This window comes from Strigops habroptila, chromosome 12 (genome assembly GCF_004027225.2).
Source record: "Strigops habroptila isolate Jane chromosome 12, bStrHab1.2.pri, whole genome shotgun sequence".
NCBI lineage: Eukaryota > Metazoa > Chordata > Aves > Psittaciformes > Psittacidae > Strigops > Strigops habroptila.
In genome coordinates this window covers 17591682-17733383 of record NC_044288.2, presented here as the reverse complement: position 1 = coordinate 17733383, position 141702 = coordinate 17591682, and the positions used below count along the sequence as shown (strand labels likewise).

The 141702-nt window shown below is 43.6% G+C and overlaps 5 protein-coding genes and 1 long non-coding RNA gene across 12 annotated transcripts; 4 read left to right on the top strand and 2 right to left on the bottom strand.

Annotated features, from left to right (window-relative positions):
* Positions 1-2261: 2261 nt before the first annotated feature.
* DUSP1 (dual specificity phosphatase 1) lies at positions 2262-5945 on the bottom strand. Of its 2 annotated transcripts, XM_030504579.1 has the most exons (4): positions 4449-5945; positions 4165-4313; positions 3821-4040; positions 2262-3318 (listed from the first exon to the last, which is right to left on the bottom strand). In XM_030504579.1, exons 1-4 carry the CDS (start codon positions 4816-4818, stop codon positions 2948-2950), a joined length of 1110 nt encoding a protein of 369 aa, XP_030360439.1. In that variant the 5' UTR covers positions 4819-5945; the 3' UTR covers positions 2262-2947. The 2 variants fall into 2 exon arrangements, with proteins under 2 accessions (XP_030360439.1, XP_030360438.1); XM_030504578.1 differs by having other exon boundaries at positions 4165-5945.
* A 28292-nt stretch (positions 5946-34237) lies between these two features.
* Positions 34238-93462, top strand: ERGIC1 (endoplasmic reticulum-golgi intermediate compartment 1). The gene is made up of 10 exons (XM_030505199.1): positions 34238-34374; positions 56766-56827; positions 63620-63692; positions 73778-73872; positions 74514-74638; positions 77133-77237; positions 81569-81629; positions 82843-82943; positions 85631-85753; positions 91445-93462. Exons 1-10 carry the CDS (start codon positions 34355-34357, stop codon positions 91550-91552), a joined length of 873 nt encoding a protein of 290 aa, XP_030361059.1. The 5' UTR covers positions 34238-34354; the 3' UTR covers positions 91553-93462.
* LOC115616196 lies at positions 92098-96148 on the bottom strand. The gene is made up of 2 exons (XR_003994226.1): positions 96000-96148; positions 92098-95031 (listed from the first exon to the last, which is right to left on the bottom strand). It is a non-coding gene; the product is annotated as an uncharacterized LOC115616196 (long non-coding RNA).
* A 79-nt stretch (positions 96149-96227) lies between these two features.
* RPL26L1 (ribosomal protein L26 like 1) lies at positions 96228-100062 on the top strand. Of its 2 annotated transcripts, none has more exons than XM_030505200.1 (4): positions 96228-96332; positions 97416-97588; positions 97962-98102; positions 99891-100062. In XM_030505200.1, exons 2-4 carry the CDS (start codon positions 97421-97423, stop codon positions 100017-100019), a joined length of 438 nt encoding a protein of 145 aa, XP_030361060.1. In that variant the 5' UTR covers positions 96228-96332; positions 97416-97420; the 3' UTR covers positions 100020-100062. The 2 variants fall into 2 exon arrangements, with proteins under 2 accessions (XP_030361060.1, XP_030361061.1); XM_030505201.2 differs by having other exon boundaries at positions 96273-96570.
* A 1483-nt stretch (positions 100063-101545) lies between these two features.
* On the top strand, positions 101546-124583 carry ATP6V0E1 (ATPase H+ transporting V0 subunit e1). 2 transcript variants are annotated; one of them, XM_030505197.1, is made up of 4 exons: positions 101546-102065; positions 104229-104276; positions 109189-109316; positions 111960-112470. In XM_030505197.1, exons 1-3 carry the CDS (start codon positions 101626-101628, stop codon positions 109280-109282), a joined length of 582 nt encoding a protein of 193 aa, XP_030361057.1. In that variant the 5' UTR covers positions 101546-101625; the 3' UTR covers positions 109283-109316; positions 111960-112470. The 2 variants fall into 2 exon arrangements, with proteins under 2 accessions (XP_030361057.1, XP_030361058.1); XM_030505198.2 differs by lacking the exon at positions 111960-112470 and adding an exon at positions 124513-124583 and having other exon boundaries at positions 101876-102065.
* CREBRF (CREB3 regulatory factor) lies at positions 114936-139304 on the top strand. Of its 4 annotated transcripts, none has more exons than XM_030505194.1 (10): positions 114936-115043; positions 124513-124690; positions 125672-125797; positions 126680-127763; positions 128264-128362; positions 131806-132000; positions 133740-133929; positions 134374-134447; positions 134862-134984; positions 135280-139304. In XM_030505194.1, exons 2-10 carry the CDS (start codon positions 124682-124684, stop codon positions 135393-135395), a joined length of 2016 nt encoding a protein of 671 aa, XP_030361054.1. In that variant the 5' UTR covers positions 114936-115043; positions 124513-124681; the 3' UTR covers positions 135396-139304. The 4 variants fall into 4 exon arrangements, 3 of the variants coding, with proteins under 3 accessions (XP_030361054.1, XP_030361053.1, XP_030361055.1); XM_030505193.1 differs by having other exon boundaries at positions 128261-128362; XR_003994225.1 differs by lacking the exon at positions 134374-134447 and having other exon boundaries at positions 128261-128362.
* Positions 139305-141702: the final 2398 nt, after the last annotated feature.

Genomic DNA, 141702 nt, shown 5'->3' with positions numbered 1-141702 from the left:
GTTTGCAGATCTCAATCTAATCTCTCTTTACTTTTCACTGTTGTTCCTGCTCCCTTATCCTCCCCTTGTTTGGACCAGAAGCAGTTCAGGATCTGGGTGCAATCCTGACCACAGACACTTTGCAGGATTCTATGGGCTCTGGGCACCATGAGAGTGATTTCAGGTGACAGCAGAAGGATCAGGATAAAGACTTGGAAAGGACATCACACATCCACAGAGCTGGCTGCGCGTGTCGGTGCCTCGCTGGGACCGAAGCCCTGCTGTCGCTGGCTGGCTTTTCCGCTACGGGCTTTGTGCTGAAGCAGCTCTCTCGTGTGCCCCTCTGTCAGGTGCCTGCTTAGGTTATGAAAGCTGATCGGCTGCCAGGTAATGAGTTTTATTGTTCCAAGAGACACATAAACAAGCTCCCCTGGCTGACGGGGAGCGGATTTCTGTTTGAATTGTGATTAACAGGCAGGATTTTTTTTCACCAGTTGCATGGCCAGGGCTGCCAAGGTTGTATTTTTCCACTGAACAAGCTCTGCTTCGCTTTGAAGGTGAAAGTTTGCCCCATTGTTACTGCAGGTGTAAATGCAGTATTCACACGTATTCACAAACATATTCACAAACAGCCTTGCATGCTTTACAGGGAGAGCAGTGGTAAGTGTAGTCCTACTCAGCAGCACAACGTGCCCAGGCACTTTCCATGGACAGAGGGGTTTTGCAGGATCTGCAGCATAGGACAGACTTTGGGGAGGATGTTCACTTTGAAGTTTTAGGAAAATAAGGTTTCTAACTTTGTCTCTTAGTGCCCAGGGATCTCTCCCCCTTTTAGCTGCTCCATTTTTTATCCCTTGGTGTCAGGTTGAAGCTTGGCAATAGCTGACGTGCAGCGCTGACGACAGAGCTGCATCGGAGGGGCAGCTCACGTGGAAGAGTTTCAGACGCAGCAGCGCATCATCCCCTCCTTCAAGGGCACCTTCTCCCAGGAGAAGAGTCCTGGATTTTAGCACTGTTAATACTCCAGGTAACTTGGAGGATTTCAGCAGGAGCTTGTGGTGCTTTGCTTGTCTCCAGTTACTTGACAAGAGCACAGCTGCTTTATGCTTAAAATACCCCCTCATCATTAAGCTTAGGATCATAACTGTTAAAATGCCATGATTTTACACAGAAAGTCATAACCTACTGTATCTGCCCAAGCAAAACCATTTTTGATGGGACAAAAGTAAGATGTGACTCCTGGAATATCAGAGAGGCAAGGACTGGTGGCTCCCTTCTGGAGGTAGGACGCACAATGTCCTAGTGCTCCCCCAGCACCCATCTCCCTCTTACCGCTATTACCACCCTGCCTAGCAAAGCAAGCTTCCGGCTGTGTCTCTTCCCCATCAGCTGCCCCTGGTAAGGGTATGTCACAGCAGTGCTGCTCCCCACATACACATCTCACCCCACAGAGATGGGCAGTTCTGTCACACCATGCAGGAGTTAACCCTGCCCTGCATCCTGCCTGTCACCCTCACCCTGTGGCTCTTGCCCATGAGCTGCCAGGAGGGCTGGTCTGTTAAAGCTCCCCTGCCTGGCTTTTGATATGCTATGTAAAACTTTCCATTGCCTCAACTAAATGCCAGATAAAAGTCACTCTAGTGAGAATCTACACAAGGAGAGCATTTATTTGGGTCTGGGTAAGAAAATAAGTGTCTTGTCAGTTACCTGATCTCTTGTTATGCCCCGATTTATTTACAGACATAGCCCAGCACTCCATTCCAGGCATGAGGCAGTCTGAGTTGTGAAAAAGAATCAAGGAGGTGGGATGGAAAAAGAAGACACCTTGGCACAAATTCACAAGCAGGGGAGATCTGTTACCAACAGGTTAATTTTTAGCCTTAACCTTTGAAGCATTAGAAGTAAACAAGTAATAAGGAAGCTGCTTCTTCCTTTCTAAGAGAAGGGCTATTTGGAATTCACTGTAGCCCTGTGCTCAAGTCTCAGCTGGTTCAAACTGTTAGAGCTCTTCGGCCATCACTGCAGCCAAATCCACCTTACAGCTGAGAAGCCAGCTTTGGCATTCTGCCACTGCATGTAATTATACAGGGACAAAGAAAAGCTCAGGTTAAGGAGCAGCAGCAGTTTCCAGTCAATTATGTTGTTTAAACCCATTCTTCTATCTAATTCAGCCAAGAGCTGAGGTCAGGAGAGCTGCAAATTCAGATTTCTATGGTTCTTCCCCTGGGAGCTTCCACTTGGGTTTTGGGACTGAAAAATACAAGATTTTAAAGAATGTATCATCCAGCTCAATAGAAATACCATAATTTATTCTGTTTGTATAAAAAAAGTTATAATCATGTAACAAAACTATGTCTTCATAAGAAGAAATATATTATTTCACATCATAAATAAATCAAACATACAACCCTTGGCAACTCAAAAAAGCACTCGCCTGGTGCTTTCATGTCAGTGCTTGGGACACAAGAAGAGCTGACAGATATATACACACACAGGATTATAGTACCAAAAAAAATACTGAGGTATTTTGTTTCTCTAGAAATGAAACTTTAGGCTTGTGAAGGCAAAAAACCCCAATGCACTAATGTAAAAATAAATAAATAGGACTGTCATATAAAAGGGGACAGCATCAGTGTTGCTCAAAGTGTCCAGGAATGGGAATACTGGTGAGCATGCTACTAAACATGGAGCAGGCTTAGGACAGACAGAAGACAAGGAGGAACAGCTCAAGAAGAGACAGTGTCCTTTGATATCTGTGTAGACATCCAGATACTGGCTTCAGAAGTCAGCAGAACAGTCAGTAACACCTAGTTCTCTGGCATCAGGTGAGCTCCTCTCCATTAATGACACTGTTCTGGGATGCATGGATGGTTCCCCACAAAACACAAGTAACTGATGACACTGTCCCTGTAGTTATTGCACTTCTGAGACAGTAAGTCTGAGTTCTGGCCATATTTTCACCCGCTTTTCAGCAGCTTGGGGAAGTGGTGATGGGGCTCTGGAGATAGCTTAAAGCACTGGATGAGGTGTGAACAGGGATGGAGACTGGAAAGTTAAAGACCGTGGTGGTCGATGCTCCTCTGTCCAATACTGACATAGCAGGGCTACCAGCTTCTGCTGAGCAGTTGGGGGCAAGGACCTGCGACTCAAACTGCAGCAGCTGCCCCATGAAGCTGAAGTTTGGGGAGATGATGCTTCTCCTCTGCTTCACAAACTCAAAGGCTTCATCCAGTTTGACTCTGTTGGTCCTCATGAGGTAAGCAAGGCAGATGGTTGCTGACCGGGAAATGCCAGCCTGGCAGTGCACAAATACCCTTCCTCCATCATTTTTAACAGAGTCTGAAAGAATTAAAACGCACAGTTAGCAAACAAGTCCCACTGCTTCCAGAGGTGGGAAAGCACAGGCTCCTGTTTTACACTTCTTTAATCCATCCCTTCCTTAGCCTAATAGGTTCACCCGTGCTTTTGAGACAAAGAGAGCCTTTGTCCTGAGGGAACCAGCTATTTTCATTCTGGGCTCCAATTCCAATTATACTAATAGCTCCTCCAGGTCACTTTAGCAGTTCTTGCAAGATTACTTTAATTCTGATCCGCTTAAATTCACTAGCTCTCTGCAAGACCAATGCCTCTTGATTCAAGATTTCAAACAGCTTTGTGAAGCTATGATTTCTCCTCTGAGTAGGATAAAATAAATGAAAATATTCCCCAAGCATATCTCCCTAATAGAATTAAATTCCCCAGTCTCAAATGCAGGTTTTACTGGGGAAAACAATACCCAAAAATCACTTCCCAGGGTATATTACCCCAGAAAAAGAACAGACTGTAAAGAGAGCTCATTTACCTATGAAATCAATCGCCTCGTTAAACCAGGAGCTGATATCTGCCTTGTGGTTGTCCTCCACAGGGATGCTTTTATACTGGTAGTGCCCTTCGAAGTGGTTGGGGCAGTTCGCTGATACATTGATTAACGCCGTGATTCCCAAAGCATCCAGCATGTCTTTCCGGGAGGCATGGTAAGCGCTGCCCAAGTAGAGGAACGGCAGGATTTCCACCGGTCCACCCTAGAACAGAACAGACAACCGGTTAACTCCGCTCGGGAGGCTGCCGACCGTCTCCCCCCTCCTCCCATCGCCCGCCCCGCGTCCCGCCCGCCCCTCCCGCAGCTACCGGTCCGGCCCCGCTCACCTGGTCGTAGAGAGGGGTTCCGCAGGAGCTGCACCCCGAGTCGGCGCTGCCGGGCGCGCTGCTGGCGCTGAGGGGCAGGCTGAGGCCCGTGGGGGCGGCCGGCTTGGTGCAGAGCTCGGAGCAGGCGGACGAGAACGCTTCATAACCTCCTGCAGGGGCAGAGGGAACAGAGAGGCGCCGGGTGAGCGCGGCACGGCCGGGGGGCGAGCGGAGCCCCAGGGACGGCACTGCCGCGGTCCCCCCTCCCCTCCGACGGGTGCCGGGGCGGTCCCGGCGCCACTCACCCTTGAGGAAGCAGATGCGGGCGCCGCGAGCCTCCCTGCAGAGGGTGCCGAGGGCCAGCAGCAGCGTGCTGTCGCGCTTGGGCAGCTCCAGGTCGGCGCTGCGCTCGTCCAGCAGCACCACGGTGTGAACCAGCCCCTGGCGCAGGCGGGAGCGGAGTTCCTCGTTGGGGACAACGTGCTCCAAGGCCAGGGCGCCCTTTGCGCGGCGGCGGACGATGGTACTGAGGCGGACGTTGCAGGAGCCGCGGATGTGCGCGGCGTTGAAGGAGAAGAAGGAGCGGCAGTCGAGGACGAGGCACTGCGCGGCGCGCTCCTGCAGCAGCCCCCGCAGCGCCTCGCACTCCAGCGCGCACACCCGCAGGTTCACCATGGCGGCTCCGGCCGGGGGAAGGAGGGAAGAGGAAGAGGAAGATGAGGAAGTCGCGGCCAGTGTCGGAGCGGCCGGTGTCCCGCGGTCGCTCAGCGCAGCACGACCCGTCCGGCCCCGCACACCCGCACCCGCCTTTATATAGGGCCGCGCCGCCGGGCCGGCGTTTTCTCAATGGAGCCGCGTCACGTGGGCGCTCCCGAAGACGTCACCTTGGCCGCGCGCCAGCGCGGGCGCGCCCGGCCTCGCTGGCATGACGTCATGTGCCGCGGGGCCGCGCGCCCGAGCGGGCAGAGGGACACTGGGCTGCGGTGGGGGCACATATGTGTACACACATATGTACACACGTATGTACACACGTGTACATGGACATACACGGGTACTATACACACAAACACATAGAAACATATATACACATATATAGATGCACATATATGCACACACAAGCTCCTATGCACACATATATACATATATATACACACAGATAAACGCATACAGGTGCTGACACGCACTTGCCTACAGACACGGATGTGCATATACATACACATATAAACATACCTATATTACGCATACATATGCATACATGTGCACCCACATACATATAGAAACACATGTGTGCACATACAAACACAGATGTGTACACCCGTACATGCACAGACACACCTACAAACACACATGCACACACCCTTCATACACACACACCCCACTCCCACGCAGGCATGTGTCCTGCACAGGTGCCATGGGGCTGGGCCACTTCTCTGCTGTCCCCTGCCCCACAGCTCTGGCCCTCACTGGGGCTGGGGCAGCCTTTGTCCGTGTCCCCCAGCGCTGGCTGCTCCCCCCTTTCCCACAGAAATCAGAGCATTGCCGAGGGAAGGAAGCTGCTGGAGCAGCAGTGCGGGGGGATGTGGAGCCTTGGGTGTGGGCATGCTTATTCTTCTAAAATATAAAGAAAGAGGCATACGCATATGTATATTTGACTCATGCATAGACATATATACATGTACAGGCATAGCTACACTTAAATATATATGTGTATACATATATTTGTATATATATTTATAATGTAAACACGTATTTGAGGGCTGTTCCCATCATGTTTTATGTGTAAGGAAAAAAACGCAGCAGACCTGCAGCTCAGGCAAAGTTCTTTTCCCCCACGGAGAACACCCCCAGAAGCTGGGGCTGCCAGTAACCAGCAGTGGGGTACTGGGACATCTTTTTTTTTCTCCCCTTGATAGTGCATCAGCACTTCCCAAAAGTTTCCTTTCCTCTATGTGTGACTGGCTTCCACCAACACACTCGGGTGTTTCTCACTCAGGGCTTCCAGTCAGCGCCGCTTCCTTTTCCCCTGCTCCCCGTGATGCCTCCCCAGCCATCACTGCCCCCAGCACCTCCTCCTGCTTTGGCCCTTTTCCCCCAGCCCTTTCCCAGCAATTCCTGTTCTCCTGCTGGCCCCAGCTCCTTTCAGCAGTTTTCTGTTTTCACTTCCCTTCTTCAGCTGCTCCTTTCAGAGGAGATCTCTCGCTGCCACATCACAAGAAGACTCTTCTCCCATCATCCATCCCCACCAGCCTCGCAGGCTGCCAACCATCACTCCTCAAATTTTCCATCTTCTCTCCCACCAATGTCTCCCAGTTCTTAAAAACCTCAGATCTTCTTCTCTTACCAGCCAGGCTCTGTAAGTGGCCAACATCTCCTGGGCTTTCCAGGCCTCCATGGGGAACCAGGAGGAGAGGGCATGGGAAAGGCATGGGCAGGTGAGTGCCAGTGCGGGCTCACCCGCTTATCGCAGGATTGTCTCTGCTCTGCCGAGCAGGGGGGGTTGCCAGAACTGCAGCCTCAAAGAGAATCTGTTTTTTCAACATGTTTCTTAAAAATAAACACGGGATTGCACTTTTCATTCCATTTATTTATTGTTGTTCTTTCAACAGTTGGTTGGAAACAGATTGTGAGAAATACTCATGCTCTTCAGTGCTGGGAAGTGACTCTGCTCGACCACACCGTCACTCGCTCTGTTCCTGGGATCCCACTGCCGTCCACAGTGGATCACTGGATGTGAATCATGTAGTGGACACACATCCATCTGCACTGTGCGCACATGGGAAGCGCTCAGGGAGTGTGGGCCGTGCCTCAGGCAGCAGTGGACTTGCCTGTCCTCCTCTGGTGTGCTCCAGGCCAACTCCTCACGAGATGTGATATAACTGTGACACCACGCTATGGACAAGCTCTGGTGACCTTGCACATCATCTGTCAAACACCAACCCACTCAGATTTTTCTAAGGAGCTGAACAGCAGGAATCATCAATGATTGATTCCTTGCCAAATTTTGCAGCAGATTTAAGGCATCACTTGTAGGAGCACAGGAGGGGCAAGGACCCTGCTCAGCCGCAGTGGGGTTAGGAGCTTGGACGTCCCTCTCCAACCAGCCCAAAGCCTTGTGCATTCCCGGAGCAGCAGCATGGGTTGGGAGATTTCACTTGAATGCTTTAATGGAAAGCAATATTTTTAATGGTGCTGTTCCACTGGTGCCTTGTTAGTGGGAACAGCCAGCCCTGGCTCACAGACACAGGTATCCTTATGCCACTGACAGTCTTGCCCTAAACTCTTCCCAGTGTCCCACACACAAAACAAAGCTAAAAGACTGATTTTTTTTTGCCCTCAACTTGGCAACTTCAGTTTTCGCCCAAGTTTAAAGAAATCACCGTGTCTGATACCTGCACAGCCAAGTGAGAATGTGCTCTCAATGAGAACTAGTCATGATGTTAACCAACATCATATCATATAAGTATTATGTAGACGCTGTGGGCCAGATACCTTGGCTGCTCTGAGACAGGCAGGGAAGACATCCAGCTGATGCCTTTGCGCAAAGGGAATTTGCCTCCACAGCAATGATAATTGCTCTTCGATGGACTTATGTAATTATGAGACTTTTGAATCTGGTCTTGTTTACACCCAGTGCAAATCAGGAAGAAAAAAATTCATCACATGTGGCAGTGTGTATTGAACCACTTATAATCCTGGACGAGCTATTTCCTTGCTTTATTTTTGTTTTGTTTTCTTAAATAAACCTGCCATAAGAATGAAAGAAAGGAAAACACAAAACAGGGCTGAAGTGGCTTTTAGGGGCTCACTCTGGCCTGAATGACTTTCTTAAGGGTTAGATTTCCTGCCTTAACAAAAGCCAGGAAATACAAAATTAACCCCTTCCTCCGAAACAATCCATGTTTGCACTCAGGCCACAATGTCTTTGTAAGGGTAATAATAGAAACAAGAGCATGAAGTGTGGGGGTGGGAGGTGATGCTTTGATTTGAGCAGATGGGACCCAGTGCCAGCATTCAGCCCCCTTTATCCCCTGGGTTTACGGTGCCCATGTTGCTCTGCCAAAATACATCCCAGTCCATAACAACAGGAGAACCCAATGAGTGTTCTCAGTTATGGCATCAGGGACTTCTTGGGAAAATGACTTCATGGCAGTTTCATCATGCCACAGCTGAATGTGTTGTCTTTGTCTCAGCAGGACCAGACACCTGGATGGCTTTCTCCAGAGGCCATGGGTCTCCCAGTGCAACCTGGTTGATGTTTATCTTGGTGCAGACAGCTTCTGCATTGACTGACACCGATACCAATTTGTTAGCAACTTGGTGACAAGTGTAGATAACCCCTGGACTGGAGCTGGCCCATTGCACAAACCAGTTACTCAGTAATACTGGTTATTCAGGTTTTTTAAGTAAGCATTCATGGCCAAAATCAGTCCTGAACCGTTCCAGCAAAGCCAGAATTGCAGCACCATTGGACCTGACCTGGGTGTCACTGCCCTCAGTGCAAGTTTTGTCTGAATCAAGATATGAAGGATCAAGCCTCAACAGTTGAGACACAGAAAAAAAATGCATGTGGGAACATTTGGAAACCATGCGGGATGCATTTCTTCAGCATGTGTAACATTTTCTCCGAATTCAGTTTCACAACCCAGCATTTCCTTTTGTAAATATTTGGACAGATTTTACAGAGACGCAGATTCACAAGAAACAGAAGGGAAAAGAAAGAAAGATAGATGGAGAGAGAAAGAAAGAAAAAGGAAAGAGGGAAAGAGGGAAAGAGGGAGGGAAGGAAGGAAGGAAGGAAGGAAGGAAGGAAGGAAGGAAGGAGGGAAGGAAGGAGGGAAGGAAGGAGGGAAGGAAGGAAGGAAGGAAGGAAGGAAGGAAGGAAGGAAGGAAGGAAGGAAGGAAGGAAGGAAGGAAGGAAGGAAGGAAGGAAGGAAGGAAGGAAGGAAGGAAGGGGAAAAGAAAAAGGAGCAAAGGAGACGAAGAAAAGGATTCAGCAATGGAAGGTTACAATAAGCAGAATGCAAACAATATAAATTGCTGATGACTCATACTACAATAAAAACATAATTTTTTATGCATTTAAATCCTGAGATTTAACCCTTTTGCCAGGGTTTGGCTAAGCTCAGACTGCCTCAGATTCTCTGTGCTGGAGCTGATGAGGCGGGGGAAAAGGAGGCAGAAGGGTCAGTCCCGACAGCATGAACACCAGCTCTGAACTGAAGGGCTGGAGAAAGAGGCTGGAAAACCTGGTATGGCCTTATTTCTGTGTGCCATGTGTAACTATTTCTTGCTGAGTGGAAAATAGTTGGTGTAGCTGCTTGGGTATTTCAAGTGAGAACACATCCTGGATACAGACGTACATTAAGGAGTAAGGAAAGCCCCTTTTCCTAGCCCTGCCTAAGGAAATCTCAGCTCACTGCTTCCCTGTCCATCCCGGGCCACTGGCTGCCTCCTGCTCCCGGGGCTCTGGGCAGAGGTGTTGGGGACAGCAGGCTCTGACAGCAGCACAAGCATAAACCATAATGGTCACTCCCTGGACTCCAGACCACGATCCCATCTCTGCTATACTTTTAATGCAGAGCCATGAGCTCCTCATCACTTCATGATGCCGCGGGCAGCACACCACGCGCTGCCAGCTCCACAATGTGACAGCCCCCAGAACCAGCCCCATTCTGCCGCTGGGGACCTGCCGTCAGCTCTGCATCTGCCACCGGGTTACACGACCCGAGGCGCCCAGACAGCGCGCCTGGCACCATATGACCCCGTACATGTGTGTGTGCCTGTCACATGGCCTGACATATGGCATCTCAAGGCCTGAAACCCAAGACACTTGAGATGTCTGCAGCACGGACGGTCCCCCATCGTAATTTTGCCAAGTGGCTCCATGTCTGCTTGAGCAGCTAATGCAAGTCAGTCCTGCTTTCTCTTCCAGTGACTCACCGAGCTGCCTGGGGCAAGTTGCTTACTGCTGCGTTTTAACATGATTACAGGCATTAGACAGCCAGTCTGGGACATTGTGGATTTGATATTCAAAATCATTAAATACCTGCCTCCAAAGGAAAATCTCTGGGAATTAGTGGCACTGATACAGTTCACAGCGCTGGGATCAGCTTAGTAGGGCAAATGGTTTAGGCAATTTAATCTTACATTTAATTGCTTCTATTAATCTGCTATGAATCATGCCATGCACTAGGCATGAGGGTATTTATTCAGTAAAATCACTGTATTTGTAGAGTTCTCATATTTCAAGATGAAAGGTATTAGATATATAATAAAATATACTTATGGGAAATTATTCTTCCTACAGCTTATATATTTTCCCTGTAACATCCTCTAATGGCTAGTATGGCAAGGCAAGGCTTCCGTGGGAGGAGGGAGAATTTGAATAGAAAACAAATGACGTACCTCGCACCAAGAAGCAGGGAGAGGCGTGCTCTCGTCTCCAGAAACATGAGAGCTGGGGTTATTGCTAGTCATGTGATGTCAGCGTTTTGTGGGCACAGTGACTGTGTATGAGCTTCGCATTCTCAGAACCATCCGCTCTCATAAAGATTGAGATAAGAGCTGCGGAGGCACTGCCATTTGTAGGTTGTTCTGTTCTTTTTGTCTTTACAGAGATGAAGGCTTCATAAATGTACATGGCACATGGTAATCAAAAGAAGGGCAGAGGGGCTGATTGTGAGCCTGGGGTTACTCTGGCTTGTGCCCATTAGGATGGAGCAGAGCTGGAAGGGATACAGCTGGAGTCTGGCATCTTGTTACCTGTCCTGCAGGGAGAGCAAAACCTGTTCTCCGTTAGCTACAGCTACATCTCTTCCCACCAGCGCGTGGGTGCAAGGGTCTGTAAAGCCAGCACAACCAGGTTATGTGGGAAAGAGTTTCATGCACTGAGTCCTCACACATACTAACTGCTCCCAACTCCAGAACAGCTTTGGGTGCATGTAGGCAGCTTGGAATAACCTAGGACTGTCAGGGCTGAAAGGTGCAGAGGGGATGGAAAGGTACTTCTGCCTCCTCCTGAAGTCCTATGTGAAGCACAGGAATCAAGGATCCAGAAGGGAGGCGCTCCCAGCGTGCTCACACTGCTCTCTGCACCATTTCTACCACCCTCCAGGTCTAAATTTGTCTCGCTGTCTAATGGTGTTGAAAGGGGTCATTTGCTGAGGGGACAGAATGGGAGGCTGTAACAGCAAAAGCAACTGTAAACTGTCTGAAATAACATGAGGTTTATCAAAAGCCACTATTCTTGCATTCTTGGACTATGGAGTAACTCAGTGTGGAGACCCAAGAGCGACACTTCATTAGAGGATGTGAAAAAAAATAAGGCTTTTAAGGGAAACAAAGCAGAAAGAAATTCCAGTGGATATTACATTGCACACACTACCGCTGAGTCCCCTTGTTTTCTGCACCTTTTTCTGTGCTTTCTTAGTATGAGCTTCCAAGACGTTTATAGCTAATCTTTGTATTTCATTTGTAACTGTTAAAAAATACCCCTATATCAGTAAATACAGAACTGCTTGTTCATTTTGTGCTATGCAGTTTGTTAAAATGTTTGCAATATGACACGATTCTCTCATGTGATAGAGTGAGGTGATGTTTGTGTGTAATAGCGGTTAGTGAAAACACAGTATTAGTCATAGGAGAGAATAACACTTGAGTGTTCTGAATATGAAAACCTTTAGGCTGTGGAAAAAGCCAAACTTTGGCCCACTGTTGTTTTCAGAAGTACACGAGAACACACGGGGCAGAGTGACTCACAGTATAGTTGTCCTCTGAGTGTCACCTCGAATGGGACAGGACATAATATTCAGGAAAGGGATCTAACAACCCATTTCTTTGTAAATAAAATGCCTTGTCATGGCCACCCGTGTGCCTTGCCCACGTTCCTCATGCCCCATTACACTTGACAAAAACTCAGCGTTGAGGTGACCTCATTGCCTTGCTGTGAAACCTTCAGGTGAGTCTAGCAAGGGTTCGTGCTGTCCTTCTCCGAAGAGTTGGACAAACTGTTTCTTGATGGGGATGAGTGAGGAGTGAAGTCATGCAGCAGCATTGGCTCAAACGAATTTGCCCAAACATGGGACGTTTCTCCTGGGGGGTGGCCACACGTGTGGCCAGACTCCCTGCAGCTCTTGGAGCCCGTCGCAAGCTGTGATTTCACCTCGGCCGCCGCACAAAATGCTGAGCTCTGTTTAGATAGAGGCCCAGCCAAAGGGACGCTTGCATGAACACACTTCTTAGAGAGTATTTTTTTACAGCTGCTGTGGTGTAAAAGACTCCCTTGTCAATAACAGGAGAAAGCATCCCATAAAAGCAGCAGGCTGAGGGGAGCCTTAAAACGGAAGGGGTTGGAAGTTGGGGGGAGACTTCCCTTGGAGCATGGCAGCTCCTGGACAGCATGAGCAGCCAGACAGCCCCATGATGGTCACAGCTTCTCATGGATGGGGACCCTGCTGAGCCCTGACCTGGGGCAGCAGCCAGGGGACCCTGGGTCTGGTGGGGGGCTGCACTGGAAGCAATAGAGAGAAGGCAGAGATGCTCTCTGGTTTTAAAACTGATCTAATTACTCCAAAGTTATGCTGAAAAGCACAGTGTCTCAGACAGAAAGTGGGGACGAGAGTCTAGGTGTTTTCCCAAGGCCTGCTATAAAGATTTCCTTATGTTCTTATACATCTTATGGCCATCTGCGAACAGACAGCTCTCGTGTAATCAGGTAAATCAATAATTAACCTCACTCCCCAGTTAACTGGTTGAGCCAGTCACAACTATAGTGAACTATAGCTGAGCCAGTCACAACTATAGTGAAGCTTCAGAGAAAACAAGTTAGAATTGAATAACTAAACAAAAGGGACTTCTTTTAAACAAGCAGAAAAACCCCATTATACCGGAGTTATATTTGAACCCAGAATTTCAAAAACACATGAAATGTGAGTCAGGGGCTGAGTTTCACAGTTCGGGCTCTGATCAGTTTAATAATTCAAGGTATTTTTTCTTCTCTTTTTCCCCTCTGTCGGGTTCAGGTTTAGTTCACATGCCAGGTCCACCAGTGGGACACGTCACATCACCAGCAAACACTTTGCTTTCCTCAGAGCTCTTTTTTTCTTTTTTTTCTTGAAAAAGAGGAACAAGAAGTGAAATTAGCTGAAGGAATAGGGCACATTCTCAAATGGTAAATACAAGAGGAGCATGAATCATCCTCTTATAGAAATGACGAGAAAGGGATGGAAAAGGTAACGGTTTGGGAGAAGCAAGTTATGTTCTACATGGCTGATTCAGCCCTCTGGACTCAAAATGAATCATCAGAATATTTAACTCATATTACCAGTATTAACACACACAAAACCCCCAAGCTCAGGGAGACTTTGTTATGAAACAAATTTGATAACGGGTAACAAAAGAACAAAGGGACAGTGTCCTAAAACTCTGTACTTGCTCAGCTCTCCTCAGAGAACTGGGGTTTGCTGTAATTGCAATCACAATGCCCTAACCACAGCAGAGCACTGCGGAGCCTTACAACCCCAAATCTTTCAGAAACCAAACGACAGACTCTCCTTTACCTTCTAGAGCTCTTACGCTTCAGCGTGACATGAAGTTTTTAAAACAATTACCAAGCGGAGAGTACACGTCAAAGGGTTCATTACTCCTGAGTAGCATACCGTTATCTGGTGATACAGACATCATGTTGGACATCTGAGTAGGAGGTTTGACACTGGAAGCACGGCTTTTCTGATCTAATTGTACCTGAGCCCAAGTCACAGCACTGATGTAGCTGTAGCACATCCGATTTCAGGCAGACTCCAGGTGGAGATTAACAGAAAGGTTAAAGGATGGTTTTAAATACCCTTATTTTCTGGCTCAGCTTAACTCAGGTGGAACAAAAAAGTGTCCCATGTGCCCAGGGATGTTTTACTTCACATAGGAAAAGGCAGTTACTGCCAGGATATAGCACAGCAGAGGCAGCAAAGCAAACCACGAGACTCTTTCATATAATGAGTTGCGAAGTTCCTATAAAGTACATCTGTATATTCCACGCAAGTTTGTCACACTAAAAGCTCTCAATACCAAAAGAAATATTTCAATAGCTGGAAACTTCAGAGGGATCAAAATGACTTAAAAATCCATCTCAAACTAAGTTTTTGGTGCTTTTTTTTTAGTCTAAATCTTTCAGCTTCCTTCTCAAATCTCCAATTTAGTCTTTCAGCACTAAGGAATGAAAGCTTTCATTCTCCGCTAGCAAGCAAGAATCATAGTGGAGATTAGCCAAAATCCTGACAAGCTATTTTTAACAAAAGCTTTTTAATAAAAGAATGTATATTCCTGAAGTAAACATGGACAGGAAAGGCAGAAAGGGAGAGTGACAGGCAGGGAGACAAACGCTTCTTCGCAAAGAAGCCTTTGAAACATCTGGAATGTTGCAGCAAAAGGTTATTTATCAGGAACATCAGCCAGTCCCAGCGCAGATGGTTCCCATTAGCGTAAGATCAAGAGACCAGCAAGGCTAAAAATATGTGTTTGCTTTTTTAGAAACTGGACTTCGTTTTCTGTACTTTAAAAGTAATAATCACTCTTACGCAATTTCTGTAACTTAGAAATATTTTCTTGGAATATTGCTTGGCATGCTGGTTGGGCTGTGGGCGCTGGGCCATCACTATTACTCACAACCTTTCCCTCTGAGGACTTTGCGATGTATCTTTTACTTAGAAATAGGAGGATGGCTCATTACACTGAAACCGATGACTTTTGTTTTTAAAGTGTCAGTGACAAAATATCTGAATTACTGCTCTGAGCCAGTCTCTTGCCTGGTGGAAATGTGTGCAGCTCCCCTAGGGTCCATCAGAGCACTGTACAGAGCCACTGTACTGTTGGGACCACAGAGCCACTTCCCCAGCACCACACCAGCAGCACATGCCTTGCCAAGCAGTGCACCTGGGGAAGGTTGGGAGTGGAACTTTTATAGTCTTCCTGGTAAATCTACTTGGGAATAGTGTATTCGAGTCAATGGAAAAACGCTGGTTTACACCAGGCAGGAGTCTGGATCAGCGAGAAAGAGAGCAGGCAACTACGTGAACAGATCCTCACCTCTGTAACTGTAAGTGGACATGAGAGGTTCTGATTTCTACTGGCATTGCTTACGAGGCACACGGTCATCTACCCAGAAATACAACAGCCTTGGTGGCATTTGGGACTTAAATAAGAAAAGCAGATGTAGCATTACCCATCCTAACACATTTTATGACGAAAGCCCTGATGGTCAACCCAGCGGTTTCCAGCTCTGTCCAGAGCACAGAGAGAGGAAAATGTCATTCCATAGGGAAAGGTTCAAAAGTTCTGATTGGCACCAGGGGCTTTGCAGCTTCAGTTCAGACTTTGAAACCGAGTCTGTCTTCTCCTTGTTAGGGGGAAGGTGGTACCTGTCATCTCAGAACCTCATGCATGGTATGGTGGGAAGCATGGCTCAGGGGTAGATGGTAGAGGCACTGTGAGCCACAATAACGATGCAAGAAGTACAGGCAGAGAAATGTTGTTTTGACTGCACCCATTTGAAGGTCCTGTGCATGTTCCTCAGTGCTGGCTCAGCTCTGTTGTTGAGGCCACACAGATTACTGAAGAAACCCGTCCACCTGCAAGTGGAAGTGGACTCCAGGTGGACTCTAGGTCCACTCCTCACCCTCCTCTCTCCCCTTCACACCTCTTTGCTGAACGACCCACTAGTACATGGAATTGAGGAGCCTGAATCTATTGGCAACGGAGCTGGAAAAGCCCAATCAACACTGCAGCCCCCTGAGCTGTGAACAGCAGCAGTACATGATTTGGGTTTTGATCACAATCCCTTCTCACTGTAGAAGTTCAATGTGAGCACATCCAGGACAAGAGTAGCTGCTTTGAGTTTCCTAACTGCTGACTTCCCCTTGGGGTGGAAATGAAAGGGAAATCATTCCGGTCGACCATGTTACTTCTTTAAGAAAACTGCTGTATTTACTGTCACAGGAGGAAATCTCACTGAGTAGATGGGTTTGATTTGCTTTTACACGCATTCCTTTTCTTGCGAATGTACTGCCTTTTCGATGGTAAAATATGCTTCTGGTTTGCTTTTTCAGCATGGGTTTAGCTCAACACCAGGAAGAGGGTAAGGGAGGGAAGGTAAGGAAAGGGAAGGGCAAATGTGAATGTGGTCTAAAGAACAATTCTTAACTGAAAGATATGATCTCTCAGTGGAAATACTGAAGAAAATTGTTCACATCTTTCCTGTGGACCTCAACTGAAAAACAAGTTTTGGAAGAATGCATTTGATAAAATGTTTCCCACTGTCATTGGTCTTCCAGTGGTAAACAATCCTAAGCAGAAGAAAGCAACAGGAATGAGTTCAGCTTACTGGAACTTGCTACTAATGCCAACTTTCTTGGTTGGGAAAGAAAATTCAGGAGGGTGCCTGGGCACCAGCAGAGCCTGATCACCAGCCCTAGCTTTGCTGGCTGTATTGTGTCTGGTCCATGACAGGCAGCAAATCCGTAAGAGCACAGACACCTCAACTGTGACCTGATGGCTCAGGAACCCCTTCCGATAAGCCAGGAACTTTCAGAGTCTGCACACTGTGGGCAGCTCAAAAAGCATCACCCACCGATGGCATTTCTGTCTGAGTTAGGGTATCATCATGGACCCATGCAAACACATGAGCCAGTAAACACAGTCATTGCCCCAAAGACCCTGACTTTTAAGCCAGGCTACAGCAATGTAGCATGACAATCAGCGAGATAGCTGATCAGATGATTAGATGAGTGCACTTTGTCAGTTTGTTTTGAATCATTTCCTTTTTTTATTTGTTTTTTTACAGTCAGCGCTGACAGAAAAAACCAGCTTTCAATGTTTCAAAGGGGAAATATGTGATCAGGATTTCTCTCATTGAAACTTTATTACGTGGAAAATGATTCCTTGGAGAGGCTAGCTGTGATGGGGAAATGCTGTTCCGATCTTCCCTACTGGACAGGTGATCTACAAAAATTAGTTTGTTGGTATTTATCAGTCCATCAGTCCTTTTTATGAGCAGGATAGTAGAAAAAGTACCCACTGGTGTCCTTCTGTTAGTGAAGAAACCTAGTCCTAATAGGCTGCAATGAGAGCAGGGAACTCTCTTGTCTCCCTAAGAAAAAACAAAGACAACACAGGGGAAATCTGCCACTGTCCTCACTGAAGCTCTAGTACAGAGAAAGCATTTGAGCATGTAGGGATGATTTATGACACCTATCAACAGCATCAGATTCACCACAGGAACAGAACAGAAGCAGATGCAAAAAACCCAAAAGTCAGAGGTAGAGTGAGAGTGGTGCAGAATGAGTGAATACACACACATACCCCTCCACACCCTCCCCCCAAGTATTCAGTGACAAATTCCAAGTCCTATCATACATGGAGCTATTTCTTTTTGAATCCAACACTAACCACTTCTTGAAATAACATCATCCCTCCTCTCCCAGCTCCATCCAGGGCTATGCACCATTCAGCAGGGCTGTAAGCTTGGCAAGTGGGCAGCCTTCTGTGTAATGTATAATTCAAGTATCCAGTACACAAATGATTGCAGCAGAGTCAGAGAACATGCAAATTATGTCCCACATCCTGCTGTTAGTCATCCTTTTGGGGGAACTCACCCCTACAAAGCCAGTGTCCCAGTACACACTGTATGTTTGCTAATCCTCACTTTCTAAATGTTTCAACAGCAGCAGAAATCTCACAGTTCTTCTATTGAAAATGACTGTAACCTAAACCTGCTGGAGTAAAATGCTCAGTTCTTTCCCTAAAAATAGCAAAAGAATTATCCATATTTCATTTTACTGCTGCATAACAATTAGAGGTATTACTTTAAAATCGGATAGCAAATTACATAGAATCTTTCATCAAAGGGGATCAAAGCACTTTGCATATTAATTGCATTTCAAAATAAGACTCTGAGCTAAGCTTTATTATAGGAGATAGTGAGTTCTAGGGATTCATATGAGTGAGAGGAAATCAGGACACCTGGTGATTTACTGCTGGTGACTTGCTACATAACCTTGTACAAGCCCTTTGGATCCTCTGTGCCTCGGTTTCTCTGCCTGTAGGAGAAGGATAGTTATATTTAACTTTGTTTCCAAAGCCTGGAAAAAATCCTCTGGAAAAAGTGATGCTTGATGGTTTATTGTGGCAATTACAGTGCCAGGTCATTATATGTAGGTAGATAGAGACGAGCTGACAGAGGTATGCAGTGGAGGTCTGCCAGGCAATTCCCCACTGCAGGACAGGGCTGCCTCAGAGGTGCTCCGGAGCTCTCCTTCCCCCTTCCTCTTTCAAATGCTCCTGAAGGCAGAACAGAGAATTCTGCCTCAGGCTACCTAAGCAGCATTCACTATCACAACCCCAAGCATCTCACAGGCTTGGGAAGCTGCCACTTTCACTGTGACTTTCTAAGATATCATCTACTGTTTCTATTTGACAGTTCAATGCAGCCTAAGGATGAGATCGTCAAGGTCTTCTAGGGCTATCAACAGGAACTAGGTAACAAAGCTCCTTTAAAATTTCACTTCAGAGTGATCTACTGATCCAGGCTTCATGCATGCTGCCCTGCTAGTGCTCTATGTGCTTAAAAAACCTTCTTCCCTTCTAGGAGAGACTAAAGTGGCAAGTCCTGCTCATTTCTTAGTGTAGCTGGGACAAAACAATTCATGGGGAATGGTCTAGAATCAATCTCTAGCATTTATGTCATAAAAAGTCATCCCATTTTACAACACTGATTAACAGCGGCTTATAAAAAAAAAGAATCAATACCAAATATCTTGAACAAAGGTTATTTTCATTTGTACATTATTTAAACAAGTCATGTAGAATGATAAATGCACCTACAACTAAACCTGAGCAGCTTGATGCCAGGAAACCAGTGATAAAATTATGAAAATCAGCAACAGAAAACAGCCCGAGAGTCAGAGAGGATGGGCCAAGCAGCTTTTGCTTCTTCATTGTCAAATATGTGAAGAATAAACCAAGACAAAGATTCAGTCCAACCTCAGGTGAGTACGTGATTAGAGAGGAGTCCGCAGAGGTATATTCTGATCCCAAACTAGGGCAAACACCAACTTCCATTTGCTTTTTAGCAGATAAAGAACTATTTTTGAGTGATACCTGAGTGCACTGAGATGTGTTGAATTTTGTTTGCTCTTACACACTAGGGTTATAGGTCATTGTGTTAGGGGAAGGTCTGTCCTGCTATTGCCAAAGCCTTATTTAATGACTTACTAGACTTAAACTTGGTGTCCCTTCCAACAGCAAAGGAGATACTCCTGTAGACATGCCAGTGCATTGAGATGCTTTTTATTCTTCTCTTATAAACCAGAATGGCCCATATAGCATCTGGGAGGAAAGGGAGTGCAGCTGGTCCCGTTTTACTGGAGAGAAATAGAGTCAGCAGAAGCTGAGGACTAGGGAGAGCAGTGGTCTGGGGTGAGACCAGCCTTTTTACAACCAAACCAGTGCACCCCCGCAGGGCTGTCTTTCCTCTTTTCTACCTGAAGCAGTGTGCCATTGCCAACAACAAGGCCATCAGAAAAGCCACAAACATCGCTGTGGCCTTGCTTCAGTTAGGTTTGGCAATTGTCAGAAAGCCACTTCCCCAGACAGTGATTGTGCAGTTTGGGGCAGGTGCTTTCTGCAGAAGAGTCCCTTGGTAATGTGCTCCTGCAGAGTCTTGGTCCCTACTAGAAGCAAAGGATATAGTCAGTGTCCCCATCTATTACTGGCATGATATGACAGGGACTTCTCCCCGTCTTGTCTCATCCTCATGCAAACGAGGTACAGCACGATGGGCAAAACTGAAAGCCTCCAGGCTTCTGGGTTGCCACTGCCACCACTGCACTTGACAGAGCTGTTCTGAGATTTGGCTTGCTAATGTCTGAGAAGTTGAGATGAGAACGATTATGGAAATCAGAGACAGAAGTCTGGGACCAGTGCTCCTGTATTGCTTCTTATGGTGCATGTTCTCATCGGCAGCCCTCTGTAATTGCAAAAAATGGTGCCTTGCAGATACCTTGAAGAGACTGGAGACAGACATATGCATCTCATCATCAGGAAGTCTGTCTTGATAGTCAGCCAAGATCCAAGGGGAGTGTGCATTATTTATTATTATCATCATCGCTGCAACTAACCTCATTTCCCTAGAGATTTGACTCCAGTATAAATGCACAAAGCCGTACCCTGGGGTTGTTACACCATTTTTGTTAACCATACTGTCATACAAGCCCCCTCAGTCTTCTCTGGGAACTTTCTGCATAAGGAATGGGTTGCACGCTGACTAAAGCCCTCCGAACACTGTTCTATCTTTATTGCAAGCTGCACTTGAAAGCCATATGATAGGAAGGCAAAAAACTGGATGTAGTGTGAGATGTCTGCAGAGTCTGACTGACTACCTGGCTCCCCACAGACATCAACTTTATTGGAGAAAAGCAGAACAGCAGAACATTAATAGCAACAAGCAAAAATTGTTTATTTGGCAACACTGAATTACAAACCCTGAGCTTTTTGCATATTGCATGTGCAGGAACATGATGTCAGCACCTCTGTGCTGGAACAGGAAGCAAAAGATAAGACTTGGTGAAACATCAGCTCTTCCTGAGCACTGGCCCGTCACTATGTTTTTGTTTATGTTATGCTTTACCAGGTAGAGGTTACCAATACAAATACTCTTTTTTGGCAACTTTAGCCTTTCTTTTACTTCACAAATTATTTTAAGCTATTGCCAATATACCTTTTATTTCTAAATACTTGCCTAATTTCTAGCAAGAGGCATGTGTACAAATGCTACACCATCTGCAGTTTGTGGTGTACCGTCACAACATGGAACTCTTGTCACTTGACTGGATGACAAAGAGAAATAAATCAGAAGATGAAAAATGATGTGCTAGTCATAAGGGGTAGGCATTCCAGAATATATTTCTTTACAACTGTCAGATGACTATGCAAATATTAGCAGTGACATGACAACAAATGATATTAGCCCACATACGGAAAGAAAGCTAAATTTAAATTTACCAACTCTTCATTTTCATTATTCATCTAAGCCTAACCACAAACACCGGGAAATATCACTGTAAAATCCAGTGAGTGCTTGGTTTTTTTCTTCTAAACCAAAAATCAGGGGGCTGTTTCCTTATTCTGACAGCACACTGAATGTAGCACACACCGCCCATGGTATTTGCTCATCCATGGCTGCTGAATGAAACGTCTGAGTTTCTAGGGCACTGATGCTTGACAGCAGAGACAGTGATGCCCCATTAGGAGCACGGTGAGATCCTGCTCGCTGAAAGGAACAGAAGCCGGCACAATGGAGCCACTGATTAAGGAGAACAATCATGGAGGATTTCCTATTATGCCAAACTTCAGAAGGAAACGGTAAGCAATGTAAAGGAAATGAGTGCATTTGCTCAAAATGAAAAGGTCAGCCAGCCACAAATTTTCAGCTTTGATATACATGTAACATTTTAACTCCCATTTTTATCACAAATTATAGCTTCCCAAGGTCTTCAGGAAGTTGACAGAGAGATTGTGAGGTTATTGGGTGGTGTGAGAACGGAACTAGCTATGATTTACAAACTTGTCATTGCAGCATATCCACTTTTGTGTAATGAAGAACAAAGTAACCACCCTAACAGCATCCCTTTTACATCTTCAACATACAGTTTTAAATAGCAGCTCCTGTCAGTACCAGAAATTCATACCTCCCCCCTCAAAATACCCTGCGAAGCTAGTTTAACAGAATACAGTATGGACAGGCAAAAGCTGGTACCCCCCTGTGAATTACAGACCGTGTTGCAACTCTCACAGATTCTGCCAGATGCTCATTCACACTGACATCACTCAAAGTTAAATAGCAGTGACTGTAAATATAGCAAAATATTTCTACAAAATATTGTTGCATTGGAAAAATAAGATGTACAGGACCCCTGGGTTCCATCCACAATATTTCCATTGCCTCCCTATCACAACTTAATCTCACCCAACCTTGATTTCTGTTTATAAAACAGAAATAAGAGCATTTTGGTGTCTGTCATGGGCCATCATGAGAACTGGTGAAGCTTCACTGACTGAAAGATGACCAAATCAGTGTTGAAAAAACAAAAGGGCTATTTCTATTAATGCAATAGTACCAATGGGATTCATAATATTTTAGTTATGTCCCAGCCTTCTCAGTTTTCATACAGCTCTGAAAAACAACTGTGAACTCTTTGTGTTGGGTGAAAACAGAAGCTGAGCATATCATAATGCAGGTGTAAAGGGAGTTTTGTGGGGTTTTTAGCTAGGGAAGCACACAGCACATAAAGAGTGAAACCATGGCACTGCTCAAGTTAATAGGAATACTCATAGCATATAATACAAAACAGCTCCTTGTAGAGTGTCTATTGTATCTTACGGAGCTTCACTGAGACATAACTAAAATACGAAATCAAAAAGACTCCCAAACACTACCTCAGGACTAGGCTGGGAGGACAAAATTTCGGTCTATGGTACTTAAATGTATAATGAAAAATCCATTAATGACTCACTTTTTCTAAGGATAGAAAGCAGCATACCTTATGAGTCAGCTTTCTACTGAGAAAAAAGTCCTACCTTCAATGGACCAGGAGATACACCATTGAAAAGAGCATAATTATCAGCCATTATATTGTGCGATAGAGTGGAACTGGCGATGAAAAGAGCAAAAATATATGAAGGACTTAGCTCATGGAGGAACTCCTAGCATCATAAGGCTGACCTTTAAACTCAATGAGAAATGAGAGTTGTATAAATGTACCCTGTCTGGAAAGTTTACCGCAGAGTTCTTAGGAAGTCAAAGCACACATTAATTCTGTAGCTGCAATACTAACAAGAGTAGGGTTAAAATAGGTAGGACAGGTTGCCACAGATGGATGTCTGAATCAATTAGAAAAGGAAAAAATGAGACAAAGGTAAATAAACTAAATGTACTGAGCATTATCAAATTAGAATGACTGTAATGGATGAGAACAGAATTTGTATAGTGTTTCAGTCAGATAATATTTACAGATAAAGGAACAGAATCATATATAAAAAGAAAGGTGCTGAATACTGAGAAGAAAAGTTATATGGGCTCTGAAATGATTTGAGGGAAGTTACTTGCATCTGTTTGAACAGAATTACACAGAATAAATATAGGGAGTCACTCTTCTGTGAGCTCTGGGCTAGCAAGGTAGATTTTTTTTTCATCTCTCATTTCAGCTCTTAAGTCCTTGCTCAAGTGAAACTCCCACTGATGTCAATTACCTCTTCTGATTTTAAAAAACATATCTAATGCAAGACAAATCTTTTCTAGTTTGTCAACTTTTTCATACCTGTTGGCTCTCTGGAGTCATCTGCAGTAGTCAGACTATGCTACATCTGCTAGCAATATACATACACATGAGTCATGGCACCCTAGAAACAAGACAGCTGAGGAGGTCAACATTTTGGAGGTTAGCGTTCTTCTCTCTCCTATTAGTCTTACACTAGATTAATTCCATTGTCTTCAGTAAACTTCAGTGTGATTTTTGTGTGGGTGAGTCAGAGAATTTGGCCCTCTACCTGGAATAATATCTGTGGCTTTGGATAGACACAATTCAGCTGTACTGCTTTTTCACGCTTTCACTCCTCCTCATTGCTCTTGCCTAGGATACGCTGCCTACACAAGGCCATCAGGAGAGGGCATGCAGTATTATGCCATTTAGCAGCAGGACTTTTTCTCATGCTTTGGATAAGCTAAATGAGTTTAGTAGCTCTGTCACAGATGACCCACAGCTCTTACTAAAACTGCTAGATTCCCAGGGAGAACACGCTTCGCTTAAATTCAGTACTTCCCCCTTATCTGGCTCCCCCTCAGAATTTACAGTCAGCGACAAGAGGCTCAATCACTTTTGCAATTGACAGCAAAAGGCAACAGCAAATTTTCTGCAGGCATTGCTGCTGGGAAGGAATCTTCAGTTCCAGGGGTTCACATTCAGATTGACTACCAGTTTCAACGTATTGCCCATTCTGGGGGAACCACACCTATGTTACCCCATTTCCCTGCCACAAAGACAGAGGGGACATGGGAACGCAACGTCACTGACGTGAACTTTACGTGGCCTCATTGGTACAATGGGACGCAACAGAAGAGGTTCCTCATTTACATAAAGCTCCAGTATTGAGTCATCTCTATCTTCTATGGCTCTAACTTGTCACTGACGAGTCTCTGGACGGCAAGTGAACGTAACTGTACTGTTCATCAGTCATACGCTCAGAAACATTGGCCTGGATGTTCCAGCACCTGCCATGGGGAAATAGAGCAATGTAAAATGTGCACATAAAATTTCCCTGCAGTGCGGGAAAGCTGCGTGTCTAGCTTCTTGCACAGCGGAAGGGATCTATTCATTAATCATTAACCCCCATTATTACAAACCAACACCTCAACTTTAAACCTTTGCTGGAGGTGAACGTCCATCAGCTGCCCATCAAATCTCTGTCCTCCTGGAGAAAAGTCTTATATTAATTAACATAATGACTTACATAATTTCTCATGCAGAAAGCTGCTCCCTGATCAGAACTGCTTAGAAAATTGGCTGTAGAGCTGGAAGAGAACTGAGGGATGTTGTCCTGTACAATAAACCAGTTACCCAATCGAGAACATCTTTCTCTATGTCAGCACACAAGGCCAACACATCTACAACAGCAGGACTAGGTGTATGTCTGCTGTAACTCCCCTGAAGATGAGAATGGATTTCAATCTTTTTAATCTTTCAAGTTTTAGGCTTAAGGAGTTAATCTCTCTGGATATCCTCTCTATGGAATGAGGTTACTGCTCTAAATTGCCTCTGGAGGAAACCTTTCCCTGCACAGAGGTTTGAGAGGGAATCTAGGAAAATTAGTTTCATTACGCTAATGTTAGCCTTTGCAAATGCCCTTGTAATGTTTTCATGTAAAGGTTTCATCTTCCTGACGCTGTTCACACTATTGTTGCTAGCAAAAAACATCCACTGATATGGAAAAAAGGCAGCAGGGAAATTCCATTGAAATAAGTTGAATTGGAAACTTCTTTTTTTTTTCGCATAGGGTTGTTCCCATGACGATTTCAGGGAAGAAAGTATGTGAGTAAGAAGATGAGGAAGGGGCAGGGAAACACCAAATAGTGTGAGTGTACACCCTCAAAGACTGGATAAAATCTGAAAACAGTTACCGCAGAATGAAAACATTTGGGAAAGAGAATGGAATAGAGTGAAACACAAATGATGAGAGACTCATGTTTCAGTGCTGGAAAAATCATGATGAACAGGACAGTCATCTTTGTTTATGTGTTTGTTATACCCGTACTACGAAGCCAACCAAAAGGGAAGGGGCTAAATATTGTACCACTGCACCCAACCTAATACGCTAAGTTTTATTACCTTGGGCTCAATACTGTGATAAACAAAACCTGGAGGTAGACTTCAGTCAGCACAGGCCAAAGAATTGTCCTGGGCATTATCATTTTGGCAAACAACACTGCAGAATGATAAAATATGAATTTCGAGAGAACAGAATATGAATGTTTTCTGGGCCTTCTTACTCATAGAGTCTCATCAAACGCCTGTAGATTGCACATCAGGCAATCACAATCTGCCCATGTCTCTGACACCAGAGATGAAAGGGTACAGACATCTGACTTTAGACCATAGGATGCAGCAGAGCCAAACTACATTAACATATGGCAGCTAAGATTAATGTTTGGAAGTAGCCCAGTCTCTGAGTCACACTGATCCTTTCCGTTCATAAACTTTAAAGTGCCAGGAAAAAAGTTTAAAAGTCCAATTAAAATAAACCCTGCCTTACGCCACTGTAGGCTTATCATCACAGCATGAGGAGGGCAGGCAGCATTTTGCTCTTTCTTCTGAGACAAGCTTGAGCAAGAAACCATGAAGTGGCCTCATAGGAGACAGGGTGAAAGGGGGCTTCTCTGGTGAGGATGAAGTCTGGAGACTGGCCTGGCTTCCTCTAAGGGCAGGGGGAGTTTTCTCAAGTGTTTATCTGTTGCTTTGTTCAAGTGATTTTGGTTAGTGATTTCTGGTGATGCACATTGTCATCTGAAAGGGACCTTTCACTTGAGCTTTGTTTGGATGAATCAGTTCCCCAGATACATCTCCTCTTAGCCTCTGCCATAGGCTGAAACCTCTTCTCCTCATCTCTAAGTTCCTGCACAAGCCTGCCTGCATACCTGCTTTCATTTCTTCCCAACTCCCTTCTGCTGGGCATCAAGTAGCTACTCTCTTCATTCTTTTGTATCTTTCCAGGCTTCTTTGTGTGTTCTGTGTATTTACAGCACTCCCTCTCCATCTCCATCTCATATATGCTAGAGCCAACACTTTGAGATAATCACCAGTTTGGAGTCTGTTTGGCCAAATGTCAGACTGATGAAGTCAGCAACAAGGATAGATTCTAGAGTGGATCACAAGTCAACTGAAGTTGACCACCCAAAACTAACCCCACTCCAAATCAGAGGCCGGATACTGAAAAATTATACCTTAACAATGACACTTCAGAAAGGCTGAGTCCATGGGCTCCAGATGAAACCAACACAAGGCCAGAGACAACAACCTCTGGCTTCATTCATTAGAGGGCTAATAAAACCTCTTCATAACAGATTTTCCCTAGTCATGCCCTGACTTCTGCTACAGATTCCTTAGCACTCAGAAAGCCTCCCCAATCCACTGCCCATGACAGGACTGTCAAGCGACCAAGTGAGAATGATGGAAACACAAGTGTCATTTGCAGAAGAGGCAGCCTGCTAGCAAATTGCAGAAGCAGCAATCAAAAATCCATATCCTTACTATGAAAAAGATTAAAAAATACTATGCATATCTTGTCTGAAATATCCCACTGGGTTTACTCAGCTCCCTGAACACCACACAATATCTAGAGGAAACCACTGAGAAAGCTGATACGGCAGCACAGACGAGCATGCCAAAAGTAAATAGGTGAAGTGCTATTCAACATCTCACGCACATGGCCTGTTCCAATGGGTCAAATGATGGGTGAGAACCTGCAGTAGCATGAGTCGCTGCCCACACATTGCTGCAGCAAGATTTGGCAAGTCTTCCAACAAAAGATTCCAGCAACTTCTTTGAGCAATTCCTCCTTGTCAAGATTTTGGTTTGGTTGACTTGTTTATTGCCTGAGGGCCTTCGTGATGATCCAATGCTGTTGAATCCTCCCATATTTATTCTGTTCAAAAATGCTGGTTGCTGTGTATTGCTGGTCACAAGATAGCATTCTCTCCTGCTAGAGAGAAAGCTGGGCACAGCCTGGCTTGGCATTTGGATGCTGGAGCTGGCTTCCACAGCTCATACCTAGGAAGAAGCCTAGGTCATTCTTGATGCAGCAAGCCAGCCACTTACCATCCCTAGCCCCTGCTGAGCTTTCACACTGACTGGCCACTGAGAGCATGCCGATGCAAGGTCTCTGGGAGAGATCCAAAACAGCACTCAGGCACCAAAGTGCAACTCATGCAGACTGCTGGCGCCTGTGCTCATGAGAGCAACCCAGGAAAGCTCTGCCTCCCCTCCTCAGCTACATCAGATGCTGTAAGCTGTAAGCGCCTACAGTTTCTGGCAAAAGCTTCTTTAGGTGCCAAAAGCTCTGGTGCCTTTTTGTGCCCAGCAGCCCCACTACTCTGGGTGGGCTGAATTCTGTCATCTAGTTCTTGCCTAAGTCTATCGATCAGGTGGAGGGGTTGTTGGTAATGCCCTAAGTACCTAATTTCCTAGGCATGCTGTGTGTGACTAAGTAGGAGTCAAAGTGCGCAGCAGAATAGAACTCTCAGGGGTGCTTATGTGCTTATGGGCATTATTAAATCATACACCTCTTCACCAGTATCCCAGTCCCAATATTGCCACTGTTTCCCAGCTAGGAGCCCTAACCGGCCACCCTATTCTGGCACAAGAAATCTTGCGCTCCTGGTCACACTATGGCTCAGCTTTTGGAAGTTGGGCAAAGCACATTTTCCTCCCTTCCCCTAAACACCATAAAGTTTCTCACAGCAAAAGACCTTTCTGTTCGAATGTCTAGAACTGGCTTTCAGGGCAGTGCTCTTCAGCGCTTGGTGAGTATTTAGAGAGGTGGCTCATCTCTCAGGCATATTTTCACTGAGAAGACTAATTCAGGTGTCCATGACAAATGTGTTACTTAAACCCATAAGCAAACACTTTTTGGCCCTGTATGAGTTTCACAGTGAGACATTCAGAAGTCCCCTTCTCCTAAGTACTTCCTACTGGCTGACGCAGGCATGTTGCCACTTGATGTACTAGCTAAGGGCACTTCAAGTCCTTAAGTCCCTAACTATTCCTCTCCAGTGTACAGGGAACTTACTTAGGCATTTAACTCACTGGAGAGCACTACCCCCTAGAGAATCAACTCTTCTTTGCTGCTAATCCCAAATCTCTTTGAGATTCTATGATGGGGCTATGGAACTGATGGACAGGGGCAGAGCAGTTGATGTTATCCAGCTGGACTCATGCAAAGCGTTCGACACTGTCCCGCATGACATCCTTGTCTCTAAATTGGAGAGACATCAATTTGATAGACAGACCACTCAGTGGATAAAGAACTGGCTTGATGGCCGCATGCAAAGAGTTGTGGTAAATGGCTCGATGTCCAGTTGGAAACCTGTAACGAGTGGTGTCCCTCAGGGATCAGTGTTGGGACTGGTCCTGTTCAACATCTTTCTTGGTGACATGGACAGAGGGATTGAGTGCGCCCTCAGCAAGTTTGCCGACGACACCAAGCTGTGTGGTTCGGTTGATACGCTGGAGGGAAGGGATGTCATCCAGAGGGACCTTGACACGCTTGTGAGGTGGGCTGATGCCAACCTTATGAAGTTTAACCAAGCCAAGTGCAAGGTCCTACACCTGGGTTGGGGCAATCCCAGGCACAGCTACAGGTTGGGTGGAGAAGAGATTCAGAGCAGCCCTGCGGAGAAGGACTTGGGGGTGTTGGTTGACGAGAAGCTTAACATGAGCCGGCAGTGTGCGCTTGCAGCCCAGAAAGCCAACCGTATCCTGGGCTGCATCAAAAGAAGCGTGACCAGCAGGTCAAAGGAGGTGATCCTGCCCCTCTACTCTGCTCTCATGAGACCTCACTTGGAGTCTTGTGTACAGTTCTGGTGTCCTCAACGTAAAAACGACATGGAGCTGTTGGAGCAAGTCCAGAGGAGGGCCACGAGGATGATAAGAGGGCTGGAGCATCTCCCATATGAAGACAGGCTGAGGAAGTTGGGGCTGTTCAGCCTGGAGAAGAGAAGGCTGCGTGGAGACCTCATAGCAGCCTTCCAGTATCCGAAGGGGGCCTATAAGGGTGCTGGGGAGGGACTCTTCATTAGGGACTGTAGTGATAGGACAAGAGGTAATGGATTCAAACGTAAACAGGGTAAGTTTAGGTTAGATATAAGGAAGAAGTTCTTTACTGTGAGGGTGGTGAGGCACTGGAATGGGTTGCCCAAGGAAGTTGTGAATGCTCCATCCCTGGCAGTGTTCAAAGCCAGGCTGGATGGAGTCTTGGGTGACATGGTTTAGTGCGGGGTGTCCCTGTCTGTGGCAGGAGGGTTGGAACTAGATGATCTTAAGGTCCTTTCCAACCCAAACCATTCTATGATTCTATGATTTGGCACTCTGTTTTAGTGTTCAAAGTCATTTACCACCTCTGTTTTAGTGTTCAAAGTCCTTTGCTCTGGTTAACTGTTAACTTGCATCTCCCTTTGACCATGACGTTTCATGTGTTTGCAGTCTCCTGAACTACACTAATCAATACAGGGATGCTGCGACAGCTTGAGGTAAGCCTGCGATAGGAGCTGAAATTGTTTGTTAAGTTCTTTTCCACAGCGAAAAAAGAAACCAAACACAAAATTGTTCACTACGATTTTCCCATAGTAAGTTCCTGGCACCCAGAAGTAAAGCAAACAAGCAAAAAAAAAAAAAAGAGAAACAGTATTAAAAACAGGCTAAATTTTTGAGGGACTTTGAGTGGTGGATTCCCCTTAGCATTGCCCAACAATGCACTTGTCCACTGGCACAGGACAAGGAAGAGGCCACATGGCTGCACAGACCCCTTTCTCCATACTCAAACATACACCTGGCATCTGTACCCAGCCCTGTGATCTGTCTATCAGATTATTTCTTCTGCATATTGAGCAGGAAAAGGAGAGGTGGTTGTTATGTCTTCTTAAGGAAAAAGCTCAGATAGTCAATATAATAGGACCTTAGGAAGTTAAGTAGATACTAATTTATTCTACTGTCCATTTAAAGTCCAGTCTCACAGTAATGGATAGACAGCATAACATATGTGATAAACACATACTACATTGCAACAAGACTTAAAGATCAGGGGGTTTTGTTGTTATTTTGATTATTTGGAAAGTGCTGTCAATGTGTAGCTTACTAAAATCCTAAGAGGAAGGGCTGAGCTTTCATTAGTGATTATACTTAGCACAGCACTTGTATTTGAATTCTTCACCTACCTGCACATCCTGTTCTTTCAGAAAGATTTCCTCACATGCTGTTATTTATATTTTTAAATGCTTTATAACATTTTCTCTTCATTCTCTAAAATGTTTCTTCCTTTTCCTGAACGGCAGTTTGTGTTTAATGCCTCATGCAGCAGCGACACACCCTGCACAATACAACACATAATCAAGTAAACACGCCCTGCAAAGCAATGCACTCACTTCAGTCCCCAACCCACCCCGACACAAGTGCTATAAGCGTATCCTGTGAACAAATGCACAGGGGTAAAATGTCGTGGTGTACAATGTCCCAAACAAAAAGCTTCAGTCCAGCTGGGAGCAAATACACCTCAGCAGCAGCAGGGGCATAAGTGGATAAGCACTGCACATTAACAGTCACTGCACATTCCCAATTGATGAACAAAACCTAATTGACCTCAACGATGACTGCATGTACCCAGCTTTACCTTTAGCAAACAATGCTGCTCATGACCCAGTCACAGCACTTACCATATGTTCCCAATGCAAGAACTGTAGCACGAGCCAGAGGCTAACAAAACTCAGCTGTGTGTAAGGAATCACAAACAAAAGAAAAGAGGAAATCATACATGACTGTTACAGGATATTATGCAAAACCACACTGAACAGGTAAGAATCAAGGTTACACTTTTCTGCGGAAAAGGAAATTCTGAGATTGCAAAATAGAGATAATAAAAATTATCAAGGATTAATATAAACTTTATTAAGCTAAAACTAAAGATTAGCATATCAGCTGGAAATTAGGAATACCTAGGAAACCTGGACAGAACACGTTTCAGCTGAATGAACGAATTTATGGAATAAAGATGATACAAATAAAGCACTTTTTGGCCACTGTTGTTTTTTTTTTGTTTGTTTTTTTATAGGAAGAAGGTACCAGTTTTGTTGCTGTGAGGCATTACTTAGGAATCCAGATAGAGTCACCCATTATCTGATTGATCCAGAAGAAAATGAACTGGAATGAGGAAAATATTCTTTTTTTGCAAGAAGAATTAGAAATTAAGGGATTTGTTTGCTAATTTTAGAGCTGAAGCTGATCTTATTCTGTAGTCTTAGGTGAATCAATTAATCCTTCTGCTTCAGTTTCTTCACTGATAAAGAGTTCTGAAAATATTTACTTATTGATTTCAGAGAAACAGTCTGGCTCAATTAATGTTCCTAATGCAGTTGAAGAGAAACGACAGTTTCAGGCCTACTTTGTCAGAAAAGCGTTAGTTTACTGCTCACGTGAGAAAGAGTTAACTTTTAAATCGGGTGTCAGCATCAGTTTACTCATTCCAGTTCTAATGATGTGACAACTACCACGAAAAAACCCGTGTTTTTAGTTCCCATTCTAATACACAACATGATCTAAGCAGCCGCACCCAGCTGGACTGGGGACAAATTCCTGTTCTTATCTCAGGCTCACTAGAAGCCTTATGTAATTAAACAATATTGTGACGAGGGTCTTATCTCAGGGCATTAACTTCTTCTTCCCTTGGCAAGGATGTAAGTGAGCTAGACCCAATTGGAAAGCTGTCCTGGCACTACTCTGAGCCCCATTACTTTCTTCAGAGTTTGACCTTTTAGTTGCAAATAAAATCTTCACAACACGAGCTCTCACCATGTTGTGTTCTTGACCCTCGAGCCTGCAAAAGGAATGACTCTTCAAGGCCACCTCAAGATTTGTCTATCCTACAAGTGAAGTGCTTTTGTAAACCACTTCAGCACTCTCCTGGCTCCTGAGAGAGCTGATGCGTTTGCACAAGGCAGTTAATAATAGTTAATGATATCGGGGCCTTGCCAGGAGCCGAGGCGAGTACTTGGTTGTGTAACCAACTTGATAGGCACTGGTTTGTTTTGGTTTTTTCCACTACAGATAGTACCCGCTGGCTATGCCTGTGTAATTGGTTGACCTCATGACAGATGAGAATTGTCTCATTAATTTCAGTGGGTTGTTCAGTTTTGGAGCACAATGCAAAGTGCAGCAGGATTTCGTTACCAATCTGCTGAATATGCTTGTACAATGTGGTTGGATAATTTAGATGTCTGAGATTAAAAAAATCAATTACGTATTTTTATCTATTCCCTGGGGGCTTCTGAGGGATTGTGCCTTGTTATCTCACCCTCCAGTTTAGCTTTCAATAGTCCCAGCATCAATTATTATCTCTTCCCTTGAAAGCCTATGGCACTGAATAACAGCTCTGACTCTTCAGTAGTTTTTCTCTGCTTGTTTCAATCTGGAATTATTTCTTTTTTATCCAGGTATGGGCCTAGTTTCTGGGTGAAAGGAAAAAATTGAAAGATATGGGTCTCTAAGTTCAGAGATGATGACAGCAAGAGGAAGAGGAAGAAAGCTGCAAAATCAATTAGAAAAGCAGTATGCTGCACACAGCATATTTAGATTGCTGTCATTTCCCTCTTTCTCTTACCCTGCTTTTAGATTTAAAAGGCAAGGGTAGCTGTATTTTATTCCTGCACTGAAATGCAACATAGACCATAAGCAAGTGACAGCACTTAATATAGCAGTGGTCACACTACCTGCAGCAAAAACTCCCTGACTGATGCTATTAGCTGGTGATGTTATTAAGGGAAGGAGCCAGGGTGGTGTATGGAGCAGTGTGGGATTAGCCATGTGCGAATCCATTAAATGTGGAAGGGACGCAGTGAGACAAAAGTATTCAGGCAAAACGGCAAGACTGGGGAAAGGTCTCACCTAAAGAACGGGGAGCTTTTTCTTAATTCCTTGGCCTCCAATAAAGCTGCAGAAAGACAGTCCAGAGCAAGTGGTCAAGTCATGCTGGCACCAAGGAGTTCGTCCTCTACTGGGGAGGGCTGTGTGTTTCAGTGGTGCAGGTTTCCTTCCTTTGTGGGCACTTTGAAGCACGCACCTTTCCCCAGTCTGTCCCTGCAGCTTGACTGTCTCCAGACAGAACAGCCTGCGTTGCATTCACAAATATTCGCCGTTATTATTGGGATGCTCAGAGCGCAAGAGATGCCCAACACAACCTGAAGCACCGCACCTGCGTGAGCCGCCACGCTCTGGCCTGCAGGCCCAGGCAGCCCCGTGTCTGCAGGCAGCTCGGGATCACGGAGGAGAAGCTGTGAGGCTCCAACGCACCTCGCTAACACGGGCAGTGCCTGCAGACTGCCAGCAGCACCGTGCTGAGCCTGTTCTGCCAGGCTGGGTCACCTCTGGGCAGCCCCGCAGGCCACCAGCCCCGCGGCTCAGGGCCTGGGCAGGCACTGAGAAGGCCCATGGGGCACCGGCAGGACCCGTGGGGTGCTGTGGGCACAGAGGGAGCCAGCTGAAGGGGCTGGCAGGGGTCAGGGGGTGTGAGGAGACCACCATGTGGTGCTGGCAGGACCCTCCGAGCTGCGGGGCACCGCAGCCATCCAGAGAGCCCTTCAAAGCAGAGGGAGCGGGGTGCTGCCGAGCCGGCGGGGCAGGCACGGCCGGAGGGGTGCCCCGGGGCCGGCCGCAAACCCCGGCCCCGCCGCCGCTCCCGCCGCTGCCCGTAACCCGGCGGCGGAAGCGGCGGCCGGCTCCAGCCACCCAATGGGCTGGTGCTGCGCGGCGGCGGGGCCCGTCACTTCCTGGCCCTGCAGCCGGCGGCAGCGAGGCGAGAGCCGGGGCCGGGGGCGGCGGGGCCCGCAGCCTGCCCGGCGCCCGCTACCAACATGCCCTTTGACTTCAGGAGGTGAGTGCGGCGGGGCCCGGCCCGGCCCGGCCCGGCCTCGCCTCTCCCGCCCCTCGGCGGGGCCGCCGCCCCCGGCCGGGGCAGGCAGCGCGGGCGGCGGTGGGCCGGGCCCGTGACCGGCTGCGGGCGAAGTGAAACCCGAGGGAGGAGGGAAGGAGGGATGGAAGAAGTAGGTCTGGGCAGGGAAGGGACGTGGGAAGCTGGGAGGCTGTGCCCAGCGAGCGGCTGTTGCTCTGGAAGCTGTTGTGCAAAGCGAGGTGTGAGGAGTTTCGAGCTCCCCTGGGCAGGGCGGGTGGAGCAGCGGGGCCTGGGGGTGACCGCTGTGGGCGGTGCACGGGCCCTGGCCACGGGTGTCGGGGTGAGGGCACTGGGCTCCTTCTCCTCCCGCCAGTCCCTGGGCTCCCACAGCAGGTTTAGGAGGTCGCTCCTTATGGTGAGGCAAAAGGCACACGCCGTGGTGGGAAACGTTGGCACCTCCACCTTTGGTTTTGGCATTTAGAGAAGGTATGAGCTGTGGGATTTGGCCTTTCTGCGGGGCTCCTGCATCCCGTGGGCCACAGCAGTCAATTTCAGATACCAAAGCAGAAGCGAAAATGACCCCTTTGACTCACGTGGAGGTGAAACAGCAACTGTGAATTTGTTTTCTTTTTAAACCAAAGACTTCGAACTTTCCAAATTCATAGATGCCATGGGGAAGACGCACAGATGAGTTTTCTCACGTAGGTTCTATTAGAGCATTAACATTACAATAAAGAAGATTTTTGGGAATTGGGAGATAAAACTGTTGGTTGATGCTTCTCGTGTAGGACCATCATGAACCATACGTTTGCACCCCTTTGAGATGATGGGGAAATGGTGATAATGCAGGTTTTTAGTTCACCCAGTCAAAAGTTGTGTATTGTATTTTTGCTGTAATTCTAAATCAGGCCTCTCATTTATACAGGCTAACAGGATCTTGTATGTGATCCATGGGGCACTATTGAACATGGAGGCAGTTGCTTCTGAATGAAAACTTGATGAAGCTGGAAACAGCATCTGCTGGATCATGTGGGATCCAGGGCCCAGAGCCTCGTTTCTGCTTTTGTGTAAAATTTGATAGAAAAATTCTTCTCAGCTTTGGAGACATTCTGCCAGCTGCAAACCCCATTGCTGTCTATTTTCAGACTTGTACAATACATGAACAATAAGGGATCCTGGGTTGTGGCTGTCACTTTGTAATAGCAGATAAAGAAAATGTTATTTCAGATGTCTTTGAAAATGTGATTTTTTTGCTGGGTCTCAGAATGTACATGGGTAAACACTGGTTCACCAAGAGTAATCTTCTTAAGAGACAGCGCTAGTGCTTTGCTTTGGAGTGGTGCAAAGACATAAGGGTTGAGTTGCAGAGTTGTGTTAATGAGTTACAAAAACATAGAGGCATCCGTTCAGATCTGCATTTTAAAGATTTGCAATTGCAGATAACTTCTTTGTCATTCAGATGGGAGGATTAGAAATAGACACTTCAAAGCACCTTCGCAAATAATGTAAGCTTCCTGAACGTCGGCTTTTCTGCAGAGATGAATTTTTAAAAGACTGCCCGTGATAACAAGAAATTTACATTTAAAGCTACAGAGAAACTATTGTCATGTGCAAAAAACCACTTTCCTGATTTAGAAGCATGAACAGAGTTCAGGACCAAAATTTCTGTAAAGGTTAGGGACTGTCTTAGCTCTTGTGGTTTCTGTTCATTGTGCAGTCAGTGGAACAAAATCCTCTGAGATTGGAAAATGTTACTGTTGTAGGTAAAGTATGATGCATACATTTAAAGTGTACAGTTACTTCCTGACAACTGTAGAACATACAATACAACGCTATTGGAGAAAAAGGTTAGCACCTGTAGTAAGTTTGTGAATGAAGGGGTAATGTTTTCCATCATGTAAAATAAAAGGTTTTTCTTTCAGAGACTTCAACTGGATGTTCTCCTTGACAGGTACATTTCAGCACACACTTTAAAGTGGGTGTTAGTGTCTATAATTAGAGGGCTGGATTGTTAAGAAACTTTCAAAATTGCTCCTACACCTTATAGAGTCCAAAATTCAGAGGTTCAGAGTGGAGAGGCATTGTGTTCTTCTGGAGGCCACGAATTTCACAGGGCTGTGTTGCTAATGCGTCTGAAGAAATCACTGACCTTAACTGCTGTGCTAGAGCATTTGGGAAGGCAAGTTCTTTTTCTGTTGAATCCTCCCCTCACTTAGAGCTTTTATTTTTAATATTTTAGAGTGGCAGGACATTGACAGCTAGCATCAGTTGTAAAGAGGTGGAAGTCTGGGACTTGAGCTCTGTTTCCACACAGGATAGCTCTAGGAGGAATAGGTTGCCAGAGTCCTATCTGGAGAAGGTACAGACACAAATGATAAGTAATGAAAACAGCTCATGACCAGAAGAGTCCCTATTCTTCATAGAAACAGAATGGTTTGGGTTGGAAGGGACCTCGAAGACTATCTAGTTCCAACCTGCCTGCCATGGGCAGGGACACCCTCCACTAGGCCAGGTTCCTTAAAGCCTACACTTAGGGGTTCATATTTGGCCAGACTGAAGAACCCAAAGTGCTTGAACATATTTCTTGGAAGTTTCCATGGGTCAGAGTCTGAGGTATACTGGTTTGTATCAGATATGGAAGTAGCTCATTTTGTTACTTGTACTTTTTTGTACTGTACCTTGGGATTTTTTTTGTCTGGAGGACTTCTGTTTTCTCAGCTTATCAGTGGTTCCCTTTGTTAATATAAAATGCATTTAATTCATAAATAAAATAATATTTTACAGTAACTTCAAGTGAATAATAGTTATTCTGTCCTAAGTATCATTAGGATTGTAATAATACTTAGTACTTACCTAGTGATTTTAATTTTTCAAAGCATTTCATGCACACTAATCTCTTCAGTCCTGCTGTGATGTTGGTAAGGAACCAAGTTTTCAGCTTCCAGATTGGAGCCTTCAATACAGGTCTGTTCAGTGCATGTCACGAGGCACCAGCCCTCCTACAGAACTACTAAATCAGTTTGTATTTCCGGAAGGCCTGGTTCTTTCTCATTTTCAAAATCTACTTGGCTGCAAGAGAGAGACAGATTTTTCCTTATTGCCTCTCCCCCGGTTTCTTAAAACTTGTGTCAGCAAAGCAGCTTCCTATCTATTTGAAAGGTGGTTTTAAGTTATATCACTAGAGCTGAAAGGGTATTTCCCTCCCCAGCTTTTAAGACCCAGCATCACCTGCATGCTTGCAGCACCTGTGGATGGCTAAAATCTGGGTGTTTTAGTGTAAGTGTAAGCCTGGTCAGCTTGAATGGTGATTGTGGGTCAGAAGGTTTCTCACATGTTGTGTGATCCAGTTAGCAGGGAGGCTTAGTTTCAGCAGCAAGTGCCGGTGCTGGGCTTCAGGCTGCTCTGGTGTTGAGATTTACAGAAGTAAAACTGAAGTGATTCCCGTACACTGGATGTGGACATGGTATAGAGAATCATTGCTGCAAGTTCTCTTGCATCTGTTGGCTTTTCTTGGCATCTGCCTATTTGCATGAAAGAGTTACTGATGGGTTTGTAGCAGCTACTGAAACTTCTGAACTATTTTGGTAGCTTTAACTGATCAGACTGAGAAAAACTAAAATAGGCTGCTCTGAAGTCAAGTTCTGTTCTAATTGTGGGCAATTCTCAGTTGTGCCCTGGCCACATTTTTGGCATAGAGTGGCAAATATCTGTGAATCCTTATTTTTATTTTTAACTGAGAAGTTCAGAATTTATTTCCCATAATTAATCATTGAGATGCTTTCATTAGGGTTTTGGTTGGTTGGGTTTGGTTTTTTGTTAGTTTTTTTTACAGCTTGGTAATCTGAATAAAGTACCAATATATTATACCTGGATCTTGGAGGTCATGGGAAAGGGAAAGGAGCCAGGCTTAGAAGGGATTTAGATACAAATGCTGATTTAGAGTGGATGTTCTTTGTGGCAAAGGCTTATTCCATCTTCACAATACAACAGGCCCCTGTAATCAGCTGTTCTTTGGCACATCTGTGATAAATGCTAATTTTAATGTGGATACTCTGATTCAGACATAAACAATATTTTTGTTGGTTTGGGACATAAGCATGTCTTTGCTTCGTTCTGGTATGTCTTTTTTAAATTGAATTGTCCAGTCTTTACCAAAGCTGATATGCTTCCAACCTTACTGCTTTTGGGAGAGGTAGTATGGTTGGTTGTAATTTAGACCTGAGAGTTGTGACAGCTAATAGTCAAACTGATGCCCAGGACACCTGACCTGGCACAGTTGTGAAACCAGTGATACAGACTGCTTCAGCAACATCAGGGATGTCTGTTTGTCTGCCTTTGACTCCTGACCAGATTAGTGAGGGCAAACCTGCAGATTTGACACCTATTTGCAGTGGGTGACTTGGGGTCTAAGGAGAAATTTTTTTCTGAACTAAGCAACCCCTTGGTCAATTTATCATTCACTGTCAGCTTAAGGAAAATAGCTTTATTTTATTCTGTGGCTTAAGAAAAGAGGAGACAAAGCTGTCTTTGGTAATCCTACCATTTTTCTTTTGACAGATTTGTGAGGGTTGTGACTTAAAATCTTTCTGTAACTCCACAAATCTCACTTAAAACTCCTAAGGGATTTGTTTGGCCTGTGTTTGAACATCTGCCGGTTGTTAAGCAGAAATGGTGACTACGTGGTGGTTTGGCACTACCTAATAAATATCAAACGTTACTGGAAATGTACATATTTGCTCAGGAGTTTCTCATGGGATCGTGGTGCTCTGTACTCCGTTCACCTGAGGCTGTCTCCCAGCACATTGTTTAACTAGCTGCATTAACACACACTAGTTCATTTGGCAAAATTACTTGCTGAACTTACTTTAACAAATGAGCTCACTGTACCTCTCATACAGAAGTTACACGGTGGTGATAGCAGCAGGTAGGAGTCGTCTTGGCTGAAACAGTGAGGGGAGCACAGGAGAGAAGAACAAACAGCTAAGGCCAGATGATATGACTTCTGATTAGATGAGTTGTGCCTACTGGCTTGCGTGTAGCCATGGCGCATCAAAAAGGTTTGTGAGTGCCTTGTGCTAAGCTAGGCATGGCTGTGCTCTCTTCCACAGCCATCGATGTTGCCACTTGTAAAACAGTTTTGTTCACAATCTTCAATCCTGTATGTGATTGAGCTGGAAGCCATCACTTCCTAAGGTAGTGTCTACATTCATAACTAGTGGCTGTAACATTGCTCTGTGTTGGTTAGATAGTTGCTTCTCTACGCTTTGCAGGAACCCGTACTTCTGTAGCTACTGAAGCAATAGCTGACCCCTTGTGCCTGGTAAGTCTGCAAGGGTATTTTCATCTTGAACTGCAGCCACATCTGGCAAGCATGTTCCACTTCACATTGTGCAATGTCTCTGGTAAACAAGCCTTCCAAGTGGTATTGCTGCCACCTTACGTAATGACCAAAGTTGATTTTGGTGCTAGGCAGTACCATGACTAACTTTGTTTCAACAATAGCCCTTTGAGGACACCTGAGAAATTATTCTGCAGTCACAGCAGTCAGATGGGTGAGCAGAGCTGTACAGAGTCAGTTGATGTTTATGCCACAAATATGTGATTATGCATAGCGTGTATGTGTGTAAATATTTCTCCTTAAATCTCCCTAATCCGTTGTTTCTCTTAAAATAACATTGAAGTAGAAAAGTTTTCTTCAGTAAGTACAGAGGTATTAAGGTCTGTCTCTGTAGGAAAGTTTTGTATTGTTCCTTCTGAACTTTAACTGGCCTCCTTTGTTCTCTCATTGATGACACAGATGCTTGCTTCATGCCATCATAGTTCATTGCTGTGAAAATGACTGAATCACACTGTAAACAGAGTTGAAGCAATACCACCAGCGTGGACTGAGAAGCTGTGGACGTTGAGCTTGTATTTTGAAGTGTGCATGTGTATTTTTTAGGCATGTAATTCAAATGGTGCAGGTGGTGAGAAAAGAACAGTCTTGCAGTGAAAGAAAAAATAGTGGAGTCATCTGTTTTTTTTGTCTTCTATCCAAATACAAGCCCTGAAGTGTTGTCTAGGTATTTCTGTATGGAGCCAGCTGTCCCAAAAATGGAAAACTTGTCCAAAAAATTAACCACAATCTTGCTATAATCTACAAAGTCTTTCTTATAGTGAAATGTTTGAGTATTTTAGCAGTAATCATGGCAGATACACAAGTAAAGACTGCAGTTAGTCGAATAGTGCAATTTGCTGCATATGAATTGTGTGTGTTTGGATGTTTACTTTTCTGTTTTTTTAAGGATGTTTCCAAATGAAATGTATCTAGTTGAATCCACAGAAGCCAGAAAGAGTGGTATTTTATAGCAGAGCCTTCAAAATGTTATGATAATATGGTCAGGCATGCATTGCTGCTAACAGGATTTCAGGCAGTCATGGCTGCTTAGTAGTTATTTAATAGTCATATCCCAAGGCAGATCACTTGGCTTCCTAATTGCTGTCCATCTCTGTAGACCACTGTGTGCTGTGAATAAAGCAAGGTTGGAGAGCCCAATAAAGCACCAGTGCAGCCAGTAATGTAAATATGATGTTGTGTTTTCTGATAAAGGGAAAGTCTTGGAGCCTCACTTGGATTCCACGTCACTCTAAATCAAATGTAACCCTACTGAACTGAAATTTGAATCTGGCTGCTGCATTATAACATGTTATAGTTGGACTAAAACCACTGGTAAACCTGGTCCCCAACTACAAGTTGCAGGTCTATCTCAGGTCTGTTTCAGTCACATTTTTCTAGTGAACATCAATACAGATGTTTCATGGACACTGAGTTAAAACCAGGAACTTCACTTAGAAGCCAGATGATGCACAAGTTGTACTTGTAGGTAATACAAGTACAAGGTAATAGAGTTATATGCAACTGAAAAAAAGGAATGAGGTGTAGAAGTACATACAGAAATTCTTATCTGCTTAGATTGGGGTTTAAATAGGAGAACCTGAGCTGGTCACTGCAGGTTTATTGGTATTCTTAAGTTAGATACTGAAAAAGTACCATACCGCTGGATGCCCTGGCAAAGGGTATGGGGTTTTACCCCTAAATCTTGCATATTAAGAATGGCTTTTGTTGTACAGAAATTGCTTTGGAGGAGAAGACAGACACATAACCAATGTTATGTGTGTATACATCCATGAATGCTGCTGTTTTCTCAAGTCATAGTTCTGCTCTTCTTAACTCTTGTCAGCTTCAGGCAAGTCACAATCCTGTTCCGAGCCTCAGTTACTGATTTCTTTCAAGGGGACTGTACTTTGCTGAGTTCTCAGAGCGGTGGCTGAACAGTTTTCCCTTGGAGTGGTTTTCTTGGCCTGATCCAGCACGAGGTGGTGAGTCTAGCAGACATCTAGGAGTTTCCCTTATTCATCTGGAGAAATCTCTCTGTCATGCAGTGGGGTATGGATGGCCTGTGTGCTTTTGAGGGAACCCTAATGATGATGGAGCTATTTTCTTCACACAACCCCCCTACTTCTTTCTTCCCCAGATGGTACATTTGTTCATGCTGTTTTGTGCGAATCTCTGATTTTTGTGCTGTGCTAGTGCAGCCAGGACTTAAACCTGTCAGAAAGCAGCTTCCCTAAAATTTACACAGTTCTGATGCTAAATTAATCTCACCAGATCTTGTTTCAAGGTGTTCAGCAGTACCAGGTAGCAACGGAGTTTTAATGTTTTGTGATTTTAGCAGCTATGGGAAAGACTGTGGTACATCTCTTTTTCCATAGCTGTGTCCTGGTTATGCTCCGAGTTGCATGTAGGTAATTTCTTGGGAATCACAGTCCACCCTTTGAATTTTGTTCAGTGTCTGCTAGAGATCAGGACTTTGTGTCTGTGGGGAGTGCTGAGGAGCTGGCCAGTGGGGCCAGCAGCACTGGCAATACTGGGAACCAGCAGCTGTGGGCTGTGAGATAGAGCTGGAGGAACATGGCAGGAGGTAGAGAAACCCTGAGCTGTCAGGTCTTAAGTTGGAAAAGGGAGAGATGTTCAGGACTGGAGGCTCAGAAAGGATGGAATGGGTGAGGGATGGCGCTGGAGGAAGTGTCTGGGCAATGCGATGGTGGGAAGCATTGGGGAGCTGCAAGAGCAAGAAGTGGGGGTGAAGGCTTCAGGACAGGAAGGATTACAGTATACTTATGACATTCAAGTATCCGAACAATTTACTTAGTTTGGGGAGCAGTCATATATGTTTCATCCTCTTCCCCATTCTTTCTGCCTCCATTTTCCCTTTCTGATGTTAAGAATACCATATTACCACTCAGCAGTACAATTGCTCTTGCTTACAGTGGAAAGCTGGATTCCTTTAAATACCAGTGCTCTTATGTGAACATTTTTTCTTCATGACACTTTTCTTCTGTTTCAATGAAGCAGAGTATAATTTGCTCACTTAATTAAAAATACAGTTCTGTTCCATCCTTCATTTTGACACCTGCTTTACTACCTAAATGGAAATAAAATGCTTGCTGGCAAGACTCTGCCTTTGAGTATTTGAGATCATAAATACTCTCCTCCTCCTAATTATTTTTGAAATATGTTTGAGGCTAACATTTTGCTTTGAAAAGTAGAGTGATGTACCGCTTCCTCTCTTCCATTCTTCAGTGCCACCTAAAATAGTTTGCACTTCTGGCGTGTTTCAGCAGTAGCAGTTGCTGTGTGTTCCTGGGTGGTAGAGAACAAGCTTCTTATGCACTGAAAAGAATAAGAGCACAAAATTTAGAACATGGTTGACCAAAGGGTGTTATGCAGACAGCACACTGGTGCTGGGAGGCTGGCAGAGGGGAGAAGACAGGAGAACTAGCTCCCTGGAAAGAAATCAATTTAAACGGGAGCAGAATGTGTTCATTTTTGTGCACTCTTTCTGCAAGTGTTGTGGGGATTGATAGTCCTAGGAATAGAAGGATTTGTTGGGTTTTGGGTGGTTTTTTTTTTTCCCCTTGTGGAAATCCTGTACCTGCTAAGTAACTAGCAGACCAGATGACATAATACTGCAGAGGCTGATGCCTCCAATGTTCTCTCAGCCCCTTTCCCTAAATGTCCAGTTGCCCAAAGGCTGGATTATATAATTAATGACAGTCCTCCTGGCTAACCTTGTTTTCTTGTTCTCAGTGCTCCTCCTTGTTTCAGAAACTTCCTATGTTAGTTTCATTATGTTCTTGGAACTAGAATTAAGAGGGAGGAGCTGGCTGGCAAGGAAACCTGTTCCTACATTTCACTCCTGAGCTTACAAGTGTGGAGAGTCAGCAGGTCAAAAAAAATACTATTTGGAGGATCATGCTTTGAAAAGTGGTGTGATGTTGTGAGTGAGGAGTCAGTCATACAGAGGATGGAAATTGCAGTCTTCACCTGCTTGCAGTACAGATAAACTAGTTTAAAATTGCATTAGCCCCTCCACCTCCTTGCCCAGTCCTGGTATATCAGAGCTGGCTCAAAGTAGTTCAGGATTAAACAGTTTCCAATGTAATTTTGAACCTTGAGAGTTTGTTCATTAAAGCTCAACTTCTGCAGTATGTGTGTTAATATCCTATTGTGTGTAAACGAGGGCTAGCTGATTACTTAATGGTGTTTGTATATTATCTGCTGTTACGCAGATGTTAATCTTATAAAATGTGTTAATAACTGGTTGGTATTTACAAGTATCGGCTTACTAGTCCTGCTTTGAATCTGTATTTGCATCTTGAACTCACATTCAGGGCCAAGTTTGGTGTTTTTGTATTCAATGTCTACTTTTTGTGTAAACTGAGATTAACAGGATCTCGCATTTTACATTCCACATGCTTCAAAGTTTGTGTCCCAATTCAAAACCCATTCCTGATCAAGATTGTAAATATGCACTCTATAGGCACAGCCCTGGTACTGAACCAAGACTTAGCTCTCACAGTGCACATGCAGTTTGTTTTCATAAGCCCATCTTCCTGCAGCTTTCCTTATACAGACCTTCAAAACAGTTGGAACTTTGACCAGTAATACCTCATCTGTTTCCAGAGTTTTTCATCTCTAGATTTCAACATACTTATGGAAGGTGGGCACATGTTACCAGGTGCCGCTCTGCAGAATGAAGAAGCTGAAGAAGAAAGATGTAATTTGACTGGAGCAGAAATTACACAGTGAGTCAGTGCTGGGAGCGGAACACAATTCAGGTCTGTTGGTTCCCACTGCTGCATCCCATCGGCAGGATTGCAGCATGGCTGTCCAGAAGCTGTCCTGAGCTGCTCTCTGCACATCATGTTCTTATCTGCCAGCAGGCAGGAAACATAGAAATGTCATTTAAACAAAGAATTAACAATTACAAAATGAAGCACTCGGAGTCAGTAGTTCGTATTTTCTTGCCCTGCTGCTGACTTCCTGCCATTGTTTTCCCACTCTGTAAACCAGGGTGAGAGATTTCACCTACTTTGTTGGAAGAAGAGTTATCACTTTTTATCTGTCCTGGATTGTGTAGGAGCCAAGTGTTCTTGCAGGCTTGTCAAAGCTTGCCTTTGGATGAGAAGAAAAGCAGCATGATCTAAAGAAAGGATTTAAGAATGAAGTCTTGAACTAATATTTCTCCATTAAATATAAGAATTGATGCTTTCTATATATGTGTAGAGGAAGGCACTAGAATAAGGCACCTCTACTTCTTTTGGACTGTTTTAGAGTGAATTTACTGCTGTATAGACAATATAGATCTTCTTTCTTCGATAGATCTGTGGAACAAAATTCTGGATTCTTGTCCAGCACATGTACAGCAAGGACCATAAGAAGTTGCAAATGCATAGGGAGTTGGAAGTCACTGCTTTTTTAGAGTAAAGACATGTTTTACTTAAAAAGACATGCCGTTCTTGATGTTTCCTGAATTAAAAACAAAACAAAATAACCCAACGTAATTAGTTCTGACATAACTTCTACTCTGTAAATCTTGTGATTTCATTTTAATGCTCTGTCTAGTGTCCCTGAAAGAAAGAGACACTCTTGCAATCTTTGGAGGGAGCATGGGGGTTCAGATAGCTTCTCTCTCTCTGTCATTTAGAGGACTCCAGCCCTCTTACTTTGGAGTAACTGGTCTTTCAGGCCATCTCTGCATACCCTAGGAGTCAGCCTGCTGTTACACTGTTGAATAAAATCAATTTAACAAGTAAAGAGGTTAATCTTTTTATCCCTGATCCTGCTCACAGTAGTTCTAGGTATGGTTTGAACAACTGTGAACAATAAAAGTCCCCCCAGCAACTTCAGAGAGGTGTCTGGGATTTTATTTCCTAAGTAGATGGTCTTTTGTTAATGAAAAGAGCACTGTGTATGCAAACCTGACTGAGCCGTGCCGTTCATTATACCTTTACGTTTCCCTCAGCTCAGTCACATTGAAAACTAAACTGGTGTTTTCAGATTTATCCATTATATAAAAGTAGCAGCTTTGCTTTTAAAGATGTTACTGTGAGTGTCTGATGTGCTTTGTAGGAAGGAACAAAGCCAGAATGGTACGCTGTATGTTGGAGGCACCTGCCTGCCTTTGGTGGAATGAAGGTGTATATATAAGCCTCTTTGTTTTTATTTAGAGTTGAATGGCTTCTGAAGAGGTTAAAAGCTACCTGGGGCTGGGAGCCTGATGGTTTGTGCTGTTCAGTTGATGTGGCTGACCTGCTCCTCCTGCCCAGCCTTCAAAGACTGTTAAGGCAGCTTTGTGGACAAAGCGGGGATGAATTCTCCTAGAATCATTATTTGACAGCAGTGACCCAAGGACACAGAGGAACAGTTGCTGACTGTTAAACAACCTTTTTTTTTTTTTTTTTAAGCTCTTAGCTAAGTGATTTGATTTTATTTCTTTTCTTTTTTGGTTTAAAATCTTTTGTTCTAGCAGCACTGGAGTGTTCTATATATGTCTTTCTAGTTTTTCTTAGTTTTTCTAGCACCTTGCAATCTTTTATTTTTTTTTTATGTCTGTCTCAATTAAAGAAGCACCGAGAGATGCTTCAGCAATTTCTTCCCTTTTTAGTCTAGTAGTTACAGCTGAGAATCTGTTTCACTTCGTATTTGTGTTGTGGAATATGGGAAGGCAGGTGGGGAGTGCCAGTTACCGGGTGTTTCAGTGGGTGCTCTCTGTAAGCCAGCTCTTCTGCTGAGTTGCTTCATGAAACCTCTAAAACATGTTGGTGAATACAGATCCTGCAGTACCTTGAGCTGTTGGGGAGGCAGACATTCTCTTGCGTGCTTTGTACTTGAGATTCTTAAGCTTTGTTTAGGTGATGGACATCTCTGCCTCAGCAGTCAAAAGATGACAAAGCAGTCCTTGACACAAACTAGCACGCCTTTGGTGGGAAGGTTTCTCTAGAAATACCACTGAGTACTGAAGGAAGGGTGTTTCCCTTTTGCCATTAGGCTCCAGCCTGAATGATTTTGCTCTGACAGCAGTCTCTCCACAGCTTCCTTGTGATTCCATGAATTCACATAGAAGATATGTGAATCCCAGAGGAGGGCCATGGAGATGGTCAGAGGGCTGGAGCACCTCTTCTGTGAAGACAGGCTGAGAGAGCTGGGCTTGTTCAGCCTGGAGAAGAGAAGGCTTCAGGGAGACCTTAAAGCAGCTTCCAGTGTCTAAAGGGACTGACAAGAAAGCTGGAGAAGGGCTTTTGACAAAGGCAGATAGTGACAGGACAAGGGGAATGGCTTTAAGCTGAAAGAGGGGAGATTGAGATGAGCTCTTAGGCAGAAGTTCTTCCCTGTGAGGGTGCTGAGGCGCTGGCACAGGGTGCCCAGAGAAGCTGTGGCTGCCCCATCCCTGGCAGTGTTCAAGGCCAGGTTGGACACAGGGGCTTGGAGCAACCTGCTGTAGTGGAAGGTGTCCCTGCCCGTGGCAGGGGGTTGGAACTGGATGAACTTTAAGGGCCCTGCTGACCCAAACCATTCTATGATATCCAATGTTTTGTTTTGTTTTGTTTTTCCTCCTTTCTTCTTCTAAGCTATGCTGATTTTGGGGGGTAGAAGGAAGTTTCTGAGGCAGACATGGTGATTAAATTCTGATTTGTAACACCAACTTCTGCTAAAGTTTTGCTGGAGGGAGAAAATGGTGTCTATTTGTGCACAGTCACCTTTGAATGTCAGATGGACTTAATCCAATTTAAATTTATCATGACAGTTTCTTCCTGCTTCCTATGCGCTCTGTATAAATGATAAAGCATTTTATGCAAAGTGAATTGCTGTATTCTCAACTATAAGTGGTATCTCTGCTAAGAGCCTAAATAGCAGCAGGTACTGAATGAATCATAGTCCATAACCTCCTCTGCTGTATCTAGGGATGCTGCTTCTAGAGGTGGTAGCAGCAGTGATACAAGGAAAGAAAGTTGTGTGGTAGCCCATACTGCAGACTGGTTGAAAACTCTTCAGAACCATTGTTCCAGCTCATTTCATGTGCACTTAAACATGTTTCCTGAAGCAGGGTTGAGGTTGCTCATTCTCTTCCCCCCACTTCACACCCCCTTGGTTTCCTGAACTGCTAATGCACCTCTTCTGTCGTGAAAAGACAAACTTAAAAATAGATTCGGTTATACAAATCTTGTGGGAAGAGCTGGTTGTGTGTCTCTGTATCAGATCTATAGCTCTCGTGTTGAACCTAGTAATGATGACTGAACCAACCATCTCTGGTGTCTGAGCCATGTGTCTGTAATACAGCAGTGTAACAGAAATGCTCAAGGAGGCAGATAGGAAATGGCAAGAGGAAGAATAGAAGTGTGTAGAGTGACAAATCCCAAGGCTATGCCCTTGTCTCCAGGGAAAATTAATCCTTCTCAAAGTTAAGGATGATTGGTGTCTTCAGTGGCAGCTGAATAGAAGTTGTTAGTTGGATGGATTCACTGATGTCTGCATGAAGTAATTAGAGAGTCTGGTATAATTCAGAGGCATGTGGCCTAAAAATGAATTTATTAAGAATGTCTAAATGGCAGATGGTCTCAAAGAAGAGACACTAGATGTTTTCTAACCTGTTATCAGACAGAGCTTCCTCAAGATGACTTTTATCGAAGATGAAATGGTTGCTGGCATAGGCTTGACTGTCCAAAGTTGTGTTTGGCAGCTGCCTTGCTTATTGTGTACCTTCCACAGTCCATGTAGTTTTCATCAAAAGCAGTCTGGGATTGTTGTTTTGAACGAAATACGTTCCTAGAAGTACACTGTGTAGCAGTCTGTGTATCCATCTGAAAAAGAAACCCAGTATAATTAACAGTGTTTATCTTCTCTTCACAAAAAGCACCTTTTTTCTTTTTTTAATTCAAGAATGAGTTTCTTAAAACTTAATGTGTCTACTCTGCCTACATCTGTGTCATTATGTTCCTTGAAATAGCAAGTATAGTTTGTAACGGTAGAAATTCTCTCTTCCACTTGTAACTCCATTTACTGGTGAGTATGTAATGAATGGACTTTGTAAGGAACAGGCAAGTTCTTTGTTACGTTAGTCAGGAATTGGCGTGTGTGTGGAGAAATACTGACATCATGCCTGCTCGGTTCTTGATATTTGAGGCCTGCAGCCATACTCTGATTCACTTTTCTTTGGTTTGCAACAAGGGCTTAACAAATGGGAAAAACCAGCAGCAATATTGCACTCGAATGTATCTCCAGTTTGCAGGAGCTGTGCTACGTGCTGTTAAACTGGGTAAGGGTATTACCAGCACAAGAGCAGAAGCAGTAGGGGAAACAGATTTTTACAACTGCTTTAACTAGCTTGTTATTCCCCTGTGCAGTGGCAGGGAGACATTTCTTGCATGAAATAGTTCTTAAAAGGCCAGCCTGACCTTGCTTCACTTCATAGAGTAGAGAGCTTGGCCTGCAAATTCAGTGTTAGCTGGCATGCCAGGCTTGAGAGCTTTTTAGCTCTACAAAAGGGTCAGCGGTTTTAGTGCGACACAATCATGTTTCTGAGAAGGTTCTGAAAACACAGGCTTACTCCTGCTTTCTGGTTTACACTGCTATCTTGAGAGTGAATTAAGCTGTACTGCCGATACATAGATATTGTGTGAGGGAATCTCAACAGAAGCCTGAGTGATACAGCCCGTATCAATGCCCACAGCCTCCCAGTGAAATGCCAACTGCTACTGAAGACAGGGTTTATTATTTCTTTGCTCCTTTGTAATATGATTTAAACTTGAGCCCTTGACTAAGGGGCTCTTGTTGATCCAGGAAGCCGTCTCAGCTTGGGTAGATGTATTATTCTTCACTCCTTCAGACAACCAATCCGTCCCTCCTTGTATGTGTCATAGGAGCTTTGCCTTTCTCTTTTTCAACCTGCAGGCCCTCTGTTTACCAGAGCAGTCGTGTTTCTTACCAAGAAATAATCAGGGATAGAGTATTTGCGGACCCTAAAAGCCCTTTGGGACTGTTTAGGCTGCAAGGATTCACCTACCAGTCGGCTTTTTCTTGGGTATCTGAGTTTTCCCCTATATCTTGGAAACCTTGGGGACATCTCCCCCACACCCTTTTTCTTCCCTTTGAGAGACGTTATGCTATCTGATAGATTATGATGGAGGTGTTGCTTCCTACTCATAATCAATGAACACTTGTCCAGCACTAAGTCTCCAACATGCAGTGTGTTGGAATGCAAACACTGGCTCCACAGTTCTTTAAATTTCTTATTGCAGTAACAACATAACCTTTATAGTGTTTTCAATGTTAACGTTTTGTATCTGTACTTGATAATTTCCTGTTTGTCTACTTTAAACAAATCTGCTGTAAAATTGTTAGTTGTTTGGTTAACTTAGTAGTGAAGTTACGTTTCTGCTGTTAAACATGGTAGTCTTGCATTCACCTCAAATAGAGTTATTTGTCAATGAAGCAAATCAGTTCAGCAGCACCAGGCCGGCTCTTTTTCAAGGAGATCTCAAAGCTACTCATGTGTAATAAACTTAAAGTTGTTGTTCTTTGACTTGTTATTGAGAGTGAGTAATGTCACCTGGAATTAGTGACCTCGACTTCAAATGTGGTATCTGCTGAAAAGTAGATGGTACTTCTAAAAGCTGGTTAATCTGGGAGGTAGAGAATAAGCATTGTTTCAACACCCACGTTCTTCTGTGTGAATCACAGCCATGGACCCTTGCTGCTAAGACAAGATGACATGATGTATTTACGCCACTATTGACCTGCTAAAGGTGGAATGTCAGCCATGATACTGGGTTTTTTTTATTTTATTTTTTTTTATCTCTGACATCAGAAATATAATTTATTGTAATGAACGATTGTGTCCTCTAAACACCTTCCCCTTTCAGTATGTACTGCAAAAGTACCTACAATAGAGCCACTATGCTTCAAAAAGACTAATGTTTAAATATTCAGTTGTTCTGAAGAGAAACGTAATCTGCCTGAAGAACAAAAACGTTCTTCCCCTGTCTGTGAGTATTAAAGCTAAATTTCTGAGTCATCGGAGGAGGGGAAATGGATGAAAATTAATCTGTTTGCTGCTGATCTATGGTGCCTGAATTTTATGCTGTGACCAGGTGGCACATGTGAATGCGTTGTACTTTTGTGTGGCCATTTGATTAACTGGAGTCCAAAATACAGCCCAAGAGCCTCAAAACAATCTTTCCCTTGTCTGTTGTTAAATCAGTAAAAACAGACCTTGCAGAAGGGAACATGAAAACATCCCACTGCTGCTTGCTGCAGAGTTGTGTTTCAGTGCTCTGCAGACAGAGCTAAAGATCTGCTGTCTCTTCGCAGTGACTCCACGCAGTGAGTCAGTAGTATAGGGAGGTTTATAAGCTGTGCTCTGAATATCTGCCTAGGTGACATGGCCAGTGCGTTGCTCCTCTGTTTGTGCCAGGGAGGGGTGGGCATGCTTGAGGGTTGCAACAAATGCTGTAAACTGAAGGAGGAATTTGTGTTCTTCCTTCTCTATTGTGAACTCCTTTAGGTGTGAGAGTTTCCCTTTGCTACAAGACATTCAGATTTAACCAATGGCTAGTTAGTTCTACTTTTAAGCATTAATATTTTTTCATTGCCTCAAGTTCTTTGCTTCTTGCTCATGAAAAAGTTAACAGCATCTTACAGAGCTATTGCAACAGTATTTTACTGGAGCTCTTTTCAGTCTCCAAAGATGTCAGAGAGGATTTTTCTGTTCGGAGGGGTTGTAATCTTCAGTGAACTAATGTATTTCTTACTTCATTTCCTGAAGTATTTCAGATCCAAACTTGAAACCGTTCAGGTATATAAAGCACACCCTGGCAGTTAGCCCTGCCCACAGCAGCTCCAGCTAAGTGCATGAGCTCATCCCTGTTCTCAGGGCATTTTAGAGCATCTACTCTAGAAAAAAACCCACAGTATTTGGGAAGACATCTTCTGCCCTCCCTGTCCCTGGCTTGCACTGTCAATCCAATAGATTTGAAAGGAAAGTCAGTAATCACCCCAGGGCTGATGATGTCAACTTGCTTCAGTTTCACCTACCATTACTTACTTCTGCATAGCCTCCAGCCTTGGACATCACTTGCAGCTGTCCCACTCAGATGGGCACCACTGCACCTGGCTCTGGGTCGTTAAACACTTTGGTGCTTTCTATGACTCTAGGCAAACCTGAAAAGTGAACGTGAAAAGCGTATACTTCTGTCTGAAGAAAAATCTTTTGAATAGCTACAGCCCATTTTAGCCTAGATACAGCTTTTGAAGTCCTTCTAATATTTACTGGCACTTTAAATCTGCCATCCTTTTGTTTGGCCCCGCTGAGGTGCACCCATCTGCAATTTTACCTTGCCACCCACTTGTGCAACTGCAATAAGGTGAGACCAAACGTGTAATTTTTGTGTTTCTGAGGGAATTATGGTACACCTGGAGTTCTGCCTCAGACCTGGCTTAATCATGCTAAGGTTTGTGAACTCTCTGAACCTGTTCAGGAATGATCCTTTTTTACAATGTTGTTTTACCAGTTTCTTGATATTCCCATCTGGAAGGTGAGAAAGTATTTTAAGTCCTTTCAGCACTGGACTGAGAAAAAGGTATTGTAGCATTCCCTCATGTTGGTTATGAATGTTGGTTCCTGCAAAACTCTGATATTGCTAAACTGCTTGCTTTATTTCTTTGTTTGCAACTATGCTTTCCATGGAAAGAAAAGACAATAGATACACTAGATGTGTCAGGAAATTCCTTTGTTATACTGATGACAGCCTAGTTCTATCTTTAGCCTTGTATTCTGGTGCTGCAAGGTCCAGCCTTCCCTTTACGAGGATACGTATGACCTGCAGGAAGAACTTTCCTAGCAGAAAGTTTGTTTCCACTGTACAACTATGTCAGTTGATTAACTCAAATATATTACTTCACCTTACAAGTCTTGTCCTTCTGAGCAAAGGAAGAAAGCTGCCAAAAGCTATATATAAATAACATGCTGGCTCTCCTGTGGAAACTGTTCATGTGCATGCTTTGTAAGTGTAAAGTAACGTGCCCCTGTGTGAAAGCAGGGCAAACTGCTGCACAGTACTGCAGGTTAAGAGAGTTCATGTAGCAGTAACTCTGAGGCGGTGAACATGCTGTAAATCTACACCCTGGTTTCTCCTGGTCATTTAGGCTATGAGTACAAGACTATCGAAGTGGATATTCCCCATGTAGTACAGTGTGTCTCGCTGCGTTATGAGCTGGCTTGTGTAACCTTTCTGAACATCCAGTCTTCCTCCAGCATTTGTAATATCTTCCACTGCTTTGAATGTGCCAGTATCAGAAATTCATAATGCAGCTTTTGCAATTTGTACAGAGAACAAGGTTCCTCTCTGTTCCCAGGGTACAAATACTCTTCCAAGTGACCAATGCCTCAGGAACCTGGAGGCTTATTGGAATTTTTACTGCAGGTGCTTGCAGGAACATTTGACCTGAGGGCAAGTAAAACCTGTTCCCCTTTACCACGCATACGACTCCGAGGCCTCCTCCCTCATACATTACACATCATCTGTGGTGTCTTAATCCTCATTCTTTTCTCTTCCCAGGACAGTGTAAGTGATCCCCTGAAATTGCTTTGAGCTCTGTGAGGTAGGCAAGAAGCCAGTGGTAAAAAGAGGCAGGTTTGTCTTGTAAAGCTTTAGAAGTTAGTTAGATTTTTAACCCTTAAGTCTGATAGGAGCTGTGGCTTTCACAGATCTCTTACTTCTTGAGACTTAGGGTCTCCTGTTACAGTAACTTGTCAACTTCACAGATTTGTTTGGCAAGTTTGATGAGGCCTTCGTTGGGGTACCATCCTCTACTTATTGCTGGGATTTTGTCTCTCTGGTGTCTCACAAGCATACTTGTCAATCTGTCATTGAATCCCATGCATTTTATGTCATTTAACTCAGAGTTTAATTCAGACTTAACAAGATAGCTCTGTTCTCTGGCCATGCCAGCATCTCCATAATTTTCATCAAAGTTCAATGTCTTGCTATCCTTTTGGGTGTCCAGCTTACCTTTCTCTGTGTAAACCCAACTGCTGTTTTCACCATCCTGGATCAGACTAAATAAATTGTACTTTCTCAAAGCTGCGGCCAGCATCATATGCTTTATGGGAAGATGCCTGGTACCCTGAAGAGTATCATTCCTTTGCCAATGCATAAACCTTCCTAATTCAGAGCATGTCTTTTCCAAGCAAATGAATGTTCTGCCAGGATACTTGCATATAGCCAGTCCTTTTTCTTTTGGACTGGTGGTCTCTTGGATTTACTGGTGTTATGTGTCAGTGAGCAAAATCTAGCCAGCAGCGTTTGTCACTTATTCCAAACTTGTCTTTTTCCATTTCCTTGCTGTTAATGTTTATTTCTGTCATCATTTCAGCATCCTTCTGCAAGTTTAAGCACACCTCCCCTGCTTGCTTTCCCTTCTGTTGCTTGAGTCGGGTTCTGGATGTCATCCTTCAAGCCTCTGCATTCATGCATAAGATTCCAACTGAGCTTTCCTCCTTCCTCCCTACCATCCAGTCTGCTCTCATTGCCTCTTTTGTGTACGTTGTTCACTCTCAATTCTGTGCTATTCCATAGTGTTTATCCTTACCTAAATATGTGTTAATTCTACAGAACAAAGCCATTAAAGCTGTTATTCAGTTCTCCTGGGTTGTTCTGTACTCTCACTGTATGTGCCTCTATACTGTAAGTTTGGGGCTGCAACACTGGTTGGTGTTCTTTGCCTAGCAGGCTGTGTACCCTCACTGTGCTCATACATTAAGTGATCCTTAAGGTCTGTTAAGGACCTCACATGATGACTGTTGCCAATGTGCTGTACTGTGCTTGCTGGGAGGTTTGAGCCTGTAGGTGTAGACCCAGGAGTTCACAGAACTCCAGGCAAATCGGATCCAGAGACTTGCTTAAAGCCCTTTTTAGATGAGTGTCGTGGTAGTACGAGAGAGGGAATGTAATGTGGTAGAAGAGATGGGAAGCAGACTAACACAGTGATGGTGAACTGCCTTTTAAGCCCTTAAAGCCAGGCGATAGATGTGGCTGGGAGCCAGTGGTCGCTTTCTGCAGTGTCTTTGCCTAATCCTAGCTTACTTATGCCATGTAAAACTTAATTTGTGGGTTTGGGTGTTACTTATGTGATTAAACTGGCAGTTTGAGAGCAGAGAACTGTGCCATGACATCAACTTTCCACTGAGTTATTTAAAAAGCTAGATTTTTATTTTTTTTTTCCAATCCTGTGATGGATCATCATTTTAATACTAGTAAATATTTCTCATTGTAAGAACAAACTTCCTTTTATAGTATCCACATGCTGCTGTTTTTACTGAATCCAGCACAGAGCTATTTCCTATTTCTGATTGTTCACCTCACACTCAGCAGCTCTTGTGTGTTCACGTGCTCATGCTCTCTCCCTCTTTTTCTTTCTCTTTTGGCTTTTTTAGCCTTGTTGGTCTATTATTGTGACTTTGGCGAGACGACGCCAGCTTTCAGTGGTTAATGGGCTGCGAGCAGGAACCATCGGCTACTTCTGATGGTTCTGCCTGTAAGACCATGATGTCAGCAGCTACTCTGGGTTGCTTTACCATCTGCTGCTGCTATTGCTTTGGTGTATGTGGAAAGAATGTAAACAGCACTTTCCAGATGTTCTCAGGGCAGCTGGAAAACCATAAATGGACTGTTTGGTTCAGGAATATTACTAATCTGTTTAGGAGATGGCAGTGAATAGAGTCATAAAAACTTATAGCTTCATGAGTAGCCTGTGCAGCATGCTTTGTCATGTGTACTGCAGTGGGTTGCTGAAGCGGTTAAGTGATTACATAGCTTGTTCAGGACTTGAGCTGGGCAGATGAGCTATCTTTATACCTGCTTTCCTTCCCTCTCTTATCCTTCCTTCCACCAGCTTCGACTCCTGAATGAATCATAGCAACAATCTCATGCAAGGCAAATGCTGTTTTGTTCCCCCAGAGTGTCTCCAAGTTGTAAGTTATCTCAACAGATGAAGAGTGAAGAAAAGAGGATCTAGTTTTTAAACTCTCAGTATAATATTTGGTGTAGTAGGAACTGCTGAATAAACATGGTGGTGTTTCATCTTGCTGCAGTATAGAATACAGATTTGGAAGCCGGTGTCTCTTATGTCTCTTCCAGAGCTGGAAAAAGCATCAAATCTCACCCACTTGTGGTATATCCAAAAAAAGTCTATTTTGGGGGAGAACCAGTCACTTCCTTCTTTAGGGTGTGTGTGTGTTTTTAATGCATTAATTAATTTTTATTGAGTGGTGGAAAAACTGATGTCAGAGCTGCATTGCGGCTGGAGGCGCAGGAACACAAGGTTGTAGGAAATAATACAGCTAACATAAGGGCAGTGAAAGTTTAACCATGCAGAGTTTAAAATAGCAAAGCTGAGCCATATGGATATTAAAAGATATGACTGAATCAAAACAATGGTCTAATATTAAACTGGATTTTGGTGGGGGAGCAACAAACTTCTTGGGTTAACTTCTTTTGTGTATCTGGTGTCGAAGGGTAGGTTTCTTGTCTCAGCACCTTGATTTCTGACTTTGGTATTGGCAGGTTTTGGCTATTGCAGGATGCAAACTAGAAGGGGCAATACAGGTTATGTCTTAACTGTCTTTTTGCCAGGCCTCTTCAGTCAGAAGTCTGTAGAGTATCCTTTTCCTTTTACGGCGGTCTATAAACTTGTCCAACATGACTTCTTCCCTGGCACCTTTCACAGTTCATATTGCACAGATCCGTGACAGCAAGGCGGAGGGAGGTGGAGAGAAGTGCTTTGGAAATTGGAGCCAAAAAGGAGCACAGTTACATAATTGTACAAAAGAAAAAGGGTTTTTGTTTTGCTTTTACTTGTCATATCCTTCTGCAAACTGAAAAAAATGTTGGAAAGCTAGATGGAAAAAGTTCAGCATCATTCATCCCTGTGGGGACATGAAATGTATTGAAATGTTCCACCTGTTTTATGGTTGTTGCTTTTCCTTTTTCAGGTTTGACATCTACAGGAAGGTGCCAAAAGACCTTACACAGCCAACCTACACAGGGGCTATTAGTAAGTAATACTTCTTTTTGATGTCCTTGCATACCCCGGTATAAAATTAAAGATCATTTGGCTTCTCTGTCTCCGGGGAATTTTTTTTAAAGGGATATTAAACACAGGAAAGTGTATCCTTTGTTGCTGAGACAGCTTGTTTTGCCCAGTCTGTCAGTCTGTACTAAATGGTGGAGTAGTTTGCCTGGATTCAGAATCAAAACAACAAAAAGTAGTTGTCATGAAAGGGAGGTCCCGAAAGTCAGCACTGAAATGCCCACTCTGGTAGCTACTGCAGTAGGTAGAGAGCTTCTTGGTAGTGTCTTCCCATGAACAGAAACTGTGATTCTGCTCCAAACACTGGTCAGGGGGATGACTGCAGGGTTTTTTTACCCTTCCTGATAGGCATCCCCTCAGTTAGTGTGAAAAACAACTGGTAGCAGTTGCAGTCACAGTTAGTGTACCCAGGCGTTTGCTTGCTGAAGAGACTGGAGGAGCCCAACTACTGCAAATGAGGAATCCGGGTTCCGGATCAGTAAGAGCAGGGTGGGTGGCAATATGCGGTGGCTGGCAGTGAAGATGATTTGGGAAACACGTATTTGTCTTGCAGCATACTCAGGAAATTCATCTGATGTTGTAGGTGGACTAAAGAGCAGAGATCTTATTTTGTTGTTATTTGTCATGCTTTTAAAGAAGAAAATTTGCTTGGTCAGAAACGACCGATAGCAATCCACTCTCACTCCCATGTATCAATACGTAGACTTTGGCTGATATATATCTCTTGCCTTGGGCCCCTTTTCCTTCCTTCCTCCTCCTGAGGGAGGCTGTAGGCTGAGTAATGCAATTTCACACAATTATATGCAGCGAGCGCACTGTGCAGAGCGGTAAACATTGATCAGGTTGATCCTGCCAGTCCTGTAATCAGACTCCTAATGCAGCTTTCCTGTTCCATTGAACAGTGACTTCCTTTGATCGTGTAGCTGTGCTCCATTCATCCATTCCTGTAGATGGGTCAGTAGCCTTGTATGTCATTGCTGACGTGAGTGATGTCATATCCCTTGGTGAGAGCAGGCATCAAATTGGACTGACTCAGTACCAGTGAATCAATGGACACAAAGGAAAGCTCTTTGTGAGCTAAAGAACTGTCTCACTCCTTACTGAGAGGATGGTCAGAGACTGGAACAGGTTGCCCAGGGTGGTGTGGAGTCTCCATCCTTGGAGATACTCAAAAACAACTAGGCCTGACTCTGAGCAACCTGCTCTCACTGACCCTGCTTTGAGCAGGGGAGTTGGACAGGATTATCTCTGGAGAGGTCCCTGCCAGCCTCAACTATTCTGTGCTTCTGTGAAGATAGCACATTACTCTAAATATTTACTGTCAGAGAGGCCTTGTCCTCTGTTCCCCAGACCGCTGAATTACTTGTATGTTGACTCCCTTTTAGGTTTGCTGAAACTGTGAATAAAGAGCTTGAATAAAACTGTTTGCTAATTTAGAGGTGTATGAGATTTAGTGTTTTGAAAGAACACTTTGAACTTGTCGGTGATCCTGCCTTCTCTTCTGTTTTGGAAACTAAGAGTTCCCACACTATAAGTGAGAGAATCTGTCTTGTCATGAATCACCTGCAAAAGAGTATGTTTTAGAAACAAAAAAACCATCAAAGGCCATCGAGTGTTAGCCTTTCTGATCTGCAGTAAACAGCTCAAGTGATAAGTCTGTTGTGGGAAGGCTTGAAGGCAGTGACTCTTACATAAAATTAATAGCTGACTTATTTCTCTCTATTGTTATTTGCAGCTTCTCAGGCTTTGATTTTCTTCTCTAACTGGTTCTTCTTCTTTTTGTCAGAGTGTTTTTAGGCAGCCTGATACAAGCTTTTGAACCACACAGGCAGCCACAAGCTGTGGTGGCTTTGCATGTGAGGATCTTGTGTGCAGCTTTCCTAATAGGCTTTCTGTCTAACCAAGCCTGTGACTTGTAATTTGGAAGCCAGTGATCTTGCATGTTGTAGGAGGCTATGAATGAGACCAGCCCATCGCCATGCCAGTTTGAAGCCTGGGAAGGTTGCATGATTTAGTGATAAATGCTTTAGGGAAGTCAGCTTGTAATAACATTGGGGGCTTGAGGGTAGGGGAAGATTCTGTCTCTCAAAAAGCTTTTAGTCTAGTAAATATGTGAATCAACTATGGCTGCAACTCAATTTTGGCTTTCTTCAAGTCCTTCAAGTTTTACAGAGCAGATATAAAATAGCCCATAGTAGCCAACTATTAATTTAGGCTCTTCCCACATGATTTCTGCTGAAACTTCAGTATCACTTCTGGTGCTGAAGGCTTTCTGGAATAGGAGTGGATTTACTCCAGTATTCCTGGTTGCTTTTGGATTGTAAAAAGGCCTTTTCTTAAATAATAAAAAAAAAAAAGGTTTGAGGTTTATTGGGGAAGAAGGCATAGATCACATTACAGGAGAGATGGAAAATACCAGCTTTGCTTCTGACCACTGGGGCTAAAGTGGCCAACTCTTCTAGGAAAGAAGCAGCTCAGGAAGATTAAGTGTTTAGGGTATTTTGTTGGGGAAGAACAGGCGATTTCAAATGCAAGCTAATTCAGAAGCCAACTGGGGGTTATTGAGGCTTTCTATTATGAATGGTTTTGTAATTTCCAAAGTTGCAGTGAATGCAGTATAAAAGATATTTCAGATATGTGTAGCAACCCTTCCAGCTGGTCAAAATTTGTAGGAATGAAGGAGCCGAGAACAGTCCACTGCAGTTTACTGGGGTGAGGTTTGTATAGAACAACATACCCACTGTTGTGGGCTTCTCTGGAAGGACATGCAGAAGTTACTCATTCCTTTTCCTCAACAAAAATCTCTTCTTTCAGGCAGCATTGCGATGCCTCTGCCACTCAGCCAGTCGTGCCATTGTTGTCACTCTTCCACCAGATGCTTGTACCAGTCTCTGCAGCCCTTCCCACCCCTGTGTACTGTGTCTGTGATGCCAGCACACGGCCGTTCTAACAGACCTGACCAACGTGGTGACAACTTGGCCATGTTTGGGTATGTAGGCAGAGCAGCAGCACATGCCCTGGCTGGCTGACAGTTGGCATCTGGCTGGACAGGAGCAGTCTGACTTCTTGAGAGAGGGGCCTGCAACTAGCACAGCTGCTGTAGCAATCCTGCTATTCAACAGTCAGCGTGGATGCATAGTTTGCATGCACATGTTGTATGCACACATGTTAATGTTATCCAGAAATACTCTGTGCTGTTTGGAGGCTGGAGTTTTAAATACACATCAGGAAATATCAAAGTTATGATTCACATGGCATCTGTAACAAGACCCGTTCCTTGCACTTCATAGCAGTTTGCTCCATTGAATAATAAATACTAATAATTTTATGCCTTAATATAGACATGGATCCACATTCTCAGTCTGTATGATGTGTTAAACACTGCATTTCTTTCATTTCTTGTGGGGTGGGGAGGAAGAGTCAGGACTACATAGATGAGGTATGTATCAGAAGGGTTATGTATGAAAAGGTTAGGTTGTCAAAGCTAGTGTAGGAAAAAACCTTGGCAGAGTTTCCCATCTTTTTGGGATCACTGATTAGCCAACAGCAGTGTGTTTCAGTGTGTCTAACACAAGCAACCTTTGATATATTGATCGTGTTATCATATTAGAGTTTTAAGAAACCTGTCTTAGATAGTCCTTCGAGCTCTGTGGGAACATCGCAGTGCTCTTGCTGTTAAGCTTTATGCATAAATTGTTTTATTCTGTCTGATCCTAGCCTTTAATCTACTTTTCCAAATATAATGCAGTTGTCAAATGTCGGTGGCAGGAACTGCACATTTGCATGGAAGCAAGTAGAGGCCTTCACTATGAAATAAGCAGCTGAAGCACTGCGTGCATAAATTCTTATGCTGGGAACATCGTATATGCCTGCAGCTCAGTGCTAAGGAGAGGAGCTCATAATCTGCAGCTGACAAAATGTTGTCTCTAGAGACATTTTAATGCATAAGACTTTCACGTAAGTCTCACACCAAGGATAGCCCCTTGCCCTGAAAATGTGTATGTACAAGAAGAGTTCAACACAAGAGTGGCCACACTAGCTAGGTCAGTGCAAATGTCCGTGCAGCCTAGTGTGCCTTTGCCAGGAGTGGCCAGCAGCAGACGCCTGAGAAAGAGCATAAGGACAGGTTAAACACATCACCAGGCGTTGGTCAGTTGGCAGTTCTGAACTTCCTGAGCTGGAGGTGGTTCTTTTGTGTTTAGTAGCCCTCAATGGATTTATTCTCCAGGGCATGTATAATTCCCTCTTGAAGTCTTACAGACTCTCTCTTTTTCTTTCCTTTTTTTTTTAGTATCCTCAACATCCATAGCCAAAAACTTTCAGAATTTAGTTGGGGGTTCTGTAAAAGGAAATCTCCTCTTGTTTTTAACCTCCCCCTTCCCTCCCATTCCCATACTGGAGGAGACAGTGAGTGGTTGTTCCCCATTCATCTCGTTTGGGCTGCTCATGATTTTATATACCCATCTCATGTCCACCCTCAGTAATCACTTTTTATAGGCTGAAAACTGACTATGAAGTTTGAACACTGGCAAAGCATTGAGGAGCTTTGAAAGTCAATCCCTGTCAAGCGTTCCAGGGCATTCTTGCAGGATTTTTTTAGATGTAGGTTAGTGGAATTTTACTGGACTGTATTTGGCAAGTATTGTCGCAAACCTTCACTGAAAGAGCTGAATTGGAAAGTGGACTTGAGGGAGCAAACACATTGTATTCTGGAAAAGGAGAAGATAATGATATAAATGGCAGAGAAGAAAGTAAAAAACTCAGAGAGAGAAAGCTGCAGGAGAGAATTTACAGTTAGTAGTGCCAGGTTTGCTTAGATGTGCTGGAGAGCAGAGAGGTGTAGCTGATGCTATTGGAAAGCCTTTACAGGATGATAACAAGCAGAGAGGAATATGGGAAGCAAGGAAAGAAGAAAAGGTTGTCTCTGTGTCAAATGTTCTCCCCTGCATACTGCCAAAGATCAGAGATCTTGTGTCTCTGCTGTTGGGTGATGAACAGTAAGAAACACTAGATCAAGCTAGTCTTGTGCCTAGGTTACTTTTTTTGTGCTCTTACATAGGTGTAGATGTTCTCATCAGACTTTGCTGCTGTGCTTTAAGACCTTTCTCCTCCCCCATGCTGTGGTGCACTATGCCAATGGCTTAGCTGGGTTACAGCAGTGGTGGTGTTCTCTGTCTTGACAGCCAGGACTTGAAACCACCTGTGTAACCATCTGAGGTTTCTCTTTAGAAATTAATATCCCCTCTTGCTTACCACTTTTCTCTCAGTCTTTGTCAGTTTTCTTTTTTTCTTCATCCTAGTTAATGGATTTTTTGACATCTCTTTTAATCCCTTGCACTTTTCAGAGGGTCAGTAAATTAATCTACTGTTGAAATTACTCTGATGAGGAAGGGGAAGCAATGCATTTCTCTTTCCTCAAAACTATACACTGACTAATCTGAAGAATGAGGCACAAGACATTAGGTCACTCAAGGGTCTGTCTCGGTATTTGCCTTAAGTACCTCCTCTTTCCTTCCCTTGCCTCTCACATTCTCTACCAAAGGAGTTTGTACAGACGTAATTGTGTGATAAAATTGCTCCCCAGTCAGTTGTTGCTTGAGCTTCCTGAAGGGATGGATGTTCAGGCTGTATAGGTCATGTGGAATAAAGTTGAGGAACAGCGTTTTTCTTGCGTATTTCTCAATCCTAATTAGTGGCTATAGTAAAGTGGTCATTTCCAAAGAGTGCTTGGTCATTGCAACTCTGTGGGGATTGAGGAGTGAGCCCGATTGTACCCCTGTTGTCACAGCCCTGGCATAGCATGCCACTTCCTGGTTTACTCTTTCGTATACTGATTCATGGTGAACTTGGGCATTTTATTTATAACAGATACACATTGCAGGCCTGTCTACTTGAGCTGGCACATCGCTGTCTACTCAAGTCATCCCTGCTCAAGAGGATTTACAGCCGTGCCTCCTTCCAGCCCTTCCGAGTGGGCCAATGAGCTTGTCACTGCTGTGCGAATGTCACTGTAAAATGTTCTGAATAGTTTCCTGGTGAAGAGTAACCAGTAATATGCCAGTTACTTCGGGTTCTCTCCTTTTAGCTTTAGGTTGGCATTTTTAGAAAAGACATGGGATTTGTTGTCCAGATACTTTGCAATTCCTTCACTGGGAGTTTTCCCTCTCTGAAGAGTCAATATATCAGCAAATGGAGAAATGTATCAGGTATTAGCTAGACTAGTCCATTATCGCCATGTCTCTGCTGTGCCAGCTCTGTCTAGTGGGTAGTGCAGGCTGTGAGGTGACTTACACACGGACTTAGAACTTGACAAAGAAGCACAATGTCTCCTAATCTACAAACCACTGTATCTGACTGTATGCTTTTGAAGCAAGGAGATGCTGATTCTTTTTCCTTTATGGAGATTTTAGTAGTAATAAAATTACATTTGTAGTAAGGGCTCCAAAGAAGTTGTACTGTCAAGCAGCTTTGTCTAGGAGGAGGGAGTGCTGGCAGACCAACGTTGTGTGCTGGTGATGGAGAACGCAGGAACCATGCAGAGATGGAAATCACGATGGAAAAGGTGGCCCAAGAGTTAAGGTATCCAGCAAGATGTTGGGTGTTGGCATGCCATTGAAGTTGCTGCTCTGATGGCCTCATCTGGGTTATTGCTGGGGTGGCATATCCATGGGGGGAATAATATACCTGTGTGAAAACAGTTTCTGTCTTTGATAGAGATATGAAATTAACCTTTTCCTTGCCTTGCGTCTTTTCCAGTCTCTGTCTGCTGCTGTCTCTTCATACTGTTTCTCTTCCTGTCTGAGCTCACAGGATTCATAGCCACTGAAATGTAAGTAAGAATCATGTTTTCCTTTGTTTGAATGTATATACATATATGATTCTTTACAATTTTACTCAGTTATCTTGGAAAAATGCCTGTAATTACACTAGGTCAGTTAGTTGTCTAATGGGTTTTAGGTTCCTTTTGGTTGAGTCTGAATATTCATTCATTCCTTCATTCATTCAAGTTTTTAATTTACGAAGGTATCCTAGGAAAACTTGGTTCTAAAATATTTCTGATGGAGGAAACTGTTCCAGGCCTGCTTGATCCTTTATTAGCTGCATACTGGATTTCTCTGTTGAGCAGAATGAATATTTTTCATGTGACTACAGATCACATCAAAAACTTCTGATCCTTTTCAGTTCTCTGGTAATCAGGTGTAAGGCAGTGTGAATGCTAACATGATCAATGCCACTCAGTTGTAGTTTCCCTCTTCCTCCTTAGGCTGTCGATGTCTTGTTCTCATCTGAGATTCATTTCTTCTCTCCTCCTGAATAGGCATTTTCCTCTGTACTTGTTTGATTCAAAACAGTTCTCAAAAACTAGTGTTTTTCATTGGTGATACCATATGTTTAAATGTGTGGCGCCTACTGGCTGAATCCATGTGGTCTGGGCTCCGAGACAATATGGGCCCATTGCAGTTATGGTGGCATCTCTGATGTTTTCTTGCTTCCCTGTGAATAAAATGGGCATCACATTCTGCCAGTCTTTACTGGATATTTTTGGAGATGCTTTTGGAAAAATTAATTGTATAAAACATGATTTATTGTTAATGTTAATAATACCTTTATTTGATGTCAGAGCTGAATCTCTGATACATGCAGATAGCTTAATTCACGCATGAGTTTTACCTTCTTTCTTTTCTCTGTTGAGCCTTACTTGGAAACTTAGTTGACAGGTTTTGTGCCTGAAGACAAGTTGTTCCAGGTAACCTCTTTGGGACCTTTCTTTGAGCAAAATGGAAATAATTTCCACTTTAAAAAATTGCTCATAGAACAAGTATTTTAGTTGATCACACTTTTTTTCTCCAGTTCTCATACTCCTTTTGCCTTGAAGTAAACTTTTCTTAGTAACTATTAACAGAGGTACCTTTGGTACCACAGGTACCAGGGTTCTAGGAAACATTTTCCATCGTTCTGCTGACGTGGCAGTGAGCTCACTAGACTGTGATGCACAGTTCCTGAATAGTTAGGAAGGGTGGAACTTCTGTCAGACTTACGTGATGGTCCAGATAGCAACAGATGTGACTGCTGAGCAAGAAGCTCTGAAAAATGTTGGGTTCACATGCTGTATTTAGATTGACCGTGATTTACGTGGCTTCTGATAACCATGTGGCTTTTTCATTGTTTTTGTGCAGCTCTGACTTGGGTCAGGAGTATAATTTCAAGAATAGCTTTAACTTTGAGTAATGTTTAACCTTTAGACAGTAGCGTAATCCAGCTCTAGCTAATTTTTACACCCATTGCACGTTTACTTCAGAGATGGTATCTTAGGTTTCTTACCCACTGTTTCTTTGACTCCAATTCCGTGCATTTGCTTGTAAAATATGAGGGTCACCTTATCAACCCACTTCTCTCAGGAGCTGAGTTCTCTTGGTTGTCTTATCTTAAAAAATAGAGTAAAGCTACACAAATGGCTTCAAATAAAATAGTACTGTTTCTTGCTCTCATCTTAGATCTCATTCTCTCACCTGGTTTTCTTTTTTCTTAATGCTTTACCAGAGGAATTAGTAATATTTACCTAAGTAGTTGAGTGCACATGCCTTTATGTAGTGGCAGTTTCCTGACTAGAGGTTTCTTTTTGAACAGCAAAACTCTGTGACTCCCTGAGGCCTCTTCATGCTTTTTTCTTAATAAGATGATGCATTTTCCGCAAGGATGTTAGAGATGCTATAAGTTCCTGCATGCTCAGCTGACAAGTTTCTCATTAAAACATCAGAGAGATGGTAACTGCATTTCCCAGCAGGAACTGGGCTTGTAAGCAATAAAGCAGTAAAATTTTAGAGAGGATGTCATGGGAGAGACTGAGACAAATGAATGCAGGAAACTGATTCGTCATGGACCATCCAACACAATAGCTTGCAGAATATGAAAACCTCGTTCTGATGAGTTATAGGTCATCAAAATCTCTCTTGCTGGGAACAGATCACCCACAGCATTTGTGAAGAGGCTCCCCTTGTAACAGCGGAAATACTTCAGAAAGTCACATAAGAAAACACTTCCCAGTTCAGCAACTTCTCAAATAGAAGTAAACTTTTCTTTTTCCATTTCTTACTCATTGCTTTCTCTTCTGGGAAACCCAGTACCTTAAAGGTGTCCAAAGATGTTGTGAACCTCTTGTGCTTCCGCTTAAAGTGTGTATTACTGGCAGCGCATTGCGAGGAAGCATAGTCTCATCATTCAGAATAAGGGTGCAGAAGTATGGAGTTCTATGTGGTCTGGAACAGTGTGAGAACTCTGTGCCACCATTTAAACTGTGTGGTAGCAAATAACAGGGGACATACTATCTCACAAAGATATTTAGAGCATTGTTTGCTCATGAATCAAATACTTCTGAAGATATGGAAGATTCCTTACATGCTCACTTTTCAATTCCCATGAACTTTTATTGCGAGCTTTGAGTTTCTTTTGTATTAAGAGTCTCCTACAACAGATATCTCTCCCACCTTGAAGTTTCCTAGAATCAGCCAGGGTTTGAATGATTAACTGGAGTGTGCACATGTAAGGGGTGAGCTTTCCTGCTTCGCCAGTGCCAGCTGTACTATGAGACTGCAGCAGTTTTTTCCCCTCTTTTGTCTTATTTTCCTTAAAGCAGTCATGCGCTTGACAAAGCTGGATTGCGTGGGAATAGCTGCACATTTTTGATGGCAAGGTGAAATCGAGAGCAATTGGCCTGGTGCCTTACATCAGAGACGTACGAGGTTTGCTGATGTAGACTCGTGCTTACCTCATAGCCCTATTATGCTGAGTAATTGTGCGTGGTGCGTGTGCATCGACAGCCTGCTTCAGGGCAAGTCAGCAGCAACCTCAACAGCAGTGGTACCCACAGGATTAACTGCCTAACTCTAACCAACGGGAGGTTTCTTTGGTATCTGCATCTGAAGTGAGACGTTGTTGGGGTGGTTTGAACTCTTGCTGCAATGTGAGAAAATAAAGCCTCACATTTTATTTTCTCACACTGCTCCACACCATGCTAACCCATAATACTTGCTAGCTTCTACCCACTGTTGGACTTTCTTCTGCATTCGTATGACTGTAGCAACTTAAATTCCTGGTATTACTAGAAATCTCAGTTTGGTCACTCTTGCCCAACTTCAAAGCTGTTTTTCCTTGACCAGCCCATTGTCTTAGCGTTTATAGTCTCAACTGCTAGACTTGTCTGGGTGGCAGAAAGCCAAGAAATGACACCCTCATCTCGAGGATAACAGTCATAACACTAAAACCAAACATATTACCTATGTGGGGAAGACAGTGTGCATCACAGCAGCTATGTCATAACTCGTGTGGGCATTTCTAATGAGCACTAAGATTGCATCTGTGCACGGGAGCTTACTTCAGTTAGGAAGTTGAACTAAGACACTGCGCATTAAGCGGACATGTAGGAAGCTCATGGCTCTGTAAATGCACATCCTATTTTGCTGCTGACTAGCTTCCTGTGTAGACGAGCCCTGAGCAGGGTAGAAAACTTCTAGTTTCTCATCTTCTACGTGTATTACATGACCCTAACAGGCAATTCCCTGAGCAGCCGTGAAGGAAATCAAAGGTTGGTTCTTAAGTGGGGCTACATCCTTTTCAGCACAGTTAAGGGCTGGTGAGGGAAGAAGTTTTTCTTTCTTTGCTCAGCTACAACCCACCATTGCAGTTAAGGGGATGATGAGTTGAACTCTGGAAACAAAGGATCTTCTTGATTACTTTTTCCACATCCGTGTCCAGACTGAGAGTGAAGACTTAGTCTGAAACAATAGCCTAGATTAACCTCCTCAAATGTCGTCCATGCTCCACATTTGAACCTCTGCAAAACTGACAGTATCAAACACAGTTGTCCCACTGAGCAAGTGACTCGAGTGGCTGAAGAAATGAAGCTAAAGTATTAAATGTGTCTGGTATTTCCTGGGCAGGATAGGTAGTAGGTTGAGAGTTGAGAGTAGATTGAGGTCTAGAAATTGCTGGGCATACCTTAGCAGCCTTCCTCATTCATTGTACTGTTGTGTTGCAAATCAAGAATGCAGAAATGGCCTATCTCTTTTTCTAATTAACTCAGATCAGTGCTAGAAGTTAATAGCTGGCAAGATGATAATCTTGCCGTTTTATCACTGTAATTAGGTCATGAATTATGTTCTGCAGGATCAATAAGAGTTTTCCAAGTATTCCATCATTAAAGAGGAAAGATGTAATTAACTAATCTAGTCTGCCTTGCATTAGCAGCCAGGGGAAGGGGTAGGAGGGTATAAATGTGATAGTTGTGGTATGAATGTAGCTGCTCAACAGTAATTAATCTACCACAGCAGACTGTAGAAAGCAACAGACTGTTCCTGGCAGTGTTTTCTCTTTCTTTGTTTCTTTACTTATTTTAATGTAGTAACAGGCAAAGAACAGTCTGAAGTGATATGTTTGCCACTTGGAAGACTGTGCCCCCCTGCAAGGCGGTTAATTACTTCAGCAGAATATCCATAATGAAAATACTGCGTTTGCATAAAAGCATCAATCATGAGCAATGTCCAGATCATTCGTTTGTCTAAGGTGACTGGGTCACTCACTGGGGATACCTGCTTGCTTTCATCTTTATGAAAAATACCTTGGTCGGTGTAGGAGTATCACACAGCCCAGCTCCTATGCTGGCGCCACATCATGTGCAGCACAACTTGACTGTTCATGCTGTGAAGTACCCCGAATGTGAGAGGAAGCAAAACACCAGGAGCTTCTGAGACCGACATTGCTGTTCACACTGGATTCATTTGCATACCCAAGACTGATCCTGCAGTAAAAGGATGCAGATAAATTGCTATCATACCTGCCTGCAAAGGGGTTTTTGGCATTTAGCTCTCCAAGATACATGGAATGTGTTTCGTGGCTGTTGGCCCATGAAAATTTCTCCTAACAACCTGCAGGATCAAGCGGTACCTACCGTAAGCAGCAGAGTGTGATCCTGGTGCAACAAGAGTTCCTTCTGCTGGAAACCATAACCTTGGAGCAGAAGGTGGGAACACAATACTGCAACTCATGTGTTCTGACACCAAGCTGGAGATACAATTCCAACTCCATCAGTTCATCCAGTGGAGGCAGCTGAAATGCTGGAGCAAACTAGACCAGCATAGGGAATACAGCCGAGTAGTCAGAGGGGAACGGGAGTTGTAATCCTGCTCTTGCCATGGACTGACCTTGAGACAAATACTTTTCTGTAGAAGGATGTAATACTTAGCTGCCTACCTCTCAGGGGTGCTAAGAAGCTTAATTAATGTTTGCGTAGTAACATGGAGCTTACCTAATAAACGGTGTTATACGTTTGTGAAGTGTTGTTATGCCGTTTGGCCTCATGTACTTGTGTGGGTTAGCAGGAAGCGGAAGGTCGTGTCATGATGTCATTTGCAATTTCTGACTCAAATCTACATTGACGTCTTTCGAACCCTTCTCCTCTTCCTGCCTCCTGGAGAACTGTAATTCCTTCCTTTGTAGGACAGTGTGTTTTCTGTGCTTCCCAGCTGAGCCAAGACCTAATCTGGGACAAAGACCTCAATGAAGAACTGATTGAGATTCAGGGCATAGAAGGAAGATTACAAATGGCAGAGCAATAGACACATGCACAATTTATTACACAGTAGAGAATTGCTGACCTGCTTGTTGTTTCTTCCCACAAATTGAGAAGAAGATGGGTTGTTTGTCATGTTTTGGGTCTTCTCTGATCTTGACACAACTAAGAAGGTGTTAGTGCTAAAATCTCAGCTTTGATAGTTGTGTTTCTGGAAGGTGGGTGATGAGAGCTGAAATGGAAAATGGAGCAGGGACAGCTCACCTGAGAAGGTATTTTGAGGAGCTTTGGGCTCCCTGAAGAAAGAACAGTTATTTTCCCTGGTAGTCTTAGGGTTCTGGAGACCAGAGAGTGTCTCCTGGGAGTTGGAGGACAAAGTGAAATGCAGCTTGTGGTTGTATTTTCTGTATGGCTGATGACTGGGGAGAAAGGTGACTGGTTCTTTTCTGTGACAGAGGGAGGAAAAAATGGGTAAAACTTGAAGCAGAGAGTAGGACAAGGAGGACAGAGGACAAGGAAGATGTGTTTAGGGAGCACCCAGGCAGCGTGTGAAGCTCTGAAAGGTCGATGCCGAGTGTCTGCTCTTGTATTCAGAGGGCCGCAGGCTCTTCAGCTGTTGAAGTGCTGAAGTGTCTAATGTTAGGGGCCAGGGCTGCCGGGTGGGAATATTACCAGGAAAGTTTTGTTTCTGGGGAAACAAAGCCGTTGTGTCATCAATGGGAGTCCTAAAGTATGGGGAATGGGTCTGGCTTTCTTTGGATAAAATCTTACAGGAATGATGAGCTCTCTTGCCGCTGTTTCCCCCTTTCATTCTTTCTTGCGTGCCATTTGTATGATCTGCAATCTCAGCCAAAGAGTCCCTCCAACTTTTTCTGTGTAATGCTGCAAGTTTGTAAGCAAATGGGGTAAGCAAGTGTGAAGCCCAGCAGCGCTGCTCAGGAATGTGAAGTATTTTGAAGTGGCTCTTTCTAGAAGTGAAGCAGATTCTTTCTGTGTGGATCACAGCTCCTGCTGCGTGAAGAAACTTTCCTCCCTTTCTTGAATCAGTGGTGGGAGGCCCAGCGGGCGGAGAGGTCTCACCCATCCTATTGCCTTCACTGTGCTTTCATAGCTCTGTACCTCACCCCTGCTTTATTGTGACACTCTTATTCAAATAGTCCCTAAGAGCAACCAGTAAAATGCCAAGTTCTACATGTTTAGGTCTTTGGAGGAGGTACGTGCCGTCTTTGGAGTCACAATACAACCGTGTACACTGCCTTTCTAAACAGCTATAGAAGCAGCTGCGTTTACAGTGTCCTTCTGCCTGACCTCGGGTTCTGTTTCCCTTGTGACTATCCCAGATTCGCTGTTACGTACTGTTACTCCTGAGACACTTTATGTTCCAGGAGGGACAGCTATAAATTAGAGCCAATTTCGTTTCTTCCACTGGAGACGTTATCCCTTCAGGGAGAGTTGCTAGAGGTGGTAAATAGTGCTTTTTCCCAGCATCCTAGGATTGTCCGAATAAATAACAGGAAGGCTGCGTGCAATTTGGCTTCTTGGCCCTGGGCAGGAGGGTAGCAAGAGATGTGTGAGTGCCAGTTCTCTGCCGGCTCCATCCTGGCTGAGGTGGCAGTGGGTCAGGAGGAGATCCTGGAAGGAGTAGCCTTGACCCTGGGAGCCTGCTTTACCTGTGAGGTTTCCACAATGTATTTTGGGACTAAAATTTCTAGTTGGTTGAAAATGATGTTTCTTCTGAGGTTTGTTTGCCCCAGCAACTGTAGTCTGTGGTGTATTGTCATTGTGCCTTTGGTTCCCCATAGTGAAAGGAAACCTCAGTAACAGAGCAGGTCAGCACAAACGTTGCACTTTGGAGCCCTTTGGCTGGGTTTGTTAGCTTGGACCCTCTGCAAAAGCTGGTGGTGCCAGGAGGAGGCAGTGGCTGGAGCTGGGAGGAAGAAGCAGGGTTCAGCAGGCAGGGTGCTCCATGAAGGGCAGCACTGCAGGTCCGAGGGAGGAGAGGAACGACAGCTTGTCACGAGCTGTCAGATGTCCAAGGAGTGATAGAGAGGGTTATGAAATTGGGAACATGAGTAGGAGAGGGGCAGGGGGCTACTAGGTAAAGAGGAGGAGGAGGAAGCAGCCATGAGCCTTGCCCAAGGGACGAGTTAGGAACCGTTGGTCCAGTGACTGGAGTGCAGGACAGGAAACCGGTTTCCTTTATCTGCAACTAATGGTCTGTGTGACGTGGACAAACTGGCCTACTTCTCTTTGCCTCAGTGATCCAGTCTGCAAGCGAGTGACCTCACCGCTCGTCTTCCTATGTAAGAGCTGCCATAAGCTCCCCATGCTCAGTTCATCCTTTGACTTCTACCAGCAACCACTTCTCACTCACTCATATCACTGAACAGCATATGTGCCTTTGCTTACAGACCGTGCCTGACTGCAGGTTTTCTGACAGGTTCCAAATTGGAAATGAACAAATACAAATATTGACCTTCCTAGAGCTTTCCTCCAAATAGCTGGGGTGTTCAGCTGCTGAACCTGACATGTTTCTGTGCCAGCCCTGGCGCGAATGCTCCGTTTTGGCAGTAATGTGGAGTTGCCCTCGGCACTGGCTGGGCATGGCCCACATCTCAGACAGCAGAGAGCTGGGAAGAAGCCAGGTGCTGTTATGAAACAGGTTGGCTGGCGACTGGGATCTTGATGGAAGGACTTGGGGAGCACAGGAAGGTGCACTGCTTTGGGGGATTAATGCCTTTCCTGGCTGGAGCTACTCCTCACAACCCTATTTGGATATATGACTTAATCCCGATTGCTACCCAATCTGCCAGTAATAAACACGTAGAAGTTTTAATGCATTCCACCCAGGAGAAGAGGGCTCAGCCAAGAAGCTTTAACTAGGTCACTGATGAGCAATCTTTCCCCTCCCTCTGTGTCATTTTTATTAATCACTTGAAAAATACGTTGAGTAATGATTGCAAGCAACTTGTCAAGCCAATTAAAAACAGAGAAAGGTAGGGCTGTGAAGCTGAAGACAAATGCTGTGCTGGTTTTAAATGAGTGTCTGTAAACCCCACTGACCTGTGAGTAATTACCTCCAAAAGAATTGGCAGCTGTGTGTTTCTCAGTGTGAAGGCTTGTTTCTTCTCAATTCACAGAGCAAACAGTTCATTATGGTCCAGAGATGTATCACCAGAGCAAAATCACTTTGAATCTGCCTCGTAGCTGCCCTTAGTCTGGTTTGTCTAATAGCATGTAGACTCTTCGGCAAGGGCTTGTCAAAGGCTTTCATGCACTTTGAGCATTAAATAGAAATAATACAGAGTACTTACAGGTAGTTTATTTCATGTAGCTTGCCTGAACGTAAGTTCCCATAGCTTTGTAATGTGTCTGACTCGAAGATAAATTGTCAAATCTTCGTATTTGATGAGGCTGAACAGTGTTGGGCTTTGAGGGAGAAAGAGCTGCTGGGTAATCTCACCATGTTCTTGGTTCAGAGTGGTGAGTTCCCCTGCAATGGGTTCTCTAGGGCCGTTCAACGAATTCGGCTGTGCTTGTGTTGGGGGTTTTTTGTTTACTTTTTATATGTCAGATGGATTGAATGGGCCAACAATAAATATTTATACTTTTGTATTCCTTTTACTCTGTATCTGTATTTTGTCTTCTGTGAAGTATGTGCCAGCACTATGGGTGCTATGAAACAACATTACTGTTTGGGAGACTTGCATAGTGTTTTAGATCCTGCTGTCCAGGATGTTTCTTCCCATCTGTTCCTGGCTCAAATCCTCTTCTCAATTTTCGTTGTTGCTTTTGGTTACCACTCATAGATTGAAATGAGATATTAAGGAGAGAGATTTATGCCATGCTGCCTTCTCTTGCCACTGCTCTGTCAACTGGGTGGCAGTAACAAAAGGCAATTAATTATACAGAGAGCTTTCCTGTGGGATAGATGAGAGGGGCCTGTCTCTAAAACTATGTATGAAACAAAACAAAAAGCACACGCTTCCCTGTCTCCTAAAAGGAGTAATAGCCCAGGTATGTGGAGGGCTAGCACACTAGCCTGCCACCACTTCGACATCAGCTTCTTGTTTTGTATCACCTTTGGAAACTCAGGCTAGAGAAGGGGGCAAGAAGCATAAATCAGCTTGTTTAAAGCCTCCTGCACTTGCCAAGCAAGAAGTAAAACTAAATAGTGATGTGCCCCCACGCAGTTGTGGGGGGCTTTTTCTGCTCTCTGTTGCAGCCATCACAGAGTCAAAGCCCCTCTTCGAAGTCTCCTTTTTTTCCCTTCCCATGCAAGTTGTTGGGGTTTTTTCCTATGAAAAGTAGCTCCGTGCCTGAACCCACCCGTGTTTTCTGTCCTCCAGAGTTAATGAGCTCTATGTGGATGACCCAGACAAAGACAGTGGAGGTAAAATAGAAGTGAATCTAAACATCAGTTTGCCAAACCTGCATTGTGAATGTGAGTACCCCTTTTCATTTACCAGTTTTTCTTTGTGTTTTAAGCAGCACTTGAAACAGACCCAAGCTGGTACAGTAGCCCTTCTTCTGTAACAGGGTGGATGGAGATCAAGTAGCTGCAGCCTTTGCCAATACCCCATCGCTTTCTGTTCCAGGCCACGACACCTGTCTTCTCGGACCCTGTGCTCGCTCTGCAGCCTGTGTTAGTGGCTGACCTCCCTTGTTGGCTTCTTTCGAAATATCATTTCCTTTTCTCATAGTGACCTTTTGTGTCTGGGAGCAAGAAACCTCCCAAGTCTCATTTGTAACTCTGAACGCACCAGCTTGGCTTTTCACAAATCACCTGCCTTGTCTACCTGAAGTTTTTCCGTTTGTGTAATTGGGATTGCAGTCAGCTGGCAGGACATGGGAGCTGTATTTGTGTCAAATAGGCAGTCTGAAAAGTATGATTACAAAGCTCTTTCTGAAGTGCTGGTATAACTATTAGTATTTGACAAATGACATTACTAGCGCAGTTTAGTCAAATGTCTGGAAAAAGTATGTGGATTTTTTCCCGGTAAAAGCAGTGCATGCTCTTCCTATGCAACCTTCCTGTTATTTCTTTTGTTTTGATTTCTTTTTTGTCTCTTCCCACCCATGCAGTAGTTGGACTAGACATCCAAGATGAAATGGGAAGGCATGAAGTGGGTCATATTGATAACTCGATGAAGATACCTCTCAATAATGGGGATGGCTGCAGGTTTGAGGGCCATTTCAGCATCAACAAGGTGAGTAGGAATGACAGTGGGTGAGTGTGTGCTGGCTAGGGAAATGCTAGCAAGATCCATTTGTAAAATGCTCATGAAAATCTCTGTGCTGGTGTCTCTGCTGTGGAGTTGATGTTCATGTCCCTAGTCACTGGTAAGGTTAAGTCTCTCAGTGTTGCAGAACAAGGTGGGGAGAGGAGGCTTCATAGTTAGACCTATAGAAATGTGTTAGATCAGGCTTTTACTTTGTTCTCTAAAACAAGTAATTGAGATAGCATTGTTTAACACGAGAGAGCAGCTCTATGTTTTAGCCAGTGCTGTCTCTTTCAGTGCAGCAGCCTCATGTTTAGGGGATGTATGAACTCCCTACAAATGCTAAATGGCTTCTGTGTTTATTCCTCATGACTTTTGCACCTCCAAAATCTGACTCACTGCGGAGAGGTCTTTGGCAATGGCTCTGTCTAGGTGCTCTTTTATTCCAAGAGCTGCAGAATGACAGGAATGTTCCCTACTAAAGGGTGCCAACGTAACAGAAGCAGCTCCGTGCTGAGATGTTTGGAATATGTGCACGCGGCCTCTGCGCATGCTTTGTTGGGATGCTCCACTTCTGTCTCAAAGAATGAAAATCCAGGCCTGGAGGAGGCTCCTCTCTGGGATGGGTGTGTTCAGAATTGAATAATCTTGCTATGTAATGCTGGAGATGACTAGCTGGGGTGGGAGAGGCAGTGGTGGGGCCACTGATGTCCTAAGAAGGGCACACCCTTTATTCACGCCTCTTCATGTACCACAGGCTACAAAATCCTATTTCCTTCTTTTCCTCCCGGGTCATGTTAAATCGCATCTAAAAATAACAAGCAGAAGCTCTTACTGATTCTGTGGCATGGAAAGGATTAGGGACTTAAAAAGAGGATGTTTCTTTCCTTGCCTCTGAGCCACGAGATTACTGACAGCTGATAGTCCAAAAAACTGGGAAAGGGCTTCTTGAAAGGTAGTTCTTGTTCTGTTAATTCCCAAAGCACAGAGCTGGAATACTTGGGGTTTTGTCTGCTAGATGTGGTGTGTTCTGCTCACCAAAGCAACTCAAAAGAGGGTTGCTGTATGTGGCAGTGAGAAGCTCCCTTCACTGCTTAATCTGTGAAAGGCCACTAACTGCATTGTCTCATGTAGTGGTTGGGACTGCTGTCATGGGGAGAGGACATGGCCCAGGGCTTCTGCCTCTGGAAGCCTGAACCTCTAATGTATGATCTGCAGTCCTCATCAGAAGGATGCCTCATACAGGCTTCTGTATGAGCTGGTATCTGGAGTGGGACGTGGCCAGGCTTTGAAACTTGGCCAAGGGTTGCTCCTGGGTGTTGTTCTCAAACCTAAAGAAGGAGAACATGGTAACAGTGAGATGATTGTGTGTACTACTTACTGCAGAGTCTGACACCCTGTTTACTGAGTTTGTGTATGACACAGCTTGTGTCCACACCTGAAAGTGTTCCCAGGAGTACACTGCTGTTCCTCAAGTCATTTAAATTAGCTTTCCTGAAAGCACATGGAACCGGCATGTGGCCTCCCATGGCCCTGCTGGTGAGGTGTCCCTGCAGAGAGCACAATGGATACCAGTTGTATAACCGTCCTCCCACTCTTGTCTTATGCCATGTCAAATTGCTCCTCAGTGGTGCTTGATTTCCCAACCTCTTCTTGATAGGAAAAAATTCTTGCACCTTCCATAACAGTGACCGAGCTGAATCTGCTGAAAGACTTCACAGAGTAAGACTAGTGACCTGAAAAGTGTGTGAATGCTAGAGCGATCCCGTCAGAATGACACCAGGGCTCATTTTCTGTCTTGGAACTGAGTCCTTAGGTGAAATCTGTATTTTTTTGAAACTTCATATTTCCCTCCATTTAAAAAATTAAACCCAGAACATTCTGTGCTTGGAAGGGCTATTGCCAGGGCTGGAAGCTGAAGATCTAGCTTAGTTTGTATGGAAAACCCCATTGATTTTGGTGGGTTTTTTCTCTCTTATATAAAACTTAATGTACAATCTTCTCAAATACAAGGTTTCTCATGACCAGTACTACAATACAAATAGATCCACAGCTTGCTTTGTTTGTGTTGCAGCAGTGGGCCCATTTACAAATGCGAGATGTGGGAGTAAAACATTAAGCAACTGTTTGTTGCTTGTCAGAGACATGAATTTTATTTTAATAGGGATGAAAGACATAGCCTTAAGTGTTAGGAATCCCTAAAGCTGGCAGCGATCCACTCATCACCTCCTAGTCAGCAGCAGTGTGAGGGTGCCAGACTCTTGGGCTGTGGGATGTAACCGATCTCCATTCTGTATGCAGTATGGTGGTGTTGGTCAAGTGCAGGAAGCCTTTCTCTGACATGCCAGAGGTTGTCCACTGCTAAGTAGATATAGCCTGCGAGGCTGGATGGATCCAGGCATTTCTGCTTCATATCACAGCCTAGCAATGCCTTGAGGGATAAAATGTGAAATCCTGTCTTCCCTGTCTTGACTAATTTTAGGTCCCTGGTAACTTTCACGTGTCAACGCACAGTGCCACTGCGCAGCCTCAGAATCCTGACATGACTCACGTCATCCATAAGCTCTCATTTGGGGACAAGTTACAGGTGAGTTCTCTTCCCTGAAATTTCCCTGGCTCTAGGGGAATGAATGCAATGAGAGTGACTTTAATATTAGACACTTTGGTTTTATGAAAGGGCCATGTACAATGTGGAGAGAACGAGATAGGACTGCCTGGGCAAGTAAGCCCATCCCTTGTATTCATAAAATGTACACTCAGTCCAGAAGAGTTTGCAAACTCTTTACATGCCACTTCAGGAGGGAGCAGTGTTCAGTCACAAAATAACTCTGATAGTTTTATCTGAAACTGAAAGTGCTTTTGGAAAACTGTGTCGTAATCTTCCTGAAAGGAGTTAGAAATGAGGATTCATGGCTTTGCAAAATGCTATGCAGTGCTGGTTTCAGTATTAATACAGCTTGCAAAATGGCTATGCAGTACTGTTTTCGGTGTTAATACAGCAATCAAATCTTGACTGCCTTTCAGAGGAGCAGTGAGTGTACTAAGGGAAGATGTGTGCTTGCTACTGTCTTTACCATGGCACCAGTCAGGTTCCTTTTAATTCACTTCATGTATAGCAGACACCTATTAGTCAAATTGGTTCTGTGAAACACAACTTAGACTTAGAATTGCCAGTTCCCTGCTGGGAAAAAGGTGGATGTGGACACTTGCCCAGTGGATGGAGTTTCACCAGGTGTTGCAAGTTATGTAATAATTCCTGATTTCTCAATGAGAACAGATTACAGCACTTCTCTAGCCTACTTCCAAGGAGGCAGCATCATAGGTGGGAGTTATATATGTGCACACCCAGTTTGCGACTCACCCTAAACATTGCTTACCCATAGTGTCTCTGTAATCTTCTTTCCTCAGCACAGACGTCTCATTAGTCTGCTTCTTGTACACCCACTTCCAAAACCCTTTTTCATGCTAACAAGTCTAAGCGTTGCTTTGTAGTCTTCTGATTCTGCTCCCGGCTTCTTTTAGGAAATATCTTGTGTGGGAACGCTGGAATATTAGCATATAAATAAGCTTGGCTTAATGTCTGTAAAGCACACTGAGATTATGAAAAATATTAGGTAAGTGCTAATAGTTTGCGTGGGAAATCAGCACTCTAAGGTAGCATTCCCACTGTTTTATCATGGAGTCTTTAAGTAAGTGCAAATCAGCATGAATGAGTTGAGAACTCTTGGACAGTTGGGGGCAAAGGAGTGAACGTCTTCAGTTCTGGTGGTGAGAAACCTGTCTAGCAAACATGTAGTTGGCTTCTGATTTGGACAAGTTTTGATTAGTATTTTCAAGTTCAAAATAGCTACTCATCATCTCCATACACAAGGAATGGAGCGTGTAGGTGCTGCTGCTCCTGTAGGCAAACATGAGTTCAGCAGCACAAATTAAAAGAAGGATATGTTCACTAAACAGGTGCTACCAAGACTCAGCAAGCAGTTATAGAGAGCCAGCAAGTACGGAGAGCTTTAAATCTATCTAGATACACCTTTGAATATTTTGGGTTGTCTCCACCTGCTTTGATGTAATATATGCTCATATTTCTTAAAGAGAGTGAGGAGCTTCTCATTCACTTGTGTCATGTGCTGGGAGTTCTTTGTAGGTTGTTACCAACTCTGCCAGAATGATCCACTAAGGTACATGCTGTGTTCTCCAGAAAAACCAGTCTGTGAAATAGAGATTGAAATCTCATCTGGCATTGAATGAGCTTCAATTCTTCAACAGAAATTCATGCACAAGAGTGGCAGACTTTTTGTGCATTTTTCCCTCATGTAGGTGAGACCAAAATTCAAACCAGTGAAGTTCTTGCATGTCAGGTAGCCCAGTAAAGAAAGAGATATGGAAAGTAGGAGATTATATGTTTTTAATCATAGAATTCTCTTGAGTGCTAGATTGTGGTGTTGAATAATCTGAGTTCTAACCTTGTGAGAGGTCTTTCTTCCCTTGATAGTTGCAAAGCTGGAAGTTACTTTAGCCTGCTGTTGGACTCTGCCTGAGTTATATGTCCAGTTGTATGTCATCGCATGTGTTTGTGGAGGTTAAAGCCTAGGGTGTTCAAGGCCCTGGAAAGCATCTTTTTGAGCTCCATGTTGCAGAAGAATAAAGCGTTGGCACTGTTAAACCATTCTCTAGCCTCCTGTGCCACTACTCCAAGCACTGGATTTGGCCATGCTAGTGCAGGACAAGTCCTGAGAACGTCTGGCTAAACAGGCTTGCTTAAGTTCTCTGTTGCAAAGCAATTTTGTTACTGTGGCCAAAAGCTTACTCCTTGTTGAAGTCCCTCCAGGTACTTAACAAGGTACAAACAAGTATGTTCCCCCAAGGAACACACCTGTGCACTTTGTAGAGCAGAGATTAATTACGGACAGCAAATATTGTAATGGGAGCCCAGAATGTTCCACAAAGAAAATCATGGTAAAACCTTAGACTGGGAGTTACAAATGCTATCTGTGTTGCAAAGGCAAGAGAGGGAGAAGCAACGAAGGACCTGCCCTCACAGAAACAGGTGGTTATGGAGAAGAGAAGACTGTGTGGAGACCTCATAGCAGCCTTCCAGTATCTGAAGGGGGCTTATAAGGATGCTGGGGAGGGACTCTTCATTAGGGACTGTAGTGGTAGGACAAGGGGTAACGGCTTCAAACTTAAACAGGGGAAGTTTGCGTTAGATATAAGGAAGAAGTTCTTTACAGTGAGGGTGGTGAAGCACTGGAATGGGTTGCCCAAGGAAGTTGTGAATGCTCCATCCCTGGCAGTGTTCAAAGCCAGGCTGGATGGAGTTTGGGTGACATGGTTTAGTGCGGGGTGTCCCTGCCCGTGGCAGGAGGGTTGGAACTAGATGATCTTAAGGTCCTTTCCAGCCCAAACCATTCTATGATTCTGTGTCTGGTGGCTTTGTCTGCATGGAAGCTCTGTAACTCGCAGCTTTGCAAACTACCTGTGTAGAGAGAAGCAGAGCAGACAGCATATGTATAAACGGAAGCGTAGATGCTGGGGAGGCAAGGACAAAATGAAAGTCCAAATATACTGATACCTCACAGGATAGATACAGTTGCTTGCTGAGTATCCACTCAATATTTACTGTTGGTGTTTGAAGTGGACCTTAAAGTCTCTGGCCCAGATATGCTATAAGAGGCTTACTTCTTAGCTGTATCCAGAATGGAATGTAGTACTGTAGCCCAGTCCAGGGGCCTCTCTTTCTTTGTATGCTTTTAAAATTAGTAAAGAATATGTACAGTCTCCATGTGTGGTTCGGAAATGGTTACTCTTGTGTAAAGTATTTGAAATGTCAGCAGACTGAAAGGTGCTATAGAAGGTTCAGCTGTGGCTTTTGCTCTGTGCTTGTTACCAGCACCTTGCTGATGATTTTGTCCCTCTAGAATTTCCTTTCTCAGGAGAAAAAATGGGTTCAATTGCTGCTTCCTCCAAATCATCATCCACTCTGTAGCATTCTGAATAGGCAAACAGCCGTTAAGGATGAGATGAATACATCCACATACTACCAGTTGTTGAGAGGGTCTGGGAAGGAGATTGCATTGCACTGTTAGTGAGGTGAAACCTTGTCACACCCATGACCAAATACTTCTTCCAAACTCTTCTTCCCTGTTGTCTGGCTTAAGGTCAGGAATTTCTAGGTTGTGGAATTATTTGTTCTTTCTGTATAGTTTACTGTACATGATGTGAATGATGCAACCTCTGATCTACAACTGTTGCGGTGGGGTTTCCCTCTAGAGAGTTCACAAGCTGATTATGCTGGTGGTGGACATCAGACTCCCAGATCATAGCGTGTGGAAGGCATGGGATGGAAATCCTGTTATTCTGGGCAAACAGATACTTGCGTGCCTGGGACCAGCTGCAGGAAAAGCTGAATGGATGGCAGTGTTGGCATGTGTCCTTCCCATCTCCAAGGGCGTAGTGTGCGTGGTGGGAAAGCTGGGCTAATGAGTTAAAGCTGTACAAACCCAACTGCTCTGACATGAGCTGCCTTTACAGGAGAACTCTTGAGTTTTAACCTGCATATGACTCCCATTTACTTCCCTTTTAGCCTGATAAATTAATTTCACAGTTAACTATGCAAAGCTCTTGGGTAATATCTCACTATGAAATTTCACAACTGGCCTCTTCCAACTGCAATTCCTTTAGCTTTGGAGTGGTTTTGGCATTTCATCTTGTAAGATGTTGTGAAATCAACTTTTTAACTTGGAACCAACCTCTGTGGTGATGGTCACTGAAAGATATTTCAAGTCATCTTTTACTGGGTTGAGGCTTTATTTTCAGAAAGGTTGAATCAGGCTGATGTCCTTGTTACAGGATAGGGAAGCAAAGGTCAAGAGTACCAGGTCAGAGCATAGTTTCTTCATATGCCTTTTTGCTTTCCAGGTCCATAACGTTCATGGAGCATTCAATGCCTTGGAGGGAGCAGACAAACTCAGCTCAAATCGTATGTATTCTTGGTGATTACAGGTCTTAGCCACTCTTTGCAGGAGGGAAGACAGGGCCATTCGTGCAACACTGGTGTGTCCAGAAGTCTTTAATTTGCCTCTTTAACCGAAATGATCCAGACATTACTGACAGACGTTTCCATTTTCTCCAGTAACATAGAGAAGGCTTAGCCCAAAAGGTCCTGTGCAGCCCTTCTGCAACCCAGACATCGTCTCCAACTCTGTTACGACCGACGCAGAATTACTGAGTTCTTTACCCATATCCTACTCCTATAGCTTCCCTTTCCTGCTGACACCACCACCAGAACTTTTCCTTGTTCTTGTGTAGCAAGTTAGCTCTTACCTTAAGTTCCACTCTATGGCTAGAAGGATAGACATTTTCATTGCCCTTCTTTATGACCAGCAACGCAAAAAGAAATTTCTAGTGCATGCTACAATTCAGCGAATTTCCCTTCAAGTGTTCAGGCTCCCACAGGATATCATTCTTGTCCACTTTTTGGAACAAAATTTCTATGGCTCTTCCTGAAGTTAAACAACTGTGTTGTGGTTTGGGTTTATTTGGGGTTTGTTTCTTTCTTTCTTTCTTTTTTTCTCCAGAAGCCAAGTGTCATTGTGTTACACTTGGCTAAAGGATCCTGCCAAGAAATCGTTTAGAATTCTGTTTTAGAACTGTTTCAGCAGACATAAAAAAATAGCACAAACCATTTAAATCATGGGGAGAAAAAAAGTTAAGCAGCTGGAGTAAAAAGGAGAAAGAAAGAAAAGATGGGTGCACGAGAAATGAGACTACACAGGTTGTGATGCCTCAGCTTTTTCTGCCAAAAGAAGCTGAGTGAGCTAGCTGGTTCTTGATTTAACCAGGACAGCTTTTAGTGGTGCTGGTAAGACTTAGCATTTGTAGTTCCAAGCAGTTAGGAAGGTTCAAGTGACCCAAACACCCAAACTCATCTCTGTGGGTTGTGCTACTGCAGAAGTCTCAGAATAGTGGGCAGGTTCTGGTGTCATCCATGTACCTTACAAAGTTTTGTACACAGGACATAAATGTAGGATGCGAAATTGTCATTTTGTCTCAGAACCCGAGATAAGGAGGAGGGAGACACCGTTTCTGTGACTGACTTGTTGATTTTGCACATTTACTTTGAAATGTTGTGTGTGATTCCTTTCTCTGAATTCTAATGTGTATTTTCTTCTCTTTTCCTTCCCTGACCACAGCTCTTGCGTCTCATGATTACATATTGAAGATAGTCCCGACAGTGTACGAAGACATGAGCGGCAAGCAGCGATACTCATACCAATATACTGTAGCAAATAAGGTAAAGAAGCAGGTAGTTCTCAGAGAAGCTCCTCATTGCAGCCCAGTGGATGCATGGAGGATCTTCAGTCGTCATTCCTCCTCCCTCTTGCTCCTCTGCTCTGCAGCCGTGTGCATTTGTTTGTAGGTGAGCAGTAGCCTCTGCTGGGAGAAGGAGGAACTGAAGCTCTTCAAGCTTCCTCTTGCTCCTGGTGCTGGAATTTACCAGGGTTGGATTGTGAGGGCTTGTCAAAGCAGGTGGTGGTATTGTTTTAATCCTAGAGAAATGTAGCCTCACTCCTGACTTTCTCATATGTCAGTTTAACTGATGTACATTTCTATAAGATGTGTGGAAGGTTTTTACGTGCTGCAGGAGCTGTTGTGATTTGTGTCAAGATTCATCTGGGTGGAAACTGCAATGGAACTGAACATACAAAACAGCACTTACAAGTGGTTTTATTAATAAAACAGTGTTAATTGTGATGGACATATCAGACTAAGTCAGCAGAGTGTTTAGCTTTTTACAGATGTTGATTTCGGATACTAAGCCACTGAACCAAATAGGTGCTGGTTGACTATTTCACAGTGCCTACTTTATTTTAGTGGGTTATAATAGTTCTTTTAACTTTATAATTCTTAATTTACATTAAATGTGAAGATATTTGTATTTTAATAATACAATGTATTGAACTTTTAAAAAGCACCCCTATTGAGTTTTTAAGGTTAAAAAGTGTCTTTCAATTTAAAACTATTTACCAGTTAAGTGCTAAATGAAAGTCCAGAATGTGTTTATAATATCTAATTACTGCTAGTTTGCAATAACTAAGAATCAAGCACGCACTCTCATCGACTATTTGTCAGATTAATGTTCCTGTCTAGTGACTCTTGGGCTTGTACAGTGTGTCCCAGTGATTTGGATGTCTCCCTGTATTCGGATTGCAATGTATTTGTTCTGCTTAATGTCACAACTGTTGTTCTGATAAGACTCTTGCGACGCAAGTTCTGATAGTAATTTGGAAAATAGACAGCAGGAGCTTTTGACACTTCCATGAGCACGGTTGCAAATGGGGGCGTTCGGCCAAGACTGACTCATTAGGGCAGGATTGCTGGTGGGGAAAAGGGGAGAGGAAGGAAAAAATGAGGTCAGTTCTATCAGAACCGAAGGGCAGAGAAACAGTGCTGCATCTGCATTTTCTTCTCATTAAAAACAAGAATTCTCTTATCAGTGCTTTAGGCCTTGTCTCCCGCCCTGATCTGTGGGAAACAGAAATTGGAAGCCATTGGAATAGTCTGGCGTAGATTGACTAGTATGAAGAGATTGATAGAGTCTTAAGTGTGGACTGTCTGTCTCCTCTCCCCTTTTCCCTCCTATACCCTTGTTTCCTGACTTCCCCAGATAGCCAGTGTCCCAAGATATGCTGCAGAACTTCTGCAGTAACAGCCCTGAAAACTTCATGACTAGGGACTTCAGTCATTCTGCTTCTCTTGTCATCCATTGAGAAAAACTAGAGGGAATTTTGGGAATTACGAGATTAATGAAGGGGATAGATGCTGGTTCACTAGCTCCCTTTGAGCTCACAGAGAGTAAAATTAGCCTTTTTTTTCTATCGTGCTCATGGGTGTCTTATTGCTTGTCTGTCTTCATCTTTCTGAAGTATTTGAGGTTGCCTTTGCCTCTTTGTGAAGGAGAATTAAAACGGAAGAAGTGATCTGAGTTTGCAGGCATGTCATAGGGCTAAAGAAGGGAAGAGCAGCTGGGTAAAGAGGCAGTGTGTGTCATGCCAGTGCTGATGGCTCTCACTGGTTGACAAGTCCCCAGCCTGCTTTTCTTTGATTTTTCTTCAGTCTGTCAAGATAAATGTCCTGATCCTTGGAAATTGATATCTGTTTCCACTGAGAGCGCAGACAAAATATCAGCTCAAAAAGATGTGACTTGTGATGCTAAGTTGGTGTTAGTATTTGTTCTACGCTGGCAGTGTGCAGTATGTCGTGTTGGGGTGTTGTCATCTGCCTGATTGATTGCTGTTATTAAAGAAATGGATTAAAAGAGATCATCACTGGCAACCTGAAGACGTCTCTTCCACACCAGCTTGGAGTATTTTTTGAACCTTTGCCAATGTTTTTCTGTATACAGTTTCATTTTGGCTTTCAGCACGGTTTAAACATGGCTCCATGTGATTTATACCGAGTGGGCAAAGCATTCACATAGTTGGTCCCAAGGCAAAGGGGGCCTTTCAGACAGGAGCTGCTGCTTGCTATTCTGAGTGCATGGACAAGAAGGGATTTTCAGGTTCTTGCAAACTAAATTCCATTTGTTGGATGAATATCCCTGATTTACCTACTGGCAGTATAAAAGCTTCACCTGCAACCACTTAGAGACTGCTTGTATTTAAATAGAGCAGATCTAAGCTAGAGAAATTGATGACAGCCTTTCTATTTACTTTTTAAGCTTTGAATAAAGGTGAGAGTAAGCACCATCACTCTCTGTTCCCAGCTATATAATTATCAGACTATAAAGACCTTATTTTCCTATTTCATAAGTGGGGGGGAGCAGTCATAGGAATTAACTGTTTGCTTCTTTCAGTCTGACCATTAATACAAAAGAGTGGAGTAAGGGCCATATCCACGGGAGCAGTTTTATTGCAGACACTCCAAATGGGATGAGATTGCTCACATTTTCTGCCATTTTCTCCCCTCTTTCTTTTGTAGGAGTACGTAGCCTACAGTCACACTGGCCGCATTATCCCAGCTATCTGGTTTCGTTATGATTTGAGCCCCATCACAGTGAAATACACAGAGAGACGACAGCCTTTGTACAGGTTTATCACATCGGTGAGTTACTCTAAACCTCCAATTCTCCTGCCTGCCTTTCATTTCTCTTCTGAGTCTTTCTTGTCCAGAAGAATTGAGTTTCTGCTTCAGAGCATTGTGACATGATTGAAATAAAGCAGTACATCACCCAATTGTGCTGAAGTGTAAGCGAGGTAACTGGTAAGCCCTGTGCTCTGACAATTTAATTTGGTAGCTAGGCACAAGAAGAAAGAATATGATCCTATTCCAGAAGTGCCAAACTCTGTCTAGGCAGGATAGGCACTATTGCAGCATGTCAGAAACTTAGAAGTAAAGCTAATATGGTATGCAGTAAAGCATCCTGCAATGAGCTGTCTCTCTAAGATCTAGCTTGCAGAGAATGCAGAGCAGTTGCTTTAATCAGTGCTGCTGCTTGGCTTAATATGGGTATGCTTGTTCCAGGCATTTACTCCTGGGTAGAAGTGGAGAAGAGCTGCATTATCAAATTCCAGAGGCATTTTCCTGACAAGTTATGTTTTGATCTATCCAGCTAACATCCTGCAGTACTGATCTCAGCATCTGTAACAAAGCTGTACTGTCCAAACTGCTACTTAGGCAAAGAGCTATTTAAAGCTCTTCCAGAACTTTCAAAAATGTGTCCTCATGGAGTCGACTTAAAATTTAAACTGCAGCCTGCTGTGCCAGTGAGGTGGAATGTGAAGTAGATGATAAATTGGCTGGAATGAAGACCTTGGATTTTGATTTTTAAACTGTTTGAATATTTTAATTGGAAGTAACATAAACATTTGTGGCTGTGTTGCACTTAAAGATTTTGATTTTTGCAGCTTCTGATAAACACCAAGTTCCCTTCACTTAACTTTAGAAGCACGTGTGATCTCTAGGATACACAAATACCAAGGGAAAGGGACTTGAAGCAAATCTAAATGTCATGTTTTAAGACCTTCTCTTCTTAGCGCGTCTGTTTGGTTTCAAAACGTAATCCTAAAAAAGGTCAAACATCAGCATTTTATGACTTGGCATCTCATACTGCCTCCACTTCTTTCCCTAACAGTATGCTCTCATAAGTTTCTTACGCATCTTGCTGGGGGTGAGGGTGTGGAGGTGTTTTTAACAGGAAGCAGTGTTTGGAAAGAATTGATAGATGTTATTATTAATGATCGTGTTAGTTGCTGGCATTGATTTACTGCTGATAAGCCATTGTATGCATATAAATAGCGTCTTTGTTGAATTCGATACTGTGCTTCAGAGTTTACGTAAGGAGCCCACAGGAGAGTCACTGCTTGCCACCATGACCTTTTGGATTTGGGATGACCCCAACCAGACTTTTGTCACATCCTGAGAAGTTAGCCAGGCACATGGTGGGTGCTAGGCTGCTTAAGAAGAGTTTTACAGTTGATTTCTGTCTGCTTTGTTTGGTCTTCTAAATGGTTATAGTCTCAGCAGCTCACTTGGGGCTATTCCAATGGAACATCTTTCCTATGGAGATATGTGGATGACACTAATAGCTGCAGTAGCTGTTATACAGCACATCAGACAGGTGGGCCAGACCCTTGTCAGATATGGCTGACTTAGAGGCAAATCCTTGTTACAGATGCTACATCGTGGCTATCGGTCTGGACCGTCTGGCCCTGGTACAGATGACCTGCTCTTGCTCTCATTTAGGCTGGGGATGTTTTACAGTAGGGCAGCCTTGGCTGCGTATGTGCTACACTTTAAAGCTTTACAGCATATAAGGTAGCATTGAAAATGTTGGAAGAGGGGAGCAGAGCTACAGAGGATCAAAACACCTGTTGTCCTAGGTTTCCTTGCCCTGTTTTGATGACACGATCTGTTCCATTGTCCTTTCCACTGCTTTAGCCCTTTCCTGTATCTCCAGCGTGGCCTTTTGCATCACAGTTACTCTGGAGACCGGTTAGTGATGATCAGCACTGGGCTGAGGTCCAGACAGATTGCGCTAGGGCATCTGGAGTCATTGCCAAATGGGGCTGGCCATGGAAAGCATCAGCCTTTTTCCGAGCAGCAGCTGCTTCATTTAAAAACCACAAGAGTGGCTCTGTGGTAAGGGGGGCATCACCTGCAACTCCTTTTGGTGAGCACATTGTTTACTGGGGCACCTGTGAGGCTTTCAGTACATTTGAATGTGTCCTGGGGGTAGGGGAAAATCCTGTTTGAAAGGGACTTTCAGGGTGAAACAGCATCAATGTTGGAGGGAAGGATACACTGTGGAAGGATGATCCCATGTGGAGAGATCAGATGAGAGCGGGGTGTTGGCTGTTCAGCAGAGAGCCAGAGGAATCTCATTCTGCTGCTGCGAAGGTTACCTGATGGTCTTTGTTAGTAATGAGTTTGCCCCCAAAAAGCTTCAGCACCACTAAGAGCAGCATTATAGCACCACAGCAGTGTTCCCAGGCCTTCTGTGTTCCCAATAGACCCATTTGAACTCAGGCCTACTCCTTGGTTTTTTGTGCTGTAAAGACACACAGAATTTTTTGTACCATGTGAGAGGTGCTTCCCATGCAGGACAGAAGACATTTAGCATATATTTTGCTTCACATGTCACACTTAAAAAAATTCAGTATTAAGGAAGATTTTGTATTGCTCGTGGGTCAGTGCTGCCACTGTGCTGTGAATTTGCCATGGATCCTGGGGTTAACCACAGACACTTGGCATAGTGTTAAACACAGTGGTTTTTGCCTGTTGAACTGTACTGCTTAAAATCAAGGCATCTTCCCAGAAAGAGAAGCCATTCATGGCCTCGTGGTTGAGGTTATGGAGCAAGGGGAAAAGTTTCACTACTGAAAATTTATGAGTTCTCTAAGTGGCCAAAATGAAAGAAGGTTTTATCATGAGGTCAGTCCAGGGGCTGGGTGGGGGGGGTGGGCGGAAAATAAGCCAAAATTCTGCTAAAGCAGTCAAAATCCGCAGGAAAGAAGAGAATTTTTTTTATTGATATTAGAGGATTCATCATCAACCATACCCCCAGTGGTTGCAAGGACAATTATTTCAGCCCTGGGATCTGTTACTGACGGGTATCATAGACTCACTCTCGTGAGGTTTTTAAAACCAGGGCAGCATTGTTCCACAAGATGTCATCCAGAAATCTCTGGGTGGGCTTCTTCAGCTTACCTTACTGGGAATTACCTGGGGATCCTACTGGTCCTCTCTGTCCTTAAAAGTAATTTTCAGATTTGAAGACATCCCAGAGGTCCACAGTCACATATCTGACACCCGCCTTTCTGTTGTCTTGCTTGCAGCCTTGCCTTCTACATACCCACTTGAGTTTTGCTTCAGCCTGCATCCCATCCACTATCCTATAATCATATTCTGCTCAAAACCCTCCTGTGTACCCTACATTGCATAGTCTCTCACTGCTGTAATTATTACACTTCTGTATTTCTTTTCCCTCCCCCTTTAATGGCCAGGCCTGGGTCAAACTAACCTAATGGAGCCAAACGCAGATTATTCCCAGCATAAAACTCCATTAAATATCAGTGCATGATGCCGAACTTCCTTCTGCGCTGCTACAGAGCAATGCTCCATACATATTAGATCTGCGATAAGGAAACATGGTGGTGCAGCTTCTGTGCTGACCTAGAGACCAACCCGGGTGCTGCTTAATTTTCTGTCTCAACGAAACAAGAGGGCTGTGTGCGTGCTGGGAGGCAGGCTCCAAGCGAGTGCCAGGTGTGTGTGACTCATAAACACTCAGCAGTACCGAGCTGTGCAGAGGAATATATATTATTTTTCTATTCCCCACCCCCCTGCTGCACTGAAATCACATTTTCCTACCATATGATGCAAAATCTTAGTGTTGGATGGTTTTTCTGTTGTTTGCGGTGTAACATCTCCTGTCAGCTGAGCTGCTGTGGACTGAAATAACCCAACTCCATTGCGGTCATTCTCCCTGAAAAGTCACCCTGCGTCATGCTCTGAGGGGTGGCAAGGAGGGGGGCACAGCGGGCAGGCTTGTCCCCTAAAAATACTGACTTTGTCTCCAGTGGTGCTCTGGGTTTTGAAGCCTTTATCTGCTGGAATGCCAACTGTCCAGCAAAAGCCATGTTTTCTGCAGCTCCTCATTTCACTGAGCTCGCTAAACGCAGATATCCTGGTTATAAATACACATGTAAATGAGTGCTTTATTTCTTGCTGCCTGTGCTCACTATTAATTGTTTGTTCTGTTGCCACTCCTAACTCCCTGCCGAGCTGAAAGAGCTGAACACTGCTGGTATGTTACTCTTTGGTTTGTAACTTTGCCCATGGGGTGTAGTGCTCTGTGGGACGAGATATGGCATGGTAGGTCTAGTGTGGCACTGGTTGCCCTCAGTGTCATTTGTACTGCATTTCCCTGATACGCTGCTACATTGGCTTACTGATTTGGGGTTTCTCTCCCTATCTCTTGGCTTCTAACTCACAGCAAAATCCCCCTTTTCCTAGGCAGGCCCTTGTCAGGAGATAAGCTCTGTATATCATGTCCCCTTCTCACTGACTGGTGTCTTTTATTCCAGAGGCACCTAATCCTACCCAATGTGAAAGACCAAATTAAAAGAGCATTACAGTTACGACGTAAAAAATGTGGGAGTTAGGAAATGCCAGGTCCTGTGTAATTATAACTTGGCTGTTAATCATTATTAGGTTACATTATGTGTATCATACTTTCCATGTGAGCCCTGCGTTGTGCCCTGCGCAGGGTGGGATGGCACTCTATGAGCAAAGTTTCTTCCCATCCTACAGTATTTTGACTGCTGCCTTATTACTAGCAGGTGGTTTCTATATAAGTCTTAAGTTTCTCTGTAAGTCATATGTTTCCATAGGGACTTTGAGACAGCTATTGTCATGGTATTGAGCTCTTTAAATGTTTTCTCCTTCGCAGTTTCCCTGGGAGGCAAGTTTGGCATTGCCCCCATTTCATAGATAAGGAAATTGAAGGAGTGTGTTGCAAAGTCCATAACTGCTGGCCCCTGATTTTAGGTGCTCCAAGCCAAAGGACCTTTGTTTTGACATGTCAGAATACTTTTGTGTTCTTCTATCACTTGAGAACCTGAAGTAGGCTGTTATGCCGATCGGGAGATTACTTATTCCCCTAACTCTGTTCTTGAAAATGATTATGTGTTTTACCAGTGTTTAAATAATTCAACCCAACACATCGTGCATGGAAAATTTCAGCCCACAAAGAGTTAAGTTGGCCTTGCTTTTGTAAGCAGTCCTTGTAATGGAAAGTGTTAGACAGCCTTAGCTGAAGGTGTCACTGGTAGCTGGGTTTCTCTGTTAGTCACTGTCCTTCACATGCTATTTAAGTATCTTTTGCCTGCTTGCAAATGCTGTATCTTGTGAAATAGGGAAAAGACTATAAGGCTGTGGTATTTGTAATAGAAAACAGTAGTAGGAAGATATGAGCAACACAGAGCTTCTAGAAAGCTTTGTTAGGTGGAGTTTAGCCCCGAAAGGAACAGCACTCATGCTGTAGGCTCCTACGGGCTGGGATTTATGATTGGCTCTGGCTGTGATGAGTTCAGGATTAGCACTAAGTTATTCCACTGTAGGGAATGGTTTTCCTGAATGATTGTCGTGTAATTATGTCCCCAGTACTGTTACCCAGTTCTTACTGTGCTTCCAGAAAACACCCTAGCAGTAGGCAATCCTTTCCCCCAGTTTCAAGCTGTGTAGAAGTTTCCCTCATCATTGACAAACCTGTTCCCTCTCTGTATGTTTCAGATATGTGCCATCATTGGAGGAACATTTACTGTAGCTGGGATCCTCGACTCCTGCATTTTCACAGCATCAGAGGCCTGGAAGAAGATCCAGCTGGGGAAAATGCAGTAGCAGTGAAACTCTACCCTGGTCTCCAAGGACACGAGCAAAGATTGAGAAATCTACCACTACCTGTTTTTGTCTTTATTTTCTATTTGATTGAATCAGTAAGTTTTTCTCTAATCAGGCTGTTCAGTGAAGACCTCTTCAACAAATCAAAGAAATCTCCATGCATTTCAGAGCTCTGAGAGTGAAAAATCAATGGAATCAGGGCATGGATGTCGATTCTCTCCCCCCAGAAAGAGGTTGAAATGCCATATATGAAATACACCGTCAGATCTAAGTAAGGATGACAGTCTGTTCTCTGGGAGGTTCCTATGGCAGTGTACAAACTAGGTAGTAGCTTGAAAAGAGTTGAGCTGTCTTGTGGCACTTTTTGGAATTCTGTTGGATTTGCATGATTAGACAATCGACTTTTGTATAAGGCAAAAATTATACATTAGGAAGAAATTCCACCTGTGGTGCCAAAAGGGTGATGATGTATCTGTTGGTGAGGAATGGAAAATGTTAGTCCCCATAGCAAACTTTAGAGACAGAGGGCAGAAATAACATCAAGAAACGTTTTGTGCTTTTATTGAAAGCTCTTTTGTTCAGATATGACCTTTCTAATGAAATGAGCAAACAAGAAGAGGAAGCCTTCCCCTAGCTACCTTTTCCTGGGTAATCTGTGATCCAGGCAGTGGAGGGCTTTTCTTTTACTCTGAATGTAAAAGTATTTTCATTTCTTCCCAGAAACTGAATATCCAGTCTTGTGTTTACAGGTGGCATGAAGTAAAAAAACCAAACTGAGCAACAGAGTTTTATGTGGCCTTTGCTTTGAAAGGGAATAGTTGTCTTTACAGCATTAGCTTTTATTCTTCCGTATGTTTTTTAAACACAGACCACCCAACACTCTGGATTCTGCACTTCTGCTTTATTATTATTGTTGTTGTTATTTTGAGAAAGGGTTGTATATTCTATATGTTCAGAAAAATGGTGCAGTCTTCTGGGTGGATAAGCACAGCTTACTGTCTTGCTTTGTGTGTGCATATTGAATACACCTGTCAAACACAGAAGTCTGTCTTTTCAGGGTTTAAGGTGCCTCCCTTTTCCTTTAAAATCCAGTCAGGCATCTTTTGTGAGCCCTGGACTGACACTGTTCACCCACAGGTACACCAGCAGCAGGGCAGGCATTCCCACAAGCGGGCCCCTGCTAGCAGTTGTTTTGTTTTATTCCTTAAAATGGTACCTGAGCTTCCATGCCCGTTCATTCAAGCCTTGTCTTCTGGGGCCTCCAATAAATGGAGGGAGAACTACTGCCAGGTATGGCTTGCATGTAATGGTAGACATGAGTTCACTAAAATTAGACCAGTACCCGCCAGCACATTTTCCATAGCCTCCTAAATGTTCCTTGAGTAGTAACAGTCTCTGCATGCTTTGTAAATGTCTGAGCTGAGGATACATAAATTTTAAGTGTTCCAGGATGGATAAAAATCATAAAGTAAAAATCTTTTACTCAATCAATGCTGTAAATTCTAAGATGGGTGCAGGATTTCTCTTGAGTAGTACCTACTGCCCACTGCCCTTTCCTGGAGGCAGAAGTAGGCAAACATTATACTGTAATAATATGAATCTTTGAATATTCAGTGTTAATGCTAGAGTCAGATGCATTTCAAAAGTATTCCTAATACATGTCTGTTGGAGTTGTCTCTTTGCTTTGGAAGTAGGGAAGGTAGCCAGTTTATCCACACGCCAAAAAGAAGAAGCCAACCACAGTCCTCTGCCCTATAGTGACTTTGGACAAGTTACAGCATTGGAATTTTTCCCTGTTCTTATTACGGACTGATTGCTATTGCTTTAGGTGTAAACTGGATTGTGTAACTTCCTGTATCTGTTAATGTATGGATAGATTTTATACATTTTTTTCCATTTACAAAAATCAACTTGAAAATGAGATGCTTGTCTTCATTTCGGGGTGTGTGTCCGTGTGCCCGCGAGTGGAACCCACTGGATGGAGGCTGCTGCCTGGTGGGAGCTGGGGTTTTCCACTGCGATCGCCTCTCTTGCTGGCTGAAGGAATTCCTCTAATCCACTGTGACCTGCTGAAGCTTAGAGCAAAAACGTCCTGGTTTTTCCCCTTGAATTTGTTGAGTCTTTGCTCACAGCTTGTGAACCCAGTGGATTACAAGGATGTAATTTTCAATATCTTAGCAGTGCATCCTTCTCCTGAGCTGTGCAGGAGAAGATCTCTGTGGTGCAATGGATTGTACTGTTAGTTTTCTAAGATGTCTTCCCTGGTGCAGTGTCTTCGACACAAACAAGCAAAGCTTGTTGCAAATCCCTTGTGTCCCCTGGCATGTTATTTCTGCCCTTCTCCCCATCCTCAGTCTGAGTTCAAACACTGCCTTCTGTGCAGTTCAGGCTACTTCTCTAAACCAGACCAGTGAAATTGTTTGGCTTTTTTTGGAAATGACAGATGCATACTTCAGTGTGCCTGCTCTCTCTGCCAAAATGTCCACTGCAATAACATAATAAATCACTTTTTTTTTTTTTTTTTTTTGCTAGATGTGGAAACAAAATTGTACTCAAGTTCTGGCAAAACCCTGCTGAAGAAACGGTCCGTACCTTTCTTCTCTAAACCAGGCCTAAGCCTTTGAGTACTGCCAAGTTAAAGCTACCTTCTGGGTCTGCTCTAAGTTGTGGCAAGCTTGTCCATGAGACATGGCTGGCTTGGGTCGTGTAATGATGCTACATTATGTGTTTACAGAAGAATCTGCTCTTCATCTCTCCAAATGTGAAAGGGAGGTGGTTACTGTTACGGCATTCCTGCCCCATGCGTACATGTCTCACTAGATTTCATTCGTATTTTCAAACACTTTCTAGAGAAAAAATGAGCTTAGTTATGCTTTTAAACGTCATTGCAAACAAAGATAATGTCAAGCCATAGTGGAAGGAAAACCATCGATTGGACATGTTTATCCATATTCCTGTCTTTGCTCTTCCGAGTCAGTATTTTGACAGAAGTACTTGTAGTTTTCCAAGAAACACATCCCTGTAGGAAATAAAATATTTAGAACTTCCAGTTTAAATTATTCTCTCTAAAGGTACCCTCCATCCTATGGTGAGAACCTGTGGCATAGGATGCTTTGTAGTGGTGAAGTTAAAACTTTTTGCTGTAGGGAAAGCTGTGCTTGGGTATATTCTAGGCAGTATATGGACTGCTGAAGATTATTTTTCAAGAAAAAACATGGAAATGGGGTAAGAAAACAATCGGAAGACATGCATTTGTGAATGCTTGATCTGATTTGTCAAATACTGCTCTGTGAAAAGTGAAGTTTGCAGCATAGATTGTAATGTCTGTAGTTAGTTTCAGAATATTTCTCATTTAAAGTTGTTTTTTATTTGTGTGATACACAAACTGTTCGGCATGAAAATGCCTGTGATGAGTATCTGCTTTAGAATAGTGGTCTGAAGTTTCAGGTGAAATGTCAATGAGGTGTTTCTCAGTAGTCCTGGGAAGAAGGGAGAGAAGGGCAGGGGAGGGGGTATGTAGCCCTGTAGTATATTATGGCAATGTTTAAAGCACAAGTCTTTTGCATTTTTACAGTGGAGATTATTAAGGAGTTCTGGCATCTCTTCTAATTTGCAACCTTATGTTAATAAAATATTAGCCTATTTAGTTCTATAATTAAAAATAAAAGTCATTTGTTTTGATTGGCTTCTCGCTGCACTACTATTGCAAAATCAATCTAAAATGGCTTTTTTTTGTTGTTTTTAATTATTTTTTCAGCAAACTAAGCCTTATCACACAATGAAATCACTGTAAGCCAGGTCACTGTGTAGAAAGTTAACACGAGGCTCTTTTGTAATCAGCACTGAGTCATGTCTGGACATTCAGTGCTCGGTTTTGAACAGTACCAACTGTCCCAACCTCCTTTATTTAATGAGAGGTGAGTGGACTGTGCTTGGAACTTGCTGGGTTTGGCTTTAGTCACTGGGCCACTTGGTATATAAAATAACCCAGGTTTTGTTACACCACCCCCCCCCCCGTTAATTTCCTTTTAGCCTTACTTCACCAAGTGTTTAGAAATGAGCGTCTGAAGCAATTATTGAAGATGAAACAGTAACGGGTTACAACACAGTGAATTTGGGCACTATGTATCTGTGCCATATTAAGAAACCAATTCCTCTTAAGCTCTGGTGTTGCTTATTACATTAGTGTCTGTGGCACAACATCTTCCTGATGGAAGAGATCCTACCCCTTCCAAGGAACCTCAAGGGCAGGTTGGTACCTGGATGTCCAGCAGTGACAGGGTGATGCTGAACGTTCCTTACTCTGTGTATAGGATGAGTCAAGGCACTGGGAAAGGTGTTTGTCCAGCTCATCCTGCTGCAACTCAACAGTATGGAAACTCTTCCATATAAACCAAAACCCAGTCAAGTGTCTTACTGCTGCATACCCCGTTTGGTTCGTATCTACCAGCACCACCTTCCCCAGAAATGATTTTCCTTGAGAATAAATTCATCTGCGTCCTGACAAGATGTAGTAGCACCGGCTCTACCGGCCCGGCAGCGGGGGGAAGCTGGCCGGAGGTGCCTGTCTTCGTGCACCCTGGGGAGGGATGAACCGCTCCGGGCACGGTGGCAGGAGGGCTGCGGGAGCGGGCTGCTGCAGCTCTGACCGCCGCTCACCAGGGGGCGCCGGCGGCCGCGGCTGGGCGCGCTGATCTCGCGAGACCCCGGCGGCCGCTCCTGGCGGCGGAAGCGGCCCCTCTTCCTCTTTCCGGGTGACTGTGGCGGCGGCGGCAGCGGGGTAAGGGCGGCCGGGTGCGGCCTGTTCGTATCCGCCGCCATCCTGCGCGGGGCGGCCCTGCGCTGGCCGCGGCGCGGCGGAGTCTGCCCGGGGAAACCGGGAAGGGCCGCGGGACCGGGGTTTTGGGGCGGCTGGGCGCTGCTGACTGCCTGGAGAGGCCAGCGGGGTGGCCCGGGCTCGCCGGCCCTGAGGCGGGTCTGCCCTGAGGGTGGGAGCGTGTCCCGGGCAGAGGCGGCGGGTAAGCCCGTGTAGGATCCCGGCCCTGCAGGGTGGCTGCAGGGTGGCTGCAGGCCTGCCCGAGCTGCCTTCGGGGGTGCCCCGTAGGGCTCGGACTCTGGGGAGAGCTCCCGCTGCTCCCGCCTGCGCTTTGGCAGTGGGTTGTTGGGTTAACACAGCTCAGGCAGCGTGTGGTGTTCAGCTTGCCCTGGCTTGGTGTGCAGCCAGGCTTGGTGTGCCCACGCCAGGTGCCCTGGCTTGGTGTGCAGCCCGGGCCAGCCTGCGCGGGAGGTGCAAGTGCGTGGCACTTGGAAGTGGTGGAGTTGAGCAGAAGTGTCCCCTAATGGACATGTCTTTGTCAGGGTGAATTACATCATGACAGGCAGCCTTGCAGTGCGGTCGTTAAGATTTGAGGAAGGCCAAAAGCGTTCTGCATTTACTGATGTGTTGTATGCACCTGTCTGGTGGTGTGCTTTTAGAGGAGATCCCTGAGCAGTACGAGTTCCCTCTCTCTTAGAGCCCAAAATACACGTTTGCTTTATGAATGAAGCTGGTCTATGCTACAGTGCAAAATTAAGACTGTAGTCACTCAGGTGTCCTGACTTCTGAAACAGCAAGCTTTGAAATGGGAAGAAAGGTCTGATGGGCATATGTGGAGCACATCTGTCAATCGCAGGGTCATTGTCAACCAAGGAAGAGGTTTAAGCCTTATTTGAAGCCCTGTCTGTAAGGATGTGTTAATTGGGAGTAGGATTAAAAATAGTTAAAATTGCTTTTTTATGTCCTGGTATCCTTTGTGTGGGTAGATGATAGAGTAGTACATATAAGTTACGAGCATCTCTCAAACTATCGCTTTTCTTTCTGCAGCCAAAATGAAGTTCAATCCGTTCGTGACCTCAGACCGCAGCAAGAACCGCAAACGTCACTTCAATGCCCCTTCTCACATCCGGAGAAAAATCATGTCCTCCCCGCTCTCCAAGGAGCTGCGGCAGAAATACAACGTCCGCTCTATGCCCATTCGGAAGGATGACGAGGTCCAGGTACCTGCAGTGTCTGTCTTTTCAGTTGTACCATCACACGTGAACTTCGGGCTGGTTTAGTTTTCATGTACAGCCAGTGCGAAAGGGGAGGGCCAGGCAAATTCACGTTGGTGCTGGAGCTGTGCTACGAGTCTCACGTCATAGGCTTGGGCTGCTGAACGTTTCTTGGGGTCCCATCAGTGACAAGGAACGTGCAAGGAGCATATTGTATTTTTCCATTTTAGTGACTGCTGAAATTGTCCAGTAATTGATGTCTTTGTGGCACATGTGTACAAAGAGCAGAGTTGGGATTTCAATCTGTGGAATTCTGTGGTTTTGTTGGGATAATTAGATGTGGTAATTGTTTAAGGGCTGCTTTCTGTGTTGTGGTCAGGTTGTGCGGGGACACTACAAAGGGCAGCAGATTGGGAAGGTGGTCCAGGTGTACAGGAAGAAATACGTCATCTACATTGAGCGTGTGCAGCGGGAGAAGGCGAACGGCACAACTGTCCACGTGGGGATCCATCCCAGCAAGGTACAGTGCATGAAGTGGGATCTGAAATGCATGAGGAGACCTTGCTGGTAAAGGAGGTTGCTGCTGCTGGCAGGAGTAGAACCTTGTCATGGCACGTGGAGTAATGGATGGAGATACTTCAGCATTGGGCGATAATAAACAAGGAAACGGTGTCATGATAGTGGGAAAGTGAATTGAAACCAAGAACTCCTTGATGTTTCTGGGGCTTATTTGGTGTAGATGCTGCTACAGACTTTAGAGTCTTGCTAAAACACTTTGAAGAGCTTGGTATTTTTAAAGCACAAAACGGATCTTTTAGAACAAAGCACCTTTGCTAGTGGCATTTGCACTGGTTAAGGAGGTGTTAGGAATGTTTGGATAGATGCTCAGAATTGTGATTTGTTCTTGTGTGCTGTTGTGAACAAAGTTCTGAATCTGGTTCTAGCCTGAAGCGATTTAAGATGTTCAGAGTTCATGAAAACCGGGCAAAGCCTGTTTAGATCATAATAGGGAGACATTTCAAATGAAACAGAACAACTAGCCAAAAGCTGGTTTGAAGCAGATGAAATTAGTCTGCTTCAGCCTTGCCTTGTGGGGACACGTACTGAAGTGCTGGTGGAAGAAATCCAGTTATAACAAGTTTTGTGATCTAAATGGTTGGTATGTTCAGCAGAGGGAGAGCAAGGGTATTCCAGAACAACATAATGGCTTGTGTGTAGTAATAACATTTGATGGACAAGGTGACATTGCAGTGGAGCCAGCGTGCATACTGCCTGTGTGGTAAATAGCAGCGAAAGAAATGGACTTTGTGCTGGTCCTTTATTTCTGTGAAAGTTTTCTTTAATTGGGAATCAGACCTTAAAGATTCTGCTTATTAATGCAAAAGGAACAGAAGAATGCAGTGGGGTGGATGAACAATTTTTACCTCTCTTAGGTAAAGAGGTAGGAATTAATTACAATTAAGAGATACCTACATGCACAATGGGACTGAGGAGGAGCGTGCAGCCCTGCTGCAGCCTATATGGTTTCCTTAGGGTTTGGTTGTCAGTTGTATTTTTAAAGTACTCCTTTCAGTAATATCAACAGATTTATATGTTTGGCAGTTCGAGGGGGCACAGGGAGCGCTGAAGGCCAAAAATTAGGCTTTGTTAGGAAACCACTGAGGCTGTGGCAGCAAATGGTCTGTGCAGTTTATCTTTGATGTGTCCCTGTTGGCAGTAATTGATAGTTGCCTGGCCACCTCACGTCTGTGTCTTCACATGAGTCACTGTGCTGCGTGGACTTCTGCTGTGGCCTGTAGCTCAGGCAGATGCATGGACTGTTCCAGACGGTACAGCAGTGATACAGTAACAGCCAGCAGCAGCAGTGGCTTCTCAGTGTTCCAAAATTGAGGTAATACTGTTTAAAACGTAAGAGAAATTAAACTAGTGATCCATTACTTGCTTTTGTGGTGGTGGGATCAGCTGTATGCTGCGTTTCAGGTGGATGCTTGAGCAGCAGAATGGAAATGAGATTTACTTCAATAATTTTATTATGTAGTTAATGGAAATCTGGCTGCTCTTCAATTGCTGCATTTGGCCGTGCATCGAAAGCAACTGTCCACAGACCCTAAATCCCTGAGGGTACCTGGGACAGTTGTGACATACAGAGGCAATTGAGTACCTCAGTCCTACCTGAACAAAACAAGATGGTCTGTGGAAATAGCACTTGTGTGCCAGGGCTGATCTTCCCGGGCCCTGTTACCACAGCGCTGTCAGGTTGCTGTGCTTCAACACTGAAGTGACACTAAATTCTTTGTCCTTTCTCTAGGTGGTGATCACCAGGCTAAAACTGGACAAAGACCGCAAAAAGATCTTGGAGCGTAAAGCAAAATCCCGCCAGGTTGGCAAGGAGAAGGGCAAATACAAGGAAGAAACGATCGAAAAGATGCAAGAATAGATTATTTCCTATTGACACCATTAAAGAACCGCTAAAATTTAAACCTGTTGTCGTGTCTTCTTTAGAAAGTCTTTATAGGGTGTGTCTGGTTTGTGTTTAAATGTTCGTTCTCATGTTTTGATGTTGGCTACATAAAAAATACTTCCACTAAATTAAGAAGCTTTTTATATCTTTTAAGAAAACTAAAGACTCTTTCTCCATAAGGAATGTTTCAAGCAATGTTAGAGTAGTGCAATCCTGAAATGTGCATCTAATGACCATTGTGCTTCTGTCTCTTCCACTGATCTTTAATGCTTATTTAGGTGGGTTCATAGTTTTAAATGAATGTGTTCGTTCTGTGCACTGTATACATTATTTTATCAGACATTTATCAGACATTTATCAGTAAGCTATTTCTTTCCATGAATCTCCTGCAATCCTCTTAAATTATGGGGTTTTTTTCAACTGTCTTATGAATTTGACAGACATTTTAGAGGTTCACCAGGCACGCTGTGGCCAGACATAGCACTGAATTTCCTGTGTGATGTCTTGGGCTCTTGGATTAATGCTGGAGCTTAAGGACAGGGGTTTATCTCACCAGTGCTGTGCGGCAGAGCTGCCTGGTTTGACAAGGGTAGGAGTGAAGGCAGGCTCAGCGCTGTTGCTAAAACTATTTTGGATGCACTTTTCTATAAGAGGAAATTAGGTTTTTAGCACTTTATATACACATAATTGGGAGTTGCCACAGTATGTTGGAAACAGCCCTGCAATTAAGTGAATTTACTGGCTCAGTGAATAGCCCTCTTAATTGCTGGTTCAGAGGGAAAGCAAGCCACTCCTGCTGAATCACACTACTCTGAAAGCAGGGATGCTGAGGATTGAGGAAAATCTCAGAATTCCAGGTTGGAAGAGACCTCAAGGATCATCAGGTTCCGAGGCAAAGCATGACCTAGATTAGATGTCCCAGCACCCTGTCCAGCTGAATCTCAACACTGTCCAGTGTTGGGGAATCCACCACTTCCCTGCAGAGATGATTCCAATGGCTGATGGTGCTCATTGTGAAAAAGTTTCCTCTTGTATTCGGTCGGAATCTCCCCAGGATTAACTTGTGCACATTAGCCCTCATCTTCTCCATGTGAGTGTGTAAAAAGGGAGTCTGCATCTTCTTTGTAGCCACCCTTTAAAGACTGGAACATAGTGACAAGGTCTCCCCTGAGCTGCCTTTTCTCAGGGCTGAATAAGCCCAGCTCTCAGCCTTTCCTCACACACATCCCAGCCCTTGGATCATCTTTGTGGCCCTTCTCTGGATCCCCTCCAACCTGCCCACACCTTTTTTGTACAGTGGAGTCCAAAACAGCACAGTATTCCAGGTGTGGCCTGACCAGCACCGAGCAGAGTGTGACAACGACATCTTCATCTCTGCTGGTGATGCCCTTGATGTTCCCCAGCGCCCTGTTGGCTTGCTTTGCCGCAGCATCACTGCTCACTCACACGGAGCTTGCTGTGCCCCAGGATCCCATGTGCACTTCTGAAGCCATTTGCAGGCAGCAACGCGAAGGCTGCTCGAGCGTCGCTTCTTTTATGCCTGTTCAGAGCTTGTATTGACCCCCGCAGCACATGCTGCATAATGATGCTCCTCTTGGGTCAGCGAACCGAGCACGTCCTTCGGCTCCGCTGCTCCTCCCGGGCCCTGCCCGTGGAGCTTTCTCTCCCCTCGCAGTCACCGCTGAGCTCGAAGCCAGCCCTGGCCCCGGCAGCTCCGCTCCGCTCCTCGGAGTCCGGGCCCGCTCCCGAAGCGCCGTCGCGCCGGCAGGTGCGGCACCGCCCGCCGGGCTCCGGTGACGTATCGGGCGCTGATTGGTGCAGGCGGCAGGGCGGGGCGCTGCGGCCTGCCGTGAGGAAGGGGAGGGGAGGCGACGCGCCGGGTCGCACCGAGCCGCTTCCCTCCGCCGCCGGCCGGGCCATGGCGTACGGTGGCCTCACGGTGCCCATCATCGTCATGAGCGTTTTCTGGGGGGTGGTCGGCGGCGTCCTGCCGTGGCTCATACCCAAGGGGCCGAACCGCGGGTGAGTGACCGGGGGGGGCGGCGGGAGGCCGGGTGCCGCTCTGCGGGGCTCAGCGGGCCCCTTCCCGCCCGTTCCCCTTAGGCGCGGGGAGCTGGGCGGTGTGTGAGGAGGCCCCCGGCGGAGGCGGGCCCGGTGCCCCGAGGCGGCGGCCTGGCGGAGGCGCGCCGTGCCCTTGCGGGCCCGCCGGGCTGCAGCGGCCTTGCCGCTCCGGCTCGCCCGGGGTCCCGTTTTCCCCCGCGGCCGAGGCCGGGCGGCCGCCGCGGTGCCCCGCAGCGCCGTGTGCGCCGGGCGCGGAGCCGCCGCCTCCTGCCGCAGTGTTCCTGCGGGCTCGCCGCCGCTGGCGCAGCGCGGAGGGCGGGCGGGCCCAGGCGCCTCTGCCAGCCGGGCTCCAGCCCGCGGCGGAGGCCGGAGCCAGGAGCGATGTCTCCGTGCCTGAGTAATCCGTTACGGTGTTGAGTTTTCCCCTCAAGCCCTGTAAACATCCGCATACACGGCGTGCTGTGGCGAGGAGGTCTCCTGTTAGGTTAGATGATGTTTGAGCAGTGACTTCCTTTCAGTTTCCTTACTTGACCTTCTCTAACTTGCTTTGCCATCTAGTTTTGCACTGAATGAGGGTGAAAAAGTTGTCATAGTAGATCTCCTTTGTGTGTTTAAATGTATGCTGGTGGCCTGAGGACAAAAGCGGGGCGTTTTTCCTGCAGTGGTCATAGCTGCTCGGATTAAAAAGTAGACAAGTTTTTGTCTTTCTTTTTTCCCTAGGAGATAATGACTTCTTAATCTCTCTCCCTCTCTCTCTGACATCCCCTCTACTCCACAGGTACCAACTGTCTTTTCTCTTAGTTGTTTATCTAAACTCAGAGGACTTTTTCCTCAAGTTCTGTTTAGCTCTGGTATTTGCTGCCTCTGTTTCAAACCTGGAGGGTGTTTTGTGCCTGAAAACTTGCTTGTCGTCAGAAATACCTTTGAAATATGTCTTCCAGGCATGTCCTTAAAGTATGTGGGTCACTAACAGTAGTTATTCCAAAATGTGGTTGTTTAACAAATATGGTATAGAACACTGCTGCATTCTATATCATGTAGCAAAACAACAACAAAGAAAACCCCAAAGCACTTTACCCAAAGCCTGTTTCTGAATACAGTTGTTCTTTTTCTAGTAAAAGAAGTTAATGCAGACTTTAGCTGACCTAAGAATTCACATTGCATAGGTTAAGGTTCCCAAACAGTGACTCTGGGACTCCCTGGAAAGGGTGGGTTTCTGGAGCTTAATCCAAGGCTTTGTTAGCTTTGTAGTGCTCCTTTTGAAGTGGATAAGGTGGGTGTGTATTGATAGATGAAAAATATTGAGTGTTACCCATGTCGCAGAAGAGTTGGAAGTAACTAACCTACCATGAGGTTTTGTTACTTGGTTTGGGGGAGGAAATAGATGAGGGGAAATCCCTTTTTATAATTCAAAAAAACCCCAATCAATCAAATAAACAAAACCCCTCCCCTTTGCTATGAAGTTCCCTTAGTTGCATAGATCACTTGCTGTTAGAAAATGTCATTTCCTTTCCTCATAGTTCAAAGTCGTGTGTACAGAATGCCATTTTACCATTTTCAGTTTCAAGAGCTGCTTGGTTCTTGCTTCATTTCATCTTAGTAATGGTTTCTGATACAGCTTCCTTTCAGCAAGGAAGGAAAATCATATACTTGAGATTTTTTTGTATTCTGTTTGCAAATCCCTCTCTCATGGTGTCAGATTAAAATATTTATTTTTATACTGAATTTTTCTGTAAGCAGAATTTTGCAAGTGGAGAACATGTCTATAGTTTACTGTTAGTATTACAACATCCAGCTTCAGTAGTTCATTAACTCGCTGGTGGAATTGACTATGAAATTGAGTGAGGACACTGCCTGCATGAGATTTTGCTCCTCTTTGGAGTGATTTTTGTTAAATATAGCCTTATACTTCTGTTTGTCAGAGCTGTGTCAGCTCTTCTGCAGAGCCTTAGCTCTGCCTCTGCAAATTATTCAGCTGGAAGAAGTTAGAACACTTGCGTTGAGTCACCTTCCACATGATCAAAGTTGAAGTTGTTCTTGTTTGCTGGGGTTTTTTTCCAGTGTATCTTGTGGTCAGTCATAACATGACACCTAATCAGATGTTTCTCTCCTTCCTTTTTGCAGTGTTATCAAAACAATGCTGGTGACATGTGCCGTTTGCTGCTACCTGTTGTAAGTATAAATAATGTCTCGCCTCTTAACCAAGGCACAGTTCTGATGTAATCAGAAATTCATTTTTTATATCCTCCAAACATTTAGGAAGAAGCTTTTCAAACGTGTCACAGATTTAGACACATGGTATTCTTTGACAGTTCTTGGAATTCTTGGTTCTAAAGACCTTCAACATGCTGAAGAAAACATTTTCCCCAAGGAAGATACCGAATGAAAACAAATCTGAATTCCTTTTGTTGTCCTCTGACACATAACTGTTGAATTGTGCTCTGTGTTGACTTGATGTTACTCCTTTCCAGTTCACTGGCTTATTCACTCACAAGCGTAATGGCAGTTTCTAATGCCACAAGTTTTCTGATTCGCAGTAGAGCGATGACTTTATGTCTTTTTTGTTCAGTATAAGTTACACTTATTTCTGAGGTGATACTAATTTAAACCTACTGATGAGTTTTGCTTTACTTAATTTGGTTGAACATATTCTCAAAATCTGGTAGGGCAGTGCGTGGAAAAACTTACATGTGGGAGGTTTTTTATATATGACAATTTTTGTGGCAGACTTGTGTGCTTTGCTGTATTGGAACCATTTCTGTTTAAATGCACAGTGTATTTTGAGGCTGCCTCTTTTGCTGTAAGAGAATTAGTAAAAATAGCAAAAAGTCTGGTTAGATCTTTAGGGTTAACTTGTAATAAAATCATTATTCAGAGTTCCATTTGAACCTGAGTGGTATCTGTACTTTCCTGAAGTATTTAGGTGTTGTTTATGCTACTCTAAGGAGCTTAACATGAATATTTAGAGGAATGCATCTCTAATCTCAGCAGGCATTCTTAGGAACTGGCAGCCAAAAGCCATATTTATCAGTGTTGGCATGTTCCAGGAGAGTCCTGTTTGGTTCCGTGTTGGGTTAGCTTGTGCCACAGGCTTATGCAGGTTTGATTTAGATTAATAATGTGATATTCAGGTTTTATACCCTATTTTGGTTTTGTTTTATTCTGAGTATTTGACACCTGAAGTCTTAAGAAATCGTTCTATTGGATGATTTGAGAAGTGCAGCAAATTTGATTCTGTATTTTGTATCTGTGCAGTTCTTTTGATTTAAAAAAACTACTGCTGAACAGATGCAGAAGCTTGAAGAGCTTTGTAGTGCCAACAGCTTGATTTTGGGATTGGAATTTGAGAATCTCAGTGCTATGAAGGCCTCCTTGACTGCATATCAAGTTTAGTGTTTTGGGGTTTGTTTTGGTTTTGTTTACAGTTCTCACTTAAGTTCTCCCTACTCTGTATTTTAACAAAAATAACGATCTACTCTTCTAAAATCCTCAAAGATAAGAGTTTGTTTTCTTTACTGGTTGAAGAAGGATAATTTCCTTGAAGTGAAGGCCATGTGGCATCTGCAGAATCATCTGGATTATGATGTGGAAATGTATTTGTTGTAGAATTTCTTGACTGAATGCTGTGAACTCTTCAAATGTGCAGTGGTATTTCACTTGTAAGTTTAATGGGTTTTTTTGTAGTGAAACAAACCTGTGATAAATCCAGTGCCATTAACATGATTTAGAATCCATTCTTGCACGTCCAGTGAGGGGGTTCTTTTGTAATCTTGTGGGCTCTGACTCGTTTTCTGTATTCCCTTTGGCTTTTGCCACTTACACCTCGAAACGCAACACAATGTTCTAAACCATCAGTAGTTACACCCAACCACATAAATTGCATATATAGTATCTGTTTGCCAGAAAAAGGGTTTTTTTTTTTTTCTCATGTTCCAAGATAGAATTTGCCTCATCACACAGTTTTTATTTCCTCCCCCGAATTCTGTATAAAATCGCAGAACAGCCCTGGTTGGAAAGCAGCTTAAACGATCGTCTGCTCCAACCTTTCTTTCCTCTGCTTTATTCAAGTGTTTGTCAGTTTGTTCTTCCCATATTCTTTTCCTTTTTCAGGGAAAGCATTGAAAAATTTTCAGACTTTAATTCGAGTGACTAAAGAGAGATTAATTTTTCATACTAGTCTTGAAGGAAGCCTGAAACAATGGTTTCTGAGGATTCTTTGTTAGATACATTAGGGTTAAAATAACTTGGTTTGTCCCGGATATGGTCAGCTTTATTTGTGTATCCTTAGTAGGTGGCTGGTGCTGTTACCTGCTGCTTTACTAGAGCTGTTCAGAACTCTGCTAGACCTGCTTTCATACTCTGAGTTACCTTTCCAGTTGAAGATAGGGGAAAAACAATTTCCTGTATTCATTAAACACCACTTGTCTGACAAATTGATTTGTGGCAAACTGAATTTGTGCTAAGTGAATTTGAAATCAATCCCATTTCAACTTCAAGCTCTTTCTTCTGTGTTTAGATTAAACAGTGATCGTTTTGAATAACTGTATTGATCACATGGTGTTAATTTGGTGGTTCTATGGCAAAATTTGCATGGGTAAGTGCGTTGTTTGTGTGCAGATATTGTACCCAGCTGCCTTTTGAAGGAGAATACACAAGCCTCAGGAACCTAATAAAATATAAGGCAAACTAGAAGGAGTTATTGCTCTAGAAATTACAGGTTACACCATGTTGTAAGATATTGTCAAAGTCTTAATCTATTTTGCTGTTTACAAAGCAGTTCCTGAAACAGTACCGTGATGCTTGCTAACAGAGTACAGGATGCTTGGAAAACTGTATTTGCTGCTGATTCTAAAAGGCTTAAAGTACAGGTGCCCAAATCGACATTTAAACAGAGATAGCAGGACCTTAATTCGTAATATGCAGCACAGACAGATGGCAGTTATGTTAGAAAGACCTTTTAAACAATCTTCCTGGTAGAACATAAGGGACTTTAATTTCCTTGTCTGAGCTGGGTAATTAACACTAAGTGTTGTAAGTGGTATCTGGTAGAATTTAAGGACCTGTGGGTGGCTCGAATGCTGTACTTGATTTTAGCAACTCTAGAACATTTACACGTTGGATGCAGAGGCTTGCTTTGTTTTGCTTTCAGTGTCGTGTTTTGTTTTGCATTGTCATGATAGATTATTGCATAAAGCAGCATCACTTAAGCAAAAGCTTTTCTGTGACTTACCTTGAGTACAAGGCAGTTGTAGAGTTCAGTGCACAACTACTGTTTTAAATTCTTAGGCCCTAGCAGAGCAGGGAGGAGGAATAAACTGTTGATCTGGAATTTTACTGTGGCTCGGAGCTTGGATATCCAGCATGGTACCAAAAAATAGCTTTTGAAAACTGCACACTGATTGCCTGAAGCATGGTTATACGGCTGGGACACATCAATGTTTTGAATGTGCTTCCAGCTCATTTAGTTGACAGCCATGCTGGGTCTGAATTTAAGGAGCAGAGAGGTGAGATATTTGTACATAGAGTTCCTTCCTTCCATGCAGTGAGAGAATAACGTGCTTTAACAGGCTTTTAGTGTTCCTACCCTCCTCCCACTTCTGTTAGTTCAGGATGCTAAAGGCAGATGGTACAGTGCTCTGGCACCCCTCCTATCTGTCTTTTGTATCTGAAAATTAACCCCCTTGCAAATAAATGCCATGATATTTTTAAGAGCTGGTTTGCTTTTCCCCTAAGTAAATGTAACATCATGATTAAGGTGCTTTCAAAAGACATTGCTGTCATCACTTTGGATAGCAAAGTAGAAACATGCCAATAACCTTTAGGTTGACTGCTCCTGGTGGTGTCTTGCTGATGATTTAATTGCTCTGTAGAGCCTGCTGCGTATTCCAAGGCTTGCAGGGCTGATAGAGGGCTGCAGGCTCAGCACATCGTTGTAGCAAGTCCTACTCCGTGCTAAACTGAAAGCGGCATTGGAAATAAATATTTGTAAATTGCAAGAGGATTGAGGTGGTTTCTTTAAGTCTTTCGCCCTTGGCTGCTCTAGGCATTTTACAGCTGACCTGCACTTCGTTTGCTGGTCAACGCATCAAGGTTTGTGTGGAATTTTCCATGACTGCCTAAGCACTCTGATACATTTGTGGCAGCTCCCGTTACAAAGCTGCTCTGCTTTTTCTCCTCCTTACAAAGCATTCTAGAAATAGCAGACAGATGAGCCAGTGTGTTCGCTAAACGTGTTTATATAGTTAGTATTTAGCATAGATTTAAATCCATGGAAGCATCCATTGCTTTTGCTGAATCCTGTAATATTTACAAAGCAAATATATATTTTAACAGTGGAATATTTATTTCTGTTTAGCTTTCCTGGATATTTTCCACAGACTACATTCCTCTTGTTCTCAGTTCTGGCTATGGCTTCTGCAGTATTAGTTTGTGAACTGCTCTGATGACAAGGCTGCTGTTGCTGATGATTTGGGCAGTGGTGTCGTATTGGTTTTCTTGTTGTGGGTTTATTTGTGTGTGTGTTCCTGTAGCATTGCATCCTTTTGCTTCAGGTCCTTGTTTCTTGACCTCTGTGCCAGGTTTAAATTCACATTTGTTCAATCTCTGATGAAAAATATACTGTGTCTGCAAGGGGAAGTTGTCATACACTGTGAATATAAGAGCAAATGAGAGAGAACGTTTCTGAGAGGTTTTTGTTTAAAGGATGCTTCAAAGGCACTGAGCAAAGGGCTGTCTCTCTTATGTTTCTATATTCTGAGCTCACAAATATGAGTTTCAGATGTTTCAAAACACTTTCTTGTCAAAGGAAAAGGATGAGAGAGGTGCTATCGGGTGGTTTTGTGTTGTTTTAAATTGAACAGGACAATTCGTTTCAGTTGCAAAATTATTTGGTACCAGTTCTTCATTGCTGGTGCCTGGTCTTTATGTTTGAGCTTGAGTGAAATTTTGATTTGATACTAGACCTTCCTGAAAACGGTTGTTTTGTCTCTGATAGTACTTGTGCTTTGGACAAGCCTTTCCATTATCATAGGCTTTGTGATTTGGCTGATGTTCTCTCTTTTGGGTTGGGGGGGTTGTCTTGCAGTTGGCTGATTGCAATTCTGGCTCAACTCAACCCTCTCTTTGGGCCGCAGCTAACCAATGAAACAATCTGGTACCTTCAATATCACTGGCCTTAAGGATGTCTGTCCTCTGCTGAAATTTATTGTCTAGGTGAGTATGATCAGATTTATTCATATCTGTGGTACATTAAAGCTTCAGGAGAAATGGAGCAGTAGTTGTAAGCAGTGTGTTCAGAATTGCTAGCTGTTTTGCAGGAGAAGTCTACCTTTATATAGGCTGCAACAAAACATCTTTTGGATGTTAATCTTGACTGGGTACTGTGAAAAGCTTGGTCTGAATTCTTGCCCAGTCATTTTTCTCTGCTATCATGTCGTGTGGTGCTGTGTTCAGTGAGCAGGGGTTTCTAAGGAGAACAGAACGTTTCTTCTACCAATAAAGAAAACAGGCTGGGGTGTCTTTTACTAGCTGGCGTAAGTGGATTTCCTAATCTTTAACCATTGTTAAACCTCTCTTCAAGCTTACTACCATTTCACCAGGACCTGGCCTGATTTCCAAGGCAATGTAGAGTTGCCCTCATTCATCTGGGAAGCCGGAGTGAGAACCGCAGTTAGAATGGTTCTTATCTCCTGTCAAAGCACAGCAGTAACACTGAGCTTACAGATGGATGTTGGTTTGGGCTTTGTTTTTTGTTTGGTTGGTTTTTTAATCATAGCCTGTGTGTAACTTTAATCATAGATGAGCCTGGTGGTTGCTCTCTGGGTAGTGCTGTTGGAATGCTGCTGTTGCAGTTCTTGGACATGCTTTCTGACATGACCTGCAGTAAATACAAAGTCTGGTACTACAACTACTGTGATGACCTTGGGTTTCTTTGGAACAGCAGCATTTGGAGTTGAAGGTTCAAATGAAGGATAACTGGAAAGAAGTACCCATGATTTTAGTTCTTATGCTGGTAACTGAATAACTTAGACGTGCTTAGTTTTTTACCTGTTTGGGGTAGGTTTGTTTGTCCTTTTTAGGTTTAACTGCTTACCCCTTTGCTGTTACTACTTTAACTTCTGTTTACAGAAGTCCAATAGCAGCAGACAGATGACAGTTGATGTTACAGCTCAGTTAAATGCTGTCTGTAAAGCATCCTGAACATCTACCCTGAAGCAAAGCTCTGCTGCTGCAAAGCAGGCTTCATCTGAATTGTGGTGTTGTCAGACTGGCATGTGTATGTGTCTGCATCTTCTCTTCTAAGCAGTAAGCAGAAGCTAAAGGTAGACTCAGCCCTGCTTCAAGTAGAGAGGCCTGTAATTAGGCAAGTCAGTCAAGCTGAATTTCCTGGGTGCATTTTCACTGCTCGTATGTTAACATATAATGAGCTAGCTAAAACAGAGACCAGTGTATTCTGGTAATGGGCATACAGATCCCTGAATCCCATAGGATAATTCAGTTGCCTGGGATCTGAAATGATCTGTGTGTTGCAACCAGCAAGGAGAAACTGCAGATGAGATACAACTCTTGGACTCCAGCTGCCCGATAAAAGAATCGGGCTTTCCCTCTCCCTTTCAGTGAAGAATTTTCCAGACAGCTGAAGGTAGATTTATATTGAGGAAGAGGGGGAGCTAATGTGGGATGGCCAGTAAGTTTATGTGAGGAGCTGTCATTTTTAAAGTTATTAGTGGAGAATTTGAGGCCTCTATAGCACACACTGTTGTGTTCTATGAAGCAGTTTGGTTTAGCCTTTGATATGTCTGATTTCCTTGGCTTAATTCTGGAATAAAATCAAAGTTCTCATCATCTTGAAAAAGAATGGTTTAAAAAAGTAAAAGCCTATAATAGTCTTTAAATATCCTAGTTAAATATTATGTTTTCTTGCTAGAAATGTGCTATTACAGGACATACCATTCTCCATGATCTTGTTTGAATTACTCTTGCAGTGCTGAGCGAGCTGAGCAGCAAGGAGGTGGCTGCCTTGATCAGGCAGCAGTGTCCTGTCTTGTGCTGTTGTGTGCCTCTGCACGCAGAGCCTCCTGTTGAGTTTCTCACTAGACAGGAGCTGTGAATTAGATTCCATCTGACACTGCATGGAATCCCATAAATATAGCTACCGTTTCATGTTTGGTCAGTTATTTTTGGCTTTTAAGAAGTTTTTCCAGCACCTATTTTGACCAACAGAACAGGCTGAAAACGCGCACAGAAAGCGTTCTAGCGCTGTAGTGAGGAGCTTCTACAGACATTGGCTTGACCGAGCTGTGCCAAATTACAGAAGATTGGCCTTTCTTTTAGGTCAGTATCCCTCCAATTCAAGTGATGATGATGTATCAGATGACTTGTCTTTATAATCAAGTTAATGGCTTGGATGGCAGTCCATAAGAACATGCGGACTTCTGTAGCTGTGGTTAATGTGGGCTGTAGCCTCTTCTAAGCAGTGTGACCCAACGCCACCTTTTCTCTGCAAATGTGTCAATTTACAGTCTGTGTTCTCAGACCAGGAACTTTCTTCATGCAAGTGCAAGAAGTATGATCCAGATGACTGGATGCTGCTACAGCACTCAAAACTTTCTAGGAAAATAGTTGTCCTACAGCTTGTAATGTAACTGAAACTACTTGCAGTAACTTCAGAAATGAAACTGCTAAGAAAGAAAGTAGGGATTAATCTTGAAGGTCCATATACGTGAATTATCTACAGTTCTTCACTATTTCTCGGTGCATTTATGGAATGGAAATAGTTGTGGTTACCAACCAGGTCTTCAATTAGTAAATTGTCTCCATGGAAAGCAATAATTTAAGTTGCCTCTTGCTTTGCAGGTAAAGAAGAGATTTTTCTCCAGATGAAACGCTCCACTGCCCAAAGATGCCCTTAACATAGTTGGTTGGATACCAAGCCTGCATTAATGCCTTAACCTTTCTATTGTGCTTCAGATGGCTTGTTCAAAGCCCTATATTTTTTCCTACTATACCTTTAACAGTGTGCCTAATGCAGTTTATACTCCTCTTTGGTGCTGTAAATTTTTGTCTGTTAACTTCATATGGGATGAAAATTGCTAAAGTTTTTATGGGTAATAGCTTTCCTGTTTGTCTTGCTTACTCTATAGGAAGACTGTATGTCTGTTACAAGCCTTAGGTTGTTGCTGTCTGTTTACCCCTGTTCTGTTTGATTGCACTTGGAAAAAACGTCTGCATTAAATTGTATGAGGAGAGGAGAAGCAGCACACGTTGATGGCATTTCTTTTTTTGTAAATGAGTTGTATTCTTGGGAAATTTGGCCTTAAGTTTCTCATGCCTGGAAATAAAACTAATCCTCTGCTTTATACGAAAAGTTCTTGTGCCATGTTTAACTGTTACGATGTGCTTTTCAGTGGGTTTAATAGTTAGCCAGAGTTGAGCTGAGGAAACTTAGCTGATGTAATGAAGTCGTGTTGTGTGATGAGATGAGGATGATTGCTGTCTGTATCAAGACCTCTCGGGTAGTTCTAAAATAGGACTAAGTTTGTAATTTAAACTTGCTGAAAGGTCTACAGGAAGAAGTGAATGCTTAGTTAGCTCAAGATCCTCTTCTCCGTGTACTTCCCATTGTCCGATACTGGGGGGACTCTGTAGCAGAGGTAACGTGACTAGTTTGGATGAAGCGTGGATAGTAATTTTGATAGGAGATTGATTTACTCCCTGGCCTTTTCGTAGGATACATACAGCAACAAGCACTTTGAATTCAACAGCAAATGTAATTGTTTTGTGCTTGGTTGACACCTGCACATGGAATTGCAGGCGTGATAAACCACATGGCAACATAGGGCAGAGACGAAAGATTGCTGAGGCTCCTCGGTGCCAGCTGAGTCCATGGGGCTGGGACTGAATCTAGTAAGTCGTGTGCTAAGGAATTGCTTCACAGGATATAAATACTGCTGCATCACAGGAGTCTTCATGTGTACTTCTTACCTCCTTACGTCATGGCCAGGTAAACGGCAGTTATTCCTTACTGTGTTCTGTTCTTGTGCACAAGATGTAATGGAATTGCTCGGGTTTTTTCCTCTTGGATAGCGCTGTTCACTTGTTCAGTGGGATGATACTTGTTACTGTACAGGAAATGCCAACATCCTGACAAAATGATGTAACTTGCAGTGGTTGAAAACTGGACAGCGTGAATTGCAAAAGAAGTACGGACATGTCCGTTATGTTACAAATCAGCAGAGTGACTGCTGGGCCTGCAATAGTGGGGCTTTCCTCAAGTTACCTACTACTGAGAGATGTACTTTAACATGTGAGAAGTTGCTCTATAGTCTGTGGCAAATAATTCCGAAGAAAATTGGAAACCAAATGATCTTATAAAAGCTTAGGTGGTGGTTGGTTGGTTGGTGTTTCTGAAGCCTGTGGAGAATCATATATGTTGAATTCTTGAGGAGGGGGGAAGAAATGCTTCAAGACATCGTTAACAATTTTGGGTATGTAACAGTTTTTAAAATATGTTGATCTGCCTGACACTTACCCCAAAGTGAGACACCAGAAAAGAAATTGTCCAGTGACAAACAGCAGTATTGCTGTTACCACTTCTCGTAACAAGCTTTCTGTTTTAGGTTCTAAGCTGTCACTTGCAGAAGATACAGAAGCAAAACAGAGTTGATGTGCACGTCAGTGTGGGCGAATTTAATGTAAAGAGCTATTCAAAGCTTGGGCCAACAAGCCATAGTTCAGTCTTTATTTAGGTGTTTTCCAGATCGAGATGCTTTCCTCCATCTACGTGGTTAATATTTTCTATAGAGCAGATACCAGGTAGTAGCATGATCGAAGAAGTTGAAAAAATGTGGCGTTTGTTGTCCTGATGTTGCGTGACCTACTGTCTGCATCGTGATTACAGGATGGGCTGCTCCGTGTCTGCTCCAGGTAACTTCTTTTTTTGCACGACTGCAGGAAATCATAGCAGACACACTGGTGTTTAACAAACACTGCAGGTACTGAAGCCTGTAACAGTTTCCTCTTGTTCTTGCAACAACAGAACACAAAGTGTTAAAGTACATGTGAAGGAAATTTGCTGGTGCTTGGCATAGATAAAAAGCCAGGTTTGCCCCGATCAGCCTGATCTCGTCTGTGTGTTGATACTTTGGGGGAAGGAAGATTGAAGAAACTGACTCCATCATCGAGTCACGAAGACTTGAGCTTGTAAATATCAGCAGCAGGTACAGCAAGTGCTCAGGTCGGGGATGTTTCAAATGATTTTAACTTCTTACATTAATATTGTTTAGGAAACAAATATCTGCACCTGCGCCCCTCGTGGGAAATTACTCTGCAGAGTGCCTGGAAGTTTGATTTTCCTCTGCTGTAAATTGTGGAAGTGTTTTGCTTGCGCAAAGGCTTTAAGTTAGTTGTCAGAGGTGGGATGCTGCTGTTTTGGGAACCACATCTTACCAACTCTCTGGGGCAAAAAAACCCCTTGTCTTTTCATTTTGTCTTGCCAGCCACGGTGGGGTTTGGGGGCAGAGGAACGAAATCGTGTTATCGCAGGAGTTAAACACGAGCACGGCCGGGGCGCTGGAGGCCGGGCCCCCCTCGCTGTACGGGTGTCGGGACAAGGCTGCGGCCGGATGAGGGGGACAGACCCCGCCGCGGGGACCCTTCCTTAACTGCCCCCCCGCGCGCCGCTCCGCCGTCACGTGACGAGGGGGTGGCCTTCCCCCCCCCGTCCTCCTTCCCCCCCCCCCCCCGCATCGCGGCGGCGGGCGGCGATTGGCTGTGTCGGCCTCCTCCCGCCCCGCCCTCCCTCCCCACGTGAGGGGGGCGAGTCACGCGATTTCCGGGAACCCGTCAGGAAGGGACATAAACAAAACAAACCCGCAGCCGCATGGAGGGTCCGGGCCCGAGCGCGCGGGGCGGCGCCCCCTGCTGAGCCCCGGCCGCCCGGTGAGTGCGGGGCGAGGCGGGCAGGCAAGGCCTGGCGGGAGCGGGGGCTGCGGGGCGCCCCAGGGGACGCGGCTGCTGGCCCGCTGGCGGGGGGCGGGGGGGCGGTGTCCCGGTGGGGAGGAGGCGGTGTTAGCGTGTGCGCGCCGGGCAGGGGGCTGCGGGGCGCGGGAAGGGGCGTGTCAGCACGGCTGCGGGGCGTCGAGGGGCAGGGGTCGGGGATGGTGCCCGGTTCCCATCGCTCGGCTGCGCTGGGGGGTGTGGCAGCTGGTGCTGCGGGAGAGCAGTGGTGCGCGGGGGTTGTCCGGCTCGCACAGCTGAGGTGTCGCGCCTGGGGGGACAGCGCTGATGTGCCTTAAGGGCGCGGTGAGGGGCTGCGGGTGGGACGAGTCAGGCCGCGCAGGGGACGGAGCGTGGGTTTAGCGGGGAGCTGTCGGCCTCCCTTCCACTCTCCGCCTGTAAGGAGCGGCCCCTGCCTCCACAAGGAAAGTGACTCTCGCAACCAGCGCCAGGGAAACGAAAGCGTTGGGGAGACCGGTCGCTCTGGCTGTGCGGGGTGGAGGGGCGGCTCGGCTGCCCGGGCACACGGTGCCGGGTGCAGAAGGGCTCGGCAGTTCCGCGCTCTGTTGCTTTTCAGGCTCGGAGTCGCCTCCTCCGCTTTCGACCTGTTCGAATGCTCGGGGCGGCCGGTGGGTACGGGGGGTTTCCCTGCCTGAGGCGCGTTGGTCTCCAGCGGGACGGCCCCGGTCCGTAGGGAGGAGGCGGAGAGGGGTCCCGGGCCGGTGCGAGTGGCGGGGCAGGGCGGCGGGAAGGACTCCCCCGTTCTAAAACTACTTTTATGTAACTGACTGGGACGGGGGGTACGGAGGTTCCCCGGCAGCCCTGTCCGCTTGGGAAGGGGCTTCCCAGGCAGCGGGGGTGCGCTCCGGGGGTGGGGGGGCAGCGGGGCGGGGGCTGTCTCCCGCGGGGCAGGGGAGCCCTCCGCGCCCTTCCCGCTGCGCCGGCGTGTGGAGGCCGAGGCGGGCTCTCAGTGCCCCGCAGGCGGGCGGCCGCGGCGCTCGGGGCTGGGGAGGGGGGGTCCCGCGGCCGGTCCCGTCCGGAGCGGCGGAAGGGGGTTTGTTTACATGTCGCCTCACCCTAGCTTGAAAGGGCCGCTGGGCGGGTGAGCGGCGGGGGCGGCGGCGAATGGGAGCGCCCGTGGCGGGGGAGCGAGCCACTGAGCGGGTGGGGAGGGCGGGGCGGGGCGGCGGTGGCCGGGCTAGGCTGCGCTCCGCGCTGGCTGGCGGGGCGGCCATGTTGGCTGGGAGGTGTGTTAGTGGGTCAGGGGCGGGGGCCGCCCCGCCGGGACCTGCCCGCGGGAGGTTCGGGGGTGCTTGGAGCGGCGCCGCTCGCTGCGGAGGGTGCCCGCGGCCGCGTCCCCGCGGAGCGCTGTGCCTCGGGGAGTCTCTCGTTTCTGAGGGTCGCGCCGCCAGGGTCTGCAGAGCGGCCGGTCCCGGGGAGAGCCCGCGCACTGGTGGTCCCGTTCCCCCGCTCTGAGGGGAGGGTCCTGCCGTGAGCCAGTTCACACAGACTTTACTTATAAAACACCGGTGGCTTCCCCGGGCCGCCTCCGGTGTCTCCCCACACGGGTCTTTGACACCTCTCCGGGTCTGGATGAAGTTCAGGCACGGTCTGAGTCGGGGCGGCTTGCCCAAAGCCCCTCATGTCACCAAGGACCCAAGCCTGAACTTTATTTCCCCTCCATCCTGAAGGCCCACGGCTTGGGCATTATTTCCCGTAACGATGCCCGTGGCATTGCCGGCATGCCCTAATCTCATGCCTGTAACGTGCAGCGTGGCCAGCCCAGCCCACAGTGCTGCTCAGGGCATCATCTGGTGTCACTGATCAGATATCAAAGATAATTTAATGACCAGAATTCACTGTGTCACGCTCCAGTATAAACACATGCCATTTTCCAAGCCTCTACACAACAGTTTCAATCATCAGCTATGCCAGCTGAAATATTAACTTCTCATTTAAAGTAAGCATAAGCTTTATGTTGTTGCCATTCGAGGGTAACTTGTTGAAGTCACACAACATGTAACCTGCAAAACACAGTCAGATTCTGACACGTTTCGAACACTACAGAATGTTTTAAAGACGTTGATAAAAAGGCCTAAGGTCGCTTAACCAAGTGCTTCTAAGCAAGACTTGTGGGGAGGGTTAATTATTGTTATTGCATGTATGTTTTCATGGTAAGAAGTGTCTGTTTTAGAAACTTCGTTGATTTGTGTTGTTGGCAACGTAAATGACAAGTCAGATTTTCTATGGGAAATATATTGGGTGGTTGTTTTAGCAGGCAAGGCTTTTTGTAGAGATATCAATGTTTGGTGATAGTACTTTTTAGAAGCGTGAATAACAACTCAGAGACCCCCATACAGTGCTTTGCAGCCAGTAGTTTACCTGAGCAAAGAAAGAATTGTTCTGTGTTTGATGGGAGTATTAACTGATAAGAGAAATCTGCAGCAGAGGCATCAAGCCATTGACCATCCTTGCCATGCTGGGTTTTATTTTTTAACTAATGAAAGTGACAAAGACCTTTCTGAAGGACAAAGGTTTGAAGTCCCTTCCGCATTAGCAGGAATTAATTGGGAATAAATAGAAGCTTCTGTCCGACCAGTAGACTGACAGCATGGTATAAATAAGGGAACCGGTTTAGATTTCCATGACTTGCGTGTCCATGCTGTGTGGTTTGCGAAGCCTAATTAAAATCTGGTTTAAAATAGAAGTTTGATAAAGGTATTTGGCACTTCATAAGAAGTGCTTGAAAGTTGGCACTGGCTTGAAAGTCAAGCTGGAAGTTTTATGAAAATTGTAGATTTTAAGGTTTAGACCTTACTATGATCATTTCCTTGGTTATAATATCATATTAAAAAAAAATAAAATCTTCCTCCTGTTTTTGAAATCTGATGGGGTTTAGGTTTCGGGGTGGGTTTTTGGGGGGGGGGGGGTGTTTGTATTTACATTTTGGACTGTTTTTGACTGATGACTTTTTCTGATTTGTTGCTGGCTTTGAAGCATGCTGTGCTGATAACCCATTTCTAACAAAAGTATAACAAACCGTAATTTTCCAGGATGAAGAGTAGACTAGATTGTACCAATCCTTTCATCGTAAGTGGGTTTTTTTCCCTGAGAACTATATTTTTTTCTTACCCTGAAAGACTTTGCACTGTCAGAAAACAATATAGAAACAACCTTCATGTAGGAATGTAGAATGTTGCTGGAGATTGTCAGCTAAATGGCTGTCTAGTTTTGCTTTTGTTTTCTGTTTGCTTTGGCCGCATTCTGCTTCAGGGGAAATCTCTGGCTCAAGAAAATTTCGAATCTTCCTGCTAATTCTCTTGTGCAAACAACCTCTTAACTTCACAGTGGTACTTTAATAAAAGTTTATGCAACTCATATTTTAACTGCAAAAAGTTTTTTTTAAGTGATTTGAAGTGTGTTAATACAGTTCTAACAAGTTTTAACATGCTGCACATCCCACTCGTGGCACTAAAACATTAAGAAAATCTCGGTCTTTGTTCCAGAATGTACAGGAGAGCTATTGCTTCTAGGCGGAATATATTACGCTCCATCCCCGGCAGTGTTCAAGGCCAGGTTAGACAGAGCCTTGGGCGACATGGTCTAGTGTGAGGTGTCCCTGCCCATGGTAGGTGGGTTGGAACTAGATGATCTTAAGGTCCTTTCCAACCCAAACTGTCCTTCGATTCTGTGATTATTCCGGGCATAGTTGTTATAAAATACGTAGATGCAATACCTTGTTTGTTGGGTTAAAAAGAATCACTTTTGTACTTTGGCATCTTGCATGTTGATCAGTTATTGGCACGTGCCTCTTTGCTTATGCAGTCGTGTTGAAGTGGAATAACCCTGCAAAGTTGGGCAGCTGGCATTGACATGTAGGAGTATTAACTCAAACAGAGAATGTAGTGCTGTAATTCATCAGCTCTTTTACCTGAGGAGTTGTGTGTGTTACTGCAGACAGAGCTTTTGTTTAGTGGTATCACTTCATGATCTTGAAGTCTGTCTGCTGTGGGCAAGTAAGATTAGAAAAATAATAGTGGGCAGGAAGGGAAGGTCAGCAGAGGAAAAGAGACAAAGACAGTGAAGTAGCAGTTTCCCTCTCCTGAAGGGAAGAGGTTTAGAAGAAGTGAAACAGTTTTTGTATCTTTAGTTCTTCTAACTGGCAATGCTCCATCAAACTTAGGATCTGGGTGTCTTAAGCAGATTGTTGTTTGCTCTCCGGGACAGTGGAAGCAAAGGGGGTCATTTCTTGGATGCTTATGCTGGTATTTTAATACAAGTACATCACTGAGAAGGTAGAGGGACTGCGCTTCTTTGGATGAGCAGCTGAATGAGGCTGCAGTGGGTAGAAGCAGAAGAAGACCTTTTATAAGAGTGTCTTTGCTCACATGCTATGAATAATCCCCAACTTAGTGCCTTTGTGGTGGGGGAGAAAAGTAAAAGATTTTTTGTAAGTCTGGCTAATAATTGAAGAATCATGTAAAAAGAAGGGGGGAAAAAAAAACCCAAACCAAAAACGGCACTCCGAAACCAAACTAAGAAAAATATGTTCTATGCTTGAAGACTGCGCTGAGCAGACTATGTTCTGTAATAGGAGACAAATTGGCACAAACTGTGGAAGGGAAAAAAGTTTTAAGAGAAGTGTAGGAGAACTTCTTGCATCTTTATCTGTGCTTCATAAAATGTCCAGATACAGCAAACACTGCATAGCACATAATGGTTCTTTTAAAGTACCTGGCATAGTGCATTCTCTGAATTTCAAAGTTCGGCGTTTCTAATGTTTTACCCTGAGCTTGTAGGTTGAGCATTGACAGGCTCTCGTGACCTGCAGGTTTTTTATCTGCATCAGAAATGTAACTTGGACAAACTGTGCTGCATAATGCAGTCACCATCATGAAAAGTGTAATTGTTCGTGTAGTGTGTTTAGAACAGGCATTTAGCTGCTGTGATAATAAGCACTGTACAATCAGCAAAACGGTGTAGCCACGCTCTGTGTGCCTTTCAAATCGAACAACATGCACATCTGAATTGAGACCGAAATAGCAACTTTAGTTATAACTGCAGTACAAATGATTCATGCAGGTGGCTGAGGAAGACTTTCAGGGTTCTCAAGCTGAAAGCTTGGTTTTCCTCTTAGAGGGGCTTCTAATGCATTGTGGCAGAAGCGGGTTTTACTGGTCTGGAGAAGTGGCACAGGAACCGCCACGTGTCTCACTAATGCTATGTGGTTTGAGTTTAGGACCTGCTGTCTGCCAGTTTAAATGTACTGCTGCATCAGTGATGTCATGTAATAGCCCAACATTAGATTGTTTGAAGTTCAGTCTTCTCGGGTGTCTTGGGACCACTATTAAACTATTCCAAATGTGCATTTTTCAAAAAGTAAAGATAAATGCAGAGAGGGTTTTTTATTAGAGTTTGTCATTAGATTAATGAATTATGAACTCTGTAGGACAGGGTTTGGTTACTTACTGACGGGGATTTTAACCAGTGTATGTATGCATGCCTCCATCAGTACCCCAGATTCTTAAATGCTAGATGAACACAGCAGTTCCTGAGATAGATGTCTTGCCTTCCTCACGCCCAGTGAAGGAGCAAGCCTTCTCCTGGGAGCACAGCTCTGCACTGCTGTCACTCAAGAATCTGCAAACACAGAACCAACCCAGGGACTGGCTCCTTAATCACCTTAATCTGATTTCACTGCAGGCTGCTGCCAAAAGGCGGGTGGCACCCTGCCCGCTGCCTGCGGCTGCGTATTCCAGCTTCTCCTCCTGTGAAGCAGCTACAGGATTTCACCTCTCTATCTCTGCATTTGGGAAGGGTTGTTGTAAGGCATCAATGAAAATTGTCCTGAAGTAGAAATTTCTGCTGTATTTATCTTCAGTAATTCTTATTCTGCTGCTCTTGAGGTCTGCCACAGATCTTTCAGTTCATTCAAATCTGCATTCATTATAGATAACATAACAACTGTACTATTCTATTCAAACTCAGTCTCGAGCTGAGAGTGCCAATAATGTTAAATTCTGTAGAAATAGGACCTGAACTGCAGTCTACAAAATTATTTTCCTTCACAGCAAGTTCAGATTTTACATCTGTGCTTCCATATGTCATTGATTTCTACCATACATCTTTATTTACCGTTGCATGAAAAAATACTGGTAGCTAAGTGTGAACACTGGGAGGCTTTTAACGAAGAACTTGATGATTCTGGGGAATTACGAAAGCAGTTGGAAGTAGGTCTGCTTTGCTGGGAGCACGAAGCATGCCTCGATTGTGCAGCTTCATGAGTCTTTCTTTTTATGGACTCAATGAGTTTCCTGCATCCACAGAGCTACCAAGAAAGAACTTATGTTGTAGAATACTTGAATAGATCCTTATGGGATTCAAATCACATTTAAATATTAATATTATAAAATGTCAAGAATGAAATCTAAGGAGAATTATGGGAACAATTAGATTAGCTGATACACTGCTTTGACCTGGGAGGACATACACTGTCATTCCTCATTGTGCTGTAAGTTTATAGCTAAAAGATTACTCCAGTCTTTGAGACGTTAGAAGTATTTTGAACATTTAATGTCTGGTTTGAGGGTTCGTAAATGATCCGAAAGCTCCCTGGTCCTGACACTTGGAAGCATTGGTTGGTTGTTGGTGAAATCAGTGTCAGTACGGATTAAGTTTTACCACCACCCCACTCCTAGTTGTGTATGAAACACAGTGGAGTGCCTTGAGGTACGTGTTTAGCAAAAACATAGTAAAGGGTAATAGGTAAAGGAGCAGCAAACATCTCCTTTCTTGCCCCTTTATATCATGCAGTGGCAGAACTTTGACAGTCTCCCATGTGAACGCAGATGGTGGTGGTGGTGTTCTGGTGTTGACGTCAAAGTATTAATCTGATATTCTGTTGAAAAAGGCATCAATCTCTGCCACTGCATGGAAAGAGAGTAAGATACTATGAGGGTGTAGACTGGTATTAAAGATTATCTCTTTCTCACCTCTTTGCGTATGAGAACATCATTTATTTGTGTCAAAGAACAGGTCCTCTCTCCTAGATCAGGCCAGGTTAAAAAGTGAGTAATTCGTTCATGCCACATTTAACAGCAGAGGAAGGACTAGTTCTGCTGTGTTGTGGCCTTTGCTGGGTGAAAGGGGATGGGGATTGTTGAGGCACATTGCACTGGGACACAAACGTAACTTTAAATGTCACTTCAAGATAAGTGAAAAGAGTTCCCTGGAAGTTTTAGAGCAGGAATAAAATGTTCTCAGAAAGAACTGGTTCTTATTTGACACAGGGCTCTACAAGGAGTGGCTCACTTTGGCAGTAGTAGCACGGTTTTACTGACAACTTGTGTGTAACTGCACTTGTAGCTGTGGTTCTTTATATTTTGCTTTGATAAGTAAAGTCTTTTTTGCATAGTGTCTGGTTTTACCACAGTCTGATGGCATATATGCTGAGGCGTTGCTATTCAGCCTATATTTAACAAAATAGCTGAGATACTATCCGAAAGTAGGAATAATCACGGGGATGCTGTCATGTGCTGGTGGGAGGAGGGTTCTGAGTGTAGCTCCGCTGTAGGAGAACACTTCTACTTTACTATTTGTTTTTCAAAGCAAGGGAATAAGCAGCCTGAGCAGATTGCACGAAGTCTGACTTTGGAGCAATGCTGAGTGAAGAGTTCTGCTCAAAGAAGGAAATATATTTTAACTGATGTCGTGGTTTAACCCCAACCGGCCACTACGCAGCACCCAGGCACTTGCTCGCTTCCCCTGTGGCAGGATGGGGGAGAGCGTTGGAAGGGCAAAAGTGAGAAAACTTGTGGGTTGAGATAAAGACACTTGAATAAGTAAAGCAAAAGCCATGCACGCAAGCAAAGCAAAACAAGGAATTCATTCACCATTTCCTATCGCAGGCAGGTGCTCAGCCATACCCAGGAAAACAGGGATCCATCACGCGTAATGGTGACTTGGGAAGACAAATGCCATCGCTCCCAGCGTTCCCCCTTCCTTCTTCTTCCCCCAGCTTTTTATGTTGAGCATGATGCCCTGTGCCATGGAATATCCATTGGGTCAGCTGGGGCCCCTTCACTTACTGCGCACCCCCAGCCTGCTCGCTGGGGGTGTGGGAGCAGAAAAGGCCTTGGCTCTGTGTAAGTGCTGCTCAGCAGTAACTAAAAGATCCTTGTGTTATCAACACTGTTTCCAGCACAAATCCAAACCATAGCCCCATACTAGTTGCTGTGAAGAAAATTAACTCTACCCCAGACAAAACCAGCACAACTGATAATGCTGAAAAACTGTACAAGTGTGATGGTTCAGGGGTTTGATTATGCTCCTCTAATGCTGCTTTTATGTTAAAGAGACTTTATATAAGGGTAGGGTTCATGCAGGCTGGTGAGAGTAAGCAAGCAGCAGCTTTGAAGACAATGTAGTTACATTAGATACTAAGGTTTGATACCATGGATGATTTTTCTATTACTGCTTTTGGTATAACATTGTTCTTTTTTACTTCCTGTTACTCACGAGTCTTTTGTCATACCTTAGTGTAGATACAGTTACTGATGTTTGTGCTAAGGCGCTTGCTTTTCTACAGTTCAGTTTTTCCTTGTGTTGGTAAAAAATTCAGGATACGAAGCTTGGAAAAGTCTTTAGATACTCATCTGAAGTAGCAGCAGGTCTATAGAAACTACTCAACTGGCAAAACTACTTACAGATAAATTGGACCAATTTCAACATGCACCTTACTTGAAATCAATAGAGGAGAATGATGAATAGATCATTATTAGGCAACTCTGAATTTGGCACAATTTTTACTTTGTTCTGTCGGTGAGGTCTGTCTCTCCCCTTCCTCTGCTGCTGGCTGGGGAGCACGCTCGCTGTAATCCTCTGCCACTAGATGTTGCTATATGAGTGATTGATAGAATCTTATCTGATGCTGTATGGATTCATCTCTGAAGAAGATATCGCTGAAACAGTATTAGTGCCTGTTCTGAAATTATTCTGAAATTGTGAGACGTTTGCCTGAGACATTTTTAGCATTTATTGGCTCTGTTCTATTAGTCATAAAGATTGTTTCTCTCCTGTACACCCAGCAGTGTGCTAGTCATTATTTCCAATTAGGCAGGCTTTTCTTTTCATGTGTCTATAGAGCTCCTGGTCTCAGTACGGAGGAAAAAAGGCAACAAAATGTAACTCAGCCAAAAAGGGGTTTGCAGGAACTGTGTTCTGTAGCATCTGTGGCTTTTCATTCCATGAAAGGTGGCAAGAGAAGAAAATTGCTACACATTCCAGCATGAGGAATAATCACTTTTCAGGGGAAATTTTTGTCTTTACTTCACTTTGGCTGTTTTTTAAGCAGTACCTTTTTGGTAAAGCATTACTTACCTCCTTGGGGGTTTGATGTGTTTATTCTACACAGAAGTCTACAAATAAAAGAGCTCCATCAGGGTGAACTGAAGTTACCCTAAGGAAAAATTTCATTGCATGGATTGTGTAAACTCACTGACACTGAAGTAAAGCTGGAAAGGAATCTACAAGTGAATAAACCAAGAAGTTTGGAATTGGATTTGGGGAATCTGGGCTTGGAAATGCCTCAGGTAAGTCAGTTATGGTTTTACTTGCTTCTAGAAATAATTTTGCTTCCTTATTTACAGTGAAAAAAAAAGGAAAAGAAAGTTTAAGAGCAAATTTGAGTGGCATTGGAAGGGAGAATTTAGAAGAGATTAAATGGTGCATACTTTTTAGGGTCTCAGTAGTGTCTGTGCTGGAAGCTGTGCTCCTGGTGCTGTATTTGTTCACACAGCAAGATTGAGCAAAGTTGTTGCCTTGATGAGGGTGGATGCCTGGAGAGCAGCCTTTTATTACTGCAGTGATTCACACATCAGCACACCAAACGACCTTCAGCAGAACAGTGTTTCTCCCTTCCCAACCCTCAGGGCGAGTGTGTCTAGAAGAGAAAAAGGTCTGGAATTCAATGTAGCAGAAAGCCTTGCTGCCCATTCCCTGCATGCCCAGTCATCCTGCATAATGTTTGTTTGCAAAGTTCCACTTTGCTCTCAAGAGGTGAGAGCACTCCTGATTGAGTTGAAATCAGTCTTACTTTTTTTACCTCAGGTGGAAATTTTATGAGTTCTAATGGTTATACAGTCAACACTGGTTTAGTACAAAATAGTTTGCATTAGGGTGAAGGCCCTGCAAGCGTGTAGTGCCTGTTGATACTCACAGATCTTGCCAGTACTCACTCTCCTCTTCTACGAATGCTAACAGATCCCTAAACTTGGCAAATGCATGAGAATTTCAAACCCACAAAAAAGAATGAATGAGCAATGCTCTTGCAGCTATATGATGAATACAAATGTGTCCTTTGGTTAAAGAGCTGCATGTTGTTAGCTGCTCTTAAAGCATTCTCTCGCTCTGAGAAATGACATGCTTATCTGTGTAGGTAAAAACCTTCCAGATGGAAGTATAGCACAAGGTCAGAGACTTGGATGAAATGTCAGCGCTCTCTGTGTTTTGTTGAAGAAAATAATATGCCTTTTTATAGCATGCTTCAAATGTCAGTATCAATTTTGTTGTAGCCCAGTGTGAGTGGAATGGACCCTCCTTTTGGGGACGCCTTTCGGAGCCATGTGTTTTCAGAGCAGACTCTGATGAGCACAGATCTCTTGGCAAGCAGTTCAGATCCAGACTTCATGTATGAACTGGTAGGTCATCTTTCTGTGTGTCTACATAACTTCCTCTCCTTGATTAATACCCTGAGTTTGTGTAGTAATAAAGGGGTATTTTGTTCAAGAATGCTAGAAGATTATTCATTACTGCTGGCTGCTGATGAGGGGAGAGCCTAACTGCTTGTTCAACAAATGTGATGCTTCCTCAATAGGTGCTTGTTAAAGCTGGCCATCAGGAAAGGCTTGATATACAAGTCTCAAATAGAGCCGTGTTCACCTTATGTAAAGGTGCTTGAGACTCTTCCTTACAATCTTTTCTGCAAGAGCAGTTTTGTGCTACTTCACCAAAGCTGTGAATGCAGGGGAAGCAGAATAAAAATTTACTCATGAGCTACTTACACTAGCAACCTTTATTTTTCTTTCTTCCCTGCATTAAAGGAGAAAGGTAGCTCATAGTTTTTAATTGACCATCTTAGAATGAGGTTTTCCAGGGACTGGTAAACTTCAACATATTTTGTTAAGCGCTCAGCAGAGATTGACCTTGGTTATTAGAGACTAGAACAGCTTGCCTGTGATGTCTTTCATATCTTAAATATGAAATAGATGTTGGTACTAGTCTAGTTCCTGATGACCAGAACTAGGAATTTGCAATAGCAGAAAAATCCAGCAGTATTTGACTTGTATCTTTAGCAATCTCTTCAGAAGGATCTGCTGCTGAAGCATGGAAGCTAGGCTTCACTCTGACCCTCAAAAGAATCTTTTAGTAGCTTTTTAAAAGTGAAGTTCAGGCATCTTCATACGTTAGCACTGTCTTTCTTACACTTCACTGCAATTAAACTTACGATAGTAGATTAAATAGAGGACAGAGATGATTGATACTTTTTCTGTAACAATTTTAACTTGTTTTATTATGCACAGGACAGAGAAATGGACTATCAGCAAAGTTCCAGAGACAACTTACTTTCAATGGAGGACTGCAAAGACCTTGAGAACTTGGAGTCTTTTACAGACATCCTGGACAAAGAAGCTGCTCTCACTTCAAAATGGGAGCAATGGGACACCTACTGTGAAGACTTAACGAAGTACACTAAATTAACCAGCTGTGACATCTGGGGAACAAAAGAGGTGGATTACCTGGGCCTTGATGACTTTTCAAGCCCATACCAAGATGAAGAAGTGATAAGCAAAACACCAACACTGGCTCAGCTTAACAGTGAGGACTCCCAACCCGTTTCTGATTCACTCTATTACCCTGATTTGCTCTTTAGTGTAAAACAAAACCCTTTAAACCCTTTGTTACCTGGCAAAAAGATTGCAACCAGAGCAGCAGCCCCAGTCTGTTCCTCCAAGAACGTTCAGGCTGAGGCACCTTTGTCGGACTGTGTTCAGAAGGCAAGCAAACCTGCAACTCAGCCTGCTTCCAGTACACAAATCATGGTGAAGACCAATGTGTACAATAATGAAAAGGTGAACATTCATGTTGAATGTAAGGACTATGTTAAAAAGGCAAAAGTAAAGATCAATCCTTTACCACAGAGCAGACCAGTGCTGAGCCAGACACATGCTGATGCAGCAAAGGAAAACACCTGCTATTGTGGTGCTGTAGCAAAGAGACAAGAAAGAAAAGGAATAGAGTCCCCGCACAGTCACAGTACAACTCCTATTTTGCCTTTCAAAGAGACTCAAGAACTGCTCCTCAGTCCACCCCAGGAAACTCCAGGGCTCATTGTGGGGGAGAGCAGTCTTTCCGCCAGCACATCAGTGTCAGATTCTTCACAGAAGAAAGAAGAGCACAACTATTCTCTTTTTGTAACAGACAGTTTGGGTGAACAGTCAGCCAAAGGAGACCCTGAGGAAGATGAGGATGACGAGGATGATATTGAAGATGAGGACCATGATGAAGGATTCGGCAGTGAGCATGAGCTCTCTGAAAACGATGATGAGGAAGAAGATTATGAGGATGATAAAGACGATGACATCAGCGATACTTTCTCAGAACCAGGTACCAGCAATGTCGGGTTTTGTTAACACAGAGATTAATGGATTTGTCTGCCAAGCGGGAAAGAATGCTTTTGAATGCTTTATCATCTTAAATTGGGAACTTCCATTCCAGATTTTCTAAGTGTTTGCAAAATGTAATTAACAAAAACTATACCAGATCTCTATATTGCCCTGTTTCAAGAAAACCTGTGTAAGCTGTGGTCATGCACCAAAAATAATAGTAGAGAATACAGGAAACCTGGCTTGTAGCCTAAGGTCATAGAGCAACTACCTGCAATTTTTGTCTTCTTTTTTTGTGGCTTGATGATGCGATGTGCAGAGCTTTCTAGTGCTTGCTGCTTTGAATTTATCTAGACCTGTGTCTGTTGATAGCTGGCATGAAATCATAGCCTGAGTGAAATAATTTCATCATTGTACCTACTGTAGGTATAGTTTTCCACAGAATCCAAAGAATACCTACCACTGAAACTAATTGAACCATTTCTTGGTGGTTTTCAGCAGTAACACTTAGTGGGTCTTCAAAGGATACTGAAATCCTCTCTTCTGCATGTAGAAATGGAGCCTTAACAACAGAAATAAGAACTAACCTTCACCTAGAAGGTAACAAAGCGGTAATGTTGTGTGAAAAGACAATATGAAGGGAAAGGGACAGGACTGTAACCAAGGATTATTTTCATTGTAGTAGGTGTTACAATATTGTAAATGCTTTGTATTGGAGCATAAGAATTAAGGTATTCAGACATTTGGCAATATGTAACTTCAGGGGGGAAAGCAGCTGAAATTTTGCCTTTTTAAAAACAGCAGCTTCCCTAAAGCTTGTCACCGTTTGTCATAATGAACTCTCAGATTATTTTCTAAGTAGATTTCCTGAGTTGACATTAAACTTATTAAGCATTATACCCTTTATGTTATTTTTACATGTACATTACACGTTTTTATTAGCATTTTAAAACCTCTTCCTCCCTTCTTCTGAATTCAACTCCCTCTACTTTCTGGGGCTTTGAGTAGCTATTAGAGCTCTGTAATGACTGCTGTGCTGCACAGTGCTTTGCAGCCCACGGAGGCACGTTGCACAGGAAGCCTGGTATCCTTGAGAAAGAGATGTCATATTAAAATGCTGGATTTCAGTTGGTGGAATTACATTAACTGTTTGTCACTTGTTCAGATTTTACTGCCAAGCTCTAGCTTTCTAAATACATCTACATCATGCAGTAACAGAGGAACTTGGCTTATACCAGCTTGCTAGGACTTGAAGTGAATAAAGCTATTCACCTTGAGTAGGGCGATACTAAAAGTTTCACCATATGTTTTGATTCTATTAGAAGGTAATGTCTCCAGCTATTTTAATTATGTCACTCTTGTACTTAGTGTTGGGTTTTTACCTCTAGAGTAAAGGTAAATACTGTCGATCAAGTTTCTAAAAATAGGCATGGCACAGGAAGATTCAACCTTCCATAGTACCGAAACCAACACCGAGTTGATAAATTTAGAGTGAAGATATAATTCACTGAAAGGACAAAAAATTCCTGGTCATTGCTGCCCCTCTGATGTATTTTATGCACAGTTGGCTTTTGTTTATTCTTCTTCGAATATGTTTTTGGAGTCCATGAAATGCATTCTTAAAGCATTAGTGTCTGAGGCAATACTGTCTGAGGAGATAGTGAACTTCAGGAACTTGGAGAAATAGCCAAAACCATGACTGGCTGTCAGGCAAGTTTGGGCAATAGTCTTTTTATTATCATGATGATACAAATTTAGCAATTTTGGTCCTCTGCAAAGGTAATTTATTATGGGAACTATCAGCCCAGGCCTTTTTTAGCACTTAAACTTTTCTTTCCATTACTGGTATATTTTACCTACCTCATTTAATAGAAATATTTGTAAATGACTGCTTCTCCCCTGAAGAAGTCAAGAGATTGCAGAAATGGGAGATGCAACAACTGATTCAGTTTTCAGTAGCACTGGAGAAGAAATAGCCAAAAGGGAATAGGGAAAAGTGTGTGCAGAGACATGGAGATTGTTTAAAGAAGCTTCACTGCATCTATTTTGAGCACCTGGACCATCAGCTGGAGGAAGAAGACTTCTAAGTAGTTTGACAGAAGTCAGTATGACTAAGTGCTAAAGAGAAAGGTTTTTCTGGTTTAGTTTTGGTGGGGCTATTTTTGCTTTTAATGTGTAAGATGCACAAGTCATGTCTGTCCTGTTCTCTGTTTTACTTAACTTAACCCTGGTGAATTTAATCCTAAAACCATAGTAAGGGATGTGAATAAAGATTTTTAGGAAGGACTGGTGAAGGGCTTGAAAGGTACATACAAGAACTAGGTTATTCTGTGTAACTTTAATATTATAGCAGGTCAATGTTAGAGTTGCAAGGCAGGATGCAGTAAGTCAATGTAATTTAACTTGCTAACTTAATTATAGTTTAAATAAGCAAACAGGAAGTCTTGATTTTAACCTTGTACATTTGTACACATCAGCTCTTCAAGAGATTTGTTTTCATCGGTTGGCTTAATTCTGTGTTATGAACATGGGCTAAATTTATACATATCTATATAAATGAGTTACATAGCTTGACATGTTTTTTCAAGTGGAGAGTAAGTGGAGTTTTTAAGAGTATTTTGATACTTATGTCAAACAGCATTTGGGTAAAATGGAAATACAGTAAAAATATTTATGGTATTTGAAACTATATTGAATGTAAATTGTCATAATCATTTTGGCTATACGAGAAAAAATGTTTCATAAACCATGTTTCATTGTTTGATTTGCCTTTAAAATACTGCCTTTTTACTAAACTAGAGAATCAAAGTAAAGGAGTTGATGAAATGATTAGAAACAGAACTTTAGAGCTCGTTTCATCCTTCTGCGCTCCTAACTTTTAGTCATACTTTTGATTATGAGGTGAGAGTCGGACCGAAGCAGGAAAGTTTGTTTTTCCTCTTTCAACTGGTTTTTCAAGTGCAAACAGACTAATTGAATGGTCTGTTTTAAAAAGAAGAAAGTCTTCTTTGTGTTACTGTTAAAGGACGAAGTGGGGTCAAGACTTGTTAGGCTTACAGCCCCTTCAGAGGTTGGCTTTTCTTTAAGCTTCATCAGTGTATGTGATTTTTTTTTAATGTAAACTATTATACAGCATTTTAGTACACAAGGTGATGCAATGGTTTGAGGTTTTTTAACCTTAATATACATTGTCTTTATTTTCTGAAACTTACATAGGATTTTAAAAGCTATGGTTTGTGTTTACATTAATTGTGGTGTAAGTATTGATGCAATGTGGATAGTGGCATTAGAGTGTCCATGTGCTTCATGACTAGTGCATCATATCAAGTGCATCATAATATATCTCTAAAGTTTTGTGTAGCTTTACCGTGGATCATTTCATCCCTCTAAAGAGGTGAGGAAGAGATTGAAAAGCTTGTGTCCACATTCCTTCAGTTTAGATGGTCTTTTCTTATGGGCTTTAGGTCATTGTCCTCATAACAGAACCCCCTTCTTCTAGTCTAACAGAGACGGGTGATTTGATTTATTTCCCAAAAGTATTCAAACTCAAGGAAGAGCAGGAGTTAGGCTCAATGATCCTAATGGGTCCCTTCCAACTCAGAATATTCTACGATTGAATAATTTTGCTTTCTTTATTAGTCTTTTGCTAATTCATCTTTATTATCTGCTTCTCTTTCCACACTTTTTGATTAGAGATTAATTAAAATGGAAGAACACTCTCCAACAGCTGTTATCTGTACTCTGCAGTGGTGGGATTGTGGGGGAGAACAGCAATAGAGCTTAAGGGGTCAGAGAACATAAAGAGGCTTTCAATGCATAAATAGTTTGTCTCTTTTCAACTAATGAAGCAACATCAGTGGCTCAATGTCTGTCTCTGGATTTAAGGCAGATACCCGGTAGTAGTTGACGATGGAAACCAAGTCTATTAATGTAAAACAGGCCTTGTATGTGGTTTTGCTTTTAACTTGAATACTCAGTCCACAGTTAAAGGGCTAGAAACAGTTTTGCCAACTTTATATCAACAATGCACTGCATACTTTTAGGGTATGAAAATGATTCTGTGGAGGATTTAAAAGAAATGACTGCCATATCCTCCCGGAAAAGAGGCAAGCGAAGATACTTCTGGGAGTACAGTGAGCAACTAACACCATCGCAGCAAGAAAGAATGCTGAGGCCATCCGAGTGGAATCGAGATACATTACCAAGTAACATGTATCAGAAGAACGGTCTCCATCATGGTAAGAATAGAGCCCTAGTTACAAGTGAATGTCTTTCATTCTGACACCTTCAGTAGCCCAACTCCCATACTTGCAATTGTTGAGAAGTTGTATTTTGGCCATGAAAATAAATCATTAAAACACTGTAAGTCTGTTGCTCAATTAGCAGAGCTCTGCACAGTGTCCAAGGAAGGCACAGTGAACATACAGTAGTAACTTTCACTGTGGTTTCTTCACAGGAAGGTCAGGGAATTGAAAATTGTAACTTGAAGGGCTTTCAGTGGAAACCCCAAAAGTTGGAAATTTTCTTAGTGCAATACTGTAAACATATCGGATGGGTCGCTTGACTGGGATTTGTTCCTTCTAGCTGTTAGTTTAAGTCTTGCTTGTGTTAGAAGTAAGCTGGAAGTGATCTGAAATGCAAAATTCACATTAACCGCAGTATGACCCAAAGGACGAGCAATAAGGCATAACTGTCTCTTTTTGCTCCTCCCTACTTGTTTCTCCCACCTATGTGAATGCAGCACAGTGAAGCAGTTACTCTTCAGTGAATAAACCATTTCTTTAAAATACCCCCTTAGAAACTTAAACCAATTGAGCTAATAACTGTGTTTTATTCCCGTAACTTTTTGATTAGCAATTTGCTAACCACAGACATGACTAATATCACCCAGAACAAACCACTCTTAGGAGTAATGTTTGCTTTCTTGTCACAGGACCTCTTTGGTAAGCTGCTCCATTTGATTTTGGCTTTGAAGGAGAAAATGAAACCAGCTTCCCTGGTTATAATGTTAATATTCCCTTACAGTTGAAAATTACTGTCTTTAACGTGGCAGTTTACTTTCTGTTAAACCAAAGGATTTTTTTGTTGTTGTTGTTACTTGTAGATTTATTCAGGGAATAAAACTTGGGGTTTTTTTAAAGTCTCCATAGTTTTTATATGCTTACTTATCTTGTAGTGAAATATCAGTAGCTAAAGTCCCTATCACTGCTCCTTTTTCTGAAGGCTTGTATCTATACTTGTTATTAAACAACAAATAGCCAGACATGCCTTGAGGACTTGGTCCCACCAGATACTTGGAGGAGCAAGTGACTTTTAAGTCAGGTGCATATGCAAGAGATTTTTAGGATCAAATGCTAGAAAAAGACACACGGGAGTGGTAGAGAATCTTAAGGAATAAAGATTTGGTCTTGAATACTTGTATTTCCTTGGGAAAACCAGGCCTTAAATAGCTTCAGATACACACAGAAGGTGTTAACTAACCTTTGTATGGATCATTTAAGCTCAGTATCACTGAAGATCATTTCAATACCAGGCCTTGACACTATTTCTTAGTACAGAATTTTAGCAATAAGATTATTGAGGCATTTCATCAACTTGAGTGTGCAGGAGGATATATTGGCTGAACACGTAAGTTAGGAAGTTAGAGTTGAGGCAAAACAACTGGGCTTGAACTTGTGACATACATTCTTCAGCACAGTTGTGTTTGAATACTGTCTGTGACATCCAGTAGCCTGGCCAGCAGCATTTGCTCTTATCTGATCTGGATACAATATGAATTGTACAAAGCAGTTTGTCTGGAAATGTTCTTTCTATTGTGAAAAATCCACAGGGATCACATGATTCCAGTCCATTCTCTTGTAATGAACAAAGGAACTTCAACTGCACCCAAAAAAATCCATATTTAAGAATGTTTTTCCACAGGTTTGTGTACCTATTGTGTCACTTCCCAACCCAGTTTTCTGCATATTTAAAACAGGAAAATATGCAGCAAAGAAGTCACGGAGGACTGATGTAGAAGACCTGACTCCCAACCCCAGAAAACTTCTCCAGATTGGTAATGAACTGAGGAAGCTGAATAAGGTGATCAGTGACCTAACGCCAGTCAGTGAACTTCCCTTAACTGCCAGACCGAGGTCAAGAAAAGAAAAGAACAAGCTGGCTTCCAGGTATGTATTAGATAATGCTACATAGATGAGTAAATTTGGATTACCACAACTGTACAATTAAGATCTAACTAATTTTTGGCTCAAGAGATCCTGCTTCATCGTGGCAGTTCCTGCAATGGGATAATGACCAAGCTACCAAAAAGCAGAGAGACTGGCACTTTGGAGATGTAATTTGCCTGTTCCCTAGATAATGATGTATTTCCACTGGCAGCTGGCTTGCTTAGCTGCAGGGCAAATGATTGATGCAGTGATAAAATCCACGAGTGTGAAATGTAAGCAAATACAGGTAGCAGAGTGCTTTCAGTGAAGCTGAGTGAGTAGATAGATGATTTTGTACGTCACAGCTCTAGGAGTGTTGGTTGATAAGTTCGTGTGGCAAACAGATGCTCTTAGTATTCTGGAATTTTTGTTAGTGTTCTAATTCTTCCCCTCTTCTTACTATAGGGCTTGTAGACTAAAAAAGAAAGCCCAGTATGAAGCCAATAAAGTAAAACTCTGGGGTCTCAACACGGAATATGGTAAATACAACTCTTCACATCTTAATTTTTCTTTTGTTCAGACTAGTCTGTGTTTTGCCATCATGTAACTTGGGTCATAGCTGGCAGTTTATAGAGAAAACAGGGTTGGTACAAACCCAACAGTTTTGTTGGCACAAAACCACTCACTCCATAAAGCATACGTAGATTGGGTTACCTGCAGTGTTGAGCTACTTTACAGATGTAAATTATGTAAATGTATATGTGTAAGATCATAGAATCATATAAATATTTGTGAAAATATGTTTACAGATGTAAATTATTACATCTGAATTTTACAGTAAGTGTGATGTGACACCTTTGACACTTTCAGATAGCAGTGTGTGGACGACTGTGGATCTCTTTTGCTTCAGGGGGAATGTACTGCAAATCTAATCCAGGTTTTTTTCTTTGCAGATAATTTACTGTTTGTGATCAACTCCATTAAACAAGAAATAGTTAATCGGGTGCAGGTACCTAAAGATGACAGAGGAGTCAACATGGAACAAAAATTGAACATACTTATTAAAGACACTCTTGGTAAGCAGTAAACTTAACGTGTATGCATGTATGTGAAGAGATGTATAACCTATGACACTTTAGATTGCAAACAATTGCAATTGTAGAATAGAATAGAGATATAGAATAATAGACAATAGAATAGAATATTCCAGTAGAATTGGAATAGAGAGAAAAAAACCCCACTGCTTCCTGATTTCAGTTATTTATGCCTTTTGGTTAGTTATTAACCAAAGCATTCATTGGCTTTGTAGCACATGTAGGAATGCATGCAGTGAGTAGTAACCTTACAGCACATTTTCTTACCCTTTCTTAGGACTACCTGTAGCTGGACAGACATCAGAATTTGTGAATCAAGTTTTAGAGAAGACTGCAGAAGGAGACCCCACCGGTGGCCTTGTAGGGCTACGAATACCAATGTCAAAAGTTTAAAGACACGACTTCAGCTGTTCACATCGGTCAGGTTCTACCTGTGTTGTCAAGTACTTCATTGTAAATTGCATTCTGGTCTGCATGTCAGTTTAGCATTACGTAAACACTTACAATTAGGTTCCATTGGTTTGAAGTAACAAAGTAGTAAACCAAATCAAAGCATGATATAAAATGCTTAATAGCATTTTTGGACCATAAACCAGGTAGTTTCAAAGCTGCTTTAAGCTTAAATACAGAGATGAGGATTCTTTTGAAAATTAAGTTCTTTAGGACCAGAATATATCACTTTTGATTTAGAAGCAAAAACATGGGGTTGCTAGTAAAAAACCTTAGCATATGCCAGACATTGTGACAGGTTTATGCTCCAAGTAAAATGACAGGAAGAGTTTTTTGGTAAAGCTGTCAATTTAGGGAGGTTTTTGTTCCTTTTTTTGTTTTGTTTTTTTTTTTTTAATAATTGGATTTTCTTTTGTCCTTCTTACAAACCAGTAAGCTTTCTTTGCAACCATTAACTTGTACATAGCACACATGGCAGTAGAGCTAGTGTGCCATATAAGACTTTAATTTTCTGAGCTTAATATAGTATTTAAATGTCTGTGCAAGCAAGAGAAAAAAAGTATATTCTTTGTGCCTTGTATTTTGGGGGGAGAGCTATCAGTATAAGCTGGTAAAGTTTTGTATGAAGAAAACCCTGAGGGGAAAAACCAAGATGTATAGATGGTAAGATTATAGGTTTTAATGTATTTGTTCCAGCTCTTACAATTTTTTGAATGTATATAGGAATATGTTGAAAATGTAGATATATGCCACAGAGTCTATGTATTGTATAAAAGATGGCTCTAGAAAACTCAATTTCGGTACTTTGGCCGGAAGAAAACAAATACTTGCACATTAATGCGATTGTTTATTTTTGTACCAAAGACAAATGCAACTGATATGGCGAACTGCCAGTCTAAGTAAAGTTTTGCACAGCTTATATGATACTGTACTGAATGTAAAAACAAATGAAAAAAAAAAAAGAAAAAAACCTAAAGGTCAGGGTTAGGGATCTTACTGAACTGTGAATTTTTTTGTTTGGGTCCAATTATCTACAGAAGGAGCATTCATACATAACGATCTTATTTTGCTGTTCTTGTAGTTCGCTTCCATGGTAGATAAGTTGGTGGCCATCTCGGAGTCTTTAAGTCTTTTTTTCTCTGCACTTACTGTAGGAGATTTTAATATATTTGGATTTTAGTAAGCTATTGGTAAAATAGTTTTCAACTTTGAGAATTTAAGGAAAAAGAAAAAAAAAGATTATTTAGCTTGTTGTAGTATACTTCCACCAAACAACCAAAATAAAATTATTTTTATTGTAACGTGTATATATGTAAAGAGAAAAAAGAGCTACAAATATCTAATTCCTTAGTTGCCACTTTTCCAGTTGATGTATTATTATGCATGTGATGTTTCCAAGGATCAACACAGGCTTCAAACAAAACGAAACAAGACAAAAAAAATTTATAGACTTTTATATTTTTGTACAGGTATTTCGAAACTAGCTTCTTCAAACTTATATGTGACTTATTCTTGTTAATTCAGTAGTTTCTATGATTGAGGAATATTAACACACAGTTCTTATTTGCTCTTCTGCTAATAAGACTTGGCTTTGTAGTCAGTGTTAACGTACAGATTAAAAGCTTTAGCCTTTGATGAGAAAGTCCTTTATCTCAAGGCAAGATCATTCTCTGGTTTCATGGACCCCCCTCCTTTTCCTCCCTGTTCTTTCTCTCCCTATTTAAAGATGACAAAACACTGTTTACTGAAAATAGAAATACCAAATATTTTCAAATGTAGCTGCTGAAAAAAAAGAAATGCAAAAGTCCATGAAGGCTTTTTCCCCGCTCCCTTTGGGGAATTTCTCCACTTCATTTCTAGTTTGTCTGAGTTTGTTTGTACTGTGATTCCTTTTTGTTTATAAGTAGATTATTTTTATATCCAAGCTTGTACTATAAAAAAAGAAAAGTCTGGATCGGTAATAGTGCAGTAAGAGTGGCCGATGAAGGTGGCACTCCTGCCACATACTTGTGAGCGTGCACACAGCTTACTTTGTGTCTAAATATTTTGGAAGACTCAAAAGGGAGGAGGAGGCCAAAATACCACTACTGAGCTGTACAGAAAGTCTTTCCTACAAGAGACTAAACAAATACCCAGGGCAACTTAGGCAAAACTTTGTAAATCCACTTAAGACTTGCAAAATCTGAGTGGAATGTGGGTGGTTTTGTTTCAGGTGTTTTTGTTGTTGTTGTTGTTGTTAAGGTGAGGTGAGAGTTGGCTGCTGCTTTACACAGTGGGTCAGATGTATTCCTGTTGTAATTATTGCTGATGTTGCAGTTATTCCGGAGATACATGCGGCCCATAAAACCCCGACAAAGAATGTCTCTTGTGAAGTTAAGGCCATGTCTGTACCAAGATTTTGAATACTGTTGTTCCTTTCCGATGAATGGTGTTGCCGCGCTGCTCAGATCCGAGAGCTCCTTACGCTACATCCAAACTGTGTAGGCAAGGTAGCATTTCTAAACGTTAAGAGAGCAGGTTTGCAATCAGGTAAAAACTTCTGTGACAAATTAAACTGACAAGGTATTAAAAAAGCCCCTTTTTGACTGCTCAGAAGTACTGGGCAAATACAACTTTATAGCTTTTTATTTTTGTCTGAAAACCAGAATATGATTTTGGTCTAGCATTTCAAAGTAGCCTTCGAATCTTTAGTGAATTCCATACCCTCGCATTTCGTGTTTTCTATGTATTATTTTAAGTTAAAAGCTTTTAAATAGTTGAGCTTTTTAATGTTGACACTTTATTTTGTAACTATTTATATGTATGTATATCTTAGAAAAGCACTTTGTTTAAAAAACAAGAAAACACACAAAAAAAAAAAGGAGAAAAAAGAAAAAAAAGAAACCGCGTTTTATATGATTCCTGCCACTTGCTGCTAACTCTGGGCTGGTCAGAATGCTGCAGCGATACTTGATATAAATAAAACCTGGCAGTAAAATGTAGAGTAAAGATAAGACCTTTTGCTGGTTTAACTTTATCATAAAGGTGACATAGGCAAGCTGTGCAGCTTTACATTTTAACCAGGGGACTCTGTGGCATTTAAACCGTCTAGAAATGGTTGTACTTTAATGCCAGTAACAATCTGCTTCCTCTAGTGTCATTAAAATATATACATTTAGTGTATACTTATCACAAACAAAAATCTTATAAGGGTATAAAAACCAACAAATGTACATGTTCTGTTTTTTGGCAATTGTGGCATGCATTTTTGGATGATCTTTAGAGAAGACCATTTTCTAAAGATTTTCAGTGTTCATACATGGTATGTGGATCTTAATGAAGTCCCGGATTTTTTTTTGTTTGTTTTTGAGTGTAGGCATTGTGAGTATTCACTTTTAATCCTATATCCAAAAGCAATTATATATTTTTGATTTAATACAAACGAAAGCTCTTCCTTTTTCTGATACACTGGATTCTCTAGAATTTGTTTCCATATTAAAAGCATGCTGTCATAACTGCTCTTGTTGAGATCTCGTCAGTCTGAACTTAGGTGCCACACTTTGAATTGATGGACTGCTTGTTCTACTGTACCATGTATGATTCTCGTCCTTTCCTACTTCCTTCATGACAGATGATGATGTGGCTTTATATTGTGCCTTACTTGTACATCTAGAACTAAATGTTTTTCATTCCCTCTGAACTCCTCAAACCTAACCCTTCTGAAATTGAATCAGAACTCATAAAAGCATCCTGAAGAAAGTCTGGATAGATCTGATTTCAGTTTCTCTCAGTAGTAGTCCTTTTGTATCTCTATGGAAGACCAGTTTTTGAATGGCCTTGCAAAATGTGGGGGTGCTCGTGAAGGGTGTTTTTTAGCCCAAAACCCCTTTTGCTAACGCTTCCTTTTATGGTTTATTGAACACATATACTGATACTTGGTGAGTACTTTTTTGGATGAGAGAGACTTACTACTAAAGCTATGTTTACGTGTGGATGGGCTGGATTTTCTTATCATACCAGTTGAAATCATTGTGATTTGATGAAGTCGCATTGCTGTAAAGCTGATGTGAGAGTCAGGCTCAGCTTTGTTCAGTTCCTAATCTTTATAGACAGACATTTTTTCCATACTAAAAGGGCCAGGAAAAAGTGTTTTTAAAAACAAACAAACAACTGAAAATGGATAGAGAGTCTTTTAACTAATCTAAAAGCAACCAAATACTTCTGAAATACAGTGGTGTCAGTTTTGATTTTATTTTAAAAAGTTCCCCTCCCCCCAATATTTGTCTGATATTTGCCTTCATTAATAAGACATGTAGCTTATTCACAAAATAGACTGGATGTGCTTTTCTTCTCAATAAATCATTTAAACATAGCTATTTTTTTAAAGCTCTAAAAGGCTTTATCAGGAGAATTTCAAAGGGTTGTATACAAGTTGCCTTCAGCAGAAATAGTAGATGCAATTCTGTTCCTCAAACGTGCTTGCAAGTCTTCCTGAACTTCTGTTGAGGCATAACCCAATTATGTACCATGAATGTTAGGATCTGTTTTTGGCCTTGAGACCTGAATTTCAAGAATGCATCTAATCATGATTTTCTTTTCTTTCTGAGTTGGAGGCTTCAGTTGGAATCGTCTAGTTAAGTGTGCTGCTAGATGTGGTCTTGGCTTATTGACACAGCCTTGCACACAGCTGAGGTTTATTTTGCTTACCCCAGGGATTGTGTGAAGTACATTTCAAACAGTTACTGCTTCAGTGGCTGATTCTTCTTGTAACTGTATTAAGGGCATTAGTATGTTGAGAAAACACCACTCTTGAATATATCCCAATATAAATTGGGATTCTTCAATGTCATTAATGAAAGATGGCACTTTTAGGTTATATCTTCTTTGCAGCATACAAAAATGTCTCTATCCTTCTACAATTTACATTTCACAATATGCCATGTTTTTTCCCCCAATGCTTCTAGCATGATAAGAAGGTGTGTGTGCGCACTGAATTATAATCCTCAGCCTCTTAGACATTCATGAACTTCCACAAGAGCAAATACTGACTATGCATTTATTGTCTTTCTAATGAGCTGTGGAGCTAAAAGTGGAGCCAGAGCTATTTTAAGCCACACTTTCTTTTTTTCCCATTAAAAAAAAAAAACCAAACCACCTCCAGGCTTTTTAGATAACATCAGTCACTGTTCAGACTTCTTGAGTTAAGAATATTTTGCAGTTGGGTGTCTCTGTAAATCAAATTTGGGTGAGTTAACTAGCTACTCTAAGGAAAGCTTCTGGATTGGATTTGTTATTGGCAAAAGCATGCTCTGCCCTATCAAAATCTTCCGATTAAGAAGCAGAACCCAGTAGTAGCACTTAATTTTTATTAATCTTATAATGATGCATATTCATACATTCTGATTGGAATCATCTATCCTCCCAGAACATCATGTCCAAGTAAAACTTGTTGCTCAGTATTTGTGGTTGGGTGAACTCTTAAGGCTGATGGCACATGCGTTCATAGGCGGTTGACAGGCAGAAAGAAAAAAGCATTTGAAAACAAAACATGGCATCCTGTTCTGCCTATGCTTGGGGTCATGATTGTAATGCTGTCCTTGATATTCTATAATCAACTTCCAACTGGAGCTCAGAAAAACTTACTGAAAGTCTTGTCTCTGTTAGAAAATAAACTTACCTTGTTAAAAGCATGATCTGTTAAAGAGTTGCAATGTTTAATGTTGGTTAATAGTTGTGCAGTTTTTATTCTTTTTTTTAAAGAGGCACAATTAAACTCTTGACTTTGTTTACTCTGTCACCCTCGATCCCTAGCACTTCTATTCAGCACTTCAGATTCATCAATGTATGCAACATCCTTTGTAATTTAAAATAAAAATTGTGGAGGAAATACCATCTCGAATCATTGTACGTGTGAAGTGACACTGAGTGGCGTGTGCTCCCTTCGAGTAAATGCCCTCGGTCTCCTGGTATTGTCAGCAGCTTTCCTTTGAGGGGAGCGTAGCAAGGGAAGGAAATAATGTGTTTCCCCCTGGTCAGTGCTTGAGCCAAGAGCTGCTTCGCAGGGCTGCTGGGCCAGCATGGTGGGACCATCAGGAGAGCCTGGGCTGCAGCCCAGCATGTCCTTTGAGTGCCTTTTCATGGACGTGGTCTCCATCTTCAACACCACAGCTCGTGTTCTCCAAACCTGGCGTGTCACAGAGCAGGGTGTGAGGGCGGGAGGGGAGGCACAGCACCAGGGGAGGAGGCAAGGGAAAGGCAAAAGGGCCGTTGC

Coding starts and splice junctions, on each gene's coding strand:
- DUSP1 (XM_030504578.1), bottom strand. CDS start 4,818: ATGGTGAACCTGCGGGTGTGCGCGCTGGAGTGCGAGGCGCTGCGGGGG. Junction 4,041..4,164: donor GAACCCCTCTCTACGACCAG/GTGAGCGGGGCC, acceptor GTTCTGTTCTAG/GGTGGACCGGTGGAAATCCT. Junction 3,319..3,820: donor CGAGGCGATTGATTTCATAG/GTAAATGAGCTC, acceptor TAATTCTTTCAG/ACTCTGTTAAAAATGATGGA.
- ERGIC1 (XM_030505199.1), top strand. CDS start 34,355: ATGCCCTTTGACTTCAGGAG. Junction 56,828..63,619: donor AACCTACACAGGGGCTATTA/GTAAGTAATACT, acceptor CGTCTTTTCCAG/TCTCTGTCTGCTGCTGTCTC. Junction 73,873..74,513: donor GCCAAACCTGCATTGTGAAT/GTGAGTACCCCT, acceptor CCACCCATGCAG/TAGTTGGACTAGACATCCAA.
- RPL26L1 (XM_030505200.1), top strand. CDS start 97,421: ATGAAGTTCAATCCGTTCGTGACCTCAGACCGCAGCAAGAACCGCAAA. Junction 97,589..97,961: donor GGAAGGATGACGAGGTCCAG/GTACCTGCAGTG, acceptor TGTTGTGGTCAG/GTTGTGCGGGGACACTACAA. Junction 98,103..99,890: donor TGGGGATCCATCCCAGCAAG/GTACAGTGCATG, acceptor TCCTTTCTCTAG/GTGGTGATCACCAGGCTAAA.
- ATP6V0E1 (XM_030505197.1), top strand. CDS start 101,626: ATGATGCTCCTCTTGGGTCAGCGAACCGAGCACGTCCTTCGGCTCCGC. Junction 102,066..104,228: donor CCCAAGGGGCCGAACCGCGG/GTGAGTGACCGG, acceptor TCCTTTTTGCAG/TGTTATCAAAACAATGCTGG. Junction 104,277..109,188: donor GCCGTTTGCTGCTACCTGTT/GTAAGTATAAAT, acceptor GTTGTCTTGCAG/TTGGCTGATTGCAATTCTGG.
- CREBRF (XM_030505193.1), top strand. Junction 125,798..126,679: donor CAGACTTCATGTATGAACTG/GTAGGTCATCTT, acceptor TATTATGCACAG/GACAGAGAAATGGACTATCA. Junction 134,448..134,861: donor GGGTCTCAACACGGAATATG/GTAAATACAACT, acceptor TTTTCTTTGCAG/ATAATTTACTGTTTGTGATC.